This window comes from Apteryx mantelli, chromosome 2 (assembly GCF_036417845.1).
Source record: "Apteryx mantelli isolate bAptMan1 chromosome 2, bAptMan1.hap1, whole genome shotgun sequence".
Taxonomy (NCBI): domain Eukaryota; kingdom Metazoa; phylum Chordata; class Aves; order Apterygiformes; family Apterygidae; genus Apteryx; species Apteryx mantelli.
The window spans coordinates 62,656,464-62,800,642 of record NC_089979.1 but is presented as its reverse complement, the minus strand read 5'-3'; the positions used below and the strand labels follow the sequence as shown (position 1 = coordinate 62,800,642).

At 37.5% G+C, this 144,179-nt stretch overlaps 1 long non-coding RNA gene across 1 annotated transcript; it reads left to right on the top strand.

Moving 5' to 3' along the window:
• The first annotated feature begins 62,108 nt into the window (after positions 1-62,108).
• Positions 62,109-132,190, top strand: LOC106482780 (uncharacterized). Its single transcript, XR_010883581.1, has 3 exons — positions 62,109-62,351; positions 94,365-94,394; positions 131,378-132,190. It is a non-coding gene; the product is annotated as an uncharacterized lncRNA (long non-coding RNA).
• The last annotated feature ends 11,989 nt before the right edge of the window (positions 132,191-144,179 follow it).

The following is a 144,179-nucleotide window of genomic DNA, read 5'->3' as shown; positions in this document are numbered from 1 at the left end:
GCATTGTTTCAGTACACACATCAACTATGATACTTCCTGCATAGAGCAAAATAGATTGCTCACAGAGGACATATTACAACTATATAATACATACATACACATACATATAAAACTAGAAGTCACTATTAAAGATTGACAGGTGACTAACATATTTAGGTATTCACATTTTTTAGCAAAAAGGTCAAATAAATCAATGATCAGAAATAATGTTGGTTTCAGTACCTCCAATGGCAGCACCTTCTACAGATTTTCAAAAGCAAGATGAAGACTAAGTTAATAACATTATTGTTTATAAACAAGGTTAACAAATTCCAGAACACCTTCTCAGCTTGTAGATTGATAGTAGTTTGGTAGCCTGACCTCCAGTGACTTAAATCTAAACTTTTATTTAGTAATCTAGAAAAGTTTTGCCTTCTGTGGTAACTCTTATTGAACAAGTAGTGGAGACAAAGTATTATGACATTATATCATTGATGGCATTTGGCATTAATGATACTAAATTTGTGGAGGCAAGCTGTTGGCATATTGAATGGTAGTGCTTTCATCCAAATGGACCTTAAGGAAATAAAGAATTTGGTCAACAGAAACCTCATGAAGGTCAACAAGCAGAAGTGCAAAGTCTTGCACTTGGGGTGGAATAACCAGCCCTGTGCATCCGTAGTGACTGGGGATCACCCTGCTGAAAAGGCCCCGAGAGCTGTGGTGGACTCCAAGGTGCCCATCCTTGGAGGTTTTAAGGCCTGGCTAGACAAAGTCATGGCTGACCTAATCCAGTACTGGTGATCCTACTTTGATCAGGAGGTCAGACTAGATGACCTCCAGAGTTCCCCTCCAAACACTTCTATAATCCTATGACCATTACATTTTCAGGGGGCAGGAGAAAGCGGGGAGGGGATATCTAATCATACAGTTGATAGATGCATACAACTTTTCTTAGCAGAAGAGAGCTGAGTAGTTTATCATTCATCCTGAATGCTAGAGCCCAGGATGAAGGCCTGCTAGAGTGCAGTATTAGGAAACCAGAACAATTTCCATTGATTATTTTGAGTTTGCTCAAATGACACAAATTTTGAAATTGTTTTCATTTAGCAGCGTATCAATATATTGTTAAGAGAGCATACTAGCTATGGCACTGTTGAACAGATGTAAGTTAATAAAATACTATGATAAATCCCTTCTCAGACAACTGTAGTCTGTAGATATTACATTGTGGCAGTTTATTAGCCTGTCATAAAGCTCTAAGAAATGAAAGTACCTTCATTGCCCAACTTTGCTACAAAAAGGCTACATATGCTACAATAATTTCTCATCTAAGAGCTTTCTTAGTATCTGTGAATTATGCAACAAGAAAGAAAACCAAAAATTAAGGTGCTTAAAAGACATAGCTGTATTTTATTTAGCACCTAATATATTTGTTTTCTGTTTAGTAGCAAATGAAGTTAAATATGCTGCTACAGTCTAACGAGTGTACAGGTAAGAGTACTTTGGGTTATATTAGTTTATTCTGATGTATTAAAAACTCTAATTTGAATTCCTGTTTTGCCATTTCAAGGTCTCTGTTAAAAACACCTCTATCACTGTATTATCATTTGCTTAGTTTTTGAAAATGCTGCAATGAGGAAAAAGAGACGTATGTGCAATAAACTGAATTTTAAATTTCCATCAGTTTTGTGTCAAGGCAGACTAATTTTACACTATTATCTTTCAATCATGGTATCTTTCAATTGAATCACAGATACACCAGCTGTGTTAAAATGTCCGTGGGGATATTAACTTTATACAGTATATGAGCCTTATTGCTAATTTTGTCTTAATACCAAGTGACTAAAGATGTATGGCTTCTGACATTCTGTGTGCACCTACATGTTCTGTTCTGAAACAGACGTAAATATTGCTTTGATAGAGGGAAATACTGAGTGGTCAAATCCAAAAACATTTCTGGGATTTATACTAGTTACATATTTGAATTAAATTTTTATTTAATGCATGTCTTTTTTGAAAATGTATTTACCTTTTACTCTGTCTCCTTAAATAATTAGAACAACATGTAGGAAGCTGATCTTTATAGCTGAGGCCTATTAGAATTTTTTCTTTACTATAATAACATTGTCTTATCTGCTAGAGATAAGTCAAAAAGGATAGAAATTATAGAAACAGGGATTATTCCACCTTCCAACTTCTGGCATCATACAGATTGTTGTAGGAACTAAACACTTTTTGCTACAAATACTTCCTTTCTGTAACAGTGAAGAAGACTCTGAAGGGTGATACTAAGCCAACAGAGAAAATGAAAAGGCTCTTGCCAGTGCTGTGGCATGGATGTAGAAGATAAGGCAGACTTATTCTTTTTTGAACCAACCTTGCTTACAAGCCACAATTCTGCGTTAACTTGATTAGCTAATGCTATTATTGACAGTTTTACACATACAGGTGTTCAGTACTCTCCTTTAATGATTGTCCTTTGCATATAAATTGACTTTGGGGTTCTAATCTGGCTTCTTAATTAGTATAAAGACATATTTATCTTGTTATGCAAGTACTAGAAATGAAATGTATCTTGGAAACACAAACACTGTCCTGTGAAAACGTTGTGTCCTAAACTCCGAATTCATTATCATGTGGTCATTTCTCAGGCCTTGAGACTGTACTGAGAGTGTTACAGATCTATGCACACATATGACCAGCTGTAAACTGTGCTGTAAGTGACTTCCACCATTATTCGAGTGAGATACTACAGAAAAGTCTTTTTTCCTTCTCCAAATACTAACTCTGGTGGATATTCAAGGGCTTTTGGACTCTTATTTTGGCAGTGAGCTCTCCCTGCAGAAACAAGTTGAATGGTATTTATCACTGAATAAATAAGGCCTCTGGTGTCAGCAGAGCAGCACAGGTATTACAAAAGCCATAATTTGGGACATAATGACTGAAATAGCTATTTTAAACACAGTGTTTAGCCATTCAGTATACCACATCATCATATTTATTAAGGAAATGCTGTCTAAAACTAAATGCTATTCAAACAGCCAATTATCAGTATCAGCTGAAGATTACTGTCCTTTTTTATGGTGCTAGCATTGTTAATGAAATTACTTATTAAAGAAACTGAAGTGTGATTGGATGTTACCTATGTGTAACTTGTCTGTAAAGCTATATGAAAGAGCGTATTCCTTAGAAGAAACACCCTCATTACTTTAAAAAACTTTCTGTGATTCACATTCTTTTGCCGCACTTTTTTTTTCTCTCTCAGAAATTGCTAATGCAAGAGAAACATGTGACTGGGCCAGATGAATCCTGATAGTCCCTCTTTGCTGGTTGCTATACAAGTCTTATTTGCAGCTATCTTTTCTCTGCTGCCTTGTCCTTGAATTCTGATGGCTGGAGGTAGCCGACAGGCTGCTTGAATTATTTCATCTTTCCTTTTTCTTAGTGATTCTTCAGAAGTGCACAGATCCTTCAAAAGTAGGCTGGCATGAGGAGTTTGTGGTACTTTTTCTTCTTTCCGACTTATTCCTTTCATACTGAGATTCTTTCCAGTGAATTATTTAAACTGATACAAATTTACTTTTTTAAGGGAATAGAAATACTTTGCTTATATATCTGCCCCATGTTGCTCTTTTCTTCAAGACATTTGATTTGGCTGCTTTCAGAGAAGGTATACTTTGCTAAATGGACCTCTAGTCTGTCTCACAGCCATTTTTCTAGTGTTACTAAAATACCAGCAGCTGAGCCAATCCTTAAACATGATCTGAATAAAATGATTTCATTTCAGCCTAAAGTTTTATTTTTAATGTTACAAAACAGTCACGGTTTGCAACAAAATATTGAGTAAACTTAATTGATTGGACAGGAAACTGAACTTCACAATGGTCAAGCTTAGGTTATATTTGATTTGGAGAAAATGGTGTGAATTGCATTGCATTGCAAAGTCAAGTGAAATCTAGTAACTGCAATTTTGGAGATGCTCAATGCAATTTGGGTTCCTCTGAATCACAAACGTACAGTGCTACTTTTTGTGCAATGTTGGATTATGTGGATTGATTTGAAGCTGAGTGAAAATACAGATTTTTTTATCTTGAAAGTTTATTTTGTACCCTGAGAGAGCTGTAAAACATGATATTTTTCACAATTCATATTGTGAAATTCATATTGGTAATTTCCATCCAGTCAATGAAAATTGAAACAGAGATTTACCAAAAAAACATAAAAAATCAGTAGGTTCTTGATTTGCTGATTATAAATTATGTGTTTCTTCATTAGACTCATTCGACAGCAGTTCCTTCTTACTATTCATTTAATAATTACTTACAGAAGAACCATCAACTTAAACAGGACTGTCCTTTCCAGAATGTACAATAAAAATAAATAAAAACTGAATTCTCTATGTTTCATATTGTTGCTCTCAGAGTTTGCATGTCTCTGAAAATGTCCTGATAAAAGCAACTTCAAAAAAGCAATAACAAGGAACATTAAATGGGGCTTTCTATTGAGTTTTTAGTAAGTGCTTGTGAAAAATAGGTTAAAATACATAGCACTAATACCGCTCCCATGATGCGATTGTCCTCCTCTTTTAGACAGTTGATGTAAGTAAGGAAACAACAGTTTCTGTTTCAGCGTTTACTATTTTAATCGTGTGATAGTGCCTAGCTCTTATTTTGAATGTAGAAGTTTGTATAATAGCTGAACATTAAAAAATTAAATTCTAGAAGTATTGTTAATATAGCTAATGGATATTCATTGTTTAAGATGTATTTATTCAGAAAATTCACTCTTTTGTACAAGCAAAGATAATAATCAGCCCAATAAATTGACATGATATAGTACCTTGAGCACTGAGTTACATTAATAGGTGGCTGAAGCATGTATATTATTATACCCACTCCGATTTCATATATAGAAGAAATGAAGCATAGAGACCTGAGGAACAGTCATGAGAAAGTGAACCAGAGATTCCTGTTTGGGTGTTAGGTCTTGTTCTCCTGATTGCCCAGCTTGTATTGTAGGTAATCTGAAGCAACAGACTTTTCCAGTGACAGAGAAGGATGGGTTGTTTGGGGGCATAGAGACAAAATCTATCTGGGTCAGCTGGAAGATGTTTTATATCTTGCCACATCTTTTGACAGGCCTTGCTCGAAAACCTCTGAAAGCATGTAAGCTTTAGTCAGCCCTTTATAAAAAATATTTGCTTTCCATTTAGAAAGAAGAAAAGAAGAAAAACCCAGTTAAAACCCAGAAAGTTTATGAATTGAAAAAACATTTTTTTTCTTTGAAATTTTCTTCCAGAAGAAAGGTAGCTTTCTTGATATTTAATCATTTAGAGCATCTGTTGATGGCTCATTACTCTGCTGCTGCAGGAAATAGAATGCTGCATGTTTTCTTACCGTTAAGAATTTCCCTGATTTCAGTGTTATTTTTGCCTCACATTTTAGCTGAAAAAATGAGCCAAGAATATTTTTTCCCTACATAGTCTTAATAAACTTTCTATGGAAAAGATCAGTTCTGCAAACAAAATAATCATTTGTCAGTTGAGATGATGCAGAATGCTCTGTAGTCATTTCATTCAGCATAGGTGGTCTATTCTCCAAAGTAGTGATTTTCACCTATAAATTTATATTTGTAGGTATGTCTTTCTGTATACATGTGTTTGTGTGTGTGTATATATATATATGTATGTATAAAAAAAGTTCAAAGCACTAAGTCAGTAGTCAATTTGTCCCCCCAAAATAAAATTTTATTTTTCAGATAGTCCTACTTATGCTTAATTAAGTCTTCAGCTAACTTTAAGACTTTAGGATCTTGGGATTTTAGTTCTCTTCTACAGTTAAAAAGAACATTTGATATGGCACAATTTACAGAGGCAGTGAGAGTCTGTGATACTGTATGATGATTTGATTTGATTTGCTAAGACTTAATGGTAGTCTATCTTTTCTTTGGGAACACCTTTTGAACACCCTTAATGGTGGAGAGCACTAGGAAGACTGGTCATCTTGGGGCTACAGGTAAGGTAGAGAGAAGGTAACATAACCTTCTCACTCCTTCTCACACTGGAAAACCTGCAGGCTTTCAATCATCCAAGTTCAGCAGTAAGTCCACTTGTTTTTAAGATTCATATAAAAGATTTACATATAAAATAAGAAGCATATTTTTGGCTTCCTCAGAGCACTTATGCATTACATGATCAACATGCGTTCAGATTTCCAGACCTTCTTTCATGGATTCGGTATTCAGCACAATCTCCTGTTCCTGCTTTGGTGAGAGGGAGCTCAGCCAAGCACTATCTTTGCATACTTTCAGGTTTCATCTACTGTGCCATTTCTGGGCAACTTTAAAGTTAACCCTGGTAGCTAGGGTTCACTGCTATATAACTACCTGATTTGTAATTCATGTGAATCCATTCTTCAGTCTCAGCTATTCTGTTGTTTTAATGTTGAATGTTGATAAATCTGTTGAATCATCTGTTGTTTTGTCCAAAGTAGACCTCAGGTGCTATTCTTCTAAAGGTACAATAAAAAGCATCATTCAAGTCTACAGCAAGACTGCTGTAACATATATACATACAGAGAATTAATAACATGTAGGTGAAATTTAGAAATTGTGGAAAATCTTCCAGGTTGCACTAAATTATAGTTATCCTTGCTGTTCACAGCATAAGATATATAGTTGGTGATCCATTATGGAATCATTTGTATACACTGTACTTTATGGGCTAGTTTATCATTCCAAATTTATGTAGGTCTCTGACCTGCAAACATTTGAGTTTATTGTTAATTATTTGGAAATGTGTCCTAGTAAACCTTTGGTAACTGCTGGCTGGACTGAGCTCTATATCAAGAACACTTTGTGCTTCCAATCATGATATTAGTATAAAGGCAATATCTGTTTTCTACAGGAGTCAGAAACTTTTTTCTAATAGATGTTCTGCTTTAAAAAGTGCCTTTCGTCCTCCAGGCAGAATACTCAAATTGGTAAAAATATGCTGTAAAAATAGACCTTTGTATTATAGATAATTGTAAGAGCTCTAGTCAGCGTATTTCACTTTCAGCACTCTCCCTCTGCAGATGGCACTTGAAGGACCTTAAAGTCAAAAAGTGGAAGATATTTTTCCAGCTGTGACATCTGACAAAGCCAGAGGCAACTTTCTGCATAAGCTCACTAGGCAACGGAGTTGACAAGTCCACAGCTGCCTCTGGATCTACCACAGAGTTACACTTCTGTCTGGTTTTCCTTTTGAGGACAGGATATTATCCTATTCTCTTTTGATTCTTTTTTTTACATTTGGATTCTTGTTTTACTTTTACTTTAATTTGGGTTTCACACCATTAGTCATGTCAGGAAAAGATTCTATAGATTTTTCCTGTTTTATGGAGGGAGTCCTTGTATGTTCATATCTTGCTTATATAAAGTTTTTTTTCTTACTTTTTTTCCAAATTATAGCTTGATGTGTGTTCCTTTGCCATGCCTAATATGTCTTTGAGAATCACAACAAGCAGCCGAAGACTTATTTTCCTGTAAAATATATGAGTCTCATGACAAATAAACAAGAAAAAGCAGTATAATCCAGTCTGTGTGAAGAGAAGACAGAGAATATTTTGTTCTTGTTTTTCCTGAAATACGTATATGCATATTTATATAAATAAGTATAATAGTGACATACACACGTACAGAATATAGCAAACAGCTTTTTCTACATCTGAACCACTCATAAGCAATTAGTATGTCAGTCTGATTGCTGTGTCCTCTACAATGTGCCTAGTGAAAGTAGAACTTTTGGTGTGTGTTTCATTACTTGATTGTAAACAAATTAATCAAGTATGTATCTGTTATCCTTTTAAGGCATCCTCTTAGACACAGAAAAGAAATGAAAACATGCAAGAATGAGACGCTTTGTAATTAACATCACACTTTCATTTGCTTTCAGTACACTATTCATCTCAAACACATAAATACTTATACAATATTTAACAGTTTTTGAATTAGTTGACTTTGCAAGAGAAAGAAACCTTGTCAAGTACTGCAGCTGTACTTACCCAATGGTAGAACTGCACGACCTTCAGTATCATGTTATTTCATGGACAAACATAAGATAAAGCTATCTGGCACTATCTTCATGAGCTTCCAGTTAGGGCTAAGTAATCTATATATTTAATAGCTTAAAAAGCAAAGTAATTTAGAAAATTCCTTATTAAGATTGTGGATGATTAGTTGTACACATTAATTTACCTGTTTCATTTGAAAATGCTCCGTTCATGTTTTTTTAAAGCACAGAAAGTCTTCCACTGAAGTCAGTGTCAAAATGTCATGGAATCAGGCAGAATTCCATTGCAGTTTTCTTTTTTTTTTTTCTTACTCTAAAGCTACTTAACACCTATAAAAATGCCTACATCAGTTTTTATTCTTTAGCCACTAAACGTTCTCAGTCAGTGTACTTTCCCCATTTAGAATTCTTATGCTTAAACAAAGACACAATAGGTATTAAAACCTACTTCATATATATATATATATATATATATATTTAACTGGTAATTCTCTGATAAGTTGTCCCTCTTATTTGCTTCTTATTTTGCTCATATTTGCATATAAAAGGACACAAAGTTCGAACAACTTTGCTGTAGTGTGAACACACACAAATTTTACAATCTATAATTAACCACTGCATAAAACATTGATTGTACATAAGCATTAGATAAAGAATTCTGTTTTTTTTATTCATCAGGCAGAACAAAGTCTTCTGAAAAGTAATGTCAAGATGAATTTTTTGTTTTTTCAAAACCTTTAAAATGTAAGCTTTTAAAGAATATTTAATGTCAACAGATGACCAGAAATATATCTGTTTTAATTGATATTAAAACAAACATTCCATAACAAGGAATTCCTTTTATTTTTTCTTTCTCTACTTCTTCTTGTGCATTTTTGTTTCTTTCCTCCAGTGTTATGTTCGTCTTCGTACTGATGGCATGAAGACAGCTAGACAAACATTTTAATTTTAGCTAAATTTGATTTTTTTTAAGCCCAATTCTATTATCACTCTTTTCCTGCCTCTACATTTATTAACTATGAGTATAAAGTCTCATTAATAAGGTATAGGACCCAGCTTTACATATTTTTGTTTTGTTAAGATTGACGAAGCTTCTTGGATGGATGTTTCAGGACAATGATCCTATATTCCCTTTTTATCAAGATAAACACATAACTTGGGATATAACTCAGGATCCTTTATGTCTTCTCTCTGTCATTTACCGGATAAAGACTTTCTGTGAACAGTCTTTTCAGGGCTTCTGCTGTCTAGAAGTCTCAGCTCAGCTCCATCAGGCTAGACTGGCATCTGCATTTCCTGCAGCTGTGAACCTCAGCTTTGAAAATTCATTGTCCCTGTGAATGAAGGCATTAACGTGATACAATATATAGCAATCTGCTTCCTAAGGGATCCTGGCTGCCCTGAACACATACTCTTACTGCTACGGTTCTTGCCCTGCCTCCTAGCTGTGACTTTGATTCGAGAAAGCACTTAACATGCTTAACTTCTATGTGATTTGTTTGAAGGGTAGAATTCACAGTCTGATCTACTCTGTGGGATTTAACATAGCTTCCAAAGATTACCTTTTCTGGCATGCAAATGACTGCCCCAAACCACATATTTGGATGGGGCATGTTCTGTGGGTAACATTCCCTCCAACAGATCCCTTTACTCCCAGACTGTCTGACTATCCTTAGAATGACCTTTCAGACAGCCTTACCAAGCTCATACTTTTTAAAAATCACTAATTTATATTTTGTTTACTTGTCAACAAGACATCAAATAAAACTCTTCTTGTGACTGTGTATTAAGGAGCTCTTAGCTAATTTCTAATGATTGTTTATCTTAAAAGTCTGCGTGAGAAAAATGTATTTAAATTCAAGAATTATACTAAAGTGTAAATGTTCTTCTCAGCTTCTACTTTTTTGGAGCATAACAGGTCTCTGTTTTAATCCTTTTTCTTGATGTACATTAAAAGAGAACTGTTAGCTTACTAGCCCTTCTTACTTCTAAACTCATCTTAAACATCCTTGTTGAAATGGCCATTAATATTTAAGTAACTTTTTACCACTGACAAGAGAGAGAGACTCAATATTTAGTTTCTTTGCAGTGCATTGTAAAATACTGAAATATCTGTCATCAGTGTATCCTAAATCATTAACTGCTGTGTAAAACACAACCGAGAGAGATTTTCAGTCTGCCTTTAGATCCTTTTCTGTGTAGGCAGGGGTAGTTATATCATGCTGATATTGAGCCAAATTACTTTTTATGCCATTTCACAAAAGAATAATGCTTATTATGCTGCGCTATTGTCATATATCCACCTGTCGGTGGATAGCTGTTGACATTCTCTTTCTTGTCATCCTGGTTTATCACCTGGCTTCCTAGGGCAAGAAATTAATACAGTCAGCATCTTTTTAATGTATTGAAGTTATCTGTGTTTATTGAAATGTGGAGACATTTTTGTAGTGATCTCATGAAACAGCCCACTTGTTTATATATATATTTATGTATATTACTTATGAATGAATTTATATTCAATAGCAGTGATAATACTGTTACAGAACAATAGTGGGACACATCTTTATCCTAACACCTTATCTTCAGGGGAATAAAGAAAAGTGTGTTTCCTCTCTCTCTTGCTCTTCCTCTCTCATAAATTTTGAGGTGGCATTTGTTTATCAGAAGGATACAAGAACTGGAATGGTAGAAAAGTAAATCAGTTGACAATTCTTGTAGAGCTTTGAGTACTCAAGGGAATAAGAAAATGGATATCATTATGATCAGGGGAAGAAAGATCAAAAAATGGTCAGTCTTTTCTGCCTTTTCTATGGCGGAAAAAGAGTAAGTTGGAGGACAACACCTTGCTGATGGAAGATACAAAGAAAGGGAGAATGGGGATATTGTTATTAATCACTCTCTGGTTTCTCTGTGTGACACTCTCTTCATTACCAAGTGCTAGAAAGTCATGAGAAATTCTGATTCTGTGTGGTTGGTTTGTTTTGTTTTAAGCATGGTATTAATGGCCAAAGACACGCAAAACTTTTGTGGCATGGCTCAAATATAAACTTGAAATGAAGTTTGGGATGGCAAATACAGTCCAACAGGATGCAAGACATTTTTCAGAGTTCGTGAGACACAAAATCTCCGCTTTCTAAAGAATTTTCATATGCATATGCACATACACTATATATACACATATATATGAACACACATATACATGCTCACACACTCACATGAACTTTCAGCTTTTATGGTACTGTCTGATGGAACATAGTGCCGGCACAAAGCTAGCATTGCAGGAGCAGAGGTAATGTCACGGTTGTTTTGTTGTTGCACCAAAATGAAGAACATCATTGTTATTACTGAATCTTGGTGACTGAATCACATAGTTACAGCAAGAGACCCATGTCGTCTTATGTGTTCATAGATACATTCATGAACTCTCCTTCCTACTACTCCCAAGTGTTTGGTGGAAGTCTTACCTTGGTGTTATGCAAACGGCAGAGGAAAGAAGTTGCTTGTGGACTTGTATTTCCCTACCAGTGCTTCTCGTACAGCACAACACTGGATTTAGATCTTAAGTGCCCAGGTAAGACAAATTTTATCAGTAGCAGAATTTTACACAGACTCAGTATGCCAGTTTATTGACTTCCAGTGTCTGCTTTGACCTTTTGGTCACTTACAGTGTATAGCACATTCCATGGCCTCGATTTTGCCTGAACAACAAACAAAGAGGTCTTGCAATTTACAGGCTAGAACAAAGAACTGGGAATAAGGAGGATCCTGACTTTTAATCTGGCTGAGCAAATGACTCACAGTGAGAAGCTGGTAAATTGATATTGCTCAACCAAGCTGGAAAAGTAAGTAATAGACAGCAAAAAATGGATCTAAAGTTTGAGCTTAGGTTTCTGAGTAAATAAAGAAGAAAAACAGCCATAAGATAGTATTATATGAGATCTCATTTTGCCATCATAGAGCAGAATATCCTTAATTAAGGTTATATTATCCTTATTACATTGTTATTAAGAGAACAGCTATGAACTTACCGAGTGCTTTTGGATTTCAGCAAATGTCATATGAATACTGGATTAAGACAGAGACAGTTTAGCTCTTTCAGTGGTTATCCCAGGAAAGAACCACTCTAATCTAATGTACAATCAGAGATAGCAAACCTTGCATTATTATTGCTTTGTATTGTGCTTGTGTTGATTTTAATACCATTTTCTTACCACTTTTATCCCAGGACATTATTACCATAACATTGAACTTCTGTATTCTCTGTAATTAATTCAAATGCTACCAAAATTTTGAAGTCGTCTTTATAAGCCGGGGAGAAGTCAGCAGATGTTAAACAAAAGTATCGGGTGGCCCGTGTGAGATTGCTAAGTGGTCACAACAGACACTGTGGCAGTAGGAGCTTCCTCCACTACTGAATAGCCTCCACAAAAGAGTCAAAGATATCTACCTCTCTCCAGAAGGCAGCTGAAGGAACATTGCTACGAGAAATACTGTAAATGACTTCTGCTCTAGGCCTATGAGTGTGTGAAAAGGATCATTGACTCAAGTAGGAAAAACTCTTCAAAGGTAGAGCTTAATTATCAGTAAAGGGTCAAGACACTCCCCAAAACATACTGAAACACCAATTTCTATTGTACCACATATCCCATTTGTTCTTCTGAAAAGAATTTCAATATTTTTGTGGGTATGACTGATTGCTTATCTGAATAATTACAGTGTATTCCTGGATCTTAAGCAAATGTCCAACTCAGCTGTCAAAATCTTCAGCCTTCCCTTATAATGTTCATAATGCATGTACGAGTTTTCAATATAAAATGCTGCAATGTTTTGTCATTTAATAATTTAGGGATGGGGAGTCAAGCATAAAATAAATAAAATTTGCTACTTCTGTTACTAATAGTAACAATAATAATAGAAGGTGTACTAAGGAGATTATTTTATTTATAATACCAAAATTTTTAATTTATAGCACTTTTTTCTTATTAATTACCTATGGTAATCACAGCGCTTCCACTCAAGCAACAGAATTTAGCCTGTCTTTCTTGCCTCAAAACTTTGTTTACAGAAAAAAGCGCACATTCTTTTAGATTCATCTGTATTTTTTAGGCCAGCTAAAATGGTATTATTGAATGAAAAACTGAAGGCTGCTAAGTTGTTTAATGCACTGGCCAGGCACAAAGCCTGTGAAAGATGTGTTTATATGCACACCCTCAGGTACATTACTGATGTACTTCAGATTGAGATGGTTAGATGTTGGTCTAATAGGCACAGATAAAGGTGCATGTTCTAGATATTACTGGAATAATGAGCAGGCCTGATTTTTAAAAAATCAAGTCAAGGTAGCATTAGAGAATGCTGGAAGCTAGCATTTACATGCTGATTAAATGACAGTACTTCACTCTTCTTGCCCTTGTTTTTCATTCCTTGCCATCTATCATTTGAAAGCTTTCCATTAATGGACAGCTGAATCTTCTTCAGTGTGATGAGACTGATTATACAGGACAGAAGTTGAGATTTAATCACTAGCACAGAAGACAGCCAAACCTGCTTTTGTGGAAGACTATGGGTTCTCCAGACCCTAGGGGTATATCTCCACTGCCTGCTTGAGGGTAGCCCCATGGCCAGAATCAAGACCCGACTCACCTGCTGCATAAGCAGTGAGCCTACATACATGCCCTCATGGCCAATGCATGTCCTCTGAAGCCCCTAGGATCCTGAGTGTTTGACCATGGCATTGGGCATACCTTCCTAGGTTATATTGTATATAGTCTAAATGACATATAATAAATATTGTTATTAGTAGTTACTTTTAGTTAATATACAAGAACCTTGATGAGTAGTGTTTCTTCGGTGGATTGATCTATAAGTGAAATGCAGTCATTAGATCATTGTGATGTGATTCAGTTTTCACTAGCAGGATCCTTTTGACTTTGCTCAGTTTTCTGGCTCTCAGTTGTTTTTTCACTGTTAAAGGAGTACTCTGATTCATTAATTGATTTGAGTGGTCATTATCTTTTGGGTTTATCTAGGCAGATTTTTATTTTTGAGACAGCTTCTGATCTTTTATATAACATACTGATCCTTCATTACTGGGAAGGCTTCCCATTATTCCTTCTTGCTGCTGGCCTCATTCTCAGTCTGTCAAGCATTACACTTCTGCCCTGTAACTCATAAAAGCTGACAGACTGCTGCAGCCTTGTCTACACAAGGGTTCCCATAAGTGCTCCTAAATCAGCAAATTCTCTTATGCGATATAACTTCAATACCATCCACTTTTTAAAGTCCAGTGTAACAACAAATAGAGCTCAGATAATTGAACTGCTTTGCTTCCTTTTTAGCATTTTCAGTGTCATTACTTCATAGTAATAAATGAGGAGACAGCACGAGGGTTATGTGTGATAGTGGCAAGTCTGTGGGTGAATGAATGATGTACAGAAAACAAGCATGGCTGAAAAATCCATTGTTCCCTGCATGCATATAATTTCTCTTTCTTGCACTGTTCCTTCCCTCTTTCTTTCTCTCTTTTGCTTTTTCTCTTTCTTCCCCTCTTGCTTCCTCTTTCTCGTTTCCCCTCTTTCTTCCTTCCCCTCTCGTTTCTTCCTTCCTCCCTCTCTCCCTTGCTCTTTCTGTCTCACTCTTTCTCTCTTGCTGTCTCTCTTTTTTCTTCCTTTTCTTTCTTTCTTTCTCCTTGCTCTGTGGCTGCTGACTATAATATGCCCCCTATTCTGGTTCCTAATTGCTATGAAATGACAAAATAGGAGACAGCTAAAGTGATCGGGGAGAAGGGAGAGTGATTTCTTTTGTGTAAATCCGACTCAGCATTTGGCAGAAAGGTGACCATGCTGTTAAACTCCTGAGTCATCAGTACACTCCTGCACTCTCTCTAGGGCTGCAGGCTCCATCAGTGATTGATGGTTCAGTAGTTTGACCGAAACCTTCTTGTACTTCTCGGGTGCTAAGTCATTATAACGTCCTCGCCCTTCTTCAGTCCCTCCTACTGGCAGTGCTATGACTCACTGGACAGTGCAAATCACCTCAGGTGGCAGCTCGCAGGACACACAGTAAATCTAAACTGTAATTAGGTCACAAGTGGAAAAATCAGTTTGGTGTCTCTCACCCTAATGGTCATTTGCCCATGACCATAAAACAATTGCATAATTTGGGACCACTGGGCTAATTCTGATTGAGAGACTGGAGCTAGGGTTACAAGGCCACAGCCAGAGATAGTGCTCTTGCAGTTATGCAGGTAAGCCTGCACTTCATCTTCCCAAATGATGCCCAGAGGCTGCCAGAACAGTCATTCCCTCACTTTTATGAGCAGTGAATTTACATTAAAAGGCATTTAAATAAAGGCTGTAGAGTATGCTTAAAAGATGTTTTTTTCCAATTTGGGACTTTATTATGGAGTTGTGGCATGGAGAAGTGACCCCATACATGATCTAGCTGGGAAGCCAGCCTGCCTTAGAGCTCCACTAATAAGGACTGGTGATGATACAGGCAGCGACGTTGGCAGGAATACTGATGAGCCTTGTTAGCAGTACACAGCTCACTTCCTTAGGAGAAGGGTACGCACGCCTGCGGGGGAGAGCTAGTAGTGAAGCCAGGCAAAGAGCTTTGCATCAAATAATTTATTTGGCTAGCTCAGTCCACCATTGTAAACAAGCCTTGCTTTCTGTGAACACATTCATTAGACACATATTTTTAGATACATACATTACATGGATGAATCAGAGCAAATGGCTGATCTACAGACACTTCTCTGTGAGTTTTTGCACAGGTATCTATTGTTTAAGATATATTATTCGCACTGCTAAAATGAATCTAAGTCATACTTACATTTTTGAGGATACCTGCCATGATTGAGCTAAGACAATGATACCCAAACTTCTTGTCACAGCAGTCATATCAGCTCTTGCAGAAGTGCTCCTGCTGCTGCTTCTCCATCCTTTTGAACAGACATATGTCTGCCTGCCCACACTGTTGATCTATACATGTAGCAATGAAGTGATTGTAAAGTGCATTTGGGAAGAATATGTTCTCATATTTAAATCTCTGCCTTTACCTGAGAGTCCCCATAGGCAGAAATGAGCTGAGAAAATTAGTAAAAAACAAACAAAAAAAAAGGCAGCCCACTGTCAGCTGCTTTTTCCTAAGGGCTCCTCAGATGCTGGATGGGAGTGGCAGTGAGCTGGATTTTTGATAGGGGTAATCCAATCCTAGTGACAGCTTTTTTTTCCAGCAGCCCTGCTTGTCTTCAGTTGCATGACTGGAACACTTTCATCCTGAGGTGGGGAGGGCTGCCTTCTTATCCAGGTGCACATAGCCCGTGGATTTTTAGGTTGCACACTCCTGATCTAGACTTCACAAATAGGAGAAACACCTGAGCAAGTTCCCAGGAGGGAGGGAGTTTGAACACTGTCATATGAAAGACTCCATTTATATGCACTGACTTTTTTAAGAGTCTTAGGCAAAGTTCGCAGTGACCCAAATAGTTTTGTATAAATAATTGGTTTCTTAATATGGTAGCTGAATTGAAAGAAATAGAATAAAAATATTTGGGTGTAGAATTAAAGATTTCACTTCTGAGTTTAACTTTCTTCCAGGCAATGAGAACACATTTTCTGTTAAAACATTCCAAATTGAAAGCAGTGAAAATATATCATTAAAATTAAGAAACAGGTTGGCTCATATGCACATTTTTCTGGAACAATTCCTCATGTATGGCACGGAATAGTAAAAACTGCTAACCCAAGTCTGCATAACTCTTCAGTAAAACCTTTTTGACTGAAAACTCTTATTTTCACCTTAAATTTTTCTGCCTTTAATTCTGACATCCTAATAGCTCCATGTTCCTTTTTACTTTTCTCCCCATAATAGCTGGTATCAATTATGCTAAGTAGTGAGAACTTGTGTGTGGCTTTTTTTCATGGGCTTCATACCTATTCTGGTTACACAGGCACAAGGTGGATGTATCTGACCAAAGAAAAGCAGACCACTAAATGGTCTGCTATTCCATTAATGCTGGATACAACCATAAAAGGAATAAGAAGCTAATGCTTCAATGTAAAAACAGTCTAAAAGAGCATTTTCATCCAGATTTCGAGACCTGCTCTACCTGCAGCATGTTAGACTAACTTTTGTAGAAACCCTGGCAAACTCTTTAAAACAAGACATAGACTGATAGTTAACTTACTGGAAACATTTGTAAAACTGGTGTTGGCTGCTCATGTATTACTCTCTGTTTCTCAAACTTGCAAAAAGAGACCATTTTAGCAGTGTTCATTTGATTGTGACTCCTGTCTGATGTTGGTAGAACGCTCCGGTCAACCTCAGTCCATGTTCTGGTACTGTTGTCATTTTTGGGGGACTAATTAGTAGTAAGCAGCATCACACAGTGGAATTTCAGAGACATGCTTTTCTCTTCAGAAACTATTCTCTCCAGAACTATTACTTTGGCCTCCAAGTTTTCATATTTGTATGTATAGCCTCACTAATTCAAACAATATTTTTTTAATCCTCTAGGGAGCTTTACCCTCTATATTCATTTCTAAGGGTTGCTTGATTTCCCCCCCCCTTTCTTGTTCACATTTCATTAGTTTTGTTAGTAGCCACTAATAATAAGATTACCATTGCTGTCATTTCCTACCCCTCCCAGACATTTATATGGTTTTGCAAGTCCAGCCCCTTGCATAAATGCTAGTGATGATACGTGTCAAAATATTTTATCACCTTTTCCTTTCTTATGATTGCATTGGAAACAAAACCTTCAGGGACACTTATTTGCGTAGTTCTGTTCTCACCTGCAGTTCATTAATAGCTAAGTCAATTGCAAAGGTAATTTCCTAGGCAGCGTTCAACCACAATAAAATATTCCATGTCTTAAATATTTCCAGTGGAAGCCTACAGAGAAGACCGCAGGAAGAGATCAATACTAGAGAAAATCAGTAATGTTATTATTGCATTTTCTACAGGATCTTATTCCTATAGTGTTTGTGTTTATTGTCTCTACAGTGATTTCCCACATCAGAAATCTATTTTACTACACATTCATAGCCACTGTACTAACTTCAGCATACTTGGGATCAGGGTGAGTTTGTTAACAAGTAACACTCCTTGAGTGGTCCCAAGCCTGTCAGCTCCATAGACTGTCAGGGTTGGCAAAAGATTGTGCTATTTAAGGCACACTCTCTCCCCTATATCATCACACAAATCAGGACACATAGGGCATTATCGTCTTCGATAGTCATCTTTACATCCCCTTTACCTGTTGCAGGGAAGATAAAAATTCTTACCATCAGAAGGACAAGCACTTCTCTTCTCCTCCGAAATTCTAACCTGTGTCCCTGATTCAGGAAAATTAAAAAATATGTCTTGTTCTAAGAAGAGTTTCATGTTTCCTTGGTTGTCTTCCACAGGCAGAAAAACAAGTTATCGAAGCCACCTTTCCTACTGTTTTGGACAAGCAGGGTAATAGAGAGAACGAGAGAAAATGGAGAGAGGTAATAGATTAAGATTAAGACCTGGCAGGTAGAATGAAATCATTAAAAAAAGTAGGGCTGGAAAATAACACTTATTGCTTTGCACTTGTAAGACTTGAATTAGAAGGCTTTTTAATGAGCCAAAGTTAGATGGGTTGGTGTCTCTTATTTTAGATAATTAAGTTGGTGGTTCTTAAAATAGCTACTGCCTAGCAGACACAGTTTAGGAACCTATAGTTTGTAATTACAGTTAGACATTAACAAGTTTCTTTATTTTTATTGCCTTTAATTTTTTTAATAGAATCCTAAAATTCCACTATATTTTATTGGAACTTTTTTATTCAAGAGATGTGATTTTTTTAGGTTGCTGAGACACTGATAATGTGTAATATCAAAATAAAAATGAAAATTGTTTTTATCAAAGCTGTTAGTTCAGTAGTAGAACAGTAGGTACTTAGATTTTTAATCCTAGTTGTTAAAATGTGAAAGTTAAACAAAGTCTTTGAGCAAAATATACGTATGTTTCCTAATACATAATAAAGGTAAATCCTCATTTCTTTATCCTTCTGCAATAGAATTTCTAGTATCTTAGCCAAGAGCAGAGCCACAAATACCCTCACATTCATTGAAATAAAAAGCTTTTACAGAAGCCCTTTGCCCAGAGAGGATGTTAGTATGATTATTTTTGCTGTTTCAGCAGAAGCATTCTGATAAATTCATTCAGCATCTCAAAGGTGGGTAGGACATGAAAACTCAGTGAGGGAGGCTACAGACTGGGCTCTGTTTGCTTCTTGAGCTGGACGTTTTAATCAAACAATTTTCTGTGGCTGTAATTATTAGTAAATTCAATAGCTCTCTCTAAAGGCAGGGAGGGAAGAATGAGCACAGACTTTTCATGCTAACTTTAGTGCATTCCCCCCTGCCCCCCCACACTGTTTGTAAATTGCTCTTGAAAGCACAATGTAGGTATCTATTTCATTTCCAAGCATGCAACACATTACTTATGTCTGTTGCATAAATTTCAGTAACAGCTGAATAGTCTATTCTTATTTGTTTACTGAATCCTGTATATTAAATATACCGTGTGTGTAAAATCTTCCTGACATACTCAGCACATCTGCTGAACAATGCTGTCAAGCAAGGATCTTCTAATCAAATTTATGGTATCTGTCAATGCATGTTATTATGGATAAGAGAATTGTCCTGGTTAGGTGAACCCAGGTATCCTAGTGAAGTTTAGTATTTTCTGAATTTCTGTTGAAAATGAATTTGAGAAATTGAAGGCACTCAGCATTTTTCAGAACCAGGCCCTCTACTTGTGAGGAGATAATGAGAATGTACTGAAATATTTCAGACAGAAACAACCTGACGTCAGGACAGTGGTAGATAGAAGCCATGACATAGGGCAGTGCTAAAATCTGCTTTTTCTGACATAGTATAAACGGCACCAGGAAGGTTCTCAGAGCTCCTGACTTTGTAATGTTTGTCAAATCCCCCAGAATGTGGAGTTAACCATACAATATAGCAAATGCCAAGGTGTCTGAAATAAAAACCCATCCGGTTGCACCTGAAGGCCATCCTTCCTGGGGTGGATGGCAGCAGGAGAAGATAACAGGGAGGCTGCACAGTGCTCTTGCTTTCTCTTGTCTCATGCTGGAACTGGAATCCTAGCCTAAATGGCTAGCAGGAGTCGAGAGGGTGGCCCAAATCCCAAATGCTCAGATTGCTTTTGATTGATGTGAATAGAACTTGTTTGTTCTAATTTTAATTTCTATTATAGTTGTTTATTCAATACTAGTTGAAGGCTTGCAGTGAGTTTTCTAATAAGAACTTATGCCCCTAAACCTTGTCTTTTATATATAGACTTAGCTTCAACAGGCATTATCCTTGAGTTATCAAATTACTTAAAAAGTACCAATGCGTACATGGACTACAAGTGGTCTGATTTCAGAGAGTGTTAGGCCAAAAAGCCTGTTAAAATCAGTAGGTACATATTTATTATACCAGTGCAGATAGACTTGAAGACTATGCTGGAATAATCCTTGACGATAAACATATTTGTTTCACTTAATGTTGCATCACTCCATCGCAAGCAATATTATTATACTGCAGATTAGTTCACTTGAGAAATATTTGCTATTTAAAGCATTAATAGTTATTCCTCAGGAATATGCTGTGATTTTTTTAGTCAATATTTTGATGGAGATGTTTAAGTGTTTTAGGTGAAACCCTCCTGCTAGGGTATGCGTACAGGAATTAAAAAAACACTTCTGACTGAACACTAGGGAATAAACAAATACATACAAAGGAAAGAGTAGGTGTTCAAAGAAAATCCTTGAAATCTAAATCACTGTGAACACCTGCGGCAGAAAAAAATTCCCAGAAGAAGATAATCGGAACTATTTATCTACATTCCTTGTCTGCATTTCTTCTTATTCTCAAAGGACACAGGCTAGACTTGACTGCTTGTTACAGAAGAAAAGCCGTATAAAAATTTCCAAGCACACTGTAAGAATATTATGATTCCAGTAATATATTGATATTTCCTACTTCTTTCCTACTGTTCCCTGTATTATAGGAATTGAATTATATTAGTGATACATATTAAAAAAGCATATAGAATGAAAACAATAACTTTCCCTTCTATGGCAAGAATAGCCTGAGAATTACCCTGTATTTTATGGCTTTCTTAAAGATTTTTTCCCCACTTAAGGCTAAATCCAATAAAAGACTTTGTTACCTTCACCTAAGGTGTCACAGCTCTTAATTTTAGGCACCTGGACTCCAGTTGGAATTTAAAACCCAGCATTAGATGCCTTTAACCCTTCTCCACGGGATCACAGGAAGGTTTATGCACCTCAAACAGGTGACCAAAATCCTGCATTTTAGGGAATGGGAAAAGCTATATATGATTTCCCACCCTGCCTCAGAGCTTGGGCACCGGAGGCTATGGGAAGGAGCCTTTGGTCACCTGAATGCAGATGCTTAGGCTCTCTCCAGACCTTAGGGGTTCATGGTAATTAAGGAGGGATCACAGTTTCTTTCCAAATACGGGTAGAGGAGAAGTCATCAAACTGTACCATCAGTTCCCATTTTTACTTATACATTCATTACAGCAGTTGTCTAAGAAGCTGAAGCCCTTACTGATTGCATTATTGTGTAGAAATGGAAATAAAATTAATGAGAATCAGAAGGAAAGTAGAAATGAGGAATGTGAATCTTTGGATTGTTTTAGGTCTTCTTATTTATGAAATAATTTTGTTTTGTGTAAGCTTTTTTCAGTTCAATTACAAATATAAAATGCATGAACAGTTAAAAGGGAAAAAAAACAGAACCCATGGCTTTGCCACTTCAAGATAAATTTTTTGAGCTGGAAAATGATAACTTTTTTGTATTTTATTTTGACCTCACAAATTCTTCATGGCTCTTAAGCAGTTTGAATAAATAAAAGGTCTTGAGGGGAACTTCACTGATAGATATCTAGCACAGTGGCTTGATGCTTTTTGTGGGAAAGGGGAAACATGTTTGAACGCTCTTGGGTGATGGAAGACAGTATGCCCATATCTTCTGCTTTCCAGGGGGTGGAGGGGAATGTGTAATTATTAGACTGTGATAATGAAAGAGGGATAAGGAACTGGCTCCAGGAGAGAGAGACCAAGAGGTGATAAGAAAATTGCTGTTGTGCCATAGGGTAGTCAGTGATCATTCCTGGAACAGTTCTTGTATAACACCTGCTGTCATTCTTGGCACTAGCAGTGCAATACTTCTCATAAAAGTTGTCCCTGGTGCAAAAATGATAACCTTTTCCAAAGAAAGGGTATCAGAATATCTGAAAGAACAGGCCAAGTATAAATAGCATGAAATTCACAACACAAATTGCCAGGATGTCGGGGACTAATTAAGAATTTTTGCTACAGACTGAAATGTTATCATCTAGAAGCCCTAACCAGCTTCAAGGAGCTTTTAGACTAGTCTTCTGTTAACACATGGAAGGTGTCCATCTAGAGCACATGGCCCCTACCCAGTTCTCTAGGACTGGGAAGTAGGAAAGACCTAATAGACAGATACTTATTTAAAAGGCTTATATTCAAAACAAGCAAACAATTTCAAAAAATTAAGCAATACGCATGACAATTACAACTTCTTGTATATCAAACTACTGGTTTGATTACTGACTGGTTTTTGTTATAAAGGTTTTCTATCAGAAGGTTGGGATGTGGGAGCTAGTAATCAGAACATCTTGTTAAAATCCAATATCATAACCTTTGAATATTGACAAAGATCAGCTCCAAATCTAGAGTAACATTTTGCAGATTGGCTTTTATTACAGGAAAAGCTGGAGTTATCAATTCTGAGTCAGAGATATCAAGAGTAACATATTTTACAGCTGATCTAGAGTTTTGATGATATTCCCATTCAAGTAAAATAGACAAAATATTAAGTTGGCCTTAGTAACATCTAACAGAATAAAATGTGGCAATTCCATTACATGTTCTTTGAGGATCTCTCCTTTAAAGATTTTAGTAAGAGCTGGATCAGAGCTTAACTGTACATGAAATAACAGTTGCCATGTTATTCTGAATTAATAACACTTTCCCTAGTTTTTAGTTACATTTTCAGTTGTCTTCTTATTCTCCAACAGATTTGATCTTGATCAAATGGCAGAATAAAAACAAATTTCATCAAAGCCTAGAAGCAGGTCTAAACACATGAATACTAACTATCAGACTAATGAGTACTATTTACTTAAAATTAACTTAATCTTTTCCATTTTCAGATAATATAGAAATATTTTACTTGAGAAGGGGAAGAAGAAATTAGAATTCAAAACATGTCTATTTCTGCAGTTTAAGCACAGTCATTTTTTCTAATCATGTCTTATATGTTTGTTCTTTTTGACATTATGAATTTTCCACTGAACAGAAAAAAATGACAAAGGTGTAAAATGCTTAAGAACAGGGATTCTCAAAGCTGTCATTCATACTATGTCTTTTCAAATCTTCTCCATTCAAAAGCTCCAGTATTATCGGAAACCCATGGTGTTGAAATTTTCATCATTAAATTTTAATGATGATCCCCAGCAGTCTCACTATACCTTTTTTGACAGGGATGGCAAAATATATGTCCCCTTAAATGCATTTTATAGCGCTTTTTGCATTTATTTTTCAGAAAGCACTGTATCAATTTTAATACATATTTTTTTTTAGCTTTGATTTTTACTTTACTTTCAGGAAGCTTATTATTTGATGATTTATGCTGGTTTCCTTCTAAACTATAGTTTGGATGAAGTCTGACTTTTGTCAGATAGTATAATGGAATTAGAATAACATACAGAATATTACCGATGCACAAATCCAGGTCTGGTGTGCCCAGGTAGATTGCAAGGGAAGAAGACAAGTAGGGCTGTTTTCATGATTTTTGTTTGTTTGTTTGTTTGCATAACAGGTGTTGGTGGCGCAAAGAGCTTGTGATTTGATTCTCAGGATTTGGGAGATGGGGATAAATAGCCCCAACTAAAAATACCCATATATATGTTAGGGAATTATGTCTCAAATGAAGACTGCTTTCCGAGCCAGTGCCATGCCTAGCACCTAAATGGTTAACACTCTCTCTGCTACATACAGTTAGATCATTTTGCAATCTTTGCCGAGGCTTCAGACAGGAAGAGTCACCTACGTTTCTGTCTGCAATCAGGCAACTAGTTTAACTGGGCAATGGTGAGCCTTGCAGGATATCCTAATGAGCCTAATTGGTAGCAGGAATCGGATTCTCCAGAGAGTAGAGATAGAAACCAGACAGACAAAGAGACAGGTAAAAGATGCAGAGTAAGAGAGAAACAGTATGGAAGGGCTTAGTCCTGATATATCCATTTCTTTGTCTTCCTTCTTTTCTTGTCCCTCTCTTCACTTTGTTTACTGTGTGCCCATAGTATTATTATCTACATCTTTCCTACTATTTGATGAGTCCTGCGGATCTTTTTATACATATTGTGGCTTTTCTTTCCAACTGATCTGAATATTCAGGAGCTCCTAGCTTGAAAGGTTGGCTAGACTAACCACAAATCTGTTACTTTCACAGCCTTCAGTGCAATGGCAAAAAAAATCTGATCAAACTGGGTGTTTTTGAGAGCAAAACTCTTCTGTACAGTTTGGGCCACCTCACTGCAAATATCCCTATCTTCAGTTGTCACAGTTCTGTCATTGAAACTCCTGACAACAATTGAATTTTAATGAAGGTTTGTTGTGCTTTAGAATTTAAATGAGACGTTTGATAAAAGAGAGAAAACCACCTGCATATCTACCTTATGTTCTTAATGCATTCCTCCTGGTAAAAATAAATAAATAGATACAGGAATGCTTCACTGCTTGTCTTCTACAGAGATTTCCCTGAAAAGCTGCAAAAAATAGCCTGAGTTGCACAGAACCATTTTCGTGCTGATTTTTCTCTCTCTCTGATAGTTTGATACTATTTGCTGTTTATGCAGCTGTCATTGCTACTCTGGCTTCGTTAGCTTCCCAGACTGGCAGGGAGATTTGTTGCTGATACTCTGAATCAGTGTCAAAGTGTTTGAGGCCAGTAACAAGTAGATTATTTGGGGCCATCCTCACCTGGGCAGAGTTGTGGCACTGCATCATATAAGGATGATGCAGGATCTCTATAAAACATATAGAGAAGGAGTGGCAGGAGCTGCTACTTCAGACTGAAGGCTGAGGTAATCTTAGTTGTGAGGAGGTCATCTCATTTTTTGCAGATGAGCTAGTTATTAGTCCCTAATATATGATCGTTCATTTAAATGCAAGATATTGAAAACTGTTAATAATGCAGTTAATCCTTTGCTTTCTTTCACTTGCTCGAAACTAAAATTTTTCCAGGTGTAGAACCTACCGCTATATTTTATTCAGATATAGCTGTGCACATATCAAAAGAGTACCAATGGTAGAATGCTTGAACAGTTAGCCAAACTTATTTAGTGTCCAAAGCTTGAGTTTTCAAGCTCAAAATGAGCCATGTGTTGATTGTGAGGAAAAATAAAGGTTAGGTATTTTTAGTACATGTGTTGTGCTTTTCTCCTGTGCAGTATGTGACACTCTAGTTAGATGTAAACACTGTCTCACGCAGATGTGCTAATGGCATTCCTGCTTTTTTTTAACTGCCTCTGGGGGGGCAGAGGTGAACTTGAAATGCTCTGCTCTAATCACAGCTGTTTCTTCTTGTTGCTCGCTGTGGGAGTATATATTTGTGGGCTTACATGTGTGAGGGGAAGATCTAGCTTGTCAGCAGCAGCAGATTTTGATCAATGGTAATATAAAATAAAAATATCATAAAATTATAAACTTGTTGCAAAAAACCCAAGATATTTACATGGTTCTGTTCGATAGTGTGGATATAGTCTATGTATATATACTATACTATATATAGTAAACTATACAGTATACTATAGGCTATGTATATAGCCTATGTATAGTCTTCTTCACCACCAGTATACTTGGGATATCTTCACACACTCACCACTCTAACACAGCTCCAAGATTTAAAAGTTCAATACTAGGAGTAATATACCAAAGGCCTTTGTAAGAGCATCACTGGAGACAGATGAGAAACATCTAAAACATATAGAGAAGGAGTGGCAGGAGCTGCTACTTCAGACTGCAGGCTGAGGTAATCTTAGTTGTGAGGAGGTCAATACTGTAGTATTTCTGGAATTAATTTCCTTTTCTCAGATTCACTTAAATTGTGTATTCTGCATACAGAAAGCCCCAATTAGAAAATTGAATTCCACCCTGCCTTCCTGTTATTTCATGAATTCTCTCTTGTTACTCGAGCAAACTCATCTTTATAGTCCCTCTCAACACAGCTGCCTTTTGAAAGGTACCTTTCCCAAAAAGAAAAAATGAAGCCATTAAAGAGGTAGGTTTAAAGAAGGTTGCACATAGATATTTTGATATCTGAAAGGAGATTTTCCACTGGTTTTAGTATCTCTCTCGATTATGATAGGACATTTTGGATTTCCTATGCAAATAGCCTAAAGTGTGAAATGAAAATTAAGAAGAGTCTAGAGGAAAATCAGGGACACCTAGCTGACAACTGTGCAAACTGTCTGTGAGATGTGTGCAGGTACATGCTGGGGAAAAATCTGGCCACAGTATTCAGTAACTGCTTTCAATAGCACAGACCGGGAATGAGATTTTCTTCATTCTGTTGTCAGCTCTGACACTGGCTTTGAGCTGTCACATTTACCAGGTCTGTACCTATGCCAGTGAAATTGAAGCAAGAATAATTGGAAGTGGGATGAAGTACACCATCATTTACTGTGCTTGGTTAAATTTACTTATCACCCTAGACCTAGAAGTGAAATCACTGAAAGAATAGGCTTTACATTGCTTATAGTGGTGTTGAAAGAAATGCTACTGGCTTTGTACTACTCAGCAAATTATAGTATACGCTTTAATATACCACTATTATTCTTGTAGCACTTATCTGTATGCCAAAAACTGTCTACTTTGTGTATCTCCTAAACTCAGGCAGGTTGTGTTTCCCCCCATCCTCTCTTTCACTGCCACCAATCAAATGCAATCAATGAAGACACCGCATGTATGCAGATATTAACTTAAGACAAGAACTATTTAGTCCTGCGTTGGCAGCAGTCAGCAACATGTTGTTTATCCAACTCCTTGTATTGTTGGTGGAAGATCCTTTTGGTCTTGAGTATTTATACAAGGAAACCAGAGCCCTGGACCTCTCTGATCCTAAGTTAGTATTTCTCTGTCCTTGTATACTGATTGGAAGAGACCAATGTGTGGGCTATGTCCTCTGTGCAGACTGCCCAGCTGGCAGGGTTCTGCTGGTGAGATGTTCGCATGCACAGGTCAGTGATTAAAGGAACGTGAGAACGAATGTCTGGCATACTGCTGAGGGTCGCTCTTGATTGAAATCAGACGTGGTTTGAATCTGTGCTGTCTGTAGGGTATAAACTGGAGAACAAGCTTTTCTATTTTCTGTGCCAAGTTTTTATTTTGTTTTGTTTCTGTTTTTTGGTTTGGGGGCATTTTTTTGGAGAAGGAGCAAGATGACTTATTCATTTTGGACCCCAGAAGCTAACTAGACTAGTTGCTGTGGGACGACTGGAGAAGAGCAGGTACACAAGGCATTAGGGAGTGAAACAACTTCATGTGGTTAACAGAACACGTAAGCAAAACAAAATAAACAAAGCTGCTATCTGATAAAAGGGAACATCCTCTCATTGGTAAGTAACTGGATAAAGAGGACAGTTTTCACCATGTTGCAAAATTAATGGTAAAATTCCATAGGGATTTGTGCTGGGGCATGTTGTTCTCAATTGATATGAAAGGGGAAATGGACAGCAAGGTGACAAAGTTTGATGATAATGTTAAATTTATTCAGAATATTAAGTAAGCAATCTGAATGAAGAACACAGGGTGCATTTTGTGAAACGGAGAGACTGACAATAAGGGAGCAGGGAAAATGCACTTTTGAAAAATGCAAAGTAATGCAGGTTGGGAAAAACAACCCATCTATACATACACAGGGAAGATCTTTAAATTAGTTATTACTATTCAGGAAAGAGATCTTGGAGTCTTGGAGTCATTATATAATCACTCCGTGAAAGCATCAGCTCAATGCTTAGTGGTGGTCAGAAAAATAAATAGAGTTTTGAGAACTGGGAAAAGAATAGAGAGCAAAACAGAAAACATCATTATGCCACTGAATAAATCCATGTATTCCTCACATCTGGAATACTATTTGCAGTTCTGGTTATAATAATAAAATATTAGAGATTGAAAAGGTACAGAAAAGGGCAACAAGTATGATAAATAGTGTGAAATGGCTTCTACATAAGAAAAAGTGAAACATATTAGGATGCTTCAGACTGAATAAGAAATAGATAATGAGTGTCATGGCAGAAGGTGAATAGGAGAATAATTATTCATTGTTTCTCATGACACAAAAACAATGCAGTGTCAAATGAAATTTTAAGATGGCAGATTTAAGTCAAAGAGACTTTTTTTTTCACACAAGGTTTTATTAAATTGTGGAACCTATTGCCATGGGATAATATGTATGATAAAAGTTTAGATGAGTTGCTGAAATCTATGGAAGAAATATTCATCAAGTGATGATAAGCACAAAGACAAAACCTGTGACTTAAAGTCCTTAAGCTGCATACTGTTATTAACTCAGAGGAAATACAGGGGTAAAGTATCACAGAATGTCTGCCCTTTTCTTCTTTTTTTTTTTTTCCTGAGATATATGCTCTCAGAGACAGTATATATTGGTAGGCGGACCTTTGTCTGACCCAGTATTCACTTTAGACTTAATCACCCAAATCTGTATCTCACAACACAGGACAGCATAGCTGCTGATTAAATCTGTTTTCAGAACAGAATTCAGCCTGAAGTAACCCAGTCTTCTAACAGAAACTAACCACTGAGCTCAAAAGGGGTAAAATACTTTCATGATGTCCTAAGACTACAATAGATTGTGTATCTGTGGCAAAAATCATAGCTGTGCTTTCATGTGTAAAACTTTTCCTGTTAAGCATTACTCCAGCCTTTCTTTTCTCTCTTTTTTTTTTTTACTTCTAACCAAGACAAGGAAATGGCATACAAACATCTGGAATTACTCTGTAATAGCTGTGAAAACAGCAAATGGAAAGAAGAAATTCTTGTTACATGGAGAGGCAGTAATATATTTTATTGTAGAAGTTCAGTGAACACTGTATGCAGAGTAGTGCTATGAAAAACATATGCAAGTAACAAAGATCTAACTAGAGATATTCAGACATTTCTTTATAAGCTTAGGAACCCACAGTAAGAGGTGATTTTGGTCTGCTCCTCTGCTCATTTATTCTTTGCAGGTAAGGAGATTTTAGAAGGGTGTCAGTATCATGTGGTAGGACTGGAAAGAGCAATGAATTTCTTTTCAGTTTAGGACTAGATGACAGTTTCAAAGAAGAAAGGAGACAGAAAGTTCCCACTGTGAGTCCAAAGATGAAGAAACTGGCCTTCAGGAATAAAGCAAAGAGCTGGAATCAACTGAGAGAAGTATGGAGTACACAGTTTTCAGAGCTACTTAATGAGCCACTAAATCTGTACTATCTTTACTGAAGGCCATTTCACCTGCTAGTATCAGTTTTATTTTAAACAAAGCTTTTATTTAGATACATCCTCTAAAACTGAAGGGTCCTGAATTTCTTTTCAAACTCTTCCACAACATTGGAAAAGCAATCTGGGTGTGTACCCCTATGGGTACCTTACGGTACAGTCATCTTAAATGGCCTGTTGCGCTCTGAATGACCTCCAGATGCCACTGCAGAAGGACTCTGGTCTACAGCAACAGGTCCCATGTTATATCTGCTACCTCTGGTGCCCTAAAGTTGTGCTAGATGTACATGTTTTAGTTAGCTGAACACCTAAAGTTACTTCCATATAATGCATAAAATGGTTTGGGGAATATGAAGGAGCTCTGTCTACATGGGCATAGCTTGCAGCTCACAGCTTGCAGTCAGTTTTAACACAGGCTAAACTTTCACCTACACTGACAGTTTATTGCACACTAAGCCTGACCACATGGAGAGTGGAACAGTTTCATACATATGTCTTTCAGGATTTACTTTCACATGAAAACAGTATGGTTAGGAAATCTTCAGACTCAGGAGCTGACATAATCATGATGCGTCATGAGTTCAGTCCCAATAGTCCTGGAAGGTCTTGGATCAAGCAATTGTGAGGGCATAAAGCTTATCAAGGTATTTTTCTAGACTTAAAGTGAGTTGAACAGTCCATGTAAATATAGCCAGAGTCATAGAAAGATGCAAGAACTTGCTGAAAGACGCAAAATAATTTTTTCCAACAGTAAATGGAGTCTTCACCTCTTCTTTTCTCTTTCAAGTACCCTGTATGGCCCATGTGCACTACCACTCTGTTGGTGGATGTGTCTATGAAAGATTTTGAAAGAATGTGAGACTGTAAAACTATGAGACCAGACTAGGAAATGCCACAGTATCATTAACTTTTGGCTAATGATACAAAGCTTTGGAATGCTCTTCTGTTTTGTTTTGTTTTGTTTTGTTTTATGTGATACATGTGCAAACCAACAGAGTACGACAAAATTCTTCTAAAGTATTTCTATTATTAAAAAAGTCTCCATCGGGGATTACATATGCAAATTTCGCTAATACAATTAAAAATGAAAATATAAAATTCCAGAATGATTTCTATACTTTTTCATAAGGATTACAGAGCCTATTTCAAAATGTCATTAAATCAACCATACCCAGGCAGAATGTATTAAGTTCAAAATGTTGAAATTAAGATTTGTGTCATGTTTTACATCAACAGGGAATATGGCTATGGTATTTGAGACTTTCTGTTAAGAAAATCATGTACTGAATCTTGTTTCCTTCAATGATCTCCAAACATATTTTGCCTATTTCTAGTATTTTAATGCTTAAAAGTTCAACCATAACTGAAACTTAAATCTTTTAAGAAAGTTAATGCAAATTAATGAAAATATATCCTGAGTTTTAAATACAACAAGCTAGGCAGATAAGACTTCAGCTCTTCATGGTGAAATATAAATGTAACACCTCTTTCTCATAAGCTGAGTTTAGATCCCTGTCTGCCTCCCAGTTTTTAAACAAAATTAACATATTAACTATTGATACTAACATAGTATTAATATGGGGGAGGGAAGTAAAAAAAAAAAAATCAGTAGGATTAAATCTACTATTGCAATGTACAAGGAGGAGATAAGACACACCCCTATCAAGTCTGCAAATGACAGCAAACTGGGGAATGCCACTAACAATGCTCAAGAGCAGGGCTGTCATTTGGAGATACCTAGACAGGGTAGCACAATGATTCGCAGGAACTTCATGAAATTCATCAAGGATAAATGCAAAGTCCTGCACTCAGGAAGGAATAACCCCTTGCAGTAATACAGGCTGGGGACTGACTGACTCGCTGGGGAGTAACTTTGCTGGGAACCCTGGTGGGCAGCGAGCTGAACACGAGCCAGCCACACACCCTGGCAGCAAAGGCGGCCAACAGCAGCCTGGGCAGTATAAACAGCCAGCATGTCGAGGGAAGGGATTATTCCCCTTTACTCAGCACTTACTTGACCACATCCAGAGTACTGCATGCAGCTTTGGGTCTCCCAATACAATAAAAAGATCAATAAACTGGAATAAGTTCAGCAGAGGGTCAGAGAGCTGGAGCATTTGCCCTGTGAGGGACTGGAGCTTCTTCAGCCTGGAGAAGAGATGGCTTTTGGGAGTACCTGACAGCAGCTTGTTGGTATGTAAGAGGAGGTTACAGAGAGACAGAGCTTGACTCTTTATTGAGATGCAGAGCAGGAAAAAGAGAGACAGTGGTCATAAGTGAAAATAGGAGATGTTCTGACTGAATATTTGGAGGAAAAAAAACCAACAAACATTATTAGGACTGTTCATCATTGGCATAGTTGCCCAGAGAGGTTGTGGAATCTCCATCTTTGGACATGTTTGAGACCCAACCAGACAAAACCCTGAGCAACCTGCTCTGAATTCAGTGTTGACCCTGCTTAGAGCAGGGCCTTGGCCGAGAGACCTCCTGAGGCCCTTCCAAACTGAATGATTCTATGAATCGATGATAGGTCCTAGATACCAAAATTTTGTATTCAAGTTTGCAATGTCTCACACACTGCAGGGAATACCTAAAACTATCATTTCTATAGTGTGTTACGCTCTTCCAGCAGTATACTTTAAGTAAACCCTGTTACTGAAAAATCTTCTCTAAAAATCTCAGTGGTGCTTAGGCTGCTGTTTTGCTTGAGACCATGACCTGTCATGCTACCAGTATTGTGTTGCTATTTCCTTGTATTCTTGTCTGTCTGTCCGCACTTTAAGTATGAGCTCCCCAAGTTTGTAGCACACCTAGATGTGGATCCTTTTCCCAAAGTTAGAGTTCTTAGGCAGTTCTGTTAATACAAATGAATAACAGCTGAAACTAAACCTCTCCAGTATAACTGGAATAAAGTTCTAATATAGAATAGCAGTTTGTGTGTTTGAATTAGATTAACAGCATCACAAGGGATGCTGACAAAATGCATTGCAGAAAGAATGGTTTAGCATCATATAAATAGTTACATGTGTTTTAACTTAAAGTCCACTAAAGTTGAACTGCTGTAAAGCTCATCTTCTGGTATGAAATTGTTTGAGAGAATTCATAAAGAACAAACAAAGCTTCCCAATAATTTAAAGCAAGCAGTGTAAAGCATCTAATATAATTCAGCATTTTGTCTTTCATATCCTAAACCTTGCAAGTACCCCACAATCTCCTTGCAGACTCCAAGAAGGATTCTGAAAGTGGATATGCAGCAATCAGCTCTTGCTTGCACAGCACAGGGCCTTGGTAGATTACCTAAATTTCTGATATAAAGATTGAATCTTTGGGCTGAGATCTGATCTCCCAAATGCAATAATCTACACTGTAACTGGAAGGCATGATTCCAGCTTTTGGAGATATCTATGCTGCAGGTGTGCTAGTGACTGCTGTGTCATCATAGCTGAGGAGTGGTGTTAGAGAAAAAATGAGAACAGTGGTATAAATATAATGTAAGAAAGAGCAGAAGTAATCATTGCTGCTGCACAAAGAAAACAGGTCACCAAAACCAGCTTTTGCAGCACATCTGTATGCATAAATATTTCTGTGGCACTTGCTTGTCACTGTAAATTTGTTTGTGGATGGTTCCTGCTAATATCAATTTTTCCACTGTTGGATCTTTGCCAGCTACAAGTGGATTTTACAGCTCTTGAGGTCAGCATCTTTTTGGGTCAGAAATTATGGATGCAGAGTCAATTATTTTATTGCTTTAATTTACTCATTTACATATCTGCAACCTATTTTTCTGAACAGATGTGATAACAGACTGCATGTGGGCAAGTGATTTTTGAACAGAAACCTCAGGTGATGCATTTTTGGCCTGCCGCAGGAAGGAAGCACTTTCTAAACTAACTAAACTCAAGCATATCCTGCTGTTTTACCATGCTCTTTGTCACATTCTCTCCTCTAGTTCACTGTAGTTCCCCATTTTGCAAGTCCCTTGGGCAGAATGTCTGGGGAAAAGAGATGAACCTCCCTCTGACTGCTGATGCAACAGCTGTAAGTAAAGGAGGGAGGGTGCCGGCTGAAAAAGGAAGTTCTCTATGTGGAGTACCAAAATAATGTTATGTGGATAGGTGGAGTACCAAATAATGTTATCTTAAAAAAAAATCTTTTTTTTCCCTTAAGTAACATATGTAATGGGCCAGATGTTTACTCTTTATTTCTTTTAGTTCAGAATTGTAACTTTCATGTGTAAACTACAGTTGCTGCTATGGCTGCAATAAAGAGTATGCATATATGCCTGAGCTAGCTTTGTTCTGTACTGATACTGGTGGAGTGCAACAGCTGTCTAGGAAAGCTAAGTGAATACTTGGTCTATCCTGAGCTCTACTATTAGTTCTTGAATTAGCTAAATTAAAGCTATTTTTGGATTGCCTACACAATAGCATAATCATTGATGTGAGTACATTAAAACCTGAAAAAGGAAGATCCCCTGTCATGCTGGGTAACATTGCCCCATTATGTAGCTGTATTTCCTCCTCTATTTGTCTAGCAGTTATCTCTTGTCTTGCAGCCAAATGTTCTTAAGCTGTTGTGTTTGTATAGCACTTAGTAGAAAAGGATCACTGTCAGAGGTGCAAGGGAAGATAAATGAGCCTCTGAAGATATCAAATGCTAGATGTAAGTAGTACTGATGATGGTGGTAAGGGCTCTTTGCAAGTTAACTAGGAAGGACAATTCAGCAAAGACTTCTTGTTTTCCCCTTCAGTTTAACTTAAATTTACTGGAACCTATTGACCTACAAAAATAACATATGTGGTCTTGTTTATATACCAGTTCCTGCACTTTCTGTCAGTTCTCTCACACAATTATAAATTATAAGCATTACATTGTATCAGTAGCATTGTCATAGGACCTTTTCTGTGATGATTCTTTCTTTTCCATCCATTTGTGAACTCCTTTGACTTTGGTGATTTTCTATCTATCTGGAAAAAAAAAAAGTTTTTCCAGAAGCTTATTAGTTTAGGAGAAAGGAAAATTATGGGGTTTCTATATAGCAACACCACCAACAAAAACCCAAAGTCTTTACTGGACTTTTTCTAAGCTACCTGTGCTGAAATTCTGTTGCACCATCAGACCAGATGTTTTTTCCAAATTCATCTTGAAATTTTTCTCCACAGTAGATCATCCCCACTAGCTGCAATAGGCTGGACAATATCAGGTCTTTTCAGGTCACCCTTGCTTTGAAGGAAATGCCTTTTTAGGTTGATTGTACCAGATATACAATATTATTGGACATATGGGTAGGACCAGATGATACCCAATGAAGAGATTAGTGGTACTTAGATAGCTGAAAGGATCCTGGGGTTTTGGAGGGGATGGGAGAGGGAATGAGAGGCTAATAGATCTCAATATGGGTACGGATGATTAAGACTCTGTATCTCACAGCCATTCGGTCATAAGAGCACCTTCATTTCTCTCTGAAAAATGGTCTAAGTCATGGCTAAAGAACACTGGCAGAATGGTGATAGATAGCTGGTTGGTTGGCTTGGAGTCACAGAACATTTGCAAAGTGCTTTTTTGTTAGAAAGAAACAAGATTTTTCACCTAAGGCACAAATACTTACTTTATCAAAGGTTATTCATATATATACCATCTATACAATTCAGTAGCAGTATCTGAAACCTGATTTTCATACATAGCCTTAAGGACTAAGGTCCTTAGGGTCCTTTTTCTCTAGAACAAGGTCTTCTCCTGTGTCCTGCTGCATTCCGCATTACCTCCACCTACAACTAACTTTGCTGAACTCTCTTTAGAAGGATTTCAGGACTCATGAAGTGATGTTGCAGGCTTTTGCACCTCTGCTCTCTCCTGCCTGCAGAGCAACCCAGCAGTCAGGCCTTTGTGCTTCCTACCATGGTAGGGTTTTAGGCTCCTTCTCAAAAGTTCTCACAGAGTTCAGGTTGTCCAAAGATGTTCTTCTGATGACTGTTTCCAAAAACTGATCTTTGTCTGTCAGAGAGAAAAACAAAGGAGGAGGAGATTTTATATGAAGGATTTTGTCATAAACTATTAGGTGTTAAGCAATGAAATATTGTCAGTCAGGCTATGACACCCCTTAATTATCAAGTCTATGGCATTTCACTGTTTTATGCAGAGGTGTTTGTGTTGTCTGCATTTCATTTTCCCATTGTAACTGCAGAAAATCTGAGAGTAAGCAAAGTTAAAAAGTAAATGCCATGGTCTTAGCTATAATATTAAATGTTCCCCATGGTTTTACGATTACCCTTTACAGAATCTGTTGATGCATTTTGGCAAGCACAATATTAAAAATCTGCTTGGCAAAAATCCCCTTAGCAGAACCTGACAGACAGTGAGGTCAATAAAGTTTTAATCAACAAAGGAGAAAATACTTTTCTTCCAGATGGGTACCATAGAACAATACTTGCATGAAATATTTATGATTCACTTTACAATCTCAAAGTCTGAAACATGAGTAAAGGTTGGTGATTATTTTTAAAGGAAAGTGTGTTCATCCTTACAATTTCTGAGGATTAAACTGCTGTGAAAAGAATATTAGTCTTGTTACTGGATATACACAGTTTTAGTATTCCACTGAACCCCAACTTTGTTATTGAACTTTCATGTGCTTCATAACCTAGCATCATTTTTTAAGAAATCAGAATTGCATATATTGTCTTAAGTGTAATGATACTTCAGGTTTCCCCGTCTCTTTAAATTGTAGATTTTCTTTGGATTATAGGTAACTATATATTCATTACTGGTAAAGACATCAAGATGTCATTAATTGTCTTAGTTCTAACAGAAGTTTGCTGAGTTAGAACTGTTCAGCTTACAGGGGTATTCTCATACTGAAGCGTTGTTTGTTTCACTAATCGGTGACCTGAATTCTGTACTCGGATGATTCAGAAGATCAGAAATGAAGAGAATTTGTGATGTAGGGGAATTCCCTCACTGTCATATGCCCCTGGGCTGTGATCCTGCTACCTCAGCCATTCTCAGACTCGGACTCAAAGAGGAAGAAATACAGGAAAGCATCATGCACCGATGAATGGCTTCCATTATGTATTCCCAACTGACTGCTACAATTTTGCTTCCTATTGTGATTTCTTAAATGGTCTGGTCGCAACACCTGGGGTACTGAAATGGATTGCCTGATACTTCTCTATTTCCAGAAGAAGAGTAAGAGAAAAACTGCCCAGAATGAGTCGAATAAGACCAGCAGACAGGACTATTTTGACTCTGCATAAAAGATTAACAGATAAAGATTAAGTTAGCTGGAAGATATGCCACTTTCATAAAGTGCATACCTAAAGAAAATCTAAATGTATTCAGCATTCATTTCTGCTACCATTTTAACACTTGCTAATTAACAATTAATGCTGCCATTAATTAACACCTACAGCAAGCTTCTTAGCCATCATACTGAGAGTTTGAAAGCACTGAAACATGATTTGTGGTTTTGAGTTCATTACAAACTCTGAATAATTCATCTTGTTTTCAAGAAACTGCTATGTTTTGTACAGAGAAACTTAAATTGCAGGTGTACAATGAGTTGAATTATCAACTACATTAGCATATTTTAAATCCAAAAAATATTGCTTTAACTCTGTGGCATTAAAGGTGACTGAAATATTTGATTAGGTGTTTCTACTTGGTTTGGTGTTATATTAATTCAGTGAATTTCAGAATGACACTCAACTTCTTAAGAAAACAGTGTGAAGGAGTATGCGTAATGTTAGCAAAAATAACATAGAATTACTGCTTTTGGATCAAATTAATATGAAAGCAATAACAAATATATTTAAGTTGTTAACCTTTATGTTAACTTTAATTGGACTATTACACTTACAGTCATAGAAGATTAATTGGCTAAGTAAGTTCTTTATTAAAATAACCTGAAATTAATATTAGTTATGGCAAAATTGTCTTTCCAGAGAATGAATGGATAAAATTTCTGCGTCAATTTTATTAAACTCATAATTATTTTTAAAATTCTTGGCAGGTGTTGAGTATTTTTCATAAAATTCAAATAAACAGACCTGTTACCTTAAAAAAACTTCTCTTATCATTGTTTCTTTTCTTTGTCCTTATTTTAAAGTTTTAAAATCAGAAAGGAGTATTTATGGTGGTGGTGTTTTGTTTTGTTTTTTAAAACATCAAGACATAGTTTTCATGTATTTTTTATGAGTATGTGATTATTCTATTGTCCATTCCACAATTTTGTGTAAAATGATAGACACTATCACTGTGTAGTATTGTTCATTCAAAGCACATTAGAATACACCTGAGTACTTTTACTTGCATCTTCTCCTGTCAAGTCTTTAATTTTCTCCCAGGCAATTTCAGGTGATAGGTCTGGGGAAAGCAAGGATATCTTAATCTTCTGTCTAGCATGCATATTTATTGCTGTCTGCTACTGGACAGAGTCCACACAGTACATCAGTGTATTGCTAGAAGATAATGAAGTGCTACTTGGAGCTCTGTTGGCACAAGTTTTAAGAGCAGGCAGGTCTTAGTTCTACCCACACCTACTGCGATCGTGAGGTTTCCAGTGGCTGTAATAAAACTGTACTGAGGCCACCAGAGACTGATGTAATTGCCTATTCTGTGGCATTTGTTCTAGTATGTTCCTACAAAGCAACTTTGCAGTTCAATACTTGTTACAGCTCTCTACTTCACATGTCTGCTTCCTCCGTTCTTCCTGAAAAAATGTGTTATTAGAGCCAGTTGCTTCTTATGTAAGTTGCTCAATCCTGGCAGTGCTGGTTAGTGCCGTTATGTCTACCGGATGTCAAAGGAAGGAGCCAGCTGTGTCTGTCTCTTAATAAACATAGGCACCTGCTCCCTGCCTTCCAGTTGAGCTTATTCCATGTTATTAAACTGCCCTATATGGCGTGGGGTCCTTCACGATTCACTCCTCCCTGTTGTAAAAGCTGTGGTTGCAGATCAAAGGTAGTCATGGCAATCAGCTCATTCCTAACATTGAGATTGGATGATTTTGGTTGTACTATTGGAGACGTGAAGCATGCTTAGAAACCTGCAGCTTTCCCGTGTAGTGAGGTCCATGGAAACATATAGCTCCAGTTCACTATTTTCTACAAAGAATGCAGACTACGCGGAGCAGTCAGGTTTCTCACCACTCCATGGGAGTTTTCCCTTGCTGTCTGAGTAGTTGCATTCCTCTCTGCAACTTTAACAATATGATAACTTAATTTTATTAAAACAATGAAAATATCAACCAGCAGGGGAGACTAGTCACCGCTTGAGACTGAGCCTTCACCAAAGCTGAAACCACATAGTAGTAACACATTTTACAGGATGCTGTGATTAATATAAAACCTAATTTATTGCCCAAGTTTTTCCTCCAACATTTCCTTTGCAAACACAGCACCATTATGGGTTAATCAGATAGTTCCACATATATTTAATATTACCTTTTTTCCATATAAGCACTAGTCTTCAGTCATTTATGATTTTGCTAAAAATTAATTCTTTGCGTACAGATTTTCCTTGCGCAGTTGCTGTCTTCCTTCAGGTTGTTTTCCAAAAATTATACAGACTTTTTATTTCTTTAATTTCTTTAAAGAAAAAAATATAGTTTCAGTTAGGGAGAAATTACCCTACTAATGTTATTGAATGTTCATCTAAATGCAGCAGTGTTACAAGTCTTCGAAAAACTACCATTTGTAAATGGAAATAGAGAGTGTTAGAAGCCCTGTTTTGAATTCTGGTTAGGCTCTTGTCAACTAAATATGTTTTCTTCTGGAAAAAATATCAATTTTCAAAGCTAATGCTTTTTCTAGCAAAAAAAAAAAAAAGGTGAATCTAATTCTGACAAAATTTTTCAGGGAAAGCCAATTAGGTTTACGGTGGAATTGCAGATCAAAGTCTGAGAGTCATCCACTCCTAAATAACTGGTACCCTTCTGCTATACTGACATACAGAAAACTTAACTTCAGTTACCTGCACTGCGTCAAAGTCACTTTTCTCTTCTGTCCTTCAGCTGGTAGAACAGTGTTCCAATGCTGTTTAAATCTCCTTTACCCATTACCAGAATGTTTACTGGGCATCAGAAAGAGGTGATAGTTGTTATCAGAGATTTGCTATTTTGTGGCACTGTACACTTCTGATTACAAAGCCTCATGATCCTACCTAGGGAAAATATGCACGTAATATTACCTACTTTTAACAGTAGCTAAAAGATAGGCTCAGAAGTAAGATGTTTATGAACTGTATTTGAGGAAGAAAAGAAAAAAAAATCCAAAACACATTGCCCTCCTTCCCACCTGTAATGTTAGAGTTCTATTTGGAAACTTAAGTATCAACTACTTTTTAGTTCTTATTTAAAATTTAATTTTAATGCTTTGAACTGTGATTTTTTGTTTTATTTTAACTTTTTTTTTTGTTTATTTTAACTTTTTAATGCTTACTTGCTTATATCCTTAATTGTTTTCCTCGTGGAATTGTTGCATACAATGAGTTGTCTGATCTCTGCAGTTTTTCAATATGCCATACTAATCTGGAGTCCTCCGGTGCTAAGTGGAGCAAAAGAATTTGACAGGTTTTGATATGAAATGAATGGCAACCTTCCTCTGTAAAGTGTCAAATTAAAGCAGGTGGGGTGAGGAAAACAGCTACAATATGTCAACTTTTACAGACTTTGATTTATTTTTAATGATGCAGTGCACTTTAGGAAGCCTAAAGATGCATTCATTCACAGCCCAGGTCTCATGGTGTGCTGTATTGTTCAGGTATTTCTTCTAAGTTGGGTGCAAGATAGGATCATGACCTAGAACTCCTGTAAATAGCAATTACCTCTTTGAAAAAAGAATGATTAAAGTTTAGTTGAATGTCAGCAAACTATTCACTCCTCTCTCTTCCTCCCTTCTGTAACTTATTTATACTTCTTAGCCTCACATCCTCCCAAAGTCTTTCTGTTGCCAACTCTCTCTCTTTTCTTTTTCTTTTTTTTCTCATGGGTCATATAGGATCTTGGGAAAACATAAAATATTAGTATCTGTTATCATATGTCAAACTGATAATTTCAGGTTCAAATAAACAAGACACTTACTGCAGAAAAAAAGTTTAAATCCTTAATCAAAATGGTTTCAGAATAAAAAGATTCAAAATGTAATGGATCCATAAAATAGTGTTCAAAATGAGAATACAGATAATTCAGATTTTTTGTTCTTTTGTAAACCAAGAAATTCATGGAAATTTTTTGGAGAAAATGAATGAAGTAAATCTCATCTATATGGATTTCATGAAAGAATTCAGTACTAGAAATGTAAGATGGACAAGGAACTGGCTGAAGGGCAGATAGCAACTGGTTGCACCAAAAGGAAAGTATAAGGTAGAAAAATGATTCTTCAGGACTTCCACAAATGAACTGTCTGGTATTGATATTTTCAAGTATTTTCATTAATGACCTCAACGCACAACTTAGAGGGCTCCAGTGCAATTTGCTGAAAACCAAAAGCTAGAAGGACTCAACATTAAAGAACAAACTGGATTGCCTTGAAAAGTTCAGTAATAAATTGAATAAAATTGAGCAGTTCAAAGCTCAAGACCTGCAATCTCATTTAGAACTACCAGTAGGAAACACTTTTACCCATGGGAAAAAAAAAAGTCAGGACTGTAGCAGGAACAGGAAAGGCTTCAGGAGGGAAAACAATGCTGCGTGAGCTGCCTTCCTCTTTCCCACAACAGGACACAACTCATGGAGCAGAGGTAAGAAAATCCACTTAAAATATAGTTTAATCTCACTTAAAATACAGTTTAGTATTCTATTTGTTTATTCTTTTCTCTTTCTATAAAGCGGTACACTACTTCTTCCTTAGGAGTCACAAAACCACATCAGGAAACTTTTGAAATTCCTGTATCCCTGATGGGTGTGAGGGAGGACCTCAGTTTGAGGATCCCATTGCCAAGCTCCAAGAAATAATTTGCTAGGAGATAAATTACAAAGTAACTACTAGAAATCAACACTACTTCTGTCAGGAGCATATGGCAGATGGATGTCTTGGGGTGGGATACCAGGTAAAACCTCAAACTGTCACAGGAATGGAGAAGGAAAGGGGAAGCAAGTACATCAACCCACATGTATGATGGAAGGCAAAAAAAAAAAAAAGAAAGAAAGTATGGAAGTACCTGAAATAGCAGTCAATGAGACAGTGGTACACAGTATATGTGCACAGAGGAGAAGGAAGGGAAAAGAACTCCATGTTGGCCTAGGAAAGTCACAAAGCAGACACACACATACCCCTTCAATCAAGGTTTTTTGGAGGAAAGCTTTAGAAACGCTACTTGAATGGTCCAGTTAAATGCCTACTGGACAACAGCAACCTTGCAGAGTCAGGCACTGCTGACTGTGGTCTGGACAAGTAGTTTAAGCTATGTGGACTAATTAAATTGATTTTTAAATGCAAAAGATGAACACATGCTGTGAGAAATAGTATTAGTGAGGTTTGATAACTGTGGCCCAGCCATTCTCTAGATAACAGTGGGATGATTACCATATTTCATTCAGAGCATTACAGATGTCATGATATATAAGGAGCTTAAATAAACATAGTATTGAAAATGAGAGTAAATGACTGAAACAGCTGCTCAGTTAGTGTTACCTGAACATCTCTGAGATCATTATCTTCTGCTGTATCAGTTTCTGTTGTTATTTTAGTGCTGTATTCTTATATGTTCCTGTCTAAAAAGATCTCATGTTTAAAGATATATGTGAAAATGGTTTTGATACCTTGAATAGAGGATCATAATTTATGATCTATTAGGCAGAAGAAACATGAAGAAATATTGCACACCTTCAGGAACAGGGAACTTGCTCAAATAGGAAAGCATCTTCACTGCGAGCAAGTCATTTTCAGTGTGCCCAAATAAAGGTCTTTTATCCACCTCTCAGCTATGATCTGCAATAAGGAAGAAAATACATCATTTGGACAAGTGAGTGATTTAACTCTGTGCTTCAGCATAAGCTACTATTTTCAGTAATCACAGCATGGAGTTGAGCCAGTAGTACAGCACATAGTAATGAATGCTCTCTATGGTCAAACTGAAAAATAAAAGCTAAAAGCAGTGAAAAGCTATTGATAAAAAACACACTATCTCCAGTAAAGTTGTTGATTTTCCTTTTTTCACTACAGGAAAGGGAAATTTGAAATTATAAAGAAACTGTCTTTTTAGCTTCCAGGAAGAAGGAGATGCTACTAACCAAAATAGTAAGTCAAATCATTGATAATTGATAATTAAATCAGAAAAAGGTTGTTTTTTTAAAATGTAGTGTTTTACTCCAAAGCAACCTAGAGTATATAGAAGCAACTTCGTAATGGCAGTGAATTATATCAAACTGTTATGCCAAGCTGCCCCCAAGCTAATTCTAATACTTGCCACTTATATAACATCAGGAATTTCAGGGCTGTTTTTCATTCCTGCTGGCAAGTTATGTACTTTCAATGCTAAGAATGACTAGATCATGCTGAAATCTCTAAAAGACATGTTTCTGGGTGACGCAGCTGGGGGCTTTTTTTTTTTTAATATAAATGTCTTCATTAATGATTATATATATTTTTTTAAGAGAGAAGTGACAGGGTGAGATGGATGTCTTGGGGAAGGGAGAGGACTTGTCCCTCCCTGGTTAGCACCTGAGCAGACTCAAGAAGCTTTGAGATGTGGCAAGGAGAAAATTCACAGCATGGAGCTGCAAGCTCACAGCTCAAGCAGAGGGACTGACAGACAGGAGCAGTCAGCCTCAGAGGTGATGGAAAGAATTGTCCTAGGGACAACAGGGGATACAAGCAGAATTCAGTTTAACTCAGAAAGTAACAAAATTACATAAAACCAAGCCTGGAAGCAAGGACCTGTCCACAAGAACACAATGGGCAGTGGGAACAGGTATAAAGGTTCTTTATTTCTGTTCTGTCAGACCTGTTAACTTCAACTTTTTTCATTTTTCTTAAATTTTTTTGAAGTTTTTTGGTTTTGTTTTTAGGGTTTTTTGTTTGTTCGCTTGTTTGGTTTGTTTAGTTTAGAAGCATCCTCGTATTTTTTAGGGAGTGCAGAATTAGGGAAAGTTCCAGTCAGATTGACCTTAGTGTTGTAGCTGACTCAGGATCCCATTCAGCTAGGGTTAACGGCCTTTGATTAGCACTATTCATCCAGCAGCCAACTTTGCTCAGCAAGAATATCAGTCTTCAGTGAAATGTCAGTGGGCAATTAAGTGTTGCTACAGCCCAGGTACAGAAGTGTACAGAACCATGATGCACCAAGTACCTTCACAGGATGAACTATAAGAATGAGTAAGAGCCAAACAGACCAATAGGATAGAAGAAAACACTAGAAGAAGTGACTTTGTGGCTTCCGCAGCTTACCATGTAGGGGTTTCGTATGTGGTGGAGCCAAAGAGTTTGGTACTGAAACAGCAGATTTGATTATCAGAGGTGGTGTCTGCAGCTTCCTTTGAACAAGGGCCACTTCATATACAGCGTACACGATTATGTAAAAATAGCTGCGATACTACAATGGACCCCAATTTAATTTCCTGCTTTGCCAGACTTCTTTTGTGGCTTTGAGTAAGTGATATTAAGTCCATGTACAGAAAGATATTTGGATGCCTGGCTGCTGTGGAATTTATTAGGAGCTAGGCGCCAAGTTTTGCATCTCAGCTTCTTTTTTTTTTTCTAAAGTGCCTAGGATTTATGTCTTGTTTTTATAAAATTAATGATTCTTTATCTAGATTACTTGTGAATGTAACAGGCTTATGTTGTCAAATGAATATTCACAAAAACCCATTCAAACAAAAAAGGCACAGAGAATGTGCTTTGAATGTGTAGTTCTTTTTGCTTCATACAGTCATTTACTCATTGACTGATTGCACTGTCTTACTACAGAATTAGAAGCAATTCTCAGCTAAAGTTGCCTTTAGTAGTGAACAGGAAGAAAAAAACATTCAAACTTATCCAGGTATTTTTAAACCAAATTAGTAGATTTGTAAATCTGTTTGCAGATAATTTGAAAGCAGATTATTCACAAAATATTGTCATCCTATAGCAGATCATCCTACTGACTTTATGGGAGAACTTAGGAAAGAATACACTTTCTTTTGATACACTTCTTTTTCCACAATTTTCATGGCTTTTTGCTGCTTTTGCCATTTTAAAATTTCTTTTCAAATATAAGGAATTTGAATTCAAATTTCTCTTTCCTTTCCAAAATTGTCTTCACATGGTAAGTTTTATTATGCATTTGTAAATATTTTTGACTAGACCAAAAGTTTTTTTTTTCCTTTAATTAACTGTTTTGCAAAAATTTAAAGTTGTTTTGGACTTATTCAAAGCAGCTGATTTTCAACAATGAAAAGAAGATAAACTGAGATTTGAAAAGTATTTTTTTTTAAGTGTAGCTTTTTGACCACATGCTCAGCTTATATTATGAAGCCATTTCCCTTGTTACCACTGAAATGACATTAGGTGTCTCTTTCCAGCATTAATAGTCTGTTCTCTTGGAATTGTTCCACTAGAACTGAGAAGATTTTGCTATTCCAGAGGTGACCAGAAGCCTAGAGTATTTAACCACTGAGTCTCAGCAATCTTGGAGAGAAAAGAAGGGGGAGAGCCAAAAAAATGTGTTTTTTTCCTTTGCATCCTTGTTCTTTGAACTGAAGATGGAGCATGACATATTTTTTCTGTGTTGTATTGTCATCTTTAGGTGAATAGTTTAGTTTTTCAGTTTTCTAAAGCAACTTTGAATTGCTGTAGGCACAGGCAACAGCAACCTCTGGCTGATAGAAAATAAAAACTTTTGAAATATATTTTTAAGAAAGACCCTGAACTGCACTTATGAGAAATTGCATTTTCTACCTAGAAATATCAACAGAGCATTTTGGAGCAAGTACTGTACTTCTTGAATTATAATTCTTTGGCTTTGAAATTTGCTTAATGAGTGTAATTGTAATGAACTGGGGCATTACAGAGATATATGGGATAAATCATACGATTAAGGTTGGGCATTGAATCTTAAGCTAGAGAGACTGAATCACTACTGAAATCAATAACATTCATGTCATAGTCATTTCTGTATCTTGTACCTATTTGTTACTCCTGCTGATGACAGTTTGATAATATTTCTTGTTTTCTTTACATTTTTTCCTGTCTAATTGTAACAGAAACTATAATACTCAGAAAGCTATCTGATAGGCAGCTCAGTACCTGTGCAATTAGGGCTAAAAGCTGACTATCATATCTGCACTGAAAGCCCGTATAAAATAAACATTAATCTGACTGAAGTCTTCTGCATTCTCTGATTAAAATATATAGTTAACAGTGTGAAAGGCAAGTTATGAATTCAAAGGTATATATTTTAATTTCCTAGTTAAGAACAAAAATCTTAAAATAATAATGGGGTGTTTTTTATTGCCTTGAGTAGATTGTCCTTTGCACAAGATAAAATTTCTATGTCAGGTTAGATTACTTCTTTGATTTGACCTGGAGCTAAGACGTTTTAAACAAGTCCTACCTAATTTTCTTCTTCTGTGCAAAACTTGAACCAGAGAGTCCATACAGGAATACTATTTTTTCTGTCTTCTTGATCCCAGTACCCTTCTTTTAAATCTCTTCAGTGCCATCCCTCAGTTTCTTCTGTACCTGTCCGCTATTTTTAATTCCACTTCATCTTTAAAAGTTCCTTGCTATAATTGCTTAAAGTTCTTTATGAAACAATTCACTTAGTTGATTTCTTGCAGAATACCTCCAATTTAATGCAATGGATGACATTAATCCGATAAATTTAATTTCTTATATTAACAATTCTAATTTAAAGAACAATAAATAGTCCTAATAAGTGTAGCTGGAATTTGATTTTATTACCTTCTTGGAAAGTATTGTAGCAGCGTCAGCTTAAAATTAATCCTATTAGTTTCATCTACAACATTAAGAAACTTTAAGATTCTTGAGTAGAAGTGCTGATTATCATGATGTTCAGATTGTTTAGTGTTGGTAATTCTGAAGAAAAATCATTTAGCTTTTACTTTGTAAAAGAAATAAACAGTCAAACATTTTTTTACTCAGTATTAACCAGTGTGCTTATTGCGGGTTACTATTCTCTTTTCAATATCCCTGATGTAATTGTTGTGTTCTGTGATAATCTTTTGATTTTATTTTTTGCTCTTCCTTACTAATTCTGCAATGCCAACACTGGCTGATTCTCTGTTTGTTTGTGATGTTTTATTTGATACAGTACTTTTTGTTTTGCAGACCAACAATCCGTGTATTTGTAGCACAGGTTATTTACAGACACTGAACAACAAATATCAGAAATACTGGTGCCCCATTCAGCCAGCAATGTGTAACAGTGAATCCATACTGTAAGCAATAACTAAAGTGTTGCTATCAGTCCTTCAGTCTGTCATCATTTGTCCATTGTCACTTTGAGCTCTTGGGATGACTGAAGTAACAAATGAGTTGTCTCTTCTCAAGCTGATTTTGCTCCTTAAGGAAGAACTTGTCCTTTAGTCCCATTTAAAACATCCTGACATAGTGCCAAGCTAAGCTTTGAGTAGCCAATTTTGTTCTTGGCAGATTCTTTTTGCTCGCTTGTTCAAAGGCTAATCTAGATCTGTATAACTAAATTTTGGGGTTTGTGTCTGTGCTGTTTTTTTCACTGAATCCAAAATACTTGTCCCATTGAAGCTCCCTTGGAAGTTTTAGTTTAGAGATTGTTCCCACGGTAAAAGAAAAACTTCAACCAAAGTGCACTAACGTATCAGTTTTTTCAGATGGTCAGCAGAATTGAATGTCTGTAGAAAAGAATGCACCCTCTTTAACTGGTTTTGGAGATGCATGGCTTTTGGCAGAACTGAGTATTACCAAGTCTGGCTGAAATTCAGATCCTTTTGGATCTACAAAAATTGGTTGTCTATCTCTCGCTGCATCCAGCACAGAGCTGAGATAACAGGCTCACACCCTTCCAAGACCATCACCTTTGAAAGGTCATGGATACCAGGGGAGGACCCCAGTCCCCGGAGACAGGCAAAAGTTGTACCTATCATCTAAAAGGGCTAAAAGAACAAGCCAGAAAAAAATGGAGACTGGACAGCTTCAGTTTAGGCCCTGGGAAAGTTATGGAGCAGATCATCTTGGAACACATTTCTAGGTAGATGAAGGAAGGTGGAGGAGGATTGGGAACAGCCAGAATGGATTTACCAAGGGTAAATCATTCCTGACCAACATGTTTGCCTCCTATAATAAAATCAATGGATCTGGGGATGAGGGGACAGAAGTAGATGTCATTTACCTCAACTTCAGCAAAGCTTTCGACACTGTCTCCCACAATCTTCTTATATCCAAGTTGGCACATTATGATCTTGACAGGCAGATATCTAGATGGTAAAAAGCTGGTTGGATGGTTGGTCTCAGAGGGTCGTGGTTAATAGCTTGAGGTCTACTTGGAGGTTGGTAACAAATGGAGTACCACAGAACCTGTCCTGGTTAACATGTTTATTAGTGGCCTGGAGGAGGTAATGGAGCATGCTCTCATCAGGCTTGCAGATGGCACCATATTGGGGGGGGGGGAACCAGCTGATACATTTAAGGGCAGGGCTGCCATCCAGAGGTACCTGGACAGGCTGGAGGAATAGGCTGACAGGAACTTTGTGAAACTGGAGAAGGGCAAATGCCACGTCCTGCCCTGGGAAGGAGGAGCCCTGCAATAATACAGGCTGGAAACAAATGGGCTGGGGAGCAGCTCTGCCTGAAAAGGTTCTGGGCCCTGCTAGGCAGTGAGCTGAGCACAAGCCAGCCACGCGCCCTGGCAGCCAACATGACCAACAGCACTCTGGGAGGTATGAACAGGGGTACGGCCAGCAGATACAGGGAAGGAATTATTCTAGTCTACTCAACACCTGTTAGACCATATCTGCAATACTGTGTCCAGTTTTGAGTCCCTAGTACAAGAAGGACATCAATACATGCCCTAGATCTCTTATCAAAACCCTTGGGATGTCAGGGCAGATGGTATAATCAGAAGTACTTTAGATTCATGTCATTTATAGACACCAAGAAACTGGGGCAAGCTCAGCAGAGGGCCCCCAGGACGGTTAGGGCATGGAGCATTTGTCCTGTGAGGAGAGGCTGAGGCACCAGGGCTTGTTCAGCCTGGAGCAGAGACAGCTTCAGGGGCACCTAACAGCAGCCCCCCAGTGCTGGTGGGGAAGTTAAAGAGAACACAGAGCCATGGTTTCTCACAGCAGTGCATAGTGGGACAATGAGAGACAATGAGAAAAAGTGGAAATAAGAGAGATTCAAATTTTTTCACCATGAAGACAGTCAAACATTGATTGGCACATGTTGCCCAAAGAGATTGTGCCATCTCCATCTTTGGAAGTTTTCAAGACCTAACTGGACAAAGTCCTGAGCAACCTTAGAGGTGACTCTGCTGTGAGCAGAAGATTGAACTAGAGACCTCCTGATGTCTCCTCCAGTCCAAATTGTCTATGATTCTGTGAATCACATTTTAAAGCCTTTCCTCCTACTCTCTTTACCATCTTAAATTTTTTCTACTTCCTCCATTATTTGACCTCCAGTAGTTTTTATTTTCTTTGTTCTAACATGTAATTTCCCGTTTCCTGCTGTTTCAGCTCTCTTTTGCTCCTGAAATCATGTATTTTTTTTCCTTTTATCCTACTAGTCAAGATGCTATGCCCTAGTTTTTATTATTTTATCTCTCCTATAGTTTGACCTGTCTTCGTTTGGAAAGATTTTAGTTAGTACAATAGATTTATACTACTCTTCAAGTTCTTAGCTTTATGGAAGAAGGAAAAATTTTTGTCTGCATTTAGTATTTGTTTTCATCTCAAAGGAGGATCCATCTTGTAAAGTTTCAGCAAATCTGTTTATTCCATGTATATATCATTCTGGCAATGTTGTGTGTTTGTGAGGATTAAAAAATTACTCTAAGAACCATAATATTGAGAATGGAAAAAATCAATGCTTTATTCATTAGCTGTATAAAACTTTTTCATTCCTGTCATTTTAAAAATGTGCCTAAAAATCATACTTTAACCTACCAAAGATGCTACTTATATTAAAAAAAAAAGGTGTGCAAATTTTCACTGAGGTAAGGTTATTTTTATAAAATGATTTTTCATCATGTAAAACTAGAAAGAACTACTGTGATTAGATTTTTGTCTGACATACCTCTTGCATAACAAAGACAAAAGATTTCCCTCAGCCTGTCATTATGTTTGTGGCTCTTCTTTTTTCTTTTTAATAAATACCCCTTTAGAAAGAAAGGAGAATGATGAGCTAGTGTTGCTAAAGGTACCTTGTGAATGTTCTAATGGATTTGCTATGTTGGTTTCTGGTAATCCTCACAAATCAGTACTAGCCATATAGATACAAACCTGTTGTTCAGCTAGAGTAGTTGGCTGTGTGCTTATGTTGCACAGACACTAATGGACAGAGTGTTAAAAAGAAAAAAAGTTCATTTATTAGGATCTTGGAATAATGTAAGGCTTGTATGGGGAATCAAATCTCCTGCACAGGATAGCTGTTTGCTGTCTGGTGGAGACAGGAGTCTGTTGTAAGGGTCTTTACAGCAGTTTCTTCATTTGGATCAGGTGAGACTCCCCAGACTTCTCTTCCGCTTGCTGTTGCTGACGATGGTAATTCATCACTATTGATTATTTTAACCACGTACAAAGGACTGTCACTTGTTACCATTTCTTCAGGAACAATTTCTATCGACAATTTACGGAAGTCTTATCTAAGTACAATGTGATTACTTCTGTGGGAGGAATCACCCAGGGGACTCTTTGGGATACTTCACCCAGGTCAACACATTCGTCAGCACATATTGGTCAACACATTTATGCATACAAACTGGACTAGATGCAGCAGGAGCTGACCTGGGGAATTTTCAAGAACTTTCCAAAATTCCCATTTGGAAGGATCCTGTAACAATCAGTCAAATACTTAATTATGAAGGTTCAATCAATCACTTTGTCTCAAGTTGATTTCAGACCGGTCCTTTATCTTACCTTTGCAGAAGACTGGCCAGGGAGTTCCTGGGCCAACCAAGGACTTAATGATTTACGTGCACGAGGTGTGCTCACAGGCCCAGCCCTGATACTCAGCTGCTCTACAACTATAACTAAAGAACAAATGTGATTTTCATACTTATACCTTTAGTCTGATAGCTCTTGACACACAATATGTTAAGACTGCAATACCAACTTTTCCTAGTGTCTCCAGCATAAGGAGGGTGGGATACTGAGGATACAATGCTACAGGGAAGGGGATTATTTTGTCTTGTTCACTGTTAAAATTCTTTCTGAATTAAGTTACAGATGCTGCAGATTTTGAAGTGAGGTTCAGGGGTATACCTTTCCATTCCTTTTTTTCTTATATCAGAGAACATAAATAAGACTAGGAGTTCCAGCTTTTCCATCATATATGCTTGCTTTGCCAAATGAGTTCTTAACAATTCATATCTTACAGTATAATAGAAGTAAGAAAGAAAACTTGTGAAAGGAAATATTGCTGCTTATTGAAGCATTTAGAATCCTCCTATCTTTCAACTGATTCCAAAGAGATGCCACATTATTGCTGAAAAAAAATACTTCTGAAAACAAATGGTGGTTGTCAGCTTAATGAAGAGCCAACTAGACAGAAGGTCTACAGCTTAAATAGGAATGGTTTGAGGTTGAGATGTGTAGGGGATCACTAAATTTCCCCACATTACTGTCCGGTAATATCCATTACTGATATATGTTTAGCTATAACATACCAAGTGACTACTTACTCTGTCTTTGGATTACTGAAATTCTATACCATCTGGACGACTTTGTCTAGTTTTTCTAATCTTACACTTTCTGTGGTAGTAACTACATATTCATCTTCCCAAAAGTAGATCTGCTCTAATACTGTAAACCTTTTATAGAGGTTAATTTAAAGCTTCTCAAGTAAATATTTAACTAGATTTTATTTTTAGTTAAATACTTTTTAAAATTTAATCTAATTCCCTTATATATATAAAGCTAACAACACAAACAACCCTCATCCCAACTGTAACTAGTCACTTATCCTTAAAAATGCAGCTATGTCCCTAGAACTATTTTCCATTTTCCTTTCACGCAATATGTGCATTCTGCTTTTGATAGCTTTTAGATGTTCAGCACTGAGCATATGTTTGAAGAAAAGTTGTGCAAGACTGTCAGGAATATAAGTCCATGCTACAGTTTTGTAAATCTTTGCTGGTTCTTTTTTCCTTTTTCATCTACTCCATCATACCAATAGCACAGATTGCACCTTCATATTCTTCATATAGTGCAGTGGTAAAGCTAATTTCTGCTGCTTCATTTGCGTTTTTTAATTTTGCTTTGTTGTTCTTTTAAAATTAAACCTAGGTCACAGAATTCATAACATAATTCTGTCTTGAGAAGATTCTGTCTGTTCCCAAACACATTTTGGTATATTTTCGTTTCTGCTATATCACTAAGTCCACTGCTTCATTCAGTTGTGTAAAAATAATACGTATTTGCTGCTTTTGTTCTTTTTCCACTGTAATCTCTCAGCTATCATTTTGAAAGGTCTTATTGGTTCTTTCACATCACATTTAACACCTGAGAAAGCTTGGGATATCTAGAACCTGGATAGCCAGTGACTTCATGGTGGCTTTGAGTAAGGCTTACAGGACAAAAAGTTATTGATCTTGATTTTCCCTTTCTGCTTGCACAAAACATTTACACACAACAGATTTTAATGTATTAGGATTTGTTTTGTCTTAGTTGTAATTCTCATGTCAATGGTAATGTTCTACTGTTTTAAATTTTTCTAAAATCTAAATCACATCCTGTTAATACTTTGTATGTTTACTTTAGGGAGCTTGTTTAATGCTATGGACCAAACATTAGAGTTATTACTTGTGTTGGAGAGCATTTACTATCATAGGTAGTTCTGTTGACCCAGGAAAAGGTGGTTTCAGTAAATAAGGAAAAGGCTAGAACTCCCTACCCTTTTTTATGAACTACTTCTTTTTATTTTCCATGCTCACAGATCAGCTGGGATATTTGATGAAACAGTTTCACTCTGGTCTTCGTCCCCAGAGGCAAGTTATGAAACACTAAAACAACTTTTTAGAATGGATTTAGGGGATGGAGGGTGTTCTTGCTTTCCCACTCCTGCGGTGACCATGTACGGTGCACAACAGAGAGCAGCTCTGGCACAATGTGGAATTCAGAGACTGTTTCTTCAGAGTACCTCTTGTCAGCCAGTTCCCTAGAACTGTACTAATATTAGTTCAAAGAAACTAGCTTTATCCTCTCGACTTAGTGGGATGATAGGAAAATGTTTGAAAAGAAGAAAGCAGTAATACAAAAAAGGCAAACTGGCAGTGAGAGTGTGCCTATGAAAACAATGAGCTCTCAAACTAACAGCTCTTTTTGTCAGAATGCCTACTTTCAGTCACACATCTTTCATGAATTTTTTATAGGTGAGTCAGGGAATATAGTCAATGCATAATTCATGAAGAAAAAATATCTATGCTCATTTTTGTGTATGACTCAAGGGTTTTTGTGGCCCTCAGGACATGATGGTACCAGATGTCGTGAACTATGTGAGCTGATAATCAAAAAAAGGTTGAGAAATTAACAGGTTGAGTGAGAAGTAAGGCACGGTCATATGAGGTAAATCCCTCCCTTCCACTTCCTAACATGCCCTAGATCTCTTGTCCAAACTCCTGTCAGGGGAGAGAGTAATCAGAGGGGAACAGGTTTTTTTAAATTCATGTCATTTATAGACTTTTATTACTGGGACAATTTTTGTTTTGTTTTGTTTTGAGTTCCTAAACAGTGCTAGGAAGAAATTGTTCATTGGCAAACTAGACTCCCTGAGTTGACCATGTATTTTGAAAAGGTTTGAAACAAGGTTAAAAATGATTATGTAAAACAAACTAGTTTACTGCTACAGCCAGATCCTTCCAGGAGAGCTTGTTTTCTGTAAAGAGTAGCGTCCTTTAGTTACCTTTTACATAAAAAAGGAAATAATCTGAGATTAAGAAGCCTTAAAAAAAGCATACAGAAGCTTGAAGCAAACCCTGATATATGCCATCTGCTGGCTTGCAGGCACACAAATTACTCCCTTATTGATTAGAGCAGCGCAAAGAAAGGGGAGAAGGAGTCTCTGCAAGGGCCAGGAAAGTCTGACATTGCTGTTTTTAGGTTTCACTTGTGGAGTGGAGCAAATCTTTTCATCAGGTCTTACTTTGGTAGAGCAGAAGGCATGGGATGCTTTGAGGACCCCAGTGAAGATGAACAGTGATGAATTCAGGTAATTGAAGCAAAGTTAATAGCTGAAAGATAGATGAAGCAGTGCTGGAGAGTAATTGACAATCCAAGCGCTTCTCCATTGCATATATTTTCCCCTGCTCTAACATGATCTTTCAGAATTGCCATGCTGATTACTGTTCTTTCTCACAGTCTCTGGAGATAGGTTTACTTCTGGCATATCTTTACAGGAGACTTATTTCCTCAGGTCCAATAGATGGATCTCAACTTTGATATTCCATTAGCATGAGATTCCCTGTGGTGAAAGGGAGGAGGATTTTGCTTTATTTTTTTCTCTCCCTCTATTAAAACTACTTTCTTCCTCAAAAGAATATGACCACTGCATGAAAAGAAATAAAAATGAATACCATGGAATATATACTATCAATCTAAAATAGCTTGTATTTGAAATACAAATTGTCAATTCCTAAAATGGGTTAATAATCTCATCAAGATATGTTTTTATTATATGTTATGAAAATAACTATTTTGATACTTTTAGTTTATTTTGGTTCTTAATAATTGTAAATTTATTTACAATTTTTGTAGATTAAGAGCATGCGCCACCCGAATACATATCTAAGTGGACTAGATATGTAGTCTGGATATTGGTAGATACAAAGGTTCTTGAATTTCTATCTTTTGTTTTGCTTACAGTCTGAGTGTAGAATTGGAAATGCTCTAAATCAGCTGTTCCTATTCTACTCCTTCCAAAATAATGCATCAGTGTTAGAGAAGAACTTAGAGGACAAATTCCAGTCCTAAGCTTGAGCTGGTAAGGTATAGCGAATTATTTAATTAAACTGTGCTGAAAGATTGTTCGTACTCTGACAAAAAATGTCCAAAATTATGTTTTAATTTAGAGTCCCTTTGTATTCTTTAATGTTTATTGTAAAAATGATATTCCTCCAACAGAGGAATACAGTTTCCTCACTTACTCGGTACAAAGCCCTATAATGAGTTAATAGGAACTCAGGATTGTGAGCCTGATACTTTGTCAAATAATTGCTTTATTATTGGTACACTATATTTTCCTTGAACTTCATGGGTCTGAAAAGCTTATTAACTGTAACAAACCTTAACTTGACAGCTATATACTGAATGTTATTGCTACTACTGTTTTTGCTTTATACTTCAGGGAATAAGCTTTATGTGGTCAAAGCTACTGTAATGTACTTTGGGGAATGAGCTTTGTGTGGTCAAATCTACCATAATACAGCAGCTTTCTAGAGACATGCACTTAAAATCTCTGGAGGACCCCTTTAATTTCTGTTAAGAGAATGTGTTCAAATGCTTCATGCCATGCAAGATTATAATCACATAGTATCATAGCAATTGTCATGCTGTCATGCTATGAAGGTTCGATAGCAACGACTGAGACAGTAATATAATAATAATAATAAAAAAATGTTTATTTCCTCACACAAGTTCTTGGATTAGTAACATCCATTAAAATAATGCGATTACTAATTTAGGAAGGATAACACAAAACCATCAGTTACTAATTTAGAAAGGATAACCTGAAACCGTCGATTACTGCGTTATTAATTGGAAGGACTGCTTATCCCTACTTGAAAGCTTTCTTGTTCACTCTCCTAGTGAGAGGGCTCTCAACCTCGAGGAGTTACCTTAACCCAGCGTCCCAGGAAAAGGGGAGGGGGGGAATACTCACAGTCCAGCCGGAGAAGATGATCAGGTCACGTTCCCGTCCCTGCTCAAACTCTCCTAGCTCCCAAGTCTCTTTTTATACAGCTGGGGCTCTGGGCAAACACCGCTTTTGCTGACTTTTTGCGAGTTTCGCAATCACAGGACTGTCTGTTTGTCTGCTGGGAGGACCCTGCTAGCGAGGCAAGACCCCAACACCTCTGTATTGTTTCTTCCCTCCCCGGGGGTCCGTGCAGGTTCCAGGTGGCAGACTTCACTTCTCCAGTCTTGTTAATCATTCCGCAGCCTTGCACATATCAGTCCTTGCGCATATCGGTTGGTAGACTTCTTTAGTCCTGTTAAGTCCTCTGTTCAACAGCTTTGTGCACGTCAGCTCTGGTGCTATCAGTTCTTCTGCAGATCAATTGACAAACTTCAGTCCTGTTAACTCTTTACTCGCCCGTCAGCAATGAAAATTTTTCAAGTGTTACTTTTTCTCAGCTGACTATACTGTCTCTGCTGTCTTAGGACATTTGCCTACCACTGCCAATTTTCAGTAGTTTCTGATCACTGCAGAAAAAAAAAACAAATAAATCTTTAGATACCCTACTGATTTGTGCATGCATGAACTACTAGGAAGTAGATGGAAGTACAGTGAGTGCTCGAACTCTGTTGCTGAAGGAATTGTAGAATTAGAAATTTAACATTCAAGAAACTGTACAGTGACGCAGTAAAACTGAAATAAAGTGGTAAGTACATGGGGATACAAGGAACTATTTTATTAACACAATGTACCAAATCTTGATGAAATCCTAATCTCTGTGGGGGAGGAGGGGTAAGGAAGGGACATAAAGCTTGCCCATTGAACAAAAAAGTTACTTTTACATGAAATGATCTTTACCTTTGGGAATTTTACAATGCTAAGTATGAAGCAACATATTTTATTGGATAGCACAATGATAGTGAAGTTACTTAAACGAGCAATTTGCAACCTGGGTTCACACGGGCTGGATGTATGTTTCAAAAACCTGCCTGGATTCTAAGAGTGGACAACTGACATAAAATGGAAATATGTATGATATTGACAGCATATGGCCATCTGACGTAGTACCAGAGAACAAAAGGGAAATTGCAGAACTTTTGAAGCAAGCAGAAAGACACTTCTTTAATCAGTTTTAATCTCATGAAAATGACTTTCTCATTGTTTTAACTTTAGTAATACTTCAGCTGTATACTTCCATGATTCTTAGAGTGGAAAAGGATTCATGGTCAAGCTGGAGGTGAGCAATAGGAAACCCATAAGTAGTTTATGGAGCAGTATTTTAAAATTTGTGTATCTAGCTATTTCTATTGTGCTGTACAGCTTGCTATCTAGATGACAGTAATCAGTGCAAAAATCAGTAATAATTATCCCAAGTACTGCCAAGTTAGGAAACTTTTGGTGTTATTGCAAAGACAGATGAAACATGAAAACAAATTTGAAGAAAAAAAACCCTCAGAACATAGCACATTTTTTTTTCTTCCTCCAACTCCTTTTCTACTTCTTACATATGCAAGTCACTAATTAGCGCATCTCATTAATGGGAGGCTTCAGACTCATGATCAGTAAATCTTTCTACATAGTGTAGGAACTTGAGAAACATCCATATCAGGAGAAAGACTGCCCATCTTTCAGCATGGTGCTCATATGTTCTGCCTGCATGATATAAAGTCCCACTCATAGATAACAAAAGTGACGTCAATTTTTAAGACTGAATCAATACATATCTTTAAAGAATGTGAAGAAAAAACATAGGCATGACAACTCTACAGGCAAAGCTGCCTTCAAAATGTTGAAAAATAAGAGGTTAGATGGTCTATAACAAAACAGTGATTCTGCTGCACCATCTGCAGATATATAACTTGATGAAAAACTCTGGGCACTCTTGAGTTCTTCAGTGATAAGGTGCTGGCCCCACAAAGTGCTTTGTCCTGTGTTAAATGATTGTTTAGGAAATAATTGCTCATTTTACAAGTAGTTGCTTAAAAATGTAAATAACAAAAAAGGACAACCTGAAACCTATCTGCTACTTCCCACTTTGGTACTGGCACAAAGCCAGGTATGCAGTTGCTCAGTTAAGAGCTTTCTGTATGTAGCACTTGAAACAGGAGGTGAGAAATATCATTTGCTTTTATTTTGCAAGCCAAGTGAATTGAGTCAGATGTCATAACTAAAAAAATATAGAGAAAACCCCCTGCAAGTTCCTTTTCTTCAGTTTGTTCTCCTTTATTTTCACTGCTCTTTAATGGATTGCTGATGCTGGGGCAGGAAAGCTACACCTACGTTGTCCTTCTTAACTTGAGAGCAATGCTTAATGAAGTACCATTCTCAATATATTATCTCTGTGACATTTTGAATATGACCAGAACTCTAGTTCAAATGACCTTCTCCTCCTTTTCTTGTGTTGAAAGAGTTATTGATTGAGGATGTTACTGTTCCAAAGGGCACGAAAACTTCCACTGTACAGATCTGTGATATGTATCCACTTTAATGTCAGATTTTTACCATTCCTTGCATCCCCACCACACTGATACTGGTGTTGATGTACTCTGGTGCCACTCCGGTCTTGGTATCAGTTTTTCATCAGGTCCTGAACTGCTGTTATAGAGTTTTTCCCCACTTTGAAGCCAAGAAGTCATCAGATGGCTGCAGCAACATGGGAACAACTTTTTCAAAACAATCCAGCCCAGAAATTCCAAGGTTGCACAGGATCAATGGAAAAACAAAGTTGTGAAAATTTCCTTTTGCAGCACTTGCCTCTCAGTCCTTGTGGTTTCCATGTAGGTAGTTATTTCTCAATGCATTCCACCTATTTTAGGGCTGCTTGGTTAATCTTACTCTGGAAGATTGAGGTCTGGCACCAGGGAGCAGCTGCACTGCATTTACACTGACTGCAGAAAGTGTACAACACTGAGAGAATGAATTTGTCATAGATGTGGTTACTCTTCCATTTGATTGCTAGGCTAAATCCCAGTCATTTGGGCCCAGTGTGCCCAAAGTAACAGAACTTAAACAGAGTTCAGATGCTGTCTTTTGGTCTTAATAACTTAAAAATAAAAACTAGATGGTAAGTAGGTTCAGGATCCTGCTTTATTCTTCACAATGTCAATGCAATTGGCATTCTGGAGAACTTTATTTGATGATACTCTCGTACTCAGTGGTGAATTATTTTTCTTTTTTCTTTCTTCTTTTCTAAGTATTTTTGTGTATTTAAAAAAAAGTTCTTCTTTTGCCCATGTTCTTCAAATAGATGTCAAAAAGAACATATGAATGAGAAACTGAAGCATAGAAATGATCTGATGTGCTACAGTCACATACATAGATGACTAGTATTATATCTGGAAAAGGTTCTCTGTTATCCTGATTCCTAGGCCAGGATTCTATCCCTTTCCTTCTCTGAGTTGCTTTTGTTTTGTACCATAAATATTGTTCTGGAGTTTTTCTTCTGTTCTCCACTTTACCCTGAAACAGTAATTATCACTTTGCAGAGATATGGTGAGGGGGATGGTGAGAAATGCACAGTTCATCCTTGACAATAATTCTCACCTACTGAAACCATACTAAGCACTTTCTGTCAATAATTATGAAATGAAAAGTGTTAAATTCTTAGATCAAAGGTTTAAAATTTGGATTTTTTTTCTTCTGCACTCTAACAGTAGTCCTCTTGCATCGTTTCCTACAATTTGCTTTTCCAGCTCTCAATAAGACAAGCAGTTTCTTAGGGCTTGTCTGTATCTTCAAGTCAATCTGGTTTAGCACAGTGTGAGAATTTAAAGCATACTAGTTTTTAGAGTGTATTTAAAGAGTCAAAAATGAAATGATCTGTATTCTGGAATCTGTGTCCACACATGGAGCATCTCAGGACAACTCATCTGGATTATTGTGGAAATGATTCTCTGCTGCTGTGCAAATGAACTCTAAGACACCCTGCATGACAATAAACTATTGAACTAATTGAAGGAGGAAATCCATAATTAATCCTTTTTATTCTATTAAATTTCTTTTTATATTTTTTTCTCCAGTTATATTACGGTCAACTCTCTGTTATATGTTTATGCTACTCTGAGTACATAGTCTAGTCCTTTACTAGGATAATAGTTTTATCTTAATTTTGAATAATATTAAATAGTCTATTTTGAATAATGAGGAGTTACTTATTCCACTTCAGTATGCATTTTACAGCCTTATTAATCTGTGGGTAGAGAGAAGCCAGATAAAATTAGGTAGAAACAACCCCCCACAAAATGTTTAGTAAAATACAAATATTTCAGCCAAAGCATATTCTATCTCCCATGTGTTATGCTGCTGCTATTGGGGAAAATGTCATTTCACTGGTCAACACAGACTTGGATGTTTGTAAACTTGTATTATTCTTTGGGGAATAAGGGTAATATTTTATTGTGGAATTACTGATACTCACTTTGTCTTTAAGTGAATTTGTGAATTTATATTTTTACTCAAGTGATAGTTCTTACAAACTCTGTCAGGGCAGTAGAACCATGAAGATTATGTTTATTTCCTAAAAATTAACTCAAGGCGACAGGCAAATGTTGCAGATATCTTACCATTTGGTCTACAGCCAGGAAAGGAATAATGCAGGTGTGTAACTATGATGGACAGTAAAAACCTGCTGTGGGACTCCTTTGGAAGGTTCTTCAAGGCAGCACACCGACTATCAGAAACCCTGCACATGTGTGAATTTCTTTTCTTCTTATAATAACCTTTTAAACAGTATTGTTAATGCTTACGATGTTAACTGTTAATGTCGTGTTGTAGGGTTCAGAATCAGCAGACCAAAGTGATCATAAGGAGGTTATGCCACTGCAGGGGCTCCAGAGTAGAAGGTTTTGATTCTGTTTTTGTTTTAAGTCAGTATTATTCAATAAGTACTCTTTGTTCAATACTTTTTAGTGCCTTGTTTTAACTCCTCGAAGCTTCTCTGTTTCCCACTGCACTCAATTACCAGTGCTCCAGTTTATGAGAGAAGAAACCTGTCTCCATGTAAATAATACACCAAAACATTTATCTATGCCGTATCTTATATAATCAGTGAAACAGGGTAGTGCTTTATATAGCTGACTGGATAGTTTGCCTTTTTTAGCTATCATTTTATTGATTTTTTTTTTTTAAGTAATGTAGAGAGCCATAAGTTAATGTGTTGGAACAATTCGGGCTAAAAAAGGAAGCAAAAGTAGTTAGAAATAATGTGGTAATTCAATGTTGATGTTCTATACATTTTTAAATCATTTTAATATGATTACAAACTTCAACTTTGTTATAAAAAATAATATAACTGCTTACCCCACAAGCATTTTCATTTTAATTATTTATACATCCTCTCTCTTTGTTCTTTTCCATTTGTGTGGGAAGTTGGGTGCTTGCTGGATTTTTTTATATTCAGAATAGCTTTCTGGATTCCTGTAGCATATATTATGCATTAGCTGAAAATGTAGCTTCTGTGGCTAGTCATGGTCTCTTAAGATAAATTCACTACTTCTAAGACTCAAGATAAGCAGTCTGGATATGAATAGACCCAAATATTTGGGCTTCTTTGATCTGAGGTTTTGTTCAGACCCAGCTGTATTACCACTGCTTTGTACCAAATTGCCATTTCTCAGATGAAGAGAAGCTACTCTTAATATTCTGTCCTGTCCAGCTGAAGGGATAATCTCAATACTTCAGATGTTCCTTGGTTTCTTTACTCTGCTAAATCACGTGTTGTGATCTGAAAACGTTTGCAAGTGAAATCACTTTCACCTCTTGTATGTACCATGTCAGATCAAAGTATTTCAAGGAAAGAAGATAAACATTTATAGACATTTTAAGGACTTTTATTAATATGTAATTTTGTTACCCATGAAGTCCTATTATTGTAAGTAGAACATTTTCCTTTTTTTCTTCTTTTCCTGAATAAAGCTGTATGTGTGTGTGTGCAGCTGGGAAGCTAAAGTCCGTGCCAACACGTGGGACTGGAAGGTGGCGCCAGCTTCCTGCGACTGGTTCCATAATCAGAAGCAGCTATGTATTAGATGTTTAGCCCAGAAAGATCCACAGAGCACATTTCTCCATTTAGCCCAGGCATCAAAAGCCACAAAACTCTCCCAGCCCTCCATTATGGGCTTAAGATAGTTCAGAAGATGAAAAGCCATCAGCTATAATAAGCCACATGAAAAGAAGAGATCAAGGTCATTTCCAGTGTTCTTGTAACACCAGGGGGTCTCTTTGGTACAATGTTAAGAGAAAACCATGTTCTTTGCTACAGATTAAGGCTCCCTCCCTCCCCCACAAAAAAATCATTCTAATCTGTTTTTTTCGGAACAGATCTCACGATAACTTACCAAATGAGTGAGCCAGATGCACTGGCTAAGGACTAGGGAGGAACAGCAGTACGCCAGGGAGTTTCCTGTTCAACATCCTGTCTGTAGCTGAGACAAGTTTCTAATGCTACACAGCAAAGAAACCTTTTCTCAAGCCTCCACCTGAAAAGTCAAATTATGCATGAAGGAAAGGTGGTTCTATGGAGCGAAAAAATTCCATTCTGATCCTTGCAAACAGCAAGCAGAAGCCCTGAAGCCTGTGATTAGTGCAGTATGAATATGGTGCAATAAACCCAAGTCAACAGAAAGAGACAAAGTTTCCATTTCATAGGAGTGTGGGGAAAATAACCAATTGGAGAAGCTAAGGTGCAGACTTTGATTTTAAGGTAAGGACCAAGCAATCCTAATTCTCATTCCAGGCTTAATCTTTTGCTCTGCCATTGTACTTACATTTATTAAAGAGCAAAAAAATCAGTGCTTCTAGCAGTGTAGGTATGGTCATACATCTGCGCTTCTCTGGCTGAAAAGGAAGGTATTTTTGATTATGGAAGGAGAGAAAGGACGGCATAGGAAAATTGCTCTGTCTGAATCTCCCAAAGGTCCACTTCTTAACTGCACTAGTTACTGTTAGAAATCGCCCAATGCTTTGACATTTAATATAGATCTGGCTAAAATATTATAATGCCTGCAAGTCAACCAAGAGAAATAAAATTACGATGCTTGAATGTATATAGGTATGTGTGTACATGTTTGTATCTAAATAATTTTTTTCACGTAGCATAGTAGATAAAGGGTAAATAGCATAAAAGTTAATATTTGTGACTTGATCTTTCATGCATAAAAATGTGATTATATAATACCTTTACATTTAAAGAGCTTTTATTTTAGGAATAGAAATTTCATTTTTGCCTTGACCATTCATTATTTCATAATTGTTTTTGCATATCAAATAATTGTGATAGCTGAACAGAACCTCATTTGCAAACAGATTATTATTTTTCTTCTTGAAAGCAGGTAACTTTGTTTCAACTCCTTCAATATTTCAGCAAACTTCTTTAAATGTTATGATTCTTAGTGGACTAATATATATCTGAAACTGTAAATATCTATCCTGTATTTCATTTTTTATTATAATAAGATCTGTTTGAGTGCAGGCAGTTTATGGTCAATATTAGGCTGTTTACAAAAACTTTTGCATAGATGAATGTGCAATTATGTTATTGAAGGAAATAGAAAGGGGTCTTGGCTAGTTTGGATCCAAAGTGACATGTAATGACAGCACCATGTTCTCATAACTGAGCACAGTATAGATATTAGCTGCATGCTCTGTAGAAATCACATTGTTGGGGTAGGTAAGCACTGAAAGAAACTGATGCAGGGCCTGGTTTTTCACCTGTATAAACCAGGAATGTGACATGATTCTGCAGATTGATACAAGTGGCAGGATTGGCTCAATTTAATTTATTTTTAAGTCGTTACTTCTGTGAAATTCTGGGTAACTGGAGCTGTAAGGTCCCCATTTTGTCTCCCTACCTGTTCCTGTCCTCATTTCCTCCTACCTGTGTGACAACGACCCTTCAGAGTGGTGTGAAATGGCCCCAGCTCCCAGGGCAGCTCTGACATCTTCCACAAAGTCGTGGCACCTTCCTGAGGCCAAACATACCCTGGTGGCACCAGCATCAACTGGGCTGCAACTGGGCTTCAACCTCCTTATAGCGTAGCTCACCAATGCTAGGCACAAGCAGGTAATTTAGGCTTATGAGGAGTGGATTTCACACAAAAAATGTTTAACAAAGTACTAGTTGTGGTACAGATACAATATCTTATCCTTACTTTCCTCTCTTTTTCCTTCTTTCAAATTTTCCAGTTTTATGTATGCTTCTTTGTGATTTTTTTTTGATAATAGGAGAGGTAGGGCTTTTTTTTCTCTTTTTTGGAGGGAGGGAGAGGGAGAGAAGAAAAGGAGGAGAGACTTTATTTCCCATGGAAAACAACAAACTTTTCATGATTTTCACTTAATATTTTTAATTGTAAGTTGCAGATAAAAAATGGTTGGATTTCTTCAGGCTCCTTAACCAATTATAAAGAGGCTTAAGAATACTGAAAAAAAATAATAATAATTTAACCAAAACTTACTGTGGGAGGGAAAGCCAATGCTCTGAACAGCTCATTGAGAAACTCGGTCACACATTGTAACAGAGTCAGTAGGTGAGAAGATTTTCTCTTCAGAAGCTCTGTGCCTTTTCCTTTTTCTACAACCTGGTGGACTTCTGTGGATTCACCATAGCTCTGTTAAAGCCATATAATCAGTGCTTGGCAAGTTAATAGATGGTATTAACTTTCATAAGAATATCCACAGTACTGGTGAGAGCCTGCCAAGATACATCCCTGTCAACTGCATTTAGTCTTTGCCTACCATCGCAGTACTAAGAGACAGTTATGATTCATGAGCATCTGGGAATAATATTGTCCATTTCCAATGTTTTCAAAGAAAAGATGCTGAACTCAATAGACTATACATTGGCTGCCATTTGATAGTTTCTATGTCCCTGAATGTTATCCCATAATGACTGGGTAAACAGTATGATGTCATTAGCAAATCCATACCAGCTTATTTTCTGAATTTGTCAACAAACTTGAACGTGATGACTGCAGTTGATTCATCACAGTAATGTATTAATTAGTGCTCTTAAAGCAAAAAGCAAAAAGGTGCTGGTGACAACAGCTGCCATGTATCAAGTGGCAAGCAATATGATAAACAGGTCATTGAGTGCTTTTATATCATCACTGCATTCATGACACAAGCTAACTTGGCAATATTGACTGTATAATTTAATCTTGTCACTTTTATGAAGTAGTTTTCAAAATAATAAATTGCTGAAGCTTAGTAAGTTATTGAGCGCTCTTTCCTCATGAGACCTGTGGGCTTAAAACAGTCTCCTGCTACCCCATTCTTCAGCAGTGACAGACACTAGCATGTTCATGAAAGGCTGCCATTCTGTGTAGCATATGCATGCTTTTCACTTTACTGATTGCATAATAAAGGCTTTTGCTATAATCCTAGCCTTCAAAATCCATAAATATATATCAACAAAAATTTCTTCTGCTACAGAGTCTACTAAGAGTACATTATCCAGTAGCTGTTATGGCCCTTTGTAGTATTTCTTAAATATTGGCTGGTAGCCTAACCTCAGCTACCAGAAAAAAGATGTGATGTTGTGTAATGATGACACTTGTGGAAACTGTTAGAGGAAAATTGCAATGACAGCTCACCTGAGCCAAGGAATAAAGCTGCAGTTCTACCAGACAGGGACTTTCCAACACATGCTTGAGGCTTTAGTGCTCTGCTTAGTAATGACTTCCACCAGGTCAGTGTGGAGACGGGGGGGGTACATTCCCAGACACCCCTGTACTTGGTAAAGAGAGTATCTAGGAAATAGTAACAACTGCCAGCAACAGGCCACCAGGCCAGTTCTTTCATATGTGTTCTGAATATCTATTTATTCATCTTTGGAAGACAGGAAAAAGATGGTAAATGTTGGGTTAGTCACTTTAATAATTCTGAAATATTGCGTTCACTGTGAATATTGTTTGAGGAAGGATTGCAATGTTTAACCCAGCGCACAGAAATTAGGAGCAGATGGGAAGAGAAGTTTTCATTAGGTCTTTTTCCCCTCACATCCTCCCACCCTCATTTCTGGACTATGGTAGTAAATGATGTAAGCCTAGACCTTGTAGGCAAAAGCATAGTACATGCATCATAGTGACAACTGAGACAGTGTAAGCTCTTTCATAGGGAGCTTGAAAGGGCTGCCACATCAAAATCACTCCAATGTGACACAGTCAATTTTAGCTGGAGAATCTGAAGTCCCCATTATTCCCTCCCCACCACCAACCTGTCACACACCCAAATGTCAGATGGTTCAGGGTATTCTAGTGAGAAGTCATGGCATTCATTTGTTTTGCTTGAAGATATCATGGTAGCTCATCATGCTTGAAATTCTGTTTCTGGAGAAATGATGAGAGAATACTTTGATAAAAAGAACTAAAATGTCTTTTATGTAATGACTGTTTTCCCAGTAAGGTAAGTATGGTAATGCTGTTTTCTAGCTATTTAACTTATTCTAAATATTTTTCTGGTAAGTAGGAAAGTTGCTGCTAAATAATGAAGCATTTCCTAAATATCCAGGAGAGCTGCTTTTAAACTCTCAATAAGAAAATGACTGTTAGAAAACAGATTGACTTAAACTGGCAGTTTTTATTTTCTCATTTTAACAGTCCTTTCTAGCTTCTTTATGGACTATCAGAGATTGCTGGAAGCAGAACTTCTGGTTATTCAAACTGAAAACTCTGTTAGCAACAGATGACTGTAAAGAACCAAGGGGGCTATCTAAAGAAATCTGTGCAGTGAATTTTGACTGTAAGAAAATGTTAACTGCCAAGACTTGGATTTGACTAGATTGGCCTAGGGTCACTGTCAGCAGGAACTGTAATGAGCAAGTTTGCTCTAGCAGAAGCCTGAGAAATATGGATTTATATTCATGCTTGTCCAGCATCAGCCATTAAGAGATAGAAATGAGCCTCACACTCTGAACACATGGTGAGCCTTCACCACAAATTGATATGGATACTAAACTGAGTCTGCAGAGCTTATTATTTGTTTAGTGCTAGAGGTGTTCATGGCACATTACAGGCATGTACGAAGACAAGGTCCTTGCCCTAAGGAGCTTGTAATCTAAGTTAGATAGCAACAGATAACAAAAATAGACTCTGATGGGTGAATGAGAGAAAAGGAAGGACAGGATGCTAGATAAGAGAAAGGGGATATTGCCCTCAGGACAACTTTCTTTTTATAGAGGAAGGTGTTTTTTTTCTTGCTCTCATATATCTTTTTATATTTATCTTTATATTTTAGACTTTCTAAAAGCTTCAGATCTGAGATTCAAATAAATTATAATGCCGGTATTATTAGAGCTAAGCTGTTTTATTGAAATATGTATATTCAGAGGCAGAAGCACAAGGTGAGATTGGAAGCCACTAGGGAGGGAAAAAAGTCCTTTAAACACATACTTAAATTCATTTTTTCCCCTGAAAATACAGAAAGGTATCCAATACATTGTTTTTGTGTTTGGGCAGGTTTGTAAACTGTTGAGTTACTTAGGACCTACTTGCAATGAGATCCTTTCTCCTAGATCTCTTTCCAGTTATCTGGTATTTTATATTTGGGACTTTTTAAAAGAAAAAGAAGGGAAATTTAAGTCGATATTAGATTGTGAAACAATAAGTTAAACCAGTATTAATCAAATTTGCCATTAAAATGAAAAGCTGGCTGTGAAAGGAAAGTAACAACAAACACCATTGTCTGAACGTATGGAAGGATGGAGAACATGCTCTAACTGACGCTGAAAGACCAGTTCAAAAGCAGCAAAGCAGCGGTCCAGCATCCTGCCTGGGACTTGCCCCATGTCTAACCCAGGTTTCAGCAGTGCAGCTGCTTCTGCTTGTGAGGCCACATGTTTCTGTCACATCACTTGGTTGCTGGTAGAGGCAAGCTCAACCCTGCATCGAAAAGAGGGGCTTGCAGCTGCCTGCTGTCACTTCCTAGTGGAGGCTTTTTCTCCCCCTCAGTAACGCTGTGCCTAGTCACAGAGTATATAAGCATCAAACTGTTTATTCTATCTTATTGAATTAAGCATGGACCTCTGCGGGAGAAGAGTCACCAGAATGTTTTAGGGGGTTCAGAATTATTCTTGCAAGAATCTGTGATTCATTTCCACTTTTAGTTGCAGTTTTGTTATCATATGCCCCACTATGCCATTTGCATAAATAATTTTCTGTGTAATTTTTTACCATGGCTATTTGCAGGCTGGGGAGTTAACACTGCCTTGACAAACATCATGAAATCCATCTTTGTTGCCATTGAATCACAGATTTTAGAACACACAACATATGGTCTGACTTTTAGAATAAAACAGGCTCTCAGAATTTCCCTGAATTACCACTTTTTTGAAATAGATCACTAAAAAAAAAAGTCCCCTTCCGCTCCTAATTTTAAAATTGCTAATGATAGAAAGAGTCTACCAGTAGCCTTAGTAAGTTCTTTAAGGGTAAATTGCCCAAACTGTTGGTTAATTGCTTTTTCATTTTAAATTGCATCACATTTCTAATCTGAATTTATCTAGTTTCAACTTAAAATGCAAGCTGAATGAATCGTAAAGTCTTTACCAAAACGTTTGTCAGATACACTTAGCAAGGGCGTATCAAGACATAGCCAGGGATTTGTGCTATTGAACAAATTCATAATCATGAAAATTAGGTAAATGGGCAAAGCTGCTAATTTTCATGATGATGACTAATAACAGGATAGTCCTAAATCTGAATGGAAAACCTTGCAGGCAATGCTCAAACTGCTGAATTATCTGCTGTTTTATCAACCAAAATGAATGCAAAGTAATGTACACAGGGGAAAAAAATAATGCCAACTCTTCACACACAAATATGGACCTTAAGGGACTCTTCTTCTCAGGAGAGAGATCTTGAAGTGACCTGGATAATCCTCTGAAAACATTTACTCAGTTAGACTAGTCAAAAAGACAAAACTAATGTTAAATTTTTGGGGGATGGAATTGGGAAAAACATAATCATTATGCCAGTGTATCCGTGGTATCCCACATCTTGAATACTGTGTACCATTTCTGTCACCCATCTCAAAAGGATATAATGGATACAGGAAACTACACAAAAAAACCCAGTATATATCACAGAACAGATTGGCTTTCTTAAAAGCAGAGGTTACAAAGCTCAGGACTCTTCATTCTGGAAAAAGGTGATAGAGGTCTTTAAAATCATGACTGGTGCAGCAAATTTGGAACGAGTAACAAACACTACTTCTCAGAACAAGTGAACTATTGTCAGCCAATAAGATCCCAAAGCAACAGGTTTTAAACAAGAAAAACAGTGTCAAAGGTCTGGCGAACTCCTGTGGGACTCTTTGCCATAGAATCCTGTTGAAAGCCGCAACCTCACAGATGCAAGAAAATTGAGCTGGTCAATTGCGGCAGTAGTGTGGAGGCAGAGAGGTAAAAGGGACTCTGTTTTTCCCTGGAAATGGGAAGTTATGGAAGGATTTGGTCTGACCGTAATGCAGAAGGACCTGGAGGGGTGAAGGAGAAAGAATATGCTACTGCTGTGAGAAGGGAGAATCCTAAATCCAATGTTGCGTTACCTGAAGTCACAACACCTGCTGCTGAATGTTCCACTGCCCATGGACCATGGGTGTGATAACAATATCTTTGATGTGGAAAAGTGCTACATGCTGTTCTGAATTTTTTCAAGTATTTTTTTTTCTGCCAGAAACCCCTTTATCTAGCTGTTTCCCTGTACCTGGAAGGTGTATGTGGATTTTCTCTAAGGTATAGAATAGGGTACCCCAACTTTGCAAATGAAACCTTATCAGTCTGGCGTTGCTGAAACAATACAAAAAAGACTTCATGCTCTCTTCAGGCTGGCCACATGGACAAAGTGGCACACAAGAAAAAGCTGATCAGTTTTGTATCTGCAAGGCAGGGGACACTTTCAGAAATCAAGGTCAAGGTCAGAGATAATCATCATCTGACAAAGGGGGGGTTTTTTGGCATTGGGAACAGAGCAGAATGAGTGGATCTGGCAAATGTTGCAGAGGGATTGCCAGCAGGATTTAATACAGAGTGAAAATGAAGGGATGAGAACAGAGGGAAAAAAATGATTCATGCTTACCCTCTCATCTGATATATCCTGTGATCTCAGTCTGCTCTAAGGGTGTGCACTTCCTCCTGATAACTTCCTTTATCAAAGGACAAATCCTACCATCTGATTATGTTAGGTCTAAAATAATTGGCTTAATTGAAGAAATCTAGAGGTAGAAATACAGAGCTGATATTTATGGGATTCTTTCACACTTCTGATATGATTTGGGATGAGAACAGTTCCCTGTAGCATGGATCATGTGCGGCAATACACTAAGATTGTTTAAACTAATGCTAAACAATCCTTATAAACCCAGATGGCTCCAGAAGCATGCTGTACTATGAGGAAAACTGTTTTCTCTTGACTACCTTTATTTGTAGATACCTTATAAGCTTTGTGCCAGATGTGATAAACATACTGACTTGGAGTGGGGGGTGGTACTGGTGTATGTGAATGCATGTGTATGCATTTGCACATGAAACCTCCTGCACATTGAAGTCAGCAGGTGCAAAAGCATGTAAAAATGTAAGATGCTGTTATGCTGCCCCTTTAGATGGGGATAGATCTGTGCATGAGAACAAATGTGCATTTAGTTCTGTTTCATAATGCTTCTGTCTCTCCAACACAATACGGCCAGAGCTGTTCTGCTTCTTATAGTGGGGATTGGTTGTTCTCTGCCAGGCAGAGTCAGCCCCTCTTCTTGCTCTCGTTAGTCTCATCTCTGTGCTCCCCAGCCTTGTAATATGTCTAAGGTGGCTTGCACCACACCATGTAAACTACGATTAAGTAACGCAGCTCCCAGAGGCAGCGAACAGAGGCAGCAGTTTGCGCAGCAGTGTTTGGGCTCTGACTAGAACTTGAGGATCTTGTTGGAAGTTGTGGGCTTTCTGAGGACTCCCGAGGAACTAGCAGGTGATTGCTGTGAACAGGAAAGGGGAAGCTAGGCAAGGACAACTGCAGGAGGCCTTGACTTCTGGGAAAAGCTCCTGGCAAAAGCTCTAGCTAGGAGTGGCTGCTGCTAATGAGCTCTCTTGTTGCCCCTGGCCAGAGGGAGTTGGGGCCTTTGATCCCAGTGGCCCTTGATTAGGGCGGGTCAAGAACCCTCTTAGCCAGTGCTAGGGAGAGGCCTATATAAGAGCCAGGCCTAGAGTGCAGCTCCCAGAGGCAGCGAACAGATGCAGCAGTTTGTGCAGCAGTTTGTGCAGCAGTTTGTGCAGCAGGGTGCACGAAGGGACCTTCGTTTCTGTTCCCTGTGCTGTATGTTTCCTCAGGTATGGTTGTGACACACCACAGAGCACATTCCCCAGTGGCTGTTGGAGTTGCTGTGTCAGAGGCTGGGACCCAGATTGACCCTCTGACAGTAGATGCAGCTCTACAGGTCTCAGGCTGCAGGGAGTGCTTGGGGCCCCTCTGGGAGGCCTGGGCTGGCAGCCAGCTCTCCTGCAGGAGGTGTGCTGCTGTTGACGAGCTGTCGTCAGGTAAGGGAGTTACAGGAGGAGGTCAGTAGGCTGCGCAGCATCCGGGAAGATGAGCAAGAGATAGACAGGGTATTCTCAGAGACCGTACAGCTCCAGGAGTCCCAACCTCCCACAGCAGTGGAGTTGCCAGAGGGCTCTGTGCCGTGTGAAACGGTACATCATAACATCGTAGAAGAAGGCTGGAAACTGGTCACTGCTCGTGGGAGGAGAAAGGCTCCTACTCCTCCCAAAGACTTGCAGCTGAAGAACAGGTTTAGTGCCCTCCAGGATGAGGAGGAGATGGGCATGGCTGCAAGGGAAGTACCTGGGACAACAGACCCTGTGCCCTGCCGGAACGCCCGGAAAAAGCGGCGGGTGATTGTTGTGGGGGACTCCCTGCTGCAGGGGACGGAGGCATCTATCTGCCGACCTGACCTCTTGTCTAGAGAGGTTTGTGGCCTGCCAGGGGCTCACGTGAGAGATGTCATGCAAAGACTGCCAAAGCTCATCCATGCTTCGGACTATTACCCACTGCTGCTCTTCCATGTGGGTGCCAATGACACCAAGGGCAAACTGCAGACCATCAAGCAGGATTTCAGAGCTCGGGGATGGTGGTCAAGGGTCTGGGTGCCCAGGTCATCTTCTCCTCAATCCTGCCAGTGAGGGGGATGGATGAGAGGAGGAGGAGACGGACTTTCCAAGTTAACCACTGGCTGCGCCGCTGGTGTTGGCAACAGGGTTTTGGTTTTCTGCGACCATGGGACCCTGTTTGAAGATCGACAACTGATGGGGAGAGATGGGATCCACCTCACGAGGCGGGGCACGTGGGTCTTGGCCAACAGGTTGGCCAACCTGGCAAGGAGGGCTTTAAACTGGGAAAGATGGGGGAAGGGGAGAGTTATAGTGACAGGGTAGTTGGCAAAAGACTGCTCAAGTCAGGATGCCTCCAACTGGTGAATCCAGCCAGGGAAGTGCGCATGGGATGTGGCTATGGAGGACCCTCTTTTACCCCTCCTGGGAAACCTGCATGCTTGATCACCTCTCTGAAATGCCTGTACACCAATGCACGCAGCTTGGGGAACAAACAGGAAGAACTAGAGATGTGTGTGCGGTCGCAGGGCCATGATCTCATTGCCGTTACAGAGACATGGTGGGATAGCTCGCATGACTGGAGTGCCGTCATGGATGGCTATGTGCTTTTTAGGAAAGACAGGCCAGGAAAGCGAGGTGGTGGAGTTGCTCTTTATGTGAGAGAGCAACTGGAAGGTATTGAGCTGTGCCTAGGGGTGGGTGAAGAGCGAGTCGAGAGCTTATGGGTAAGGATCAAAGGGCAGGCTAACAGAGGTGACACTGTTGTGGGTATTTACTACAGGCCACCTGATCAGGAAGAGGGAGTCGACGAGGCCTTCTACAGACAGCTGGAAGTAGCCTCACGATCCCAGGCCCTGGTTCTCATGGGGGACTTCAACCACCCCGATATCTGCTGGAGGGACAACACAGCTAGGCACAAACAGTCCTGGAGGTTCCTGCAGAGCATTGGTGACAACTTCTTGACCCAGGTGGTGGAGGAGCCAACAAGGAGAGGTGTGCTGCTGGACCTCGTACTAACAAACAAAGAAGGACTGGTGGAAGATGTGAAGGTCGGGGGCTGCCTTGGCTGCAGTGACCATGAGATGGTGGAGTTGAGGATCCTGCGAGGAGGCAGCAGGGCACCAAGTAGGATCGCAACCCTGGACTTCAGGAAAGCAAACTTTGGCCTCTTCAGGGACCTACTTGGAGGAATCCCATGGGTTAGGGCCCTAGAAGGAAGGGGTGTTCAAGAGAGCTGGTTAATATTCAAACATCACCTCCTCCAGGCTCAAGAGCGGTGCATCCCTATGAATAGGAAGACAAGCAAAGGAGGTAGGAGACCTGCACGGATGAGCAAGGAGCTCCTGGCAAAACTCAACCAGAAGAAGGAAGTATACAGAAAGTGGGAAGGGGGACAGGCCACTTGGGAGGATTATAGAAACATTGTCAGAGTATGCAGGGATGTGACAAGGAAGGCTAAGGCCCATTTGGAGTTTAATCTGGTGAGAGATGTCAAGGACAGCAAGAAGGGCTTCTTCAAATACATCAGTAGCAAGAGGAAGACTAGGGAAAATGTGGGGCCTTTGCTGAATGGGGTGGGTGCCCTGGTGACAAAGGATGCAGAGAAGGCAGAGTTACTGAATGCCTTCTTTGCTTCAGTCTTTACTGCTCAGGCCAGCCCTCAGGAACCCCAGACCCTGGAGGCAAGAGAGAAAGTCTGGAGAAAGGAAGACTTTCCCTTGGTGGAGGAGGAGTGGGTTAGAGATCATTTAAGCAAACTTGACACCCACAAATCCATGGGCCCTGATGAGATGCACCCACGAGTGCTGAGGGAGCTGGCGGATGTCATTGCTAAGCCACTCTCCATCATCTTTGAAAGGTCATGGAGGACAGGAGAGGTGCCTGAGGACTGGAAGAAAGCCAATGTCACCCCAGTCTTCAAAAAGGGCAAGAAGGAGGACCCAGGGAACTACAGGCCAGTCAGCCTCACCTGCATCCCTGGAAAGGTGATGGAGCAGCTCATCCTGGAAGCCATCTCCACGCATGTGGAGGAAAAGAAGGTGATCAGGAGTAGTCAGCATGGCTTCACCAAGGGGAAATCATGCCTAACCAACCTGATAGCCTTCTCTGATGGAATGACTGGCTGGGTAGATGAGGGGAGAGCAGTGGATGTTGTCTACCTTGACTTCAGCAAGGCTTTTGACATTGTCTCCCATAACGTCCTCATAGTCAAGCTCAGGAAGTGTGGTTTAGATGAGTGGACAGTGAGGTGGATTGAGAACTGGCTGAATGGCAGAGCTCAGAGAGTTGTGATCAGTGTCACAGAGTCTAGTTGGAGGCCTGTAGCTAGCAGTGTCCCCCAGGGGTCAGTCCTGGGTCCAGTCTTGTTCAACTTCTTCATCAACGACCTGGATGGAGGGACAGAGTGCACCCTCAGCAAGTTTGCTGACGATACAAAACTGGGAGGAGTGGCCGATACACCAGAGGGCTGTGCTGCCATTCAGAGAGACCTGGACAGGCTGGAGAGGTGGGCGGAGAGGAACCTCATGAAGTTCAACAAAGGCAAGTGCAGGGTCCTGCACCTAGGGAGGAATAACCCCAGGCACCAGTACAGGTTGGGGGTTGACCTGCTGGAAAGCAGCTCTGCGGAGAAGGACCTGGGAGTGCTGGTGGACACCAAGTTAAGCATGAGGCAGCAATGTGCCCTTGTGGCCAAGACCACCAATGGTAACCTGGGGTGCATCAGGAAGAGTGTTGCCAGCAGGTCGAGGGAGGTGATCCTCCCCCTCTACTCAGCCCTGCTGAGGCCACATCTGGAGTGGTGCATCCAGTTCTGGGCTCCCCAGTACAAGAGGGATGTGGCACTACTGGAGCAAGTCCAGCAAAGGGCTACCAAGATGATTAGGGGACTGGAGCATCTCTCTTATGAGGAAAGGCTGAGAGAGCTGGGCCTGTTTAGCCTGGAGAAGAGAAGGCTGAGAGGAGATCTTATCAGTGTGTACAAGTATCTGAAGGGAGGGTGTCGAGAGGATGGGACCAGATTCTTCTCAGTGGTGCCCAGTGACAGGACACGAGGCAACGGGCACAAACTGAAACACAGGCAGTTCCATCTGAACATGAGGAAAAACCTCTTCACTGTGAGGGTGACAGAGCACTGGCACAGGTTGCCCAGAGAGGCTGTGGAGTCTCCTTCTCTGGAGATATTCAAAACCCGCCTGGACGCGATCCTGTGCAGTGTGCTCTAGGTGCCCCTGCTTGAGCAGGGGGGTTGGACTAGATGATCTCCAGAGGTCCCTTCCAACCTCAGCGATTCTGTGATTAAGACCAGGAGGGGAATGATGTGACTAACAAGCTTTTAACTGTGCAACCATCAAAAACTCCTACAAGAGATTTAGATTATGTGGTATAACAACAATGAATTTGGTATGTAAAACATGCTGTTTTGCAAATAAGGCTGTGCACTCTCCCCAGAGATTGCTATCTGCAATTTAATAAATGGTTGGCATGTTTCTTGGGGCAATACACAAGACTGGAAAATGCACTGTATTTTAATATAATACAAGGCAATATGGCTATTGTAATCTGGCATTACATATTATTGACAATTATCATCCTCATTTAATTTACATAATAGAAAGCATGCCAAATGGTTTTGAAATTACAGTACTTTTTGTGCAAAAGACTACATATAGTGGGTGTTTATAAAAATACCGTAACTGCTTATGAAAGCAGTCTTTAGGGGTGTTTACCAACATTCTTGGATTAAGCAAGGTTTCATGTGATTCCTTTCTTGCATTCATCACTCTGCTGTTCTATCTATGAAAAAAATTGTTTGATTTTGAGAGAAAAGTCAGGAAATGATTATATGAAAGTATCCATTTCTGTACTTTATTATTATTCTTTATTATCCTTGCTATGTTTATATGATCTGAAAAATGTGGAGAGATTGGATCCTAAGGCTTGCCATGCTGGGTAAATTCATTGCTGTGAGTGATCCTGGTATTTCTCAATGTTTTGCACTGGCCAGAAGCAGAAGATTTATACAGTGCAAAAATTAGAGAGTGGACCTTATGGAATATCTCTTGCTATTTTTTAATTTTTTTAGTGTATACATTGAAACATTTATACTTTTCTATAATACACACATCTATTTGCTGCATTGCAGTGTGGCAGAAGATAGCTCTAGTTAGTCTTTTCTCTAATGGACTACAGAACTAGGCCAAGGAGCTCAGGTGGCTTTACTTGAGTTTGTGGATAAAGTTACAGAGATTGGTGGGGTATTTTCTGTCTGTTTGTTTAAGTTATGGACATGATTCTCAACAGCTTGAGTAATAATGATTTCAAGTAATCTTTGCTGGGAATGAACATCTTTTCTATTAATCTCGTCATAAAGATGTTTAGGTTGCTTTTCTTAAGCATGTAATTTGGCTTTTCGTGTTATCATTAACTTCATCTATATTAATAACTCGAAAGATTGTGATCTATGGGGCATTATCAACCCATTTAGCAAAGACCTTTCATCCTACCCCTTTCCAGTTCCTATTGGTGTAGGAAAGCAGCTTTCCATTTTTTCTCCCAAAGTTCATCTTTTCATTGTTCTTCCCAGTTTAATTTTTAAAAGTAATTTTATCCTAGAAAAATACACGTATCTATTAAAGCACAATTGTTTCTCTAAAAAACAGAAAAAAGAAATCACTGACATTTTTTACTGTGAATAGACCTCATTATACCTGTTCTGTGAATGCTTTGAAGGAATTGTTTGGTGCTGTATAATTTTTTCTGGGCAGTTAAAATTGTTAATGTTGAAATTATTATCCCTGGAAACTCACTATGGACTAGCAGGACCAGATTTTATTATACTACGGTGTATGCAAATCTAGGATTAGTTTTATAGCAGGCATTATGCCCAGTGTCCGCAAAACCCATTAACTATTAAAAATTAAGGTTTTTACAAACATCTTAGGTTGTTTCCATAAAAGATGATTTGCAGGAAACTATATCTTACAATATCTTTCTGCAGCTTAAGGTATAGTGTTGCTCAGCAACAGCATCTATTTGAATGATGGAATTAGATGGTAAGTTAAAGGATTCAGAGGAATTAAACAACTGTTGTTTTCATGCCAATAAGTGACTCATGCTAGTCTGGTCTATAAATACACCCAAAAGGATACTATCTGCGAGTGTTCCTTTTAAAAGCAAAAGTGAAAACTTAAACATAGGAATAACTTTTGCAGTATAAAACAGAAAAGAGATGATTCTTGTGATCAGGTCCATCAAGCCTGGCTTACTGCGATAGACCTGACTGATGCAAGACACAAGAACAGTGCTTCATACAACCTCACAGAACTCTTTGGGATGATTCCTTGCTTAGTCTGACCTTTATACATTTAGAAAGTAATATAATATTAATAGCAAATAATAATTTTTATGAAGCCCATGAAATTTTCTTTTATATTTTAAAAAGTATGAATTGATTTTGAAACATCACTTTAAGAGTCCTTATTGATGTCTGCCATCTTAAAATACCTATCAGAGTAAACTAGTGGATGTTGATAAAGTAATATGATTGAGAGTCCAGAATATTGGGTGTTACTAATAATAGTGCTTCCTATGCACTATTGCGTTAAGCATGCACAAGATTGGAAAGACAGTTCATGCCCCCAGAGACTTACAATCTAAGCACATTTCAGGGCCGGAGAAATTGGATGAAAAATAAAAATAGCTTTGGCACCTATTTTTCAGCAATCTATCACTGAATTCTGAAAACTGAACTGACACATGCGTATGTGTACAAAGTTTCTTGTCTTTCTTCACACACATTCACTGAGCTCAGATGGAAGTGTTTGGATGCCTGCTTGCTCAAAAATATTTCCAAATTGTGAAATGTCTGGTTAAGATGTGTCTCCAAAAATTGTAAAAAGAAACACTATACCTCTAATGTTCCAGAGACTAATAAGTGCAATAAATGAATCTTTTTGCCTTTTATGTGAGACACATAATATATTTTGACTAAAATCTAGGGAAGTATTATCCGTTTAATGTCTTAACTGTTTTCTGGGGACAGAGGACAGTGAATCATATTTCATTCTACTGGAATTACTTACAGAGATAGCGATGGAGAGGCAATAGACTCATCAGATTTGAGTCAGATTATGACCCTTAGAAATTTCGTAATTTTCAATAATTAATACAGCTAAGCTTTGACATGAATATCCATAGTGAGTATTTTTACCATTCATATGAATTTTTATTAGCTTAAGTTAATAGGATGAGATAGCCTTTAAAAACAGTGTTGTCCATTATTATATAAAAAGGGTGAAATTGCTAATCATCATGCTGAAAGGCAGTTTCTGAAAAATACATTTGTCTATATTTGGATTAAAACTAGGTTATGTAATCACAGGACGATGAGGAAACAATTCATATTTTAAAATTACTTTTGAAGGGTGTTTAGAAGTTAATACTTAAGACAGATGTATTTTATTAAGCAGGTCCAAATAGCATGCAGCAAGATGGTAACCAGTATTTCAAAAAGATAACCTCCATAATCCTGGTATTTACAATTCTGTCATATCAATACAAGAGAAAATAACATTTGATGCTAAACCAGAAGCTAAGGAGGTCAGTATTATGAATGCCAACCATTGGTGTTTTATGAAAAATATAGTCTGTCAAACTACCTTGATGCTGTTTTTCAGGAGGTTATTCTGCTTGGCAAAGATAATATTGATGTAATCATCTTAGATTTCTACAAACAATTGACTTGGTTGCGATGTTTAAGAAAGCTGAATGATACCAAATCAACCTGGCACATAATCAGTGGATTAAAAGCTGGCTGACTGACAGGTCGTAAAACATAATTGTTAGTGGAGTATTAAGTCAGTGCATTTTTGTTGAGATTGTGCAGGTAGTGCTTTCTGACTTTATGCTATAAAATGGTTTTATCAGTTATGCTGAGCCGACAAGGAAGCAGCAAATGTGTAAAAGATGTATGAGCAATTAATCTGATCCGATCTGTTTATTTGGAAAGAGGACTACCGGCAAAAAAATACCATTTACAATTGCCAGGTAAAACTGCTTATCAGTCAACAAAAATATAGACCATTCTTAGTATGAAAGACTGTTCTGAGCAATACTGGCTCTGGAGTTTCAGATGCTGACTTGGCTGAATAGCATGATTCTGGCATGTGTCTGATACAATAAAACCTACAGATTTATAGGTATTCATGACACAGGTGTCGCGGAGGAGTCATGCACTTCACTTGTAAGAGGGAAGCAGCACTATGTTTATTGCGGTAAGATAGTTCAGTCATAAATAAGAATGATTTAACAAGGTTTGATTGGCAAGGTTCACTCATTTAGTGCATGAAGGACAAGGTCAGATGCATGTGCAACAGAGACCCTCCCATTCAGTCACGAGGTTCAGAAAGGACTCCCTTGCTTTCCAAACTCTTGAGAGGAGCCTAGGTGCGGCTGGATCCAGTCTTAGTCCCAGACTTGGTCAATGGTTCATGTCTAAAGGAGTGTGTGCGAAGGAGACCCTCCCGTTGAGTCACGCGGCTTGGAAAGGACCCCCTTGCTTTCTAACCTCCTTCTGAGAGGAGCCTAGGTGTGGCTGGATCCGATCCTAGTCTCAGACTTGGTCAACGGTTTATGTCTAAGGAATTATGTGCGCAATTAGTCAGAGATATAACTCAGCAAAGTTTTGCGAAGTTCGCAGAAGTTCAGCATGCTATTAATCACTTACCGAGGATCTGTTGAGGGTGAGGAATCTCTCAACCGCGAGGAGTAACCTTGAGAGGCGTCCCTGCTCAAGGGGAGGTTCTGCAGTGCAGCCCGCTGCCGTGCAGGAGAGCTCAAGGGGCTCTGGGCTGCCCCCTATTTATGGGGGGAGATGACTGACTCATAGTCATATTTGCATACTAGACGGGCCTTAGTAGACGCATGCTCAATTAGCCCCTACATATGTGCTGTTTACAGGGAGGTCAGGTTGAGGGGGAGAGAGCACATTGGGGCGGGGAGGGGGGGAGAAGGAGCACACTGTCACAACAGGGAATCTTGAAGAGTGATTAAATAAGGTTGTATCTCTTCTGTATTTGGAATGAATGTGACAAATGGACATGGGACATAGATTTCAATGTAAAGTGGGAAAAAATCAAGGAATTTGTTGTAAATACTCATCTTCAGAGGTACAATATTAATTAACCAAATTGCCTACAGACAGTGTTGTGGTATATATTAGTACAGTCCTCTTACAGCAACATAGTTAAACTGGAGCTCTCTGAGATCATGAAACAGTTGAAGTGAACATTGCTAAATTGTTTATAGATATTTAAAATGTGTTACGCTGTCATTGATTGTAACTGGTATTTAAAATATTTCTGTGTGTACTTTTAAGAAATAATCACAAGATGCTGCTGAAACCTGTTTTGTGTGGAAAGAAACTTAACTAAACAATGCTGGCTGATATTCAGTCGCCGTGTGAAGCTGGCCCCTTTTGAACTCCTTCGTTCTCAGTGTCCACTGAAGAACAATGATTTTTTCAGAGGTCTCTTCAGAGATATTTTTCCTCATCTGTTTCTTTAAATTTGCTCTTTTGCAGTGTTTGATTTTAGCTAGCAGATCTGCTTTGTTTTGGCTTAATAATAATATCCTTACTAATGCAACTACAGATTTTGTCTCTTAAATTTGGAGTAGGCATTTTCTTAAATTGTAATGCTTATAATCAACACATTAAGCTTGACTTGATGAATGTGAGTATAGAACATCAGGGAGAGGACTGAGCAGGGACAGATGTGCATAATTTATTTTTAGGCAAGTGCATATCAGGAAAAAAGTAGCAAATTTCCTTAAGGGTGACTTCACAAATAGTTTTGTTAAAAGCATAAACACACTCAAACTGGTGAGCTGCAGAGTAAAAGAGCCAATTGCCTTCTCTCCCCTCTTCCCCTGACCAGAGAGGGAAAGGTAGGGCATCTCCACCTTCGCTGCCAACCTGGCACACTTGCTCTCAGAGGTCGGCGGAGAGGACTTGGTTCTGGCATTTCCTCTCCCTGCTGCCCTGTGCTTTCTGAGAGATGGACTTCATTTCATTGCTCTGGTCAAATGCCCTCACAGAACTGGGAAGGGAGCTTTCTGCCTGCTCTTCATTATATACAAAATTCATCCTAGGTTCAGAGACTCTGTCTTTGAAATATGGAAAACATTCCAGCTACGATTACCCTAAAACTCACTTGCTACTCACTTGAAAAATCTGTTTAGACTCTACTAAACTTTAAACACTCTTTACCTTTCTTTCTGCTTCAGGCTAGATCATTGAGTTTAATTTGTGTAGAGCATGTTGGTAACACTTTGGGAGACTTTTGAGAGCAACTGGCTTTTATTTTCAAAACTAATTTTATTTTGACCAGACCAAAGAAATATATAGAGCTTAAAAAAAAAACAGCATTTTTTTCTCCTTATATAGTCCTAAAACAATCTTAGAGTTCTTTTGAGACATTCTCTGGATTTTAATGTGAGGCATAAAATTTGTTTTCTTAAAGTTTTTAATTTCAAGATCATAATGACATTTCTTTACAGATCCAGACTGTATCTATTCCAGTTGAACAGACAGTAGAGACACAACTGTTTCTTAATTTGGCAGCCATGTCCAAAATTTTTATTTATTTTTTTTATAGCAGTATATACTCCCTGATTTCAAATATTTCCTTGTGTTACCTTAGCATTTCCTTAATCAGTGATTCTCAGCTTTTTCATTACTGATGAGATCGTTTTTCCATCACAACAGTCCTTACTCTACGAAGATTCTAAAACTTTTTCTTCAGCTCTAACTAATCCCTACTCACGTTCGCCAGCTCCAAGAAGAGGAATGGTTACAGTTGTCACAAGGCATGAGATGTTATTGAGCTTTGTGAATTTGTTGCAATTTCAAAAAAGAGTAGTACTTCAAAAATCCCTATTTGAAATCATAAAAAAAAATCTGAATTTTGAAAACATTCTCAAGATGTCAAATGGGAGAAAATAATTCAGTTTGCAGCAACCAAAATATTAATTTGTATAATTTAAAAACATAGCATTTCAGTTTTCACTGTCTAGATTGTATTTCAAAATAAAATAATTTTGGATGAAAAAAATTACACTAAAATCCTGAAGGTTTGTTTAACAACTTGTTTAAAAAACCACAATGCAATATTTGTCCATATTTCTTTTTGTGGAAATTGTTTCATTTTTTAACCTATTGGTAGTGCCCAATGTTCATGACCACCATGGTATCCATGTTCTAACACCTTTTGTGCTAGATAAAAAAATAAATAGAAGTGCTTAGGAGGATGTTAGATGGCAGCAAAAGTCAGGACATTAAATAAAACATTGAACTATATTACTTGCTTATTATCAACACAGTGGGTAATGCTAACATATCATGGGAGAATAACTTTTATTCTCATTTCAAAGCATCGTTACCATTTCTCCAGACAGCCCTTGCACCTCAGCAGGTAAATTCAGAATCCATCTGATGCAAGAAGAAAGAATCCATAACTTTTTTTGATCTTTGACCATGTGTTTTAAGCATCCTTTGCTTTAACCTTCTGTGTTCTGTATATTGCTGTAAGCAGATGGAAAACCTTCTGAACTAGCTTCACATTATTGATCTTTAAGTTCTTTGTTGTCTGGAGAGGCAGAGTAGCAGCTCTATACACAGGCCCGGACAGACGTGAGTGAAGCTGCCACTGTTGTTCTCACAATATTGCCATTCAAAAAGTAAACTGTTCCTGTGCAACAGATTCTTTGTCAAGTGTCTGTTGCTTAAAATACTCACTAGTAAACTTAGCCTGTCACTCCTGATTTAAGCACTAGGGAGCAAATGTGGCATGAAAGTGACACTTCAGGTTTAAAGAGTTGATGTATTCATTCTAGCGCTGCCCTACAGAGGCAACAGAGTAAATTAATCTGAGGTGTAACTCAGATGGGATGACACTGGCGATAAAGTTGGCCTACTGTATTTAGTGATCTGGACTATTACAGTTAGTAGTCTGTAGCCTTTCTTTTATGAGTTTTCTTGTAGCACAGACTGAACTTGGCAGGGTCATTTTTCTTTGGAAAGGTGTTGGAGCTCTTAAATTGCGTTGTTTTGTAACAGTGAAAATAAGTCAGATTAATTTAGCCTCCATTTCTATGCACGTGAATCTTTTGTGAATTCGCTTCTATAAGCACAGTGGTTAGGGATTTACTGAATAATTTGTATGTGCTAGAGTCTGTTTGCAAAGTATATACTTTTTTGCTATGTTTTATAAATTGTTGAGGGTATTTGATTGGATATGGTTGATTACTTAAGTTTCTGTCCTCTGACTGGATATTTACAGCATTCATTTTTTTTAATGAAAGAGTGAGTGAAAAGTGAACACTGACTGTCACTGTGTGTGAACACAGCATTGCATTCACAGCTTGTGCTCTGAATGCCCATAAAGCCGGCTTTTTGGGGGCTACTTTTTTCCAGAAAAACTGTTGTTGCTTATTTAACTGGTTTCACTAAAAATCTTTTGATACAGGGTTTTACAACGGAGGGAAACACCAAGGCTTTTCCAATGCCATTTTTTTTACCATTGATCACAGGATTACATTGGCTTTTCAAATCGATATTGTATCAAATTCCCTTCCAATTAACTCTGTGCGTGCGTGTGCGTATGGATGTGTGGATGTGGTATGAGGGTAGGTGATACTAGTTGTAAAGGATGAAAACATAAGTTTCTCTTTTTTGCTATTTAATGGTTGGAGCAAAATGTACAGACTTTGGGGTGCCTTTCCCATTCCATTATTTTACTATTATTTCTTTTTTATTTGATTTATTTTATTTTATCAAAAAGAGCTGTTTGCTACCAAATAGATACAATAAAGTGTAACAGAAGCATAAACTACTACCTGTATTGCTCAACTGGTCTTATTGTCTGTGGTTCTCTAAAAGTAGTCATTTTTAAAACATAGTCTTTTAAATGTATTTTAGTTGGATTTGTCACCAAGAATATGACGTAGTAATCATATTAATTATACGATGTACGTAAGTTCCGCAATGAATATGTATCTGTTTTGTCTAAGGATTTAGTATTCCCTATCATATTCCATCATTTCTAATATCAAAGACAACTAATGAAAAGCTGTTGTGGAATAACACATTTTCTTTCAAGTGCATCTACTCTTACAGAGATATAGGGCTTCCCACCCTTTCCCAGTCCCTACAATTATTACCTGGAGTTCTTGTAGCAAATTGTTAGTAAAAACCCCAGCAGCTATTGTAGCTAGCTGTTTCTGGGTTGAACAGATTGGAGCTCTTTGTATACTCCAGTAATACAAAGACAAAAGAGAATCACTTCTACTCCACTTACAGACCATTATTGAAAATGATACCATAAAAATGCGAATCATTAATAACATAATATAGCATAAATTGTAAGAAATCTTCTTTTCCCTGACAGAGTATATACCTCTCCTTTATTTTTATGCTGTCTTGCCATTCAGAAGAAATGTCTGTATTGCTGTTTGTGTAGTCACAGTTTCTCTGATGTTTATATACGAGAGACCTAATGTTCTACAGCTTTATACTTAGTATAGCAGTTTGAGGCAAGTATAGATATTTACCAAATCAGAGCGCTCAAGAAATTTGCATACAGTTGTACTACTGTACTACTAGTTGATCTGCCTGAAACTTTGTTTCTGTTCCAGAGGAAACAGATTTTTTAAAAAAAGAAATCCTGCATCAAAAGAAAATTTTTATTAGTAAAACATCCTGGAAAATTGTCCTGGTGGATTTTTCCAAATCACACAGCTGCCCCAACTCGGAGGAGCCCCTTGAGTTGCTTTGCCTGCAGTCACAGGAGTCTACAAACTTCCCAAGCCTTGTCTGCAGCTGGGGGCCCCCAGGCATGTGGGAAAGCCCAGTCTCTGCACAGGACTGACCGTACTGAACCTGCCTTCCAGAAATGTGCCGCAGCCCCCTCCGAAGCCAGGTTCTCCCCAGTTACCAGACTGGGAGCCTGTTGAAACACACCTCAACTCTTCTTCTGATTCAGTTGGGTTCCCTTTCTTTGGAAACCAGGGCATGCAGGAGGTGGGGAAAGGAGGCCCAAGTGTCTCCAGCTCCTGATCCCCATGTGTAGACATAGCTTGAGGGTTTCCTGCCATATTTCACTGGCTCTGGAGGCATGCGTAACAGTGAGCATAACTCTGAGCTATAGGTTCTGATATCTCCAGCTATGAGGAGGTTTTCTGGCAGTCACAGGTCTCAGACAATCCATAAAATAAGATGACAGTGAAATAGGCAAAAAATATTTTCATCAGGGACATTTCTGGAGTAATACTGAATTCCTTTAGAAACTCTATGAAAATGTAGATATATTTTAACTTTTTATATATGCCAGTATTTCCACAAGCTTCATTAAGATGCTTCTTAATGTGTAAGTAAGGGATAAGGGGGAATATCACATGTTATTTCAAAAAATGGACCTTCCAACTCTGATAGAAATGTCTGCTGTGAAAAGTACAGCAGAGTACAAACTGAAGTGAAAATTCCTAGTTCTGCAGGAGGCATGTGTATTGGAAATACTAGTGGCATAAGCAGATAAGCATATCTGACAATTACAAACTGTTTTTCAATACTGGTACAATTCCTTAGAAGAAAGCATGGGTAAATTTGGTGTGTGAGGAGGGGAACTTTCACCATTTAAGAGCTCTTATAAGATATTTAAATAGCCTTAGTTTTTATCTATAGACTTTAATTTCCCATAAAATATATGCTATCAGTACTTACCTGCCAAATATTCAGATGCCTTAGCTTTGTGTTGTTTTATATTAAGTTTTTATTTCTGTCAATTTGTATTTTAGATTGCAAATCAAGAAGCTTTCAAGATAGTTTTGATTAATTTGGGGCACAACGTGGCTTCATCTCTTTTTTATGTTTTGATGGTAATTTACCATGGCATAAAATTGCTTTGCATTAAACTACACTCATGAATCAAGAGTCCTTTCCATTAACAAGATCCATTTAAGGAGTAAGCCCACCTACAAATCAACTATTTTGTGTCAGTTTCAGTAATTATTGTTTAGCAAGAACTGGTACAATGTCACCATGAATTATTTCAGTGCATGTATGATTTAGATAAATGGAATGGAAATATTAATATAACTGGTACCATGCTAAATTACTTGGCAGAGATCATGATTTAAGGTCTCTTATTCTCCAAAGAGGGAAAAGAAAAAGGGCTTTAGTTTATGCTGCTTTAGATTGCAACAGTATTTCTTAGAAAGAGCTCTATTCATTAGGAAATAATCCAGGGATCCTTTAGCTATCTAGCTGGAAAGTAATGTAATACTTAATGAATGGGGCCCCAAGGCACCTTAACTCCAAATATACATTATATACAGACACACACACACACACACACACACACACACAATATATATATATACACACTATACTATATATAATAAATATACATAATATATATGTGTGTATATATATATGTTCAAAGGTGCACTCTCTTGCTCATAAAGTTGTTTAGAATGGCTGCTACATTAAAAGATCAGGTATCTTCCATGTATTTGATGACAGATGTAAATAATGTATCCATAACACAATATTTGTTCTAAACAGCCTCTTTGAGCTTATTTCAGTTGATTTCAATGTGGAAGACATCTATGCTATATTCAATAGTTGTGCACTATTTTATAGTAGTTCACTTTTTCACATTACCATGGATAAAAAAATTGCCACATTAGTCCTCTCGTGATTTTCAAAATGTCTTTGTCTCCATGATTTCAGCACATGCAGCCAATATAGCAGATGAAATTGAAATCATCTGAAGGTATGAATGAAAATCAGACAGTACATTTTTGGCTTTCATCAAATACCTTAAAATCAGCGGTTGAGGCACTGGAAACATTATTATTCCTCTCCTTCTTGGATATTCTTTAACTTTGCAAATTTCTTCTATTCATCTCTTAGGTTACTCTAATATATTAATGAGTGTGCTTATGAAGCATTTTGAATTTGATCATTCAGCGTCTATTTGACAGAATTTTGACAGCTGAATTTGCTTTCACTATAAATAATGTTAACAGTGTGGCTGCTTACTCTAAAAGAAAAACCTGTAATTAAACAGGGATATTTTAGAAGCAATGATGAAATGTGCCTTATGCCTTGCTGTGGTTGGTATGGTTTTAGTAGCTGATAGTCAAGCTCAGACTGTCTGTTTTCACAATGTTCTTTTTTTTTAAATCATGTCGGCAATGCCCATCAGTTTGGATTTCACCTGAGCTGTCTTGTGTCCTCGCATTTGTTTGAGGCAATTGACATCTTCCCTTTACATTTAGTTTTGTTTTTCAGGAATGGAGAGTGTGGAGCGGGGTAGAAGGCCTCAGTGCAGTCAAAGTAAGCCATGACTGCTAGTTATTTGCTTTCAGGTATCCCCTTCCCTTTTCTCTTGCATTTTCTGATATCATGACTCTCAGAGCTCAGGTCTATGTAGTATTCATGGTACTTACAATATTCTGGCTTGCCCAGAGCTGTATCCCAATCATCTGAAGGGAAACCCCAAGCCTAAGGAATACTAAGTCCGTATGTTATGATTGTCTGCTCAATCTGCTGTTTTGTATTTCTGATGGTTCGATGTTTGGAACAGCCTGACATGAGCCATGTAAATAGTCACATCCAATATCATCAGAAGTCAGTCCTCAGAGGCCAGTACTGACAGCAGAAACTCATCCTGCTGTAGCACTTTTGCTGCCTGCGGTGTAGCAAAACTAGAAATTGCATCAGACAATTAAAAATAATAATTGAGGTTTTATTGAATTAAGTGTGAAAATAAAAGATGCTGCTTCTTTTACTCTACAGGAACATATAAATATAGACATGTTTCTTTTCAAAGGGGCATTTTTAATAATTACCTCAGATAAGAAAATTTGTTGGCTCAACCTTACCTTGAAATTTTTGTGAAATTGCTGCTTTCTGTCTGTGAATATATACATTTTGCTTTTAAAATATTGATGAGGCTTACAGACTGACATGTCCCCAAAGCCTGCTTAATGCTGAAGGAGAACATTTCCATTCTATTTTTTAAAATGACTCTTCGATGACTACAGGAATTTCTTGGTAGGAGAAGCACATTGCTTTAGTACATGTCTCAACTGGGCTACCCCTTCCGCTCTCAAACAATTAATTGAGGCTCCCCTACCACTTCAAGTGGTTAATAAAACATATATCTGACAAGTGAATCAAGCCAACTGATCCTCCTGCATAGGTAAAGGCTGTCAAGCACAAATTCTAAAAACTTGAGGAAACCCTTGGAAAACAATAAATCTCCCTATCACCTCACTGTAAAATGAGATTCCCAAAGTTTATGACAATTAGCTATAAAGACTGTTCTGCCAAACAGACCAGTGGGGTTTTTCCCTTGTAATGTTTAACTATAGTTAAATACACCACATTGACATTTGCCTGTGATTACGATGGAGCCATATTGAGGTCTTCCCTCTCCAAAGAGAATTTGGATGAATACATCTTCATGGGATAACATGTCTCTTTATTGCAGCGAATTTCACTGTTGACATCCCATGACTAGAATCCAGCTCTCATAGCATCTACACTACTATTGTCTATCATGTCTTCTGACTTGCTTTGGAAATTTGCTTAATTTTTTCTGTAAAATACAAAAGATATAAAGAGTGTCTTGTATGAGATTCCAAACTTGAATCATTTTTAAATAATAAAGTCACTTAAGGTCCTCAGATAATAGGTGATAGTTGCATTCAAAAGTCATCATTCTATGTTCTCTGTTGTAGTGTGGCCTAATAAGCTGGACAGATACCTAGTATTAGCAATACTCTCCTCTTTATTAAACAATACCAGTATTTATCTTGGATAATGAAAAGGAATCACTTCATAAAAGATATGAATCATCTGAAAACTCTAAATCTGTGAATATTCTGACTACTACTGAATTCAAGATTGGTTTCATACTCTCAAGTTATGAGAAGGATGTGGGGAGAGAGCAGGAAGACTTGTTAAAACAAAGCAGTTAGAAATATTCTATTTTCTCTTCTGCCCAGGCATGCTGCAAATTTTGGATCATAGAAAAGACTTTTTAATTTACTGAGAAATCAGATTGCCTATGTGGCAAGACTTGTTGTTCAGCACTTGTAATGCCTGCCAATAGGTGTTTACTCTGAAAACACAATTAATAACGCTGGTGGAATTATTGCTGTCAAAGGAAACCTTTAACTCAGGATTAATCTTTTTTAAAAAAATGATTTGGACTTTCCTAATAGATCATTGTCCATAGAGCCTAACTTTACAATTCTTTTTTAAGGGTGAAGTAGAGGACCACTGTTTCTAATCAAGGATACTCAGCAGAAATATCACAAACTTGCCAACAAACTGCAGACAAAGAAACAAGCTATATAATAGGAAAGTGATATGCACATGTGTAGGTAGGAGATTAAGTTTTTAGAAAGGAAGAGAAACACAGCACTATTAATCTCCAGCATGTAGTTCTATCAGCCATGTTCGTACATAGGTATGCCAGGAGTAGTTGTAGGAAGCATGCTTCCACTTTCCAGCCAAACCCTCACTGTAAAAGTGGCAGTGAAAAATAGAGCTGGCACATTAACTGATTTGGAGGTCACTGATAACCTCCTCTTCCTGGCCCTGATAGTTAATATAAAGCAGCAAAGCCAAATTCCTCATAATTATTATTGACCTCCACTTTAAATAAGAGAAAATCTAAGCTTTACAGGAGCAGTCTGATATGTGGTTGAATCAGCTGCTTTATATACTATAGACTGTGCCTGATTTGGATTTCTCAGTTTCCTACTTGTAGAAATAGGAAGCAGATCATAGTGATTTTCTACGTCACCTGGAGAAGTTGAGGATAATACATTAAAGATGGTGAACTGTTCATGTAGTGATATGCAAGCCAAATAGGTACTACAGAGAGATAATGCTCCTCATTTCTGAGTAGAACTTTCAGCACAACCGTCACACACTGAGACATTGATTCTTTTCCTGACGAGTTGTGACAAGACCCCAATTTGGCCAGATCCTTGAAGTGGAACCGTCTGCACCTTTTCCTTAAAATGAGAGTGCCGAAAACCACCAAAGGGCTTGCAATTACTAAAGCTTATTTTATTAGAGCACAGGAACAAGGTAACTTTTGAAATAGAGAGAACTCAGATTTGCTGGGTGAGACATATTAAAAAAATATATCTGACAAAAAAATCTTTCCCCAGCCCCTACATCTTGCATTCTTCTTGGGCAGGATCTTTGCTTAAGTCCTGATCTCAGTCTAGCAGTTTTCAATCAGTTTCTACGCTGCACCAATTTCACACTTTTTTTCTGTGTCATCCACATGGTTACATTTTTGCACCCTACTTTTTTAGGGAGACATCCTGTCGTTATTTGCAGCTAGGTTCCCTGCATTCCAGTCCAGAAGGTTTCCCCTAACTGACCACGCTCAGTGGCTTCCAGGATGGCTCCATCTCTCCTTCTTGCAGTTGGGCAGTTCCCACCGACCGAGAACTAACCAGTGAGTGGCAGCTTTCCTCCATGATGATGAACAGCATTTCTGAAAACTAAATATACAGTAAATTGTGATCAAACACATCAGGGGCACTGGATATGTCATTGTCAATGAAGCCTTCATGGCGTATATTACTTCTTGACTCTTAGACGGATCAGGTGACTCTAGCAGCACTAAACTTCTTGTAAGCAGGATTGGATACATGGAGGAACTGCCATAGCTACCGATGGCCTGGGGCAGATGTATCAAACCAGGCATTGCATGTGCAGTGACTGTAGAACCTGTCTGGTAAGTATTCCTGCTGTAAACATTGCAGATCTTTTGTATTCAATTAAGACAAAAATATTTTTATGAGCTTGTCATCTCGTGGTCTCAAAGAGGTTGGCTCTTCTGAAAAAGCTAGTGTGTGGTCATGTGTCATACTGTAATGTGTTTATGCATAAGGGGATAATCTAAAGATGTGGTAGAACTGTACAGGTAGCAGATTTTTCTTAAATTTTGAGTGCTTGGCTTTGCAGCCTGCGTGACTTCACAACTTTTTCCTGTAAATAGACTGTTTCCCATCTTCTGTACCTGGAAATAATAGTTGAGACTGAGGACACCACACAAATGAATCAAAGACTGTTGTTGCATGCAGAGTTTAAAGGTGTAATGGGGAAAAGTTGAGGATGGAGAAAAGAAAGAGGCATTAAAAGGCAAAGCGATGTGCCTAGATTTGCACAGAAGGCTGGTGACTGTGTATCTATATATCTAGAATAAGAACCAGTGTTCTATCTCATATACAAGGCAGTCATTTTAGGAGAGAAAGTCTACTTGGACATTTTGCTAGCCTAGCTATTTTAGTCATCGGTGTGCAGTTTTTTTAATTATTATTATTTTTATTTCTTTAATCCCTGAAAAATCTGTAACATCAAAAAGTTCCATATTAATACAATTTATCTTTTTGGAGGAATCATTTTGCTGGCAAAATAGATCACTTGGTGAAGCTGTGTAACTTCAATGGCAAAATGACTAGCAGATTCACCCATTACTGGCAGAGCCTTTTACAGATCTTTACATTACTCTACTGGATAAATATATTGGTTATTAGCTCTTGGAGCAAGAAATGCCTTACCATTGATTGTTTGTCAATTACAGTGGGTTCCTGATCACTATGTGCAGTCCTTAGAAGGAGAAAAAATTTGTAGTAGGAGGAATAAAGGAACAAAAGTGGTCTTTCTTAGCCTGAGGTGATGTTTCATGGGAGAAGTCTGCTGTATTAGAAAAATCAGTTCTCAGCCTTTCTAGTCTGCATTGATTGCCCATGGAACTGCAGTGGTTCAGGAAGTGTGTCTGCGTAAATGTGGAGAGCCTTCCAGAAAAAGATACCTTTTCTCAGAAATTGTTTCCACTAGATGCAAATGGATTATTATAAACGTATCAACATCTCATACTAAGATGATGACATTCAATACATATTTTTTCATATACATTCAATTGGCTTTTTTTCTTCTTTTGTGTGTGTGTGGTTTTTTTTATTGGTGGTGTTGGTTTTTTTTAGTTCTCAAAGCAGGGATAGTTCAGTAGACCTGACTCAATGCTTCTCAGAAGCATAAGCAGAATTTATTTTTTTCCATCCCAAGAATGTAGGCTGGGGCTGATTCATCCCTGTCACAGGAGAAAGAGAGAAAGGCAGGGAAAAGGGACAGTGTTAGGATCAAAAAGCTTCTGGAAAGACCCTGCAGAATAGGCTTTTTCTTGTGTGTGGGCAGGAGAAGGGAGTTGTTGCTGCCTTACACTTCTCTGCCTTTCCCTGAGCCACATTGTGTGAGGGCAGCAATAGAAGCCTTTTTATTTTATTTTTTTATTTTTCAGACTGATATAGGCAAAAGAGTAAGAGGAATCAGAGCTTCCCTAGCAACTGCTTGATTTAGTTATGCTTAAAGTCAGTCCTAAGCAATCTGAATACTAATGCTGAATGCAGAAGCTTTAAAGTGGCACTGTATCATAAATGTATCGTGTTTTATATGTTACATATACAAAGACATATATACAAACTGATTTTTAATCACTTTTTTGTTTGCTTGTATTTTTTCTCCTCTGCATTTTCAAAGTTTTAACTTAGTGTGTATGACAGAATGTGATAGTTTCATTGTGGATAGACTGATAAATATGTATAGCCTAAGGGGCTATTGATCTTTGAGCCATAAACAGATTTGATCCTTCTGTTTACTCAGTCATTCAATTGTCCCTCTCCCCGCACCTGGTAAGCAGAAAACAGGATACAAAAAGAGGGCTTTGGACTATGCACTAGGCACAGGATTCACTAGCAAAATCCTGGGTCTCCTTTGCTATGGGAGTTCAATGGCTGTTTTTCATCTGGATGGGTTGCAAGTTGCAAGTGAACAGAATATCCCTATAAACAGCTGAATATTCATATTCTTTCATCTAGTATTTAATGGGTGCTGTGAGAAGATACAAAATAAATACCAGAGGGATTTTGATCCCTGTAGGAAGATAAACTCTCCTCTCCTCCCATATATTCAGCCTGGCTGATCAGACTTACATCATCTTTAAAAAGTTCAAAACCACAACCACTGAGAAGTCAAAAGAACTAACCAGGAATTCTTGACATGAGAAAGGATGGAGCTGACAAGCTCCTCTCACCTCCCAGCTGGCCTCTGAGGGAGAAAAGCCCTCTAACATGATGAAGATCTTCCTAGTGACCCCCTTCTCAGACGTGAGAGGTTATTGCCTGGGAGAGCTGAGGTAAGCACGAAGGGAGTCCTCCTTCTGCTTTATCCTCTCAACTCGGAGTCAAATAGAAATGGATGTTTGCCTGTGATGCCTAAAGGAAGGATTTACTGGCCTGCCATTTCCAGCTGTCTTGATTCCACACTGAATGGTGAGAGGATGAAACAGCCCTGGCTAACTTCCTGCTAAACTCTCCCTGCTGATCTGTAGCCCTTACTATTGCTGTCTGTTAGAGGACTACAACATAGGGAAGCTACTGGATAGTGTTGTTCTACATGTATTTTCAAATACTTAGATACCCCACCAGTTAAAAAAAAAAAAAGCGTTAAGATGTGGTTTTACAACTCACACAGCTCCTCAGCCCCTCAAAAATTAAAAGCAGAAAAAATGAAATAATTAAAGCCAGACACTGGCTAATATAACATACACTAGGACACTGGGAAATTTGCTAACTAGTCTTATCTGTCTTTAGTCTGCTGATTCTGGACTGAAGAACTATAAAGTAATCTCCTGAGAGTGTGCAATGTGTTGTCCTGTGCTGGGAGTGTAGCAATGTGAACTGGGAATTCATTCAAAAATCCAGTGTAAATGAACATAAAAATGGCAAAATTTCAAACTTCTAAAATCAGTAGCACATAACAATTATACTTCTGTTTTGTATGCTATTTCATGGAACCTGTAACATTTCCCCTTGTAGGAATGACTTCTTGATAAGAGCTCATGCATGATGTTTTGTTATTAAACTCTTTGCTGAAAGATGCCTGTAGTTCTGGAGCCTCAAATGGAGAAGAGTAGATATCAGCCTGTCTGGAGCTGCTGGTTCACTAACCCTGGCTGGCAATCTCAGCAGGGACCGTGAGTACAGAATAAACCTCTCACCCCTAGATGTCTCTCCAGGTCAGATTTAAGAAATAATGGCAAAATAATGTTCAAAAGTTTATAGCTGATGTTTCTGATTCTTATCTGTCTTACAGATAAACATTACCATCAGCCACTTTCAGATGTTTGAGGTAGACAAACACTTTCCCAATATACATGGCTTAAACTTAACTATATTCTCTATATAATGACTGTGAGGGTAGTATGAGTTCGGAGATTTTCCGCAAACATTACTTTTTAAACTTCTTAAGATCCTTGCCTGTCCCAAGTAACATAATTAGTTGTACCTTATCTGTTGAGGTTTTGTTTCCAGTGAATTGTTAGGATCACTGATCTCAAGTCTAAATGTGAGGCATGCTTCAACTTTCTTTCCTGAAAGGACATATAGCTTGATAGCTCATTAAAATAAAACAAAAAAATGCCACTCAGAACCTTTAAATTCTTTTTTTGTTTGTTTGTTTTTTCTTCTCAGTGTGTGAAGACTGTTGAGAATCCACATTAGGTAAGAAATTAAACAAGGGGTGTTGGTGAGGAAGGGGAAGGCACAATATATATTGGTTACTAGAAAGATTAATTTTTTGATGGCACATTTCAGAACATTAAAGTTTAAGAAAAGTGTTAAAATGTTAAAAACAAAGCAATAATACTGCTGTTTGTTACAGTATCTCAGATAAACTGGAAACTCTCCTTGATACACCTTTCTGAATCTAATTAACTCCAAAAACACAGCTTCCAAAAACAAATTTGCTGAGTTAACTCTATAGTCAAATCTGAAAGAACTTTTATTTCATGTTCTGCAAGGTGTCTAGCACTTATGGCAGGGTTATATAACTGGTTTGGTTTAATTAGGTGAGATCCCTCATCTAACTTGTTTATTCAATTGATTTCTCTTTGTGTGTAGAAATTTGACAAAGGGGGAATTACTTGCTAGCATCAAGAGTCAGGATTTCAGATGATTAAAAGCCCCATACTTTGAATTTCTCAAGGTTAAAAAAAAAAAAAAGGAAAACTCACTACAGTGCTTGTGAACCTTGGTATTTTAGCCCAACTTTCCAATCAATAGCTTAATAGCAACTACTGTAGCCTCTAAGTCCCAAAGTGAGAGTTGGCATCTAACTAATCTAATCAGTTGAGAACATTTAGATCTGTGGAGTCAGAGCTATTACACTTACTGAAAAACAGGATATAGAGGTGGAACACAGAATGCATCCATCATCAAGAGCTGTGTCTGAGGTAGGGCTTTGGATCTTACAAATGTGTTATTGCTTTACATGGTAAGCTTTACTGCTAAATAAAGACAAGTTTATTCTATCATGAATTTTACTTACTGAGTGTTTGTTCATAAGATGAAGGAAACATTTTTTGGGAGAGCCTTTTACTTCATTTCAGATTTTTCCTGCCAGACAGGAAAGTACATCATTATTGCTGTTTTAAACACAGCTGGGATTTTGAGGCTCACAGGTAAAGTGTTACTTTCCACATCATCAGTTGTTTTCACTGATTAATTTTGATTTTTATATTGCGGGCAGAAAATGGGCTGCTTTTCTTTTTGCCCTCTGCTCTCTTTCCCAGCTTGGGGGGAGGGAGGAGGGGAGAGAGTAAAGCAGTTGGGTTTTAGTCAGATCTTTCTCCCTGAAGACCAGATGAGTTCAGAGGAAAAATAAGAAACTTCCCTAAAAAGTACCTAAAGTGAAGCTACAAATTTGGGGGATTTTAATCTGGGTATAGAAAGTCCAACACAAGGATCTCAGCATTAGTATTCACTGAAATGAACTGTTTTGTAGGTTTTGCAGTGTCCCTTTTTACTTCTTTCTTACTGCTTTTCCTTTTAGAACCTTAAAGTACTTAGCTGGGGAACTTTTTTGCCCTTGTAGCCAGAGTTTACAGAACAGTTTTGTTAGGTTTCCCTGCTTCCCTGAATGCAGCCAGGTGGTGTTTATCATCAGGGCTATCATTTTTCCATTGGATTTGTAAAACAGGATGGTACTTCATATAGTTTCTTTCAAATAGATTTCCATCAATATTATTAATGTCTTTAGAAATGGTGCATTCCGGATGAAAAACATTGGCCAGTGAGAAAGTTCCAGTTTAAAGATATTAACAGGTATGCCAGATGTAGGCAAACAGCTAGAAAAAGTAAATTGCAAAATCCAGCTTCTTTAGGAAGAAATGCAAAGGTCTCCAATGTAAGAGCTGCTTTGTGAAACTCTGACATATGGTACAGCAAAGTTTTCACAATGAAAACTAACTGGTTTATTTTACCTTTTGTTAAGTATAAACTTAGTTCAGTTAAAAACATATTCCTTGGACTTGATCAGACTCTCAAAGGAAGTGAAAATATTTGTCTGGGCCATCTCTTTTTTTGTGTGTGTTTTAATAGGGTAGACACAAGGAAATGCCAGCAGGCTTCAGGTAGCCTTGCCTGTCATTGTGCCAGATTTATTCAATTTTCATTTCTGTGGACACCCTCTCTCTAATATGCCACTTTAAAGATGCAAAAGATTTTTAGATTGTTATGTAGTTTGCACTATGCTGACATACTGTACCTCCCTACATTTCTGCTAAACTCATGGGAAAGGTACTAACCCGAGAAGAGGTACGTGAGTATTTTTTCAGCAAAAGCAGACTTATTATGCAGGTTCATATGTAATGTGCCCAGTTGTGAAATCACATGTTGTAATTTACTTAGCTGAAGTAGACTGCATTCCTGAGCAAGCAGAGTTAAAACTTTTTTTAAAGCTATAGCCAAGGAGTAGGAGAAGAAATATGAGCTTTAAGTGAGTTACTAAAATTTAAGTCAACAAAAAGTCCTTTAATGTCTTCTCAAAGCTCTTTTTCAAATGTCAAAAAACAGTTAACAGTTTGCACATATGACTTATTTTGTGCATGGAAAAGTCACATACTAACTTTCAGTATAAGCCTGGGTTCATTACTTCAAACAGCCTTTAACATGCTGGTATTGTGTTTTGTTGTTCTGAGGCAGTAATTATTCTGCTCTTCTTTATGGCTCAGGAAAATATTATATTCCAAGAATTAACAGACTGCATGTTGATTATAATTTCCTGGTTAGTAATGACCATGCTGGTAAGAAGAATGAAAGTTTAATGAAATTCTCTTTCCCCTTTTGTATTTTGCCAATTGGAGGTCTTATTTTCCAATTCTCAATGTTAGACTTAGACTGCTTTTGGATTTTGTGTCCTGTTGAGAACAGGACACAACCCATGTCTCATTTAGAAGCTTTCTCATTCAGTGCTACTTTATTTGAAAAGATTTTAGGTCAATACATCATCACCTGTGATCCACAAAGTTAAAGTAGTTAGCAGGTAGGGTCAAATGAAGAAACCAGCCAAGTTTAGACAGTTCTAAGGCGCAGGTAAGTGTTTTTGGTTACCAGCAGCAAAGCTGTACCTAGCACCAGTTATTCCCCTTTATCATTTTATGTTTGTGTATGTGCATGTGTACATCCTAGATAATCTGTTCCCCTGGTCTTGTCACCATATTTTGGGTCATGTGACTGATCCAGTCCTGCTTGCTGCCACAGTTCTGGGAACAGTTACCAGAAAACATCTCTCTGTCTGGTTTCACCCATACTGTTCTATTTACCTCACTTTGCAGAGATATATGTCACCCAAAAGGGTTATAAGGGCTTTCAAAAAAAGTGTTTCAATTTTGTTATCTTATTTGCCTAAAGTATAGGCATTTTCTTGTTGTGAATATGAAAGCATCATAGGCACCTTGGTTAGCTTTACATAGTCATAGGCAGGTTCTACAACATATTCTAGTTCATATGCCTTTCAACCCAGATCTTCTTCTATTTTCTTGGTTGGGGTGGGGGTTGTTCATTGTTTTGGGGGGTTGTTTTGGGGGGAGGGAGGCTGCATTTTTTGTTAGTTTTTTTGTTTGTTTGCTATGGGTTCTTTTGCTTATGAAGGGACTTTTCCAGTCCTTATGTTTTTTTTTCAGGGGGGAGGTTCTTAATTTTTCTATTTTTTTAAGGCCATGTTCGTTTCATGTCCTTTTGTTGCCAAAGGAGATTGCCTAGGTGGCTTTTGGCTGTCCCTGACAAACATTTCTTGGAGATGCAGTCACTAAGTGATGTGCTTGGTTGCTCAGTTGTTAACATCTGTTTATTAGTTCAAGGACAGAATTTGGTCCAGAAAGTTCATTTGATTCTTCTAAGGAAACATCAATACCACTGTTAGATATAAGGAATACATTTTGATGAATTGATTACTACAGATGTTTGATTTTTACTTTGAAACAGTGTCAGTTATTCATTTGCCTTTGATCATTAGGTGATTTCACAGTCAATCCCCAGATAGAATTAATCCTGTAAGTCCTGGTATATGTTAAGATCCATGTAGAGTTTAGTGACAGCTTATAACTTTCAGTTATTCAAAAATGCTGCAATTTGCTGTTGCTTCTTCGTCCACAGTCCCAAGCAATGTAGCAATTTTTGCAGTTTTTTCCTGTATGACTGTATGATCTTTGAGGCTGATTCGTGGACAATTCATATGCTGCTGTAACAACAGCAGTTAGTTTTAAAATTTGTATATACATACGCACTGGATTAGCCCATAATGAGCTGTCATTAACAAAGTTATTTTAGCTTGCATAGCTACCACACTAGACTGATAAAGGTTTGAGAGTTTTGCTTTTGTGTGTAACTTTTTCCAACATGCAGTAGGAAAGACACTTGAACAGCTCATCTCAGCATTGTTGTATTGTGGTATTTACTCTTCCAATTCCATTTTTATGAAGGGGTTGATTTTTAAAGTTACCTTGACATTTCTGTTGCTGCTGTTTGTGTGACTGTTCAGAATGTGGGTTCCTCTCAAAATATTTAGTTTTTCCTTCTCATTCCAAGCCACCTATACCACTGCTAGGAGGGCATTGGTAAATAGACTGGTCATGGCACTCCATTTGAAAGGAGCTAAAGTTATACAAAGGTACTGAGGCTGTGCATGGCCATAAAAAAAGCTAGAACCAGCTTCATCACTTAACCAGCATTTGATAAACAAAACTGATTCTTACCAGCAGGAAAAGAAATGAAACCAGATTAGTTTTAGTAGTGCTGATAATAGTTACCAAGACCTTATCCTTAAAGGGGGGGGGAATGATTTGATCTGGGGGGTTATCTTCATCTGCCTGCAAAGGGTCCCATGGTGGTTATTGGCTGCCTATATGTTGTGGGGTGTGCACTGCAGTTATTGTACCACAGTCAACGAACCTGTTGGCCTTCATGCCTAGGTTTCTTTCCAATGGTGGGAGAAGCCTGTGCATTTTGTATACTGTGGCATCCCATAGTGTTATTGAGTCCCACAAAATAACCACAAAGTTGATTTTTTTTGATCATGGTTGTTAAAATAGTATCTCAAATAGCTGATTTCTGAAATGCCAAATAACTGTAATTTGCTGTTGTTAAATCTACTGAAAGCATATTAATAGAAATTAATTATATTAATAATTGCATAATAAGCTTTTTCAGTTAATGAAAAAGTTTGCTAACTAGTAGCAGAAATCAGCCAACAACAGAACTTTAAAACATGAAGACCTTTTCTAGATTTAAATTCAGAGTCTGCCCTTTTCCCTAAGGCTGACCTCTCCTGGAAGGGCATCAATATGCATTTCTTAATGCTGGTGTTGAAGAGTGACACTCAACTAATGTGAAAATTTCCCCCGAGTTGATTTAAAAGGCACTTGGAACACGATCCATTGCTCAGGAGAACACTTGCATGCAGGTGTTAGGTGAAATGCAGTTAGACTGTGTCAAGGAATTGGAAGGCAGTGAGGAAGGAAGAACAGCAGAATTGACCCCAGCTCTGTAATAGCATTTCAATATCAGGACAAGGATAGGGCACACACTCTGTGCTTATGTCCCAGTTTGTCCTGAAGTGACACTTGAGTGCTGTGAGGCTGCAGCAGGCTTTTTATCTGGGTGCTTGGGGCACGGGGACTGTGGAGTGCCACAGGGGTGCTGCAAAGTTACCTGTCCTCCAGGGTAGCTATACCCTAACAGTAATGATAAAATCCTCAGCTAACGCGGGCCTCTTGTGCTGTCAATATACCTTATGGAAGTGCATAGATTTTTCTGTGGTTGTTGTTTTTTCAGGAGAAGGAAAATAAAAAGTGGTGAAATTATTCCAAGCAGGGGTTCAAAGTCTTTCTACCAATATTTTCAAAGTTCCAATGGGAAGAATAAAACAGCAACAACAAAAAGTAGTATAATTAGACGGGATTTTGTGATGCTTCTTTTTCAGGGAGAAAGAGCACCCTAGCAGTAGTTCGAATTTTTTTAACCATTCCAAGAGAATAGGGGTAACAACATTAATGGCAATTTGAATAATACCAGCACAGGCTGATATGCCTATGAATTGCTTTGCTTTTTCCCTTCACTTCAGACATTTCTTTTCCTGTCCCAGCAGAACAAGAGATGTTAGACACCTTTTGGATGAGTCATTATCCAACAGTATAGATTCAGTGATTTAGAGGGACTTTTAAGTGCTCTGGAGTTTCTTTGCACCTTTATTACAACTTAGAGAGAACATCAGAAAGTCTCTACCACTCTACTCTTTTTACATTCCCCAAATGCAAACTGTTGAAGGTGTTATACAATGAAAGGGTGAGCGGGAAATATACAGCAGTTTCATTTAGGCTCAGCATGTCAGAATTAGCGAAGAAAGATGCCAGGAATTATTTGCAATTCTTTTTTTGTTTTCTTATCCCCAAATAGATGCTTTTTATTTCACACAGGAAACCACTACATATCATAAGAGCAAAAGCTGTTACAATATATCTTTTTTATTGGAAAGTTTTGTTTGACATTCTTGTCTGATATTTTGATATGGTTAAGTCATTATTATTGTTATGTAGACCTGTCCTTGGTTTCCTGTCAGCAGGAAAAACCTACATTCTGATAAACATAATGAGGAATATCAAAGGCGTTGGTCTAGCTTACAAGGAAATACCTTTTTCTTTTCCCTCTCAACAGTTCTTTTTAAAAAATATTAAAACACAAGCTCTTTTTGATAGGAACCTGTCCTGTAGATTTTTACCCTATTGCAACAGGTCTCTGAGTCTGATAATGATCAATAAGCACTACTATTGTTGATGCTGATACTCATACCAAATCAACAATGTTGTTACTGCATCTGTCTCCCTCCCGTCTGGCCCACTTCTTTTAAAAGATTGCAGTCATTTCATTTACAGAAGATAGGAGTAGTAAATCCATGTATTTTTCATTCTCTCCATGTTTTGCATGCTTTACCTAACTCCCTTTCTCAAATCTTGGAAGATTTTCTAATTTAGTATGTACAGTATGATCTTTGTGGGGCAAGAATTAACATTCCCCCCCCCCAAGCTGATTGGTTTTGAAATGCCCCCTTCCATTAGGAAGAACACAGCTCAAAAAAACCCCAAAACTCAGAGACGTTTTAAAATGTTATGTATGTGTGTATGTGTGTGTGTGTATCTTCTTAAGAAATTCTACGGGTAAAAAAGTCATAATAATCTAATGGATCCTTAGAAGAGGCCAAACTAGCATAAAATGAGATACTAGAGATAATCAACATTGTAGCTGGGAACAAATCTCTTTGTGATGGTGCTCTTTTGTTAGTCTGAAAACTGAAATAAGTAACCATAACACTATCCTGTCACAGGCTATTCTTATGTTCTTGCAAAGATGGTAAGTGCTTACCTCACACGCATATGTAGTCTACTTGATTTCAGGAATTCCATGAGTGAGTAGTTCAAGGCATTTGTCCTTATTGGGTTTTTAAATATGACTTCTGAAGTCAGAACAGACCCTTAGATTTTGTTTTGATTTCCTTGGTGCTGAATGGAACAATTTTCTGAGCTGCTCTACCATTCTGATTTTTTTTTTTCCCGTTACAGTTGCTGATGCAGGACAAAGAAAATCCTTAAAAGCACTAAATGTCCCTCCTTTGAAATGTGTGTTTTGTCTGTAGATGGTGATTTTTCTGTTTTGTTTTCCTAACCTCCTCCTTTTTGAAAAGCAGCAACTTAAACATAAGAAAGCACTTTTTTACTGTGAGGGGGTAGAACACAGGAACAGGCTACTTATAGAGGTTGTGGAGTCTCCACCCTTGGGGATACTCAAACCTGGGCATCCAGCTCTAGCTGACCCTGCTTGAGCACAGGGCTCAGACTGGATGATCTCTGGAGGTCCCTTCCACCCTCAGCTATTCTGTGATTCTGTGAAAAGATAAACATTTTAAAACTAATTGAAGTCTGACAAAATAAAAATAGCATCAGCTCCCTCCATTCCTGTTTGTAAATCCTAATTTAGAGGTTGCAAAAATTGCAAGACTCTGCTCTTCCCCTCCCCCACAAAAAGAGGTATTGGAGGACAGTACAGCTCACTTGTAGTTCTTATACACCACATTTTTGGTGCAAAAGCCTATTGAAAAAGAATGGCCTAAGAATTATGTTGTGTCCAAGAGGGAGAACTACTGTATTTCATATCGCTTCCTGTGATAAGAACATTAGTCTGTGAGCAGATGTCCATCATGCTTTGCCTTTTGCTATAAATATTTACCACTTAAATGGTGCTTTATTATTTAAAAGGCCAGTATAAAGGTAGCAAATGAATGTGTGCAGCTTCAGCATCAGGAGGGTAAGTAAATAATATGTTCAATTTACAGATGACTAAATTGAGGTGTTACAAGCTTGCGTTAAGCCATGGAGAGATTCAGAAATCCCACTGGGGCCTGACTCTGTAATTCGTGCACATCTATCCAGCAGACCCAACTGCAGACATCAAAAATCCGTTAAAATACCATCAGATTTCACAAGGTAGAGCTTTCATCTTTCTCCTATCTGGTGTTGCTGTCAGAGATACATTTTATGCATGGTACCAAGGAATTGCATATGTCACAACGTTAGTAAGCTGACGAATGTGACTGTAAAAAGATCATAGCTATTCTGGAATTGCTCCCCACATGGCAGCACTTTTCCTTGGGATTAGCATTCAGAGAGAGGAACTGTTTCCAAGTTCCAACTGCTTCATTTTCTTCAATGTGACAAGCCCCAGGTGGCAGAACAGTGAGTTAAATGTAAAATCAGACATCTAAATAAGAATTTCTTGGGAATTTTAGTTGCATCTTTAGCATTGTTTTAACACACTGCTTCATATTTAATTTACTTAGTGTGAAGAAATGAAAGGCAGTTAGCATTCACCCTTCCTTCTTTCATCATTTTTATTTTGCCTTGCTACTTTAAGTATCACTTCAGAACGATGTATAATAAAACTGCTATTATGGTTGATAGATGAGTTTTTAGCCAGTGAAAAATAATGAAATTCCTTTTTACCTTAAAGCTTGCAGAAAAATGTTTAAATTATTCAATTTATTTAATTGAGAGTTAAATAATTTATATGTTCTTGTTTTTCACCTTTTCATGCATTTCTATTACTGCAGCAATACAGAGAGTGGAAATTCTACTCTAATCTTTCAATTTTGTCTTTATCCTTATTTGACTAGATTCTTTTAATTGAAAGACAGGACGTTCAACAATAAATTACAAAAACTTTAATAAAGAGGCAAGCTAGTTATATATTTAAATGTATAAATCTCACCCATCTGATATCCATTGTGTCATTTTATTTGTGACATCAGGCCTGCCTGTTTGGAATTTCATATTTCCAAACAGAAGAGAATGTAAGAGTTCTAATTCAAAGCATCAATCACAGAAAATGAACATAACCTAATGTCACTGCTGAATCAGGCCATCAATTTATTGCTTTGTAAAAGCAATCACCAAGCTATCAAGCAATAAAGTGTATGAGATAAGTGCTTCTTTTGAGACAGCACAGCCATTGACAATGATATACTGATGGAGAATAGCAACTATTTTCCAGCTTAGCATGCCTATTACTTGTTAAAAACTCTGAACTGTTCAACAGATGTGAAATATGTTTCTTATTATTATGGACCAATCTAGTTTGTTTAATAGCCTTGTATGCCACTTAGACTTGCTGTCTTATTTAATGAGGTTATATTTGCACTCTTTGGCTTTTTTTCTGTTTTAGTTGAGGAAAGTATGACTTGAGAACTGGTTTTCATTCAATTTTCCAAGGAACAATGAGTACCTTTGCAATGTTGGTCTCATTGGCTTATTATGGAAAGTGTAAGATGTCTGTAGCAAATTGCAGAGCTATTCAAATCCTGTCACTGTACTACAAGAACAAATATTTTACCCTGTGCTAACAAGATGCAACTGAGTATTTCATAGACATCTAACACATGGGCCTTTGGTAGTGATTCTATTTCTTTACTCCCATCTTCTGTTATGATAAAGAGGAAGCTATGCAGAAAAAGAGCAGGACAGCATACAGTCAGCTCACGTGATCTGTGCTGATGAGTGCATATGTTATGTTGGTACAGTGAAACCCTGCAACTGTTATCTGTCCTTGACAGAAGGTCTAGAACTAACAATCTCATCTATATCATTGATGCCAGGAAAAGCTGATGTGGCCTCAGGGACAATGAACTATCACAAATAAAGCATTTACAAAATCTTTGCTATCCTGGAAAGGATTTAAAAAATTTCTGTGGAAGCTGGTACCATATTAAAATCAGCTGTCAGGTGCTTCCTTTCTCAATCATTAAAAACCCCTGCATTTTCTCTATATTTTGTTTACTTTCTAATCTCTAATATATTCCTAAATCATTTTTTATCCCAGGATATTATTAATCCTTTGTTAAGACTGCATATTATTTTTGTAAATGCATCATTTTTTATCTGAGTGACTATGAAATATCCTGATATTTTGTACTATCTTTTGGTAGGATTTAATGTTGAGGTTACTAGATAAAGAAAGTTTAAGTTTCTCAATAACAGATAAATAAATAAAAGACTTTACCATGTAGTTAATCAAGTATATGGGTTTGGCTTTGAAACGTTTTTTAGAAAAGACCTGAAAAAAAAAGTGAAGCATAAATTCAAGTTTTATTTACAAATATTAATTAACTAATTATCACAAAGTTTCTTTGAGGATAAACAGTATAATCAGTAAAAAGTAGGAGCCTGAGTCATAGATATCGTAACATTTTCTTATGGTAGCATAATGAATGAGTGGCAGACTAGGAACAGGAATCACTAATTCCCACTTAAGTCTTTTCTTCAGTTAAAACAAGTTCACAAAATACATTTTTTGTTTTAGCATCTAAGCACTGTCTGATGGCACATCAGGTGACATGGCCAACAGCTTCTCATACTGTTTCTTCTCTCACTGGCAATCCAGAGATAGAAGCCCCTGCAATTTTGCAGTGCTATCTTGTTTTCATGTGGTTCATTTTCTTTTATTTAAAGATATGCACGATAAGTATGCTAGGGAAAGCAAAGTCAAAGACACACACTTTGATCTTGCTCTGGAAGTGACAGTAGTCTTTGATTTTCAAACAATGTCACTCATCAGTTTTTGGCTATCTATCTCCTGAGGAAGTTTTGTGTCTTGTACAAATGGCTTTCTCTGCTTTGTCCACCACTCTTAGCCCTCAGTTTTGAATCTCCCATTCGAGTTCTTTCACATTTCTATAAGAAATTGCTAACAAACACAGAAGCAGAAAACATACATGCTGTTATAACTCTGGGCATGAAAGTTCAGTGAATAAAGGTAATTAAAATAAAATGTTCTTGCTAGTTAAAATTTCTATTACCCATGTGTAATTCAATAGTATTACACTACTTGAATATCTGCTTTCTAAAACTCTGATTGCGTAGCTAAAAATTGCTTAGTTTGTGTCTTCTTATTTTTCAAAGCAAGGTGTTTTTCTTTTCTTATCCATTATAATTTAAAGTACCTCTCTTTCTCCCTCTATTAAATTTGTTCTCTGCATTTTCCTTTTTTTAGGAAGAACTGCTTAATTTTGTAGCAGAGAAAAGAAGACCATTTTGTACATTAACTACCAAATCCAAATTTTATAAAACTTCTCATTGGATAGGCTCTATGTTTTCACAATGCCTGTGGTGATTCAGATTTAAAATTATAATTGTTAGCTAGCTAGGCTAACAATATACAGGCTAAATAGAGTTAGCTATTACAGGCTTCTAAAGGACATAAATACACAGGAAGCTTTGTGGTCTTGAATCCCTGAATCTGATTTCACCAAGAAAAAGTGGGGGCATTTTTGGGGACTTTTGGTCCACTCACCCATGACTTTCTGGAGATAACTGGTTTATCAAGAGATTGGCTGTCTGAGGAAAGCATGTTGGTGGCTTGACGTCAGTAACCTTCTGGAACGGAGGGGAAGCAAACAAGGAAATTTTTTAAGAAATATGTTTTTAAAATGCTCCATTTAGATATCCAGATACAAACCTTAATTGTGATTCTGTGACCCTAAGTACATTTTGTATTCAATTAATTTTTAATCTATGTGTCAAAAAAGTAATTGTACTAGTCACTGTTTTCTGTACTAGATTGCTACTCTTATCCCTCCTATCATGTTTAACTGCAGCATTTATATGTTTCTGCTTGACTGAACAGGGTCAAATAAATTTGCACTATATCTCTTTTTAGCTTGTTTTGTGTTAAGAAAATTTATTTAAAAAGTCAAGTATATTTTTAATGTAGTATCATCTGAAATTTCAGTAATGAACATGCTTGTCATTTTAGGACTAGAAAGTGTATGTCAGGGAGAGAAGGAAAGAAAATCTTGCAAATATTTTTGACCACAGTGTTATCTTCTCAAAATGTTCATTTTCCAGTTCTGCCTGTTTTCAAAGGGTTTACACTAAATACAAAAATCACTCCATTCCCAGAATAAGAATGCCTACACAAAACTATTACATATTAGTTTAGTTGCACTGATATTTTTATACTGATACACTTGTAAACATTTCTTTTACAGACATGTCCTGACATTACTTGCCTTCTCAGCTCTACATTAAACACTAAAATGTAATGGGATATGTAGGCTGGTAATGCTTATCTTTGTACTGTCAGGGTTTGGGAATTTTTGTCTTTTCCACAGAGGAACCTAGCCTTTGGAGTCTACTTGTCCACTTCATGAGCGACAGACAGTTTGATGACTTGTTGGCTGGTGTGCTGGGGGATTTTTTTTAACTACTTTTGCTTAAGTGCTTGAGGAAATGAATGCTAGGTTTATAATGAAAATAAGAAAATAAGTGTCTTGCAAAATAACTGTTACTGAGCACAAAACAAGAGTGACTTATTTCTTTTTTCTTTGCTTCAGTTAGAGATTTAATGTTCTCTTCTGACCTTAAATTTACATACTGATCCCTACAAAAATGCTTTAAAAAACTTTTGATTTCTGTTGCTTAAATATCTTCAAAATGAATTGAAACTCCTACCAGGGAACACTAAAGAAAGGCAAAGGAGGACATAGATATGTTTGCCCTGTGGCTAGAACCGCACTTATTAAAAACAACAAAATTTCTTCCCTTGTGGGAAAACTTAAATTAGTAAGCCCTTAAAGCTTTTAAGTAAGTTTTTCATTTGTTGCTCAGTGGACTCATGCTTTCTAGGGAAACTAAATTTAGAGTCTGCTGTTAGACATGCTATGAAGAACTAGATGAGGGAAGAATGCTCCCAGCTTGTGCAATGATCCATTAAAAAGTATAAAGGCTTGCAAACGAGAGATATAGAAGTTCTTCTGAAATGAAGCTTAATTTGGACGTTAATTTTGGGAGGTACATAGGGGGAAAGGAAGCTCAAAATGATCTGAGAAATGATACTCAGACTGAGGATTATTAATGAGAAAACAAAAGAAACTCCTAATTTATGAATATGCAGCACACCCTTCACGCAGAGACTGAAAATATAACTGGTTGTCACCAATACATGCCCTTGTACTCTCCACAATATGAATGTTTGTTTTATAGGGCACTCGATGAGATTTTGCAAAGAATGTGCCCTCAGTACAGCTTTGCCTCTCTTTATTGTTCGGGTTACAGCCATCCCTGCTCTAAACTTGGCAGGTTTCTCGTTCAGTCAACTGTGCTCCAGGCCCTAGAACAAACTTTTCAAAAACACCTGAATATATTCTTGAAAGTTGATGGATGAGATTGTGCGTTACAGCAGCAGCTTTAGCCTGCTTTCTTGGGAAAGTTTTCGATGCCTCCCCTGTTTAACTTCCCAGCTTTGCAATACAATGGCAATAGAATTAGATTAAGTAGTTCTGCTTATTTTAACAAAAGGCAGTTATTGTTGGCAAATGATGAAGTCTGCACTTTGTGAAATGGCTTTCCTGGAAACTAGCTCTCTGAAGAAAAACTTTGTTTCCCTGTGAACCTGGCCTTCTGCATGGGTTTTGGAAAGCCCATACGTAGGCCAGGTAGAGACCCCACTGGAAACTGGTCTGTAGCAAGTGTAGGTTAAACAGGATGGATGGTTTTATCTCTGGCAAAACAATAGAATAAGCACTTATGGTTACTTCCTTTTTTTTTTTTTTTTAATTCTAAGGCAATAGCATGATTTGCTTATTATCAGTCATATGAAATCTCTCTGTTATTTCTTTAATGGTCAGGTTAGGATAAGTGCATCACAGCTGTAGTGCTTTCTCAGCAGTCACAGAAGCCCTACACAATGACAATAATTTCACAATATTTTTTGTGTAATAAAAAATCTAACTTAGAATTTTGTAATGGTGTTAGCCCAGCACTGCTAACAATACTAAAACTATGCCTTTAGGTCAGAAAACAAGTTTAAGTCCAAACAGAGGTAGGAGCAACCACATAGGCTGTTAACCAAGCTTCTTTTACACAGCTGTTTTTTTGACTGTGTCACTGAATACAAACAGAAGAGCTTGCAGGAGAATGTTCTCTCTTCTATTGAAGTCATCTAGACTATTTGGAAGTTGGGAATTTGTTTAAAAAGTACTCTTACTCAACCTCTACGCTTTCCCAAGGAGACTCTAACTTAGTCTGAATATTTCTCCAAAAATTCTTCTGATTATAATACTTTTTTCCTAAGATTTCATATTTTATATGTATACTGTATAGTTGCAGTAGATGGCTTATCTCCTCTTTATTAAGATTTGATAAGCAAGTTGGTAACTTGGGCTATTCATACAATTTGAAAATGTTCCCCAGAGAACCTTTTTTAAGGGTGATTAGTTTCCTGTAGGGATGCTCCTCAGAAATACTTGCTACTTTGTACAAATACTTGTACTTTGTCCTCTTTTTGATCAAATGTCCTTCTCAGAGAAAAGTGAAGCAGTGGTGTTTGCTATCAAATGCACTGCTATTATAACTGATAGTACTGTAACTGGTACAAGACAGAGAAAACTTTTAATACCACTTTCTGCTCTGAAGAAAACTATTCATCTATGAATAAACTTAAAGATATCAGAACCCTAGCCCTTGTGTACCTTTAACACAACAGGAAGGAGACTGTATGCAGCATTTAAGAGGCTGAAGAATTACTTGCTGAACTAAATGCTCACGGGTGTAAATTTTGTAGGGCATTTGTATATTTTTTTCCTGGCTTTTAATGGAGATCTGTAGACTGTATTTTGCAGCACTACATCATGCTAAATCACAGCACTTATCAAATGTAAGCAAATGATTTTACCATGTATTGTAGATCTTCTGATTCGATCTAAGCAAAGCCTCCTTTATGCCCTTGTTTTTTCTGACTTGGGAATTTTTGAGATGTTAGTGGCTGTTAAATTCTCATGCCTTACACACATTGTATTTGCACGAAAAAGTTTCAGATTTATAGACAGGTACCCCATTTTGAAGATAATTTATATCTGCAGTAAAGGTAAAATACCTTGTATAATAGCAGACTTTTGTAATTTAGAAAAATGTAATATGATGCCACGGCTGTCACACCTCTAAACAGCTTCTGTGTCTCATAATAAATAACTGCTGCTATATTTAAAGTCAAAATAATTATGTGCCTGAGAAAATGGCCTGTAGTAAACAAACTTCTATGGCATAAGGAAAAAACAGACCTCTAGATAGAAAATTAAAATTTTGTAATACCAAGTATGCTAGATAGTCATAATTCTGTCTTCACCACTTCACCACAAAATTATAATGTACTTATACTAAGATCTTTTTTCATAAACTATGCATTTTTCCTGGGAAGGTTCAAACAAGTTCAGGGAAAGGGGAAAATATGATTTTTTGTCTTTTCCTTAACAGTCATTTATACTCACGATTCAGCTGAGATCAAAATGCCCACATGTCCTATTTGGTATATATCTATTATTTTACTGAATCATGTGTAGAATCTAATCAGCAGGACATTAAAAAGTACTATGGTGGTTGTCTCTACATTCATGTTTAAGGTTTATCTTGCTTAAGAGTACCTCAGTGATAAAGCATTACATGCAATATTTTTGTTTTTTCTCCCATTGTTCCTTTCCTAGAATAAAATAAGGTAAAATACCTCACTCAGAATAACTACTTTCTAATAGCTAACAACTAAGCGCCTATGTAACCAATTACCAGAAATTAGAACTGACAGAGATAAGTAAACCAATACTGGGAGATACATTTGTCAGTTTGCTTTATTTGCTAAAGGTCTAATTAAAAGTGAAGCTAGACACCGCTTTAGAAGATACAGGTTTTTGTAACATTTCTAAAATAATTACTTCTCTGAAATAAGTGAAATTTGTGCTACAGCAAGCTCTTCATTAATGTGTCTACTTTATTCCACAAGGATTTCTTATCTGTTCATAAGATTGATTTACAGACGAACATCTGCTTAAACACTTTGCTCAAGAGATAAGACAAGCATTCACTTAAAGATATTTGGAGAACTAGCTGAAGTTTAGCAAATTTAATATAGGAGTTCTTAGAAGAATCAGATTTTTTTTTTTTTGACAAAATGTAATGATAAAGAATCCTTCTAATAGAAAGTTATGTCAGCAACATGCTTTGTGTTTTACAGTAGTAATATTATCTCCTTGTTAAGGTTCTATATTGACCTGACCAATTATAGAATTATGAGAACCTGATTTTATTAATTGGTGGAAGGCAGCCTCCCTCCATAGACATTTCTCTCTTCATCTTAGATGTGTTGTACACACAACTTCTGATTCTCACAAGATCCCGCAGGGCTGTGAATCTGGCTCTGCTCTTGTTCCACTGAGGTCTCATGGGGTGAAGGTGCAGAAATCAACAACTGTTTTTTATACACGTGTGCACTGGCTGATTTTATAAGATCTGAAGAGCTATGCTAGAGTTTTTGTAAGAGAAACACACAGTTTTAAATATTCTGTCAGAAAACCATTTCAAGGACCTGGGAGTTACTCAAATCCAGGTAAAGGGAATAGTAGTCTGAGAGCAAATTTGATGATACTTGGAACAAATATAAATACTATTTGAGGTGAGGTTTCATTGCGTTACTTCAAAACAGGTGAGTTTTATTACAGCCTTGGCTTGTTTTGTTATTGATTGTAGATGAATGCATTGGATTTTGTGTGTGTGTGGTTTTTTTAAGGCCAATAAGATTGAATACTGAATGATCCCTGCAAAAAATTAACTTGCAGGAATGTTCCCAGATATAGATTTCTCTTGGTGATGAGGCTCTAAAATTGAGCCGCCTAGGTGTAGGTATGAATATATTCTATTTCCAGGGTTTCCTATGGATACTGTTTCTTATGGTTTGTTTTTTGAAAGAGTATCTCTCAATTATTACAAAGAAGAGAGGCTTTGCAAAGGAGCTTCCTAAATGTGTATGTTTTATTCTTAGGATGCCCAGAATGTGTAGAAATACTGCAAGCCGCTGGGTGCAGTGCTCCCTTTCAGTGTCCTCGCCCTTTCCCAAAACTTGCACAGGAAACTCAGCTGTGTTTTGGGTGCAAATCCAGTAAGTTTGTCTGTTTTTAATTTCTTTTGCTTAGTCATGCGATTTGCCAAGTCGGAGGGATGATGCCATTTCCAGATTGCTCTGTCAGGTAACTTATGAGCTAATTTCAAAGCTCTAGTTACACAGGCAAAGTACCAGCTTCCTTTAGGTTGATTAAAAACATGAGTTTTTAGCACTTAGGACTACTTCAGAGTGGTCCTTTTGATACACTTATTTTCCTGAAGCCTTAATACTACCTTTCCCACTTTCCTCTCTTCCTGCAGCCCCCAAGGTTTTCAGTATATGAGTGACAGAATCAAGGTCTATTTCAAAATGGAGAGTAAGTCAGACCTGTGAATGCACACTGGGACGCCTCTCCTCCCCATTGCCAAAAAATGTCAAAAAAACTTGTCACAAGCTCACACAGTGGCAGAGTTTAGGGGAGTACTGGTGTCTTTTATTCTCTAATGCAGCTCTTGGTGAAATCATTCTTAAATTAGGATCTCCCCTGTGATGATGGTCAGCCCCTATGCTCCTGATCTGTAAGGTGAGGGAAGCCGTGGGGTCCTGACCAGGGAAAGGCGCTGATACTGAGCTGTTACGAGAGCCCTGGGGAAACATGGTTCCCATTTGACTAAGTGGCACCACTCTTATTCAAAGATAGCTCCCACTGGAAATCAGTATTAATTTCATAATGCTCATAGAATTTATTAGAATTCAGTAAATTCTGGATTACAGCTTTTGCTCTTGTTACTTAAATTCACCTTAGCAGTGGAACCGACAAAGTTCTGTTTTCTACCAAATTATGTTATATGACCATCCATCGTCCCCCTCAACAGCCCCAACAGGAAAAGCACCTCTTTTCCTTCTGTCTCCTACACACCTGTCAAGCAATACCCTCAAATCCTCACTCCAAATAAACTCTATTCCATGACCAATTTTGACCTCACCTTGTAATCAACACTTGAAGCACTAAATAGAACTCCAGCGTAAATTCTTATGGATGATATTTTCCTGGAAAACTTGAAATAAATGGGACCAAAAGTCTAAGATGTCTCTATTGAACAGAGCCATAAGCTTGTTATAGTACTGTTTAATTTTCCTTTAGTATTTCTGAATTTGTTTTAATCTGTTGGTTTTTGTTATGAAATGAGCATTTCTAAATAGGATTGTTTTCTTTTTATTGCTTTTGTGGGAAGAATTTATTAATTAAAAGCATATCAAATATCTAGTAGAAAAGATCATGAAGAAAGGAATTGCAAAGAGCCTCAGATTCTCTCCATTTTAAAATTTGATGGCAACATAAGGAAATTTACTATTGCATCACAACTGAGCATTGCAAAAATGTAATAAAGGTTTGTGGGAAAATAGCCTGCCTTAGAAGAACACTGCAGGTGTTTAAAACATTGCAAAATTCAAACTGGGAATTCAAATTAAGTTCTATTAAACAAGCAGGCTGCAAATATAGACTCAAGAGCCTGGCAGTGTGCAGTCAGGATCTCATCATTCAGTTGAACCTTGAAATCCCCAAAGTAGCAAAGTTTGCTTTTACAGAACAATGAGCGTCTTGATTTTTGATGTCACTTGTTTCAAAAAAAAAAGAAAAGAGAAGAAAAAGTGGCTAGCAGGATAGATATTTCTAACTTTCATGCTGTCTTAATGACTTTTAAGCCTGATTCTCATGAATTGAATTAAAATTTTATAAGATATTTTAAGGCAAAGCATGACACATAGTAGAGAATTTTCTTAAAATAGATGTTTAATACATATATTTATGAACATTAATATTGACTGAGTAGCATCAAAGCTCACTTTCTTTTAAAGCCTGTTTGAAAACAGGGTAGTAGTGAATATTTCTTTTTTTCCTTTTTTTTTTAACCATCCACCTCCTCACCACATGAAGCCCTTCTCAATCTTTCTTTTTTGTCATGTTTGCCTCCCTCAGAGACAAATATAGGTTCTGTTAGTTTTTGCCACAAGATGAAAACAGCCTTATTTGCTGAAACAGAGTTAAAACACTGATATGTATCTCAAACTACTGAAAACCATTCAAAATTCCCTGTATCATTAGTTTTGGCAGTTTTGTATATAGACACAGGAATTCTTGTATAGAATAGAATTGAATTTTGGATCCTTTCAACAGTAGACATAAACGGTAGACAGTAGTCATGTTGTTACCCTCTGCCTTGCAGACATCCAGAACACTTAGGAATGAAGACTAAGTGTAATCCTACCTGATACAAAAAAAAAAAAAAAAGAAAAAAAAAAAGAAAAGAAGCATATGGAGGGTGTTTGAAGGATATTATTATCTCATGTCTTTTGATAAAGGAAGATATTCACTTGTTTTTCACTTTGTCTGTAGGAGACATCTATTGTGACGCTGTACAAACTACAAAATTGCTGGGAATGAAGAGTTAATAGTCTTCTCATTACAGAGCCTCGCCCACCTTGGGCCCTTCTGTGGCAGTACAGATAGGACACATCATAATGTAGTGAAATGTCCAGTAGCAATATGAGATTATAGAACAATGTTTTATGTCTTTACAGTGTTGTTGCTAATGTTTGTGTCCATGTCTTCACTTGTTTTTTAAAAGTGTTATGTCCTTATAGAATTAGAAATATTAATTGCATGCTAATATAAGCATAAAATATAACAGTATAACATTTCATAAAGCCTGGCTGATCTTGACTTTCACATGATTTTGACTTTTTTCTATGATAATGCTCATCTGCTCATCTGAATAGGACTGTCAGGCCACAGCCTGAGCCACATGCTTATCCCACTGGATGAGCATTTGATAATGGGGATTGCAGTTGCTCCTTCCAAAGCTGGATAGGGAACCTGATTAGTGAGAAAGGAAATGGACTGAACTATTTAATCTTTTTTTCCTCTGACTATGTAAGTTAATAGGCTAAAGGATATATCAATGCTGTATCTGGAGTAAAGTTTCTTTGACTATATTATTGAGCTATGGTAAAGTTTTAAAGAATCCAGTGTCTGATCCTGAAGGCTTCTGCTGAGTCTTGCTTGCTTCTGGAACTTGTGGTGGTTGGGAGAAAAATAAGATGGTTAAAGGTGAGCAAAATATGTAGGGATGGAGCAGTGCTCTTCTAGGAGACAGTTTACCTTAAGATCATGGCCTGCTATATATTTGTACATTTTAAATGCTTTATTTAGCTATATTTAGATCACAAAATTACACTCCAGTTAAGCTCTTTGATTAAAGTTACATAATGGCAAGTTAAAGAGTTCTTCATCTAATAAACAGCCTTATTTCAGGACTAGCTGATACTGAAAGACAGGACATTACATCAGATCTGTCAAAACTTGAAAGTTCTTATGAAACTGAATTCTTGTTTTCCTGTTGGTCAAACCTTTGAGACCATCATCCTGACTTCAACCTGCTGTTAGGCATTGCAGTTCCATTCTCTCACATATTTAGTGTTTCGTGTATGGTTGCTTTACAAGCTCTGCTTATAATGAGAGAGATGTATCACTGAAAATGTGTACCTTTTGCCTGTTGACAGTCACCAGCTGAGTAAAATGACATGTGGTTGTTATTACTCTGCATCAGAAAAAGGTAATCAATTTGGGGCTCAGCATGAGAAATACCTATTTTAGAAATATTCTTCATGTACATTTATGCATGCTTATGAATTATGCCAATAGGCGGTAATACCAGGAATGATACTAGTTCCTGAGATGATTTTTTGGCTAGATATAATGGAAGCAGTTTTGTTATTAGCTGCTTTGATTTATTTCCAGGTTAAAAGAAATACAGTGATGCAATTTCTAGATCTGGAAACTACATTTTTTGCCTCATATGTTTTAGAATGGTCTGCTGGTCATTAGTTTTGGTTCACAGAATTTTGACTTTGGAGCAACTTTCTCAGTTGCTTGGCATTCTACAGTGTAATAGAGTTGGTGGAAAATATTAGACTGAGGGACAGCATATAGTCTAGTTCAAAAGAGGAAAAAACACAGATCAGTGTTGCAAATATAAGAAAAATGCAATATATGAAAAATATAGTACAAAAACTTTTACACACTTGTATTAAAGTAGCAACATGATTTTTGCATCAAGACTCCATCTACCTCCAAGTGCACCACTCCTGCTCCTCATTTCACCTAGATCTTTGAAAGCATTATCAAAATTTGTGGAGTTTTCTGCATACTGAGCTAGTGATACATAAAATCCTTCACATTTAATAACATAAATACAATGGAAGATCACCAATGATAGCTTACTTCTTGAAAATAAGGATTTTTTGAAACTTTTTCTTTTCATACTTAGCCTTTGCTTTCTAAGGAGACCTAAAATGTTATCAGTATGGTCTGCTATCCCAAGGTATATCCCACGGCACAAGTTCTACTATGAAGGATACTGGAGCATTATATCCTGCCATCCTTTCTATACTGTAAAACCATATATTGCCTACTATGAAATTTTGTATGTTTTTGTACAAAGCATGTTCTGTGCTTGGACATTACTTTATCATTGGTTTACGTAGGACCTAGCAAATGTGTCCCCGAACTTCTGGTCTCAAACTATAAATAACAGAACAGTTTGAAGACATCTATAATGCAGTTCTGTGTACAATAAAATTAAAGACAACTAAAGATTTCACACTTCTTTCTTTTGTCTAGGGGGATTTGTCTTTTGCTTAGGAGGGGAAAACAAAAAAGTTGACAAAGAAAACCTGAGTAACCCCCAAAATTCAAACAGCGACCCTCCAACAAATTGCCAGCCTACAGCAGGAGGGCATCCTGCATTTGATTTTTAGAGACCAGTGTAGTTTACTTTGATAACTGTTTCTCTTTTCCTTCACCTTGCTCTTGCGTTGGAGTCGCTCACTGTGAAAAGCATCTTTGTCTAGGGCTACAGGAGAGAACTATACTATTTCCTGGCCTTTTAGTCAATCATCTCCCATTCAGGGGACCCAGTGCTATTACATACTGCTCTGGTACTTTGAGATTAAACTTTAAAAAGATGCTTTTCTTTTTTTTGTCTATATTTCTTTCTTTCGTCTCTCCCTCTTTCATCTCTCTTTTTCTTTCTTTCTCCTTTCTTCCTTCCTTCCTTCCATCCTTGCTTGCTTCCTTGCTTCCTTTCCTTCATCTCCCTCTCTCTGTTTCTTTCTCTTTCTCTTTTTCCTTCCCATCACTGATTTGTAGTTTTTAACCGGATAGTAGGCTGGGAATCAAAAGTCAGTTTTAGAAACTGTTAGTGTGTGTATGACACAGCAGGAACAGTTGTGCTTATTGGATGCATACTGGAGCAGGTAAATCTAATCTTGTGCAGTATGAGCTGAGACAAAACACAAACTAAACTGAAAATATTTTCAAGGTTCAGATCAGTCAAGATTGCTCTCTAAAGCTTTTTTTTTTTTTTTTCTTTCCCCCATTCCTTAAGCTGAAGGAATCTGGCATCTGTGATTGCTTTTTTTCAGAGACCTATTATAGTTTGAATTTCAGTGATGCATGCGCTTGGATGCACAGCAGCTAGTACATTCATTTGTAACAGCAGTGAATATAAACAACACATTTCTCTCACTTACTCTCTCTCTTTGGGCACACTACAAATATTTCAGAGGGAGTTTTTTTTTAATTTGCTATCTGCAGTACAATAGTATAGTAACCTCAGTCTCAAAACTGTAGAAGCAAAATACAGTGTTTTTCTGCACTGCAAGTCTGTCTTCCTTGAACTCTCCTTTTCTCAAAAAAATAGCAATTAAAAAAAAATCCTTATGTAGGTTATTACATGTAATTTGTACTACTGAAGCTGCCTGTATCTTCTGCTTATTTTTTTCAGTTAAGTCTCTTCTGAACCATGTTCAGAAGGCAGAGTATATTAAATTTCAGCAGAATTTTGATAAAGTTCAGTTAACATGAAACATTTTTTGTATTATCCACAATAACTGGTCTTTCTTTCACTATCAACCCCGCTCCAAAGACCAATCTAATTGATGGGTTTCCATAGGAATCCATGTAATGCAGATAGAAAACCACTCAAAATTTATCTTCTTGGTCAATGCAAAAACACTTGTTCCCTACAGGAATACAGTTACAATTCTTTCTACATGTTAGAATGCCCATAGTTGTTACTGTGACCCTTTTTACTGACTTAATAATGTTCATCTGGCTATAAAGATGATGATGACTTTGCTGGACATTTATTCCTCAAGCATTTCTTCCAGCTGAGGTCAAATACTGCAGGACATAGACTCTGTAATAATATATCATGTCTGTGGGAATGTGCAAATAGGAACCCACCAAATACAGTTACAGGGGAAAAAAAAATCTATCTTCTTCCATATGCTCATGTTTCTTCTATTTAGAATAGAAGTATTTAATGAAAACTTAAATAATTTTTCAATTTTGGACACTATTTACAACATTCTAATTCCTAAGGAAGACAGAATTTTCTGCCGTGCCACAGCTTTAGAGGAAAGGAATATAAATCAATATGGAATCACTTGTACACTTAGATGGAGTAAAAATCATGTTTATAATTCCTCTAAACTAAGAAGATCTGAATGGCTATTAGTCCTCCTTCATAGGTATGATCACAATTGGAAGCCTTAATATTGCTTTCCCCTGTACAAAATAGCATTAATGGTGAAGTTTCTTCTTTACTTCTTTGTTGCAGTGTTACAGAAGTCCTTTCAGAAATATCCACAGCAAAAGAAATCCCTCATTTGGGACTTAGTAACCTGTCTCAAAATTAGCGGAAAGACTTCTCTATTTCTGTGTCTTTTAATGAGTGTTCAAACAGGTCCCTAATGTATTTATATTTATTACAACTTGCTTCCCCTCCATTCTCCAGTGAAAGAGATGGAATAAGAGAAACTGGGTTAAGCTGTCTTTTAGCAAATATGCTTTGCACTTCAACATTTCCACAAAAGTTCTCTAAACTTTGGGGTAAATGAGTAGCATAGAGCAGTTCAGAGATATACAGGAAAAGAACAGAATGTCAGAGCTCCTGCTTTGCATTAGCTAACCCACCTCTCAAATTGAAAGGGAGTCTATTTTTATTCATTTTATTGTAAATTCATGTCACGAGAATTGTATGGCTCACTTTATTTAAATACTGTGTAAATAAATAAAGCTAAATAGGATGACAGTTTCAATCAAAAAAATTTAAAATTTTTAACTTTCATAGATATTTTTCTCTCAGTTTAAAGAAAAAAAAAGCAATCAGTTTAAGAAATCTTAAACTTTCCTTACAATTTGCTGTAGTGGCTTTCCAAGTATTGCCATAAAGACTTTTTTTTACCCTCTATCTAATTTTTTTCTGTAATGAATTAACTTCTAGTCTTTGCTCTTTGTTTAGAAAAATATTTATAGTTTAAGGCTAATCTTATGCTCAAGTAACCAGGCTTGGACTCCAAGAAGTTCTCACTCTGCTGTATGTATGTAATGGCACAAAATAATGAACTGACAAAATATTTGTAATGTGAGTTTCTCTCAGTAGAAATCTTTCTGAAAAAAATAATGCATAATTTGCATCTTCATTGAACACTGCTGGTCTCTGCTTAGATTCCAGCACCCTATATATATTCCCCAGAAATTGTTTCATTTTACTAAGAAAAAGACACAGACTCATAGGCGCACATGCTGGAGAAGGAGGGCAAGATCAGGCTTCACTGCTTTCCCTTAAACCCGTCCTTCCCCCCTCACCCCCTGCCCTTAATATACCCTCAAAGCATGCCTGGTCCTTGGTCAAGAAGCTGAACTTGAAAAAATGTGTTCCTAAACCATTTGTTCTTGATACTGTTAATCCTTGTTGTTTACCAATACCACGTCAACCAGACAAATGCAAGATACTTTCTGATCTGAATTCAGAGACCTAGCATGTGGTTTGTAGAACCTCTTGTTTTCACTGCTAATGTAAATAAATTGTTGTTTAGTGAGTAATAGACATCCTTAGGTTTCACATGAGAAGATAATGGTTTTTAGTTCTCATTTTTAAACTTTACAACTGTCTTCTATGGTCCTATGAACTTTGTAATCATTTTCAGCATGCTAACCTGATTCATTATGATTCATTTACCCAGGCAATTGTGTTTGTAATGAGCCTGTGTTTATGTATTTCCTGTAAACATATAAACCAGTTTCTCATAATATTTATGCAAAATATTCTCAGCATCCACACATCAAGAAACTTCAGTGAACTGCCTCTCTTCTTCCTGTTGCAGGGATTTCAGCTCTATTTATTGGAAATACTGCACAGTTTATCACCTGCTATGCAGGATCATCACATAGCAGGTATAAGAAACCACTTCTTTTCCCACTGTGGATCCTTTTTTGATTGGTGTATTGAATTTCACACTATAGAAGAAAATTGATTTTTTTTTAACTCAAGTTCTGAAAAAATGGATGTTCTGGTTTAACTGTCCAAGGAACGACATATAAAGGTGTATATTCACAGCAGGAAATCAGTGGATATTTTTCAATGGATTCTGTCCAGATCACTATTACAAGTCAACGGAACAAACGTACAAATTCTTGTTTGCCTTTTGCACAAAATTTTTCCACTGTTGTCTTGAATGAGATAGGTGAATAGGGTTTGACCTGTGGCTCATACGATATAGATATAGGCATCTCTCTCTCTCTCTCTCTCTCTCTCTTCTTTTAACTTATCATGTCCATCACCAGGTGAGAGCTAATTGTCTCATAGATCTAGATGGTCTCTAAACCCTGTTTTACCAGTAATGACAGCAAGCGAATAGCAGCTTAGGTTCTGAACAGCTCAAGAGAGCACCTGGGATACGAAGAGGACAGTCAATCCTCCTAGTTAGTGTAGTGAACAATTCTATGGAAAATAGATGCTGGACAAACCAGCCAGCCCTGTAGCATAAGTTTGGTTCCTTTTCCTTTACAAGAAGGTAAGGATATTCGGGTGCTGACATGTTGAAAATTTTTCCTTAATTCTTTGCTCAGGAATATTTTAGGTCATGTCTAGCTTTTGGAGAAGGGAGTTTATTTCAGCCCAAAGTTCTATGAGCTAGGAAAGCTAAACTTGAATATTCTTTCCTAGTGTTCAGAGAGGATAATTTTTGGCTGAGTTGTAGGTTTCTTAGTCTAGATAGGTTTTTGCTTTTATGAGGCTTGGATAAGTAAGTTGATTACGGTGAGTTTAATTATTTACATGAATAAGTATCTTGGTTTCCAGCTCTTTCACCTTCCTGATGCTAGAGGAAAGGCAGTGGCACAGAGAAAATAAAAACATTTTTCTTTTAAGAACTCAATTTACTGTTACTTTATGTCAGGAAAGTTGTATAACTTGCACTATCAAACTACCTATGTAAATGAAAACTGAACAGAGAGAGCTGGAAAACATCCTGATGAAGCAAGAACACTTGCAGCATCATGAGCATGTCTTCCCATGGAGGCTATTTGTCTCAAGCCCCTTCTCCTACCCGCCCCCCCCCCCTCCCCGAAAGGAAATTGGTGCTACTTTCTATGTTGGAGCTGGCATGCACTGGTGCCCTCATTTTCTCCTTTCCTCTTGTATTTGTATGGATCTCTGCCCGCACTACCTTTCCTTTTAATCTTTATCTTTACTGGATTACTGGATTAGGTGGATGACTCCATTTAAGCACAGATTTCCTGACTTATTGGTACTAGTCCATTTTGCTGCACTCGCTTGGCCATAATTACATCTTTGTTGCTGTATCTAAGCAGCTCATGAAGTGTTCTTCTCTCAGCCCTGACTCTCCACAGTTTGTACTGTTGTAGATTTAGGCCCACCTGAGCAAAATAAGAGTGCAACTGAGGAACCATGCCAGGATCCGTACTCTTCCTAATGCTCAGAAAGTTCCCCCTGTCCTTCAAGAGAAGTTCCTAGTTCTGCCTTCCCCTGGGTTATTTTGTTCTGCTTTTGTGTACTTGGATGCATCCTTTTATTTCTGATGGGAAGTATTTACTCAATATTGTTCTGTTCCTTTCTTCACTTAGACTTTGATCTTGTAAGATGTAAGTACGTCCTATGATAATACAATTGGTTAGTAGCTGCACCTGAAATGCACCAAATGAACTACTTGTGCTGAACTCTTTGTTTAGTCCTGCGCTCTGGATTGTTTGGAAACAAGTGTCCATATTTATCTTACTTATTGTGGTATCTCATGGAAATGTATTATTCATTTCATGAATGTATTTTTCATCTATACTTTGTTCTAAATCTAAATCTTTCTCTCTCTCTCTCCGTACGTGTGTGTGTGTGCGTGTGCGCGTTTATTTGATTTGTTTGGAATTTTGAGCTAGATAAGAAATTTGTCACTTGCCCAGCTCTACACAGGACTGTAAGAGATCTTGAGGAGCATCCATTTAGCTAACACAAGCTGATACATCATGTAATAATGAAAATATTTTGTGCTAAGGATGTTATCTCAAGACCAATTGCCCTGTTTTTGTGGCTACTCAAAAAGTCTGAACAAATTTTGACAATGCTGCTGCAGACCTTAGAATCCAGGTTGTATTTCTTGAAATTATAATAATTGGTTAAAGTTTGCAAATCACATCACTTACACATTGTAAAAGCTCATTAGCATTCTGTTATTTTAATTATTAACTACTTTCAAGACTCAGGAGACTAAAAATATTCTCCTTAGCTGCTTGCTGGTTCAGAGTAATTATAACAAATGCATTACTTCATTGCTTTTTTGCTGGCATTTTCTCCATGATATTTTCTTCCTCACTTCCTATTTTATTTTTCTGTCTTCTCTGATGCATGTACCTTAATTTTTTCCACTTTTTCAATTACCATGCCTTTATGGCACTTCTCTATCCTCAGCCAGGCAAATACAAGTGTGGTCTGGAGATGGTCTTACCTAACATCTTGCAGTTGTCTTTTCTCTCTTCTAATTCTTTTTACCATTTCTTTTTCTACCTTCATTCACAATAGGGCTCACTGTGTTCTGCTGAAACGCTCAGCCCTGAATGGGACAGCTTTACTGTTAAATTTTCCAATCTGTTGTACTCCTTAATCTACACTGAAAGGGGACAACTGTTCTCTTTATCTGTGATGTGCACAAAGTATCCACTCTGAAGAGCATACCGGTGATGTCACTTCTGGAAGCTGTGACTGATAGAAAATGCTGTAGTATGTTCATGGTGCTCCACCCTTTTCAAAGAATAAAATGGACACCTTAGCACAAGTAGGACAAAGCAAGTAAGTGGAACAGAAATCTGTGGTGTAATGTAAAATGGTCAGGCTGTCTGCAAAATGACGGGACATTTGTATTTCATAATTGACACTTTCATATCTTTCTTCAACACAGACAAAATGCATTAGAGTTGCAGATAACCATAAGAAAACTAGGAATTTATCCATACATTTCAAAGATGAAAAACTTATCAGTCATAAAACGGCCCAGGTCCTGCAAAGGTCCATATTAGATTTTCATGCTTTGTCAATACTTTCAGTAAGTGGAAACAACCACAACTGTGTTCCAGTTAAGCAGATTTTCAATTGCTTTGTTGATATGGTCTGAAAACAGACAGAAAAGATCACAAACAGTACCTCCTGTTCAGGATGTAACTCATCTACTAAGATCTCATATGAGTTGTCAGCATGTGTAAGCAAATATGTATTCACAATGTTTATTCTACTGTTAATTTTATTTAATTTAATCTGGATAGGTTAAGTCATGTATTTCTTTTTTTCTAGCACTTATTTTACCTTACTACATTTGGAAGGATTTCTCCTCCTCTAATACAGTAAACGAAGAATGAAGATAGAAATGTTCATCTAAAGTGATCCGAGCCAGTTATCTGACTGTCAAAATAGAGACAATTTATGAAAATCTTTTCATTTGCTGAGAATTGAGAACACTTATTTAAAAAGTTGGAAGGCTTCTGTAATAATCAAAGCATGACTGTCTGCCATTTTGATGTCTTATCATGACTAGCCATTAAGTTATTACTGTCAATAAAGTAATTTCTAGATGAGTATCAAATGTTGCAGATGCGGATGGTTATTCTGTAGGTCAAACTTTGTCTGGTACATGCCCTGTGCTGAGGAAGCCATGATGCTGGTGTTAAGTGATTATACTTCTCATAGAAAATAAAAATACTTCATAAGTAATCATTAAAATAACCACATTTTTGATAGTCTGTGATTTGACCTATGTTTCACCATTTCAGGGTACATTCAAATATTAATTGCTGTTTGTTCTGATGTTCTAAGACAGTGTGAGTGAAAGGGCCATGCACAATTAGTAGGTCTTCTAAAACTATTTGGATTAGGTCTAATTCTGTACAGTTATAAGTCTGAGAAACTGGTTGTCTTGATTTTATTGATGATCTTTATGTTCATCCTGGTTGTTGTAATGTATTACTAGTGCATCTCTTTCCAGTTCACCAAATACTTTAAACCAAAATGAACACTCTGTACTGTTTATTCTTAAAATACTGAGTGTATTCTAGCAAAACAGTCTGCACAGTTGCAGCTCAGTAGTCTTGAGTTGTTTTAAAGAAAAAAAAATGCCAATATAAGGCAAAATGCTACCTACACATCTGTTGCATTTTGCACTACTGAACATTTCTTTTTGTGGCTTTCTGCAAGGCAGAGCATCCATAATGCAGTTTCTTAATCTGCAAGTGTTACGGGGGGTGGTGCATGGTTGATTATGGGCAACAAAGCACCCTTTAGTCATTGCACCAACTTTTTACATTGATGTTGGGTAGCCTTTATCACATGCTGGGTGCTCCTTACTATAACTGTTTGAATGGAATAGGATCAGGAGTTTTGCAATGCTGCTGTTGGTACACTTTACAGTTGCATAAGCAAGGGAATGATTGCAGTCCTTGCTATAATAATGAAATGGTCATACAGTAGGACTGTTTTCACGTAGCCTTTCAGAAAAAAATAAATTAGGACTAAATCTCTCTGGGTGAGACAGTACTCAAATTAAGAAGCACAGTCTTGCTCCTGAGCTTCTCTGCTGGTGCTTCAACTACACAGTGCTTTTTTTTAGTATGGCTACTTGACAGCTCTAGGATGTCAATTGATTTTAAAATTTCAAGCCTTCTAATAGGCTCATTGAGCCAACTGGTACATGACACTACAAAAGAATATTTTGGTACGGTTATAACATTAACTTACTATATGAATATGTTCTATTAAGAAAGAAAAGCCTCAGAAAATGTTTGAATCAGACTAAGAGGAAAGTAAAATGGTAGGTGAATGCAAGTGTCCCTAAAACAAATATATTAACAAGAATAGCAACATAAAAGATCCCCCTGTACTGACGGCCATTTAAAGCAAATGCACTGTCTAGATATTATTTAGTCATGTATACTGATCATAATAATAAAAAAAAAAATTTAATTGCTATCACTTGCATACCAGCAGGAAATAGCAACACCAATAGCTTAAATACTTCAAAGCATTGATGCATACTTGAATGCCTCTTCATATTTTATCTTTAACTTTTATTCTTAGTTTTATTAACATGACATTTTTCATTTCTGATCTGAAATACATTTTTTTAGTGATAGTGTCAGCTTCACACACGTAATAGTACAGACAAAAAGCATTAAGCCATTTACCCAAGGCAACGTAATGAATCAGTGGTAGAGTCATGGGAAAAAAAAAAAACAACAAACAAAAAAAACAACCAACCAGGTAGATTGATTCTTAGTCCCAAATACAGTTTGTTCTAGGCTGATGCATCCAACCTAATCCTCATCAGAGTCTGCCACCTCCAAACAAATCCATCACATTAAGAAGGTGAGCAGGAAAAAAACATATAAATAGAAAATGCCGCAGGGATCTCTGATATATATTGTTAGGGTCCACTGAATCAGTAGGTGTTTTATAATCACCTGGAGAGGAATGAAGATTTCACTTGATATAGAAAGCAACATGTTTTTTATCAGTTACTGTAATTCACAAAATTTGTTCTTGCAAGCACAGGTCTACATTGCAAGTATGAATAACTGCAACTTCCATCTGCCACTCACTGCTCTCTTCAGACCCATCTGCTTTGTAAACATGTTTGCAGGCCACTGTGAAGGCAGCAAAATGTTTTTTAACAAGTATTGCTTACTCCACCAGCTTTCATTCACGATTAGCTCTACAGACAGAGAGATTTATTTCTCTCACATGAACTATTTCACAAGGAAATCTGTGGAGAACCTATTGTCAACAACTATGGGTAACAAGAAGCTTTCCTCCTCCATTCTGGAAATTTCCATTTTATTGCTGAGAGCAACAAAGTACTCCTAAGAAATGGCCTGAGCTTTGGCTGTGAAATTTAGGAAGATTTGGGGGTAAGACACATTGTGTACATTAGTGAGGAGGCATTAATGAAATAACAAACATTTTATCTTTATTTGCGTGCAAAATATTGGAAAAGCATTAAAAGCTCTAACATGATTGGCTATCATACAGATATTGCTATCATATCAAACCCTTGTTTTCTTAATGTGATTTAACGTGATGCAGCACAATATAATTAACCAGCTAGTAAGTTAAGCCAGAGAGGTCTTGAAGGAGGCAAAGTCCCTCGAAAGATGTTATATCGCACATAACCGGGCTTTGGTAGCAGGCGGCTGCGAGAGCGCCCTGTGTGGGAGGGGGTCATGGCCCGCCCTGTGCGCCCCGTCACAGCCAGTTCCCACCGGCTCCATAACGGCTGGAGCCGCGCGCCAAAACCAAGCGAAAGAGCGCACGGCGCCGCTGCTCAACCGCGTTTAAAAAACGGGCGGGAGGCGCCAGGGCTGGGAGAGACCGGAGGAGCCATAGGAGTGTGTGAGAGCAGAGGTGCGGGGAGAGCCACGACCGGGGGCTCAGGGGGTACCTCTGAGGGGACTGCGGCCCGTGGGGGCCCCACGCCGGAGCAGGTACGCCCCGAAGGGGCTGCGGCCTGCGGGGAAGGCGGGGGAAGAGCGCGGCCGGCGGGGAGGGGCCAGGAGGGACCCTTGCGTGCCGCCGCCAACCTCCAGCGCCCTCCGTCGTCTTACTGGAGCGGGGAGCCTAATGTGCAGCGAAATCAAGGAGAGTGGGACTAGAAAGCGGGGAGGAGATTTGTTGGACCGAATCTGAGCTCGTTTCCATAAGTGTATAATTATGTCTTTCTTTGTTTGTTTCTCTATATTTGACTCAGTAATTAAAAGTTTGTTAACTGGCACTAAATTAAGTGAAATTCCCCCAGTCAAGACTGTTTTGCCTGTGACAGATGCATAAATGCAAAAGACTTGCTGCCACCTATCACAAACAGCTTTAATATCTTGTTTTTCTTTCTGTTTCTGGCTAATGATGAACTCGAGATACTCACAAATGAGCAATTTTTCTTGCTACTTTGGAGAAGAAGCAAATAGCGAGTAATTGGTCTTGGGACCAGGGCACTTCTCTAGAGCAAACCAAGTTTCAAAGGAATTGATTAGCAGGTATTATTAAGGAGAATAAAAGAAAAATGAAAAAATCTTATCCATGATCACTCTGTTTATGTACTGTAATAATAACGCAAATTCAGTGTTGATAAACTCCAGCACAAATGGTAGCAAAACCAGGCAATTTCAATACAGCGAAAGAAATTACAGGAGCCCAGTGTCTCTCAGAGTGTTTTCTGTATGTGAAAATTAATGGAGCATTATCCATCAGAAGATGTGCATCATTAGTTTCCATGGAATAAAAAGGATACATTCAGTTCTATTTATGTCATTCAGACAGCTCATGAGACAGCATTACCTAGGAAGGTGATGGGACACATCCCTTGCTCTGTAAGACTATATGAAGCAATCTAGTGCTAGAGCCAATTTTATCATATACTTAGCGTAATCCATGCAGGCAGTGCTAACAAATTTGAAGTGTGCTGCTTCAGACAAGCAGCACGTTTGCCTTCACTGAGAAGTGGTTATTGTCAAGCACTAAGAAAGGATGTACTCTGTTATCATATATACAGTGGCTGCATGTGGCTGCTCTTATATAAGACTATCCAAAGACTGGCACAGTTGCCATTTTACTCATATGTTTGTACATTTGCTTTACTGTTCCTTGTATTTAATATTACAGTTGACATTATGGTTGTGTAGTTCCTGTCTTGGCTGTTGGGAGTCCTCTTCATTTAGGTAGAATAATTACTCGGTTGGGAAGACTGAGTCAAACTTTAATTAGGTAACTGACTTTACAGACCTTTGAACTATTGAAATATGTTTTTTACATGGTCATAATTCTACCTAACAGTTTGTTGCAACTTGCCTTGTAAGCTTTTTTTTTTCCCTACCTAATTCTGTACTTTCACTTGTCTAGCACTCCATTTATGCCCATGTGTATCAGGTACTTAATGGAATTGTTTTATTAAGAACAGTAAGTAGGATTCGGTTGAGTATATCTGTAGGGTATTCCAGGAGTTATTTTTACCTGCTACATTTTTCTTCTTTTCTGTATTTCATTTTCCTATATAGAGAGTAAATGAGCATTTTCATGACACCCTACTGAACCTCCCCCATTTAGCCTATCATAGATGGGTCTTTGTTACTGTAAACTCAGTGGAGTTGATTTTGTCGACATAACTGTATAAATTACATGGTAAGTACTCTTCTGGAGTGAGTTGATTCCACTAGCTTCAGTCAAGTTATTCTGGACTCCTGATGATGTAGTTGATGGCTGAATCATAAGGAAGTCTTAAACAGTAGGCACTTGAAGACCAACTCTCATTTTCAATTGTAGTGCATGTAAGAAGGTAGCCTATTGTATGTAATGGAATGTTAATTGACACTGGTAGATTTGCAGAGAAATCAAGAAAATGCAGCCTTTCTGCAGCAACTAAATATACAGGTAATTACTGTTGCTTCTGTGAATTATTTTTCACTTTCAGTCATTTTGAAAATACAGTTTTATTTCTGCCTGATCTTTCTCTCCCCTCCCCCCCATCCCTTTTCCATGTTCTCCTACTTGATCTGTGTGCATTTCCCCTGAATTTCCTTTTCTGAGGGTATTTTTACTACTTATTCCTAACCCTTCCAGTGAACTCAAGTTACTGAAACAACCCTAATGAGCTATTTTTTATATTACTGCTCGTCTAAGATTTGATTAGATTAGTCTGTCTGTGTTTGTATGTATTTCTTTTGGTCCGTGTTTCAGGCTACTAACTTGGGCAGCTGCATTAAAAACATTTGAATAAACCATGACAGAAGAGGTTTACTTTTTAAAATAGCCAATATTTTTTAATAGTACTATTAGTAGATAATTCTGGTTCTGATGCCTTCATTATAACTGCATCATAAGGGGTAATCCACAAATACCCTCTCCCCCCTTTTTTTGTTTTTACTCCATGCTCCAAACAGTTTTACTAGCTTTTCTACATTTCAAAAAATAAAATACTTTTTTCTTTTAATTGTAAACATTTTACAAGCACTTAATTGTTATGGTTCGATGTGAAGCAAGTGGATTTGTTCGAAGTTGGAGTGACATTTTTAAATCCACTACAAAGAAGCTAAAATTACTTTCATATAAATTTAAATGTTATGATTTTAAGATCTAATATTTTATGTAGCAGAAATTACGGGCTGCATTTCTTTTGAAAGTTAATGTCAGATGATCATTAAGGTTAAGGAAGGCATCATTTATTCTGATACATGTGTTAGACCTACACCCTGGAGTTGATCAAGAAAAAACTACAACTAAGTCTGAAAAGTAGACCACTGTGATTTGAGTTTGCTTTAGTCCATGTTTAAGGTGAAAAAGAGTTCTTCTACTTGGAGTAGATTTCCAAATATGGTAGTTTCCATCCACCTGAGTGGATTTTAACCTTTAGGTAGTAAGATGCAATGTGAGGAGGACAAGTTTGCAAGCAAATGCGGCTTTAAAAATTCTCATTAACATGTATATACTCAAAGAGACTTGGGGGGGAGGGAGGTGTTGCTGATGTTATCCTAGTGTTGTAGTCATCGCCCATGAGGCAGAAAGGATGAATGTAAGAGCTAACGTGCTGAAACAGTGATAAGAAAAATTCCAAGCTAAAAAACTTTAAAGAGTCTACAACTTTAACTTGTCCCCATGGTTGCAGGAGTTAAAGCATGAATTAATGAAGCCATTCGGGTTAAAGATTGGAAGAATTTCTGTGCTCCACAGGAACAGTAAAAGGCCTCTGCAAGTCTGGATAGGCTTTCTCACAGGCCCTTGTTTCCTCAGATTCATTCAGCTGTGTCTAGGCTGACTACCAGTCTTGACAAGGATTTTTTTTTTTAATTTTAGTAAAACAGGAAAACTATTTATTTATTCTAGAGTGAAAGTTTTCCAGAGATGCTGCACTTCTTCAGAAATTTCAGACATCAGTGAAAAATAAGTTACGATGCTTTTCTGCTCAAGAAAAATAATTTGGAGCATAATTCACAGCTGTGTAAGACAATTACTGAGATCGATTGCATACTATAGATGCCTTGCTATAGTTTGCTGAAGTCTTTCCTACTGTCCTGATTCTAAGTAAACATGTTCAGCTGAAGGATACATGCAATGCAAAAAACATTCATCTCATTATTAACAGCTTCATTCCTGATTTAATTTAACAACGATAATGATATGTAACTTGAACCTGCATACTGAAATTGTATGGCATGAAAGAGAGTAGGCTAAACAAGGAGTCGTGGTTGTGTGAGTGAGAAGCTAAAAGGAGGAAATGGCAGCATTGGTGGATTTTATTTAATGAGTATGAGGAAAGGGAATAGGAAGTTAGGTGAGGCCTGGTTAGTCTTGAATACAAAAGGGAAGGAGGGTAAATGAATTACCCAGCCAGAAATCTTAAGATTAGTTCAGGGCTGGGTTTTCAGAATGTAAAGGTCTGTCTCTGGTGAGCAGAGGCTCTTCCCTTGGGCTGAATTTGGGCTGTGGAAATGCCACCAAAGGAAAAAGAGAGTTCTGCAGCAGGAGCCCCCCCCCCCTTTTTTTTTAATCAGTGTGTGTAGAGTGTCAGCACTGCATCCCTTTCTTCTGCACATTTGGATGTTTTGGGTAGGGTGGGAATGGAAGAGGTCAATGAAGAGGAGTCATGTGATAGACAGGTCCTTGGCAGAAAACTTTTGGGAACCAGAGTTCATCAGTGTCTGCAGAGAAACAGAGGGAGAAAGGATGATGGAACAGAAACTGCAGGTAGGATCAATGATGGTTGGGTCCTGTCTGGAAATCAGGGGCTCAGATGCAGTTGGAAAGGACAGCATCAGAAAGAAATTGGGATAAACTAAGAAGTATGTGCACATATGAAGTAGTTACTGGGAGTCAATAGAAGCTCATGGAGGAAGAGGGAAAAGCCATGGAAGGGGAGGGAACGCTCATAGCAGCTACAGGAAAAAACAGCCTTTTAAAGAAAAGATTGTAACAGAAAGGAGAACATTAAAGGCTTGTGTTGATTCAGTTCCAGTGTGCCAATCAGAGATGAGAAGCTAAATTGGTTAGTGCTGTTCAGTAAAGAGTCTCGGAAATGTACTTCTATTTTTTCTGAATGTTTTAGACAATGTGATTTTACTTGTTTATTTATTGATTAGTATTTGAATTGCTGGTAAGTCACACTTAGTAGGTTGTTGCAGAGTTTTAGTAGTCTTCAGGGTTCAAATATGCTTACAAAAATATTACCAATGCTCAGATATTTAAAAATTATTCTAAACTTATGTTCATTAATATTGAGTTGTACAGTAATGCTAATTCCTAGCTATTTTTTCAGTTGCAAGTTAGGTAATGTAAGCTATCCTTTCCTTTTAGGAGAGAAACAAATTGGAAGAGCACTCAGAAGTGCTGAGCCACATCCTCAGTTTGCTGAAGCTTTGGAAAGAACAAGGAAGAACAAAAAAAGAAGAAAGATCAACTGGAAGAACTGCCTAGGAAGGCAGAGTAGTGTCACATACATGTGTGCTGGAGTTGTTCAGATTCTAGAGGTTTCCCACAGAACAGCAATTCCAGCAATATGAAGCAATTTTCATTTTTGAAAATATTTGGACCAAACAATGGATTCTAAGCAACTGCTTCCTCTTGTTAGAGAACTGTGTGGTGTACTTGTCCTATTTAGACTATGAAGACTTTTGAGTTTCAGCTGTACCTGAAGGTGTGGATTAGATGTAATCACAGAACTTCAGAAAGTTTTAGATAATGTCTGCATTCAAGAAAATGATGGTATTTTGAGGAAAACCACCAAAACAATGTAGACAGAGATTAATTTGATTAGATATATGCGTGTATTATTTACATGTAATAGCTATAGAAATAAATTGATTGATCTGGTTGTTCTGTGATTTCTGTAGTATTATTAATTTTTTTCCAAGAAATTTGCAACTTCTAACTATGTGTAATGAACAATTATTTTCATTACTGTCTTGAAGGCATTGATTTGTGCGGATTATGTCAACACACTTATTCCAGTTTTCCCTAAGAACATTTGGGTCACTTTGTTTTTGTTTTTAAAGAGAGGCTAATGCTGCATATGTATAAAGCGAGTAGTCCTCCCTTAGTCTTCCACACATCTGTCTTGACATAACACTTTGTTTCTAATGTGTTATATTTCATACTGAGCAAATGATGATTCACTAAAATTAGAACAAATCATGTCATTGTTTAAATGCAGATATGTTTTAAATTATGCAATTGCATCTGCATCTTAGGACACCTGCTTGCTAATTTTGTATGCAGAGTATTCAATGTATTTCTGTGTAAACTTACCATCAGTTAAAACTCTCTCAATGGATTATAAATTGCATGTATTATTTAACAAGGTCCAGAGTGAAACATTTGCTAAAATATGTATGTGAAAAATGTTTGTGTGCTTAGCCAAATTAGATTTGAATGGCTGAGTCTGTTCATGTAAATTGTAGGACAGGAACTATGTCCTTTAGAAAATGGTATACAGTATATATTCCAGCAGTTGCTCTTCTTTTCGATTGGAATGTCTTTGCTAGCATAAAGTTGCTTTTGTAATGATATCTATGCATCCCTATGAGGGGATTGTGCCCTTTAAATTACCCTAGCAAAAATTGTTTTAACTTACTGCAATTTACAATGAAATACAGTTGTTTTTTTACCATGAAAAAAATGAATTAGTCTGAAAAGAAAAAATGTTCTTTATAAGCTGATCACTGCAGACTTCTAATTAGTTGCAAGTGTAGATAGCTTGAAGATGGCAGTTCAAGGGACAGCTTTGCAATTTGATGTTTAGATAGTTTTATTTTGATGACTTCGGTTCTCTATCTTAGTATAATATTCACTTTGCATATAAACACTATATATTAGACAGTGCATTGGATTAACTTAATGAGTGATTTCTTGGTCACAGATTTTTCTGTCATTGTAGAAACAATTGGTTGTTGTTTTTACTATGTAAAACTCCCTTCTCTGAACTGAACTTGGCCTGGTAAGTAATCTGTAGAAGAAATCAGTGGTGCTATTGCAATAAAGTGCTAGTATTTGAGTGATCCCTTCTGGCTCATTTCTAGAGTGATAGACTTTGTACACAACTAGATGCAGCCGTGCTGGTGCTGGAAAGTTTTACTATTTTAGTGAAAGAATTACTATTTTAGTGTATAATTAAAACAATAAACAAATTAGATATGTGATTTTTGACAGTAGTGGGCAGTAGAAGAAGTGTGTTATCTTGGGGCTTTGGAGCTGTGCAGGGAAAACAGTAACTAATTGCTGATTAGACAGTGAGAGACCTGTACTTAACTGTGTTGGGATCTCCATTATATGGTGCAGAGAGGCAAATGATGAGTCATTCTTAATAATTTTCATGTTTGGATTTAATAGCTATAATCAGCTCTTTTCCCTCCCTTAATACTTCAGTGTTGAGAGGATATTCAGGGCTGAATTGCCTTTTGCACTGCTCTAATATCTAGGTGATAGCACTGAATCCCCCCTCCCCCCCCCCAATCAATGGGGGTCAAACAGGACCAATGGGGAGAGAACCAGGACTCCAGACTTTACTTTCTTATATAATTTTGATTGTCAGGGTAACTTATTTCTTGACAACACAATGCAATGAGTATTTATCTTTACCAAAGCTGTCTCATTTCACCTTGGTACTCCTCTTAATAAATTTAAGGAATGGAGGAGCAGTAGTTTTACGATGCTATTGAATATGTGTAGGGAAGACTCCCAACTGCATGCACACGCACACTTCTACTCTTAACTGTACTAAAATGCATAAGCTGTCAATTTAATTAACTTGTTCAGGTTCTCAGAAAAGAGAGTAAAACAGCTGCTACTATAAATAAGAAGCAATATGCACCTTTCTTAAACTGGCATTTACAATTGATATATTCAAGTAAGAACAGTGGTATTGGGAAATGTTAGTGTTAGATATCTACTCATTTCACCATAGAGACTATAATCAGTGCCAGTAGTCTTGACATCATCGCTACTGTGTTTGTGTTGTATGCTTGTCTTATTCATGTTATTACACACTATGGTACATCTAAGGTTAAGGGGGTATTGGTGAGAGTAAGAATTTCCTACTGCATGACTGGCAACTGCTGAGCAATAGAATGTATTTTAATACAGTACTGTAAGATGGGGTTATTTGTGGCTGTTCTAGACTTGCCACTGTGTAATTACAAGCAGAAGTTATCCCGCAATATTTAGCAGCCCATATGTTATTTTCTAGTTTGATTTTTAGATGGAAAACTATTGAGTCCTTGCTGGCGAATATTACAGTGTATGCTGGTATTAATATCCAAGTTGTTCATGTTGCAGAATATAAATTGCCATTTAGTTAAATTAGAATGCATACTAGGTGGATGTTAAATCTGCATATTGTTCAGGTAATGTGTGTAGGTATAATGCATGTCAAAAAGTGTATTTTGGTAATCTGATTGGTAAACTTAATCTCCCCTTTCTTTTATGAGCCTCTCCTTTGACTTCCACTGATTGATAAATAGATTCCTGTAGTCCTAAAACACAGGTCTAAATCTGTTAAAATATTTTAAGGGACTTTCTTGACTTACATAGCAAGGGGCTATGGAAACATGTATTGTCTTTCCAGCTACCATGCAATGTCTCATCATGAGGCAGTACTTCTTAACATACGTTGTAAACATAAGTACAGGATGTTGTCTGCTAAGCATTTGAAAATTTTCGTGTTAACTTTCATGTGGAAAATGACTAAAGCAAATATATGTTCTCAGAGGAAAAATCCAATTGTCAGTACAAACAAATCTCTCACTTGCATATTTGGTGGTAAATGCAGATGCAGAGTTGATTAGAAATACAGATTTAGATGAGCATTTCCCCCTTTCCCTTTTTTATTTATTCCCTTAGTTCAGAGTCAGCTTTAATGATGATACTGCATCATTTAAAGAACAAAGCAACCACCTTCCCTCCCCCGAGCTTCATCAAAAAAAAAAAAATTTTTTTTTTTTGTTTCAGCCAAATGATGAAACAAACATGACAGAGCATGGTTACTTTTCCTGATAGGAAATAAATAGTTCTTAAGTGGTTCCTTTACAAGTCTTTTTGTTTCTAAGGTCTAATTGTTAAAATACATTTCACTTTTAGGATGTCTGTTATTTAGTGCCATGGAAAACTTCCAGGTATTCAGAAGGAAAAAAGCAAGTTTGCCTCTTTTCAGAATTTTTTTTTTCCAGCAACAGAACCAAAAAGAGTTTCTTTAAAGAAAAAAAAAATTTTTTCAAAGGAAGATTTTTTTTCCCCATGTTTTCTTGCTGAAATACTTGTGCATCTTCAGGAAAGAGTGCAAATATTTTCTTAAATGAGTACATGCAATGCTTTCTGCATTTTTGAAGTATTTCATGCTTATGTAGCCTTGGTTACATTTCAAAACAAATTAAAGCCTTTCTTTTTGCCTTAAAATGCTTTTATGTAGGCTCTTCCGAAAATTTCTGTCATGTTCTTGTTCATTTTTTCCTGTGTAGTTTCATAGTTAGGTCACGTTTTCAGCAAACAAATGGTTTCCCTGAAAATACCTAAGAAACTAATTTCCAGACCTTCTTTACCCTGTTGAGAGGAAACTGAAAAGGTTACAGGCTTATTTCCCTTTCCCTCTCCCCTTCTAATACAAGTGATAAAGATAAGTGTGTCTCTGAATCACTGCAGTAATTAGGGATCTCAAGTTCTTTTGGGGGACCTGTTTTATAAATTTTTCCATGTCAGCGTGTCCTAAATTAAGCATATATTTTCATTTTCCTCTTTTTGAACGCAGAATTGATTTTTATAATTCTTTGGGCCACCCTGTGCAATTTGTCTCTCCTTTCTGCTCAAATATTCTTCTAATATTATAGCTATAATAGAATTCCAGAGACACGCTTGGTTCTTGGTAGGAGTGGGTGATTGTGGAAGGAAGGCTTAATTGTCTTTTTCAGAAAGAGCTCTTGGTTGTGAATCCCAAGTATAAGGAAAGTGCCTAAAGTGCTGAGAGCAACAAGATTTATAGCAGATTTCTCTCTTTGCTTTTTCTGCTGCCTAGCTGGTTGCTAATACTGCTTTTATTTTCCTTGGCAATACAAAACTACCTGAATTTTTGTGAACTTTACCACATCTTAATTTGTAGCAGGACATGAAGTATATTTTAAGTAGCAGAGGATGACAGAAGTAGAATAATATTACTGAATGGAAATGATGGCTGTATATTGAAAGAGCACTAACTGATAGCTATGCATGCACAAGGAATTTATAGTTGCACTTCTAACAAAGTGCAAAACAACATATGCAAAAGTAATACAATATGCAAAGGCATGTGTTCACCAACAGCCTTTGCAATAGACATGAAGGTCAATGCTGGACAATTGAATGAAATGTGAAGTTCTTTTAAAAACAAAAACAAACAAAAACCCTGATGTGCCAACTCTATATTAGAAGTACTTCAAATAATAGTTTAAAAAAAAAGATGCTGTATTTTAGGGTAAGGTGAAGAGGGTTCACTACTGGAGAATGTATCAATATAATCCTTTAGAATGAAAACTGTAAAGTTACTATTTATTGTGCAGTGAAACTTTTAATTGCAGTATAGCAGAATGTATTTTATATCATTAGCATTCCTGTTCTTCGATGTTTAATTGAAACAGGTTTATGTAACTGCATGGTACACTGGGTTTGTCAGGATTCTTTCTCTTCCAGCCATAGATGAGTATTATGACAGTGCAAGAAAGTTGGGCTCTTTCCTGTCATTTTTAGGAAGTGAAGTGAAGAGATTTGCTGACTTCTTAGTGAATTCACTTCTCTGCTAATTGCCCCCTGAGGAGTAAAGCATCAGCAATGATTTCTACCAAATCTTGCATAATGATTAAAACTGGAGAAATGGAGGTAGCTGAAGTAAAGGTCACTGTATAATCTCCATTTATTGAAACAAATAGAGTTAATCACAGTACTCCATCTCTTGCAGATATCTTGGGGCGTGTGTGTGTGTGTGTGTGTGTGTGTGTGTGTGTGTGTGTGTTGTACTCAAGAACTGAGGCTTTTCAGTTTTATTACATTGGACTTAATATTCTGTTTATGAGCTTTCCACACTGATAATAGGAGATGTTCATGCCCTTTTCCGTATGTGAAAATTAACTTTTAAGCAAGGCTTAATTATACTTTTATTTATCAATGACTAGTGAAACAGTTATTTGCAGAATAGAGAAAAGCATGGTGGTGGAAGTTATTGCAGAGAGACATGGTGATTATAAGATACTGCCTTATGGACTATCGACTGGAGGAGTAAAGTAATGTTCACATTAGGATAAATAGGGAATGAATGCAATCATGTATATATACTGTTTCAAACTATTTTCCATATTAGCTACACAGTGTTATTCAGAAACTATTTTAGTACGTTGCTGCTTTGCAGTTTCTATTTTTCTCTGCTGTTGTTCCACAGCTTTGACTTGCTGAAAGTGGGATTTCTGATTTGTCAGGATTTTCTTTTTTTTAGATTGAAATTTGATTTGGGTTTGAATTGAACCAAATTCAGCAATTTTCAGAGCTTCACTGAGATGAAATTTTCAGGAAACTTTGCTTCTGGAGAAAAATGGTATTGACTTGAAAATGAAAAATACAACTGTAAGATCTCTTCTCTGGTGGATGGGGGAGCTTTGCTCTTTCCTTCCAGTGGAAGACATTCCTTTTAAGCTTCTTGCTGACACTTTGCAGATTGGCAGGGTATATTCCCTGCTGTTGGATTACTCTAAGTGTGTCTCAGAAGGCAGGGCTTGCTGAACTGCTTGGGAGCATTGTTATACTTTAACCTGAGATCTCTAAACCCAGTAGGCCATTTGTTTTCTAGTTTCATGCTGATTCAACCATGCTGAATAGGCTTAACAGTTGACTAAAGCAAATGCTAACTTCTTAAAACTCAAGGTACAGAATAAAGGCAATAGCTGGATGACCATGGTTTCCCCAGCAAACTTTCTGTTCCAAAACATATATCATACCAGCATTAAACTATTTTCTTGGTTGTTCTAGTATGCTTCAGTTTGAATGTAATATCTGAAGACTTAGATAACCTTGCTGAGATGATGAGTCAGTTTTGGTGTTATCCCACCACCAAACTAGCTCAGGTCTGGTTGGTGTCTGCCTGTTTCAGCCTGTAATTATGAAAGATGACAGTGCCTGCTTCTTTTAAATGCAGATGTTTTATGTCTGACTCACATTTCCCACTGCAGGTTTTGTCCCCTCTTTTCATCTGTTTTAAATGGTTTGCCTCAGAACTTTTGTATGGGAAAAATTACTCCCACCTGCAATCATGATAGGTACTGGCTGTGTGTGTACACTTTGGTATCCAGAGTGTTTTTTAGAAGGAATATGAGGACTTTCTGGACATACTTTCCTCATATGTACAGACACACTTAGGACCAACCTGCTGCTCCCATTCTCAGTGAATGTCTTCTTGGGTGTAACTAGTGTTTTCCTGAACCAAATAGCTCCTGTGCAAAGTACCTGTTCATGAAATAGGATTACATATCTTTTTCATAACAGCTGATTGCATCAGTGAAATGTGTCCTGATTATGGGTTTTGCCAATTGCAAATTGTGGGTAGCCCTGCTGTAATAACTGCTTCTGAACTTCAGGGCTCAGTGTTTGAAGCTACGCCTATACTGCTGAATAAAACAGGACCAAAGACTATTCTTTGGTCGTGAGGCTACATGATATGACTTGGACCCTTCAAAATATATGGCATGTGGTCCTGGGTCTTTTTTAGGCTGTTTTTGGACCTTGTAATCCTATAACACTACATACACACTCCCCCTCTCCTGCATATTATATATGTATGTATATGTATAAACATGTTCAACCTGTACTGTATATGTAAACACACATATTCATATATATACATATACTATGACCTTATATTATTTATGTGTGTAAAACCCCTATATAACTAAAATGTCAAAACTCTAACTCTTATGCTGACCCTTTAATCCTTTTTTTTTTTCCTTTCTAGTCTGTTGTTTTTGATATAACATGTCATAGGCCATATGGAGCCTATCACGGAGGTAAAACTGAGGCCAGTTTTTACAGTCATTGAGGGATGGAGTAGGGGTAATTCATTGTTTAATGCTGCAAAGACTGCTGCTGAAAGACTCTGGACGGAGCTGAGTATTGTGGAGTTTCAACCATCCTATGTGCTGGGAATGATCTATGGCATGTGCTGTTCCTTGTGGTGAGGCATTGCTTCAGTGCTATTTGGTAAGAGCAAAATCATGCCAAGAAGCATACTAATGGTTAAACAGCAGTTCTGTGACTAAGTTTGCCTGATTTATCAAGCATGGTAGACATTGTGTCAGATTTGACTGCTCTAACTAAGAATCTATTGCAGTCCGGATGCCAGCCATAGTCCTTAGATTTTTGGTGTTCGCTTCTGTGAAGCTAAGCAGCACTTTGTGCCCCAAATGCTGGGGCTGCAGCTCTGAGGAGAACTCGGCCAGTTTGGCTCAACTCTGGTTCCAAACAGAACTTGTCAGACAAATGGATCCCAAGTACTCACAAAGGTTAGACAGGCAGACTGCTTACTGGAGAGGAGAACACAACTGGAGGCAACTAGGTGACTAGTCTGGGTGTTTTCCCAAGAGGCAGGAACTCAGTACTGGCAAGCTCTGCTTGGTCTGTTCCAAGTCCTGGCTAGGGCTCTCAGCAGCAGTTCATTGCTCTCAAAGTATATTGGATGAAACATTTCAGGCTCTCTGAATCAGCAATTTCAAGGCAACTCTAATTGCATTTTGTTTAATTAGATTGTGTTAAATAAATTAATCTTTTATGCAATATATTACCAGTTGGGGGTGCGTTTTTGGTATTCATAGCTATAACTACAGTACTGGAGAGAAATGGAAATGTAATAGGTCATAGAGCTGTGCTGTTCTAACAGCGTTTTTTATTTATTTTACATAGAGCTCCTGTTTTATACATTTCTGTGTCATCCAGAGGTTAAAACAAGGCTGCCACAATGCTGTGTGTGACACTTCTCAGACCTGTCAATATGTAATTTTATGCATATTAATAGTGCTGTTGGATTGAATTATTTCACTGGAACTACTCACATACGTCACTGTCTGTACGGTTCATGACTACATATTACACAGCATTTTGCCACATTTTTGGAAGGTGACAAAGCATTTCCTATATCTCATAGTTTTGAGGAGCTTTCTTAGTGCTCCCAAAGCATTTTGAGATCCTTAGATGAAAGCTGGTAGAGACAGGTAAAAAATCCCTGCCCATCACCCCTAAAGTAGCCTTCTGTGACAACTCTCTCAGCCTGCTAATGGCTGGCAGGAAGCCAGCTGCTGTATAACAAGCTGTTCGGCAGACAAGTAGCCCCTGGAATTATGGGAGAGAATTGTGACAGAGTAAAGGGAAAGATAAAACTCCTGTGACCTCTGCTCATGTGGAGGAGGACTGCAGCACTCCGTTTTTGTAGTCTGGAGTGAATAGGTAGAATCCTGACCTTAATTTTAGTTTTCTTCTGTTTAAAAAAAATAAAAATGGCTACATTTAAATGGGAGAACAGTGTTTCTTTCAGGCATTTAATAAATGGGAATATTCTTCCCCAGCAAAAAGATTTTCATACTATGGTTGACTTTGCAGTAACCTCATTCTTATTTGAAGTCACAATTATTCCCTTTCATAAGGATATAAAACTTCTATAATTCAGAGTTTCAACATAGCAGAATGACTGATAAGCAGATAGTAATAAGCTTCACCATAGGAAACATGTACACTGCAAAAAGGATCAATAATTACTGGTCTAAGGAGGACCAATTGTAGACATTTTAGAAGGAAACTTGTTCCAGAAATGTCCCTTTTTCCTTTCTCCAGGAAACTTTTACATAGATGTAAAAATCTGTAATAGCAGGTGATCTTCTAATGTATTTACTGTTTTACTGTATTTACTGAGAGGGGAAAATAATACAACAGAAAGTTGTAATGCAGCTTTAATGATAAAAGTTATTGTGAACCTGTTGAAGTTAGTGGTGCTACATCAGTTTGTATGAACTGACAAAACATAACATGAAAAAAAAATCCCCTGAACCCTATCAAACTTTACTTCTATAAAGGTATTAATCATATCTTTAGTCTAGATGCTGATGAAAGTTCTAGACTCTTCTAGAAAGTTCTTCTAGAATATTCTGATCAAACACAATTTCAAATTGGAAGTCAATTCATTTAAGGTAGTAGCATTATATCAACTTAAAAACATGACTAAAATTTGCTAGAATTTCACCATTCTGTGGTGCTAGCTCTTGTATCTGCTGTGTAGGTCCGTTTCCTCCCATATACCAGAACTTTTTAAATTACAGTTCTCATTGAAGTTCAGTCCGTTCTGAATTGTAACTCTGAGACCAAATCTTGACTGTTGAGGTAGAAGATCTTTTGTTTAGGTGTGTTAGCAGTGTGGCAGGGCACGCTGGAACTGCAATGAGTTCTCTGACAAAGAATTACGAGAGAAGGAAAATCCAATGTGGAGAAAGCAAAAGAATGAGTGCTACCTGGGCTGCATCAGTCTCCGGATGGAATGCAGTTGGCTTCTGCCAATGCAGATCACAGCTTTTAAAAGACTTTGGTTCATGATAGTAACCCCATAATAACCCCATGCAGCAGTACATGCTGGGGGCTGACTTGCTGGAAAGCAGCTCTGCTGAGAAGGACCTGGGGGTCCTAGTGGATAGTAAGTTGACCATGAACCAGCAAAGTGCTCTTGTGTCAAAGAAGGCCAGCAGCCTCCTAGACTGCATTAGGCAGAGTGTTGCCGGCAGGTTGAGGGAGGTGATCCTCTTCCTCTACTCAGCCCTGGTGAGGCCACATCTGGAGTTCAGGGTCCAGGTCTGGGCTGTGCAAGATGAAAGAGACATAGATGTACTGGATGGAGTCCAGTGAAGGGCCAAAGATGCTGAAGGGACTGGAGCATCTCTCCTATGAGGAAAGGCTGAGAGAGCTGGGCCTGTTCAGCCTGGAGAAGAGAAGACTGAGGGGGATCTTATCAATGTGTTTAAGTACCTGAAGGGAGGGTGTAAAGAGGATGAGGGCAGACTCTTTTCAGTGGTGCCCAGCAATAGGACGAGAGGCAACAGGCACAAACTGAGACTCAGGCAGTTCCGTCTGAACATGAGGAAAAACTTCTTTACTGTGAGGGTGACTGAGCCCTGGCACAGATTGCCCAGAGAGGTTGTGGAGTCTCCATCTTTGGAGATATTCAGAAGTCATCTGGACAGGATCCTGGGCAGCCAGCTCTATGTGACTCTGTTTGCGAAAGGAGATTGGACTAGACGATCTCCAGAGGTCCCTTCTAACCTCAACCATTCTGTGATTCTGTGATGGTCACATCTCGTATGCATTTACTGTGCTAAGGGAAAACTGATTAACTTCCTGGATTATGCAATTCTGGCTGGTATATCCAGGACAGAAGTAGAGTGATTTATATACATATCCCTTTATATGGTAGAGTGCTAGGAAAGAAGGAAAAACTGGGCCAAATTTTTCAAAATGGAGCTTCTTACTCTGGAGGAACTACTTGACAGTGATCATTTGTTTTATAATTACCACTAATTGTTGAGTTTGTCTTCTACATTTTCTCCTGTCTTCTGGTCTTTAGAGCTTCCTGTGCATTTGCCCTTCTTAGAAATGAAGTTTCAATGCATATGTTTAAAATATTGGGAAGGGAGTTCAGAGGCGTGTAGTGGAGAGGGAAAGAGTTTCTGCAGCAGATATTAGTATAGTGGTAAAAAGCATCCTAAAATGGTATTCAGTTAAACCACAGTCTTTTATTCTGGTAGTTAAATATTTAGGCAAGGTTCTGTTATATAATTTGACACAGTAAATGTTGACTTTTTTTTTTCCCCTCCCCACCCAGCCACTCTCTTGCAGTCTGCTATACCGTATTAATTTGTCTGATTAGAACTATGCTGGCTTAAATCATTTAAATGATATTTGTTTAAAGTGTTGGAAGTTTTTTATAAGAATCCCATGTCATGGGGAATTTTGAGGTTCTGATTTTCTCCCTCTTTTCCCCCACCTTTGTTTCAATAAAAGGTGCATAAATACCTAGTTGTGACCCAGCCATAATATGTAGGATCAAACTCATGATGTTTCACAGTCAATTGATTCAGATGTAAAATAAACAAGCAATGGTGTACAATTCTTGATGTTGTACCTTTATTTCAGACTTCCTTACAGCACTACATAAAAACTCCCAACAAGACCTGCAAAGAATTAATTCAGCCCCATTAACTATGCCTCCAGAAATATTGTTGAATCACTGTGTCCTTGCTCACAGAACTTTATGGTGTATACCTAAGTTGGCATTTAAGTTTTATTTGGCAAATAAGCTCTGTGTGTTTGTCAAATGCTTAATCAGATGGTGGAAACCCAGCCTTCCATCAGGTGTATATCATTTCAGAATGAATTATGTGCAAAGCATAACAGGCTTCATTAGAAGTTCCTTAGAAGCTTTTGTCTGGGATGCAAGACTGGATCCACAGAATGACCTGGGTGCTGTGATATATCACAACAGCTACCACGCCCTAGACTTTATCTGTTTGTGTCCTGAGTTCAGTTCCTATCTGAAGTTGTTTCAGCTTTTTCATCACTGACTTTTTCTTGCTTCCTGAAGGTCTTTCCTCGAACATAAGGAATTCTTAAATTTTGTAAGTTCTGTGCAGCTAGGCACTGATCTCATCAGATTTCTCAGGCTAACTATTGTTTGCATTACCTGATCATTAATCATGGTCTCAAAGCTTAGCTACTAGATCAGTCCCAGCAAAAATATTAGGAATAAACAGTAAAAAGGGAAAGGAAATGTTGCCTTTTTACCCAAATATTTTAATCTGGTCTAATCAGATAGAATTGGTAGCAAAGCCAGAATTTCTACTTCTGGAAGGCCTTGAGATAGGCATCTTCTGTGTTCCAGATGAATGATCTAAACACTAGCTTGGTAAAGCTCCCTCAATCCCTCCTTTGAAGCTGATCTGTTCTGTGTGAAATTTAATTGGAAATGAGTATTCGTGATTCTACAGACTCCCCAGATGGATGAAATAGACTCTGGGCCTCCTCCTGCTGCATACATCTCTGTTAAAGTATTTTTTGACATAGGGGT